The sequence below is a fragment of the Mytilus edulis genome, chromosome 5 (genome assembly GCF_963676685.1).
Source record: "Mytilus edulis chromosome 5, xbMytEdul2.2, whole genome shotgun sequence".
Lineage (NCBI taxonomy): Eukaryota > Metazoa > Mollusca > Bivalvia > Mytilida > Mytilidae > Mytilus > Mytilus edulis.
The window spans coordinates 89942031-90086209 of record NC_092348.1 but is presented as its reverse complement, the minus strand read 5'-3'; the positions used below and the strand labels follow the sequence as shown (position 1 = coordinate 90086209).

At 32.1% G+C, this 144179-nt stretch overlaps 3 protein-coding genes and 2 long non-coding RNA genes across 7 annotated transcripts in view; 3 read left to right on the top strand and 2 right to left on the bottom strand.

The window, feature by feature from the left end:
• LOC139524777 (sorbitol dehydrogenase-like) overlaps positions 1–18653 on the bottom strand; it is a 21090-nt gene extending 2437 nt beyond the window's left edge. The window contains exons 1-8 of the mRNA XM_071319847.1: positions 18541–18653; positions 14805–14838; positions 12538–12702; positions 8302–8461; positions 3851–3969; positions 2536–2601; positions 1892–2067; positions 1127–1248 (exon numbers count right to left, since the gene is read on the bottom strand). Of these exons, the coding sequence (XP_071175948.1) occupies positions 1127–1248; positions 1892–2067; positions 2536–2601; positions 3851–3969; positions 8302–8461; positions 12538–12702; positions 14805–14838; positions 18541–18594 (896 nt within the window). The 5' untranslated portion in view covers positions 18595–18653. The remainder of the gene's footprint in view (positions 1–1126; positions 1249–1891; positions 2068–2535; positions 2602–3850; positions 3970–8301; positions 8462–12537; positions 12703–14804; positions 14839–18540) is intronic.
• Positions 18654–24748: 6095 nt separating this feature from the next.
• Positions 24749–30787, bottom strand: LOC139524776 (uncharacterized). The gene is made up of 3 exons (XR_011664854.1): positions 30487–30787; positions 29035–29186; positions 24749–25337 (listed from the first exon to the last, which is right to left on the bottom strand). It is a non-coding gene; the product is annotated as an uncharacterized lncRNA (long non-coding RNA).
• An 11760-nt stretch (positions 30788–42547) lies between these two features.
• LOC139524785 (uncharacterized) lies at positions 42548–127735 on the top strand. 3 transcript variants are annotated; one of them, XM_071319865.1, is made up of 3 exons: positions 42548–42712; positions 123766–124053; positions 127261–127735. In XM_071319865.1, the coding sequence occupies exons 1-3, from the start codon at positions 42649–42651 to the stop codon at positions 127689–127691; spliced, it is 783 nt and encodes a 260-aa protein (XP_071175966.1). In that variant the 5' UTR covers positions 42548–42648; the 3' UTR covers positions 127692–127735. The 3 variants fall into 3 exon arrangements, 2 of the variants coding, with proteins under 2 accessions (XP_071175966.1, XP_071175967.1); XR_011664859.1 differs by lacking the exons at positions 123766–124053; positions 127261–127735 and adding exons at positions 65566–65856; positions 68313–68771 and having other exon boundaries at positions 42589–42712; XM_071319866.1 differs by lacking the exon at positions 42548–42712 and adding an exon at positions 116617–116788.
• Positions 97389–102498, top strand: LOC139524787 (uncharacterized). Its single transcript, XR_011664860.1, has 3 exons — positions 97389–97499; positions 101143–101166; positions 102058–102498. It is a non-coding gene; the product is annotated as an uncharacterized lncRNA (long non-coding RNA).
• Positions 127736–134078: 6343 nt separating the features above from the next.
• Positions 134079–141950, top strand: LOC139524775 (glutathione S-transferase omega-1-like). Its single transcript, XM_071319845.1, has 5 exons — positions 134079–134194; positions 134964–135069; positions 135935–136154; positions 137635–137764; positions 141620–141950. Exons 1-5 carry the CDS (start codon positions 134170–134172, stop codon positions 141859–141861), a joined length of 723 nt encoding a protein of 240 aa, XP_071175946.1. The 5' UTR covers positions 134079–134169; the 3' UTR covers positions 141862–141950.
• The last annotated feature ends 2229 nt before the right edge of the window (positions 141951–144179 follow it).

Genomic DNA, 144179 nt, shown 5'->3' with positions numbered 1-144179 from the left:
GAAACATATTTTTAAAGTACTTTAAATTGATATTTTTCTTTAGATGTCCCATGAGTTGATTGGTTCGTAGAATATACTTTGAAGAACATGTGTGTACTTTCTGAGCTTAAATCTGCTGCAATGTTTGCCATAAGACTTTACGCATACGCTAACCTATCAATCTCATAGACTAGCAAATTTGAAATTATCGTTTTGTACTGAAGATGTTAAAGGTATGTGTTGGTCTGCTATCCAATACTTTAATGAACAACCAATATGTCAAAAATTAACACGGTTATATATCTGTCTGTATATGAGTTTTCATCTAAATTTAATATTCTTTGTTCAAAAATGCAACGACACCATAATTATAATTCATATAGATTAACATTTTATTCATAGTTAAACAATTGATGGTATGTTTGAGCAATTTTGAGGAAGATGTCAACAGCCTCTATTCCGAACGCTTTTTCGTAGTTCAGCATTTGTTCCTTCAAAAACGATGTTGTGGCTGTCAGTTAAAATTAATATCTATTAATTATTTGGATAGTATAATGCTGTGGATTACTGTTGTACGATCAGTTGAAAATAATACTTGCATAATAGGACGATACCATGTATATATGAATATGAATTCTTCCTTGTAGTGAGCCTTGAAGGCCGTACGGTGACCTATAGTTGTTAATGTCTGTGTCATTTTGGTCTTTTGTGGATAGTTGTCTCATTGGCAATTACCACATCTTCTTTTTTATACTATATATTAGCGTGTTATCTAACAAGGTAATATGACAATCCACAAAATTTGTGGACTTATATCCAGACAAGGACTCATTATTCTGACTCTTGGTAGATAGATGTCTGATTGGAAATCATACTACATCTTTTTATATTCTATCTATTTCTGTGGAAGATTTTCTTTTTAATTTCACTGTTTAAAACATTCAAAGAACTGAAATATTACAAATATGCAAAAAATAATAATGATAACTTGTAAAATACTTCATTTGTATTTCATTGCATTTCATTTCAGATTGAAATAAAACCCAAATACTTTACAATTACAATATAAGAAAACCAGACTTACCAGTTCACATATCTGAATAATCCCAAATACTTTACAGTTACAATATAAGAAAACCAGACTTACCAGTTCACATATCTGAATAATCCTTTTATATCAACTTGCTTTGTTGCTGCTACATTATAAGGAATAGATGTGTTACCCTGACAACGACCAACCATCACCACACTTCCTCCTGGGTATGTTGCCTGGATTCAGATGGAAACATTTATTCAAAATATTTGTATCTAGCTAATTCTGTTTTGCTTACCTTGTAATCATTCTACACTATTTGAAAACAAATTCATAGATTCAAACTATTGTACTAAATGTAATGCTAAAAATAAGTTTAATTCACTTGTTTCTGTGACATTGTGTACATTTTTCAGAACCAACTAAAATATTTCTAGCAGCAAATCATTAGTTTTACTCTATATCTAGTGACAATCTTCTATTTTTTTTTTCAATATCAATGAACATCGTTAAAGCTACGTATTTGTCATTATTTAAAAACATTATACTGATACATCGTTTGTAACGTTCATTTTGATTGGATATCGTAACTAATTTTAATGGCATCAATTCAGAATACGCACAAGCGCAGACGACAAGTGACAGATTTTAAATGTACGATTTAACATTGTTTTCTGTCAGTTTAATTAGATTGGAGATAATAATATTGTATTTCAAGCTCCGATGGCTTCAATTGGTGATTTGATGGTCGCAAATACCCGTTTACTAGCTTTGCTTACACGTCGTAAACTTATTTGCGACCATCAAATCACCAATTGATGACGTCGGAGCAATACAGTTATCTCCAAGTAAATGCCTCAAATGTTTACAAACACTTACATGAATACCCATTGAAAAACTGAAATCTGTTCCACTACATTCTATCGTAGAATCAGGCTGAAAACCGACTTTGTCAATAACAAAATCAGCAAATTCCTTATAATCAGTCGTGTTTACTTTTATCGCATGGTCGGCTCCTTTTAATCGTGCAAAATTTAATCTTTCTTCATCAATATCTGTATGAGAACAAACGTTTATAGAGGTACCCGTAAATGAGCTACCCAACGATACAAATGACCATAAAACATTGTAGAGGACAACATACAGCTTACTTTAATATAAAGGTATGTATTCTGAATCTTAATCGTACAAAAATGAAAATTGCTACTTGTTAGGACTATTGCTATGGCACACATTCAACGGACTATTTCAATACATTAATTTGTAACCGGGACAGTCCTAATAGTAGCAATATATATATATATAAACGGTTCTAGTGGAAAAACTTTAATGTGCAAATGTTTGCGTTAGACTTCATTGAGTAAAAATGAATTGTGTGTTGCCGTACTTTATGTAAAGTTTTTACTTTTGGTTATTTGTTACATGTGTTAAGTAAGTAAGTAAAGTGCACTTTAACAAAGATTTTTAAAATATTTTTAATGTGTTTAAAAGAAAGAAAAGAAGAATATATAGTGTACCCATACCTGTTATAACAACACACGAAGCACCCATTTGTTTAGCAACCAATAGTGTTAGAACGCCGACAGGACCTAAAATTGCATCAGATAAAAAGTAAAATCACAAAAATGTTGATTCAAAAAGGAAAAATACTGGTTCAAAACGGAATGTCCCTAATCAAATGGCAAAATCAAAAGCTCAAAGACTTGAAACGAATGGATAACAACACCAATACTATTACTTTACATGTATAAAGCTTTCTGAAGATATTCCCTCAGTTTATAGTTATAGGAAGATGTGGTATGAGTGCCAATGGAACAACTCTCCATCCAAGTCACAATATATAAAAGTAAACTAGTATAGGTCAAGGTACGGTCTTCAACACGGAGTCTAGGCTTACACCGAACAGCAAGCTATAAAGACCCCCAAAACATTACTAGACTAAGTGTAAAAACCATTTAAACGGGAAAAACGATCTAATCTATAAAAAAAAATAGAAACGAGAAACACTTATGAACCACATCACCAAACAACAACAACTGAACATCGGATTCATATGACTAGTTATACATATTTCAATACAATTTTTCTACTTTCCCCGAATATTGAGTATACCATTTTCAGACGCAATGTAGGAATATATTCCATCATGTTCTACATAAGAAAATGGTTGTGGAAAGGCAGAAACGTGACAGATCTTTTGCATTCGTTAGTTGTGTTTCATCTTTTGATTTTGACATCTGAATTTACATTGAAGTTCGGTACTTATGCTTCTTTACTTTTTTCATAAAAATTCTGATTAGTTGATCCGGATTATTTCCAATGATGTTCAGACTATATAGTATCAGGGATACCCATGGGCGGAAATTTTAACAACCCATTTGGGCACGATAATAATATTATAGTTTTAAATGTTAACTCAATTGTATTGTAAGATATTTGATCTCAAATGTGTAGCATTTATAATTAGGTCAATAATCAACTAAAGGAAAAAATTGTATAAAGAAAGAAAATCATGTATGTGTGAATATAAATATATTCATAGATACAATGATTACAATTTTGTACGCAAAAATGCACATTTTGTCTACAAAAGACTCATGAGTGACGCTCGAAATAAAAGAGTTCAAAGGGTCTAATGAAATAAAGTGTTTGAAAACAAGTTTGAAAGTTTTGTTAAATACCGCATCTTGGACAATCTTAAAGATTTGGAGTTTGGTCATATAAAAGATAACAAAACCAAATACTTTCACCACATACACATATAAGTACCGATGTGCACAGCATAACATTCCCTCGATTTCGAGATTTTGTCAAATAAAAGATAATTAAACCAAATACCTGCACCACATATAAGTACTGCTGAGCCAAGCGTAACATCTCCTCTCTGGCAAGCATATACAGCTACTGATAATGGTTCAAGCAAAGCTCCTTCTTCTAGAGATACATTGTCAGGAAGCCTAAGAAATTACATGCGTAATCATATAAACATTATGTTACTTATATACATATATCGACTTTAGTAGTGTATATTTAATAACTAACATTAAACACATTCGGAAAAGAAACATGAAACAAGCTACAAAAGATACGTAAAAAACAAAATAAAACAACTCATCAAAGCAATTCAAAAACTTAACAGTATATCAGCTAACATAAACCTTCCATCTTGCTTTTGGAGGGAAGGGTGAAACATTCTTAATGGTACAACTACATTACACATTAAACAAAATATAAATATAACTATAGAAACATATCAAAGAACGGAAACGTAGATATACTACATTTTAGCTTGTAACCTAATATACTGGCACTTCACTTATACATGCAGCGACACTTACATAATCATTCCTTTAAACATGTGTTATCAAATGTGTTCAAGACTTATGTTCAGTTTAGAGAACGAACAGAACAGCTAGCTAAAATCGTCATCTTAGTTGAGCGAGTTACAACCTTATTTTTTTTTATACCGTTAATACTCGAGTAAAAGTCACTTCTACAATAAGTTGGAACCCCATTACCTAAGCGTCGTTTTTGGCACAACTTTTTAAAATTTCAAATCGTCAATGCTCTTTTGCTATGTACTTGAACTATTAACACCACTGGGTCGATGTCACTGCTGGTGGAGGTTTCGTCTCTGAGAGTAGCACCAGCCTAGTAGTCAGCACTTCGGTGTTGACATGAATATAAACTATATGGTCATTTTTATAAATTTCCTGTTTAGGAAACTGTGAATTTTTCGAAAAACTTAGGATTTTCCTATCCCATTCATTGATTACCTTAAGCCCCAGTCCTACTAGACCACGATCGCACCACGCTCACCGCGATCTAAAATAAATTTAGATCGTAGTGAGGTCGCGGTATGAGCGGCATAAAAATGTTAATTTTCGTTGCTTTCACGATGCTAACTACTACGTCCTAATTACGCTTCTACAACGATAACGCTACGACTAAACCACGTTCTCACCGCGCTTATTCTGCGACCTCACTACGCTTATAAGGATCTTTCTACGCTCTTCACGTTCTCAATACGACCATACCACGAGTTATCCGATTGCAACACGATCTTACTGCGATTATAGCACGTTCTAACCACGATTATACTACGTTCATACCGCGATCTTACTACGTTCTCAGCAATACCGTCAATGTCGTGTTTCATATCAATATAGTTTCATTCCTTCTATTTCTGATTAAAACGGAGATTTCTCGGAAACAATACAGTCATGCCACCAAAATCTACTAGAACACGTGGGCGTGGTGGTAGGGGTTGATGTAGAGGCAGAGGGAGCAAAGTATGAACGCCATACTAAACTCCAAATAGTACATAAGAAACTAAAATTAAAAATAGTACAAGACTAACAAAGGCTCCTGACTTGGGACAGGCGCAAAAATAGTGGGGTTAAACATGTTTGTGAGATCTCAACACTCCCCCTATACCTCTAGCCAATGAAGAAAAGTAAACGCGTAACAATACGCACATTAAAATTCAGTTCAAGAGAAGTCCGAGTCTGATGTCAGAAGTCAGAAGATGTGACTAAAGAAAATAAACAAAATGACAATAATACATAAATAACAACAAACTACTAGCAGTTAACTGACATGCCAGCTCCAGACTTCATGAACACTGATACTATACACATAAGTAGTATAATACTTGTCACCAAGAGATGTCGGAACGACCAATCAAACCTAAATTACAACCTATTGCTGGTCCATAAAGCTCAAATGACGATATTTTAGTGAACGATAGCAGAGATGACACAGATTTGTCAATATATATATAGGAAGATGTGGTATGAGTGCCAATGAGACAACTCTCATTCAACGTAAAAATCTATAAAAGTAAACTATTATAGACCAAGGTACGGCCTTCAATACGGAGCCTTGGCTCACACCAAACAGCACGCTTTACAGGGCCCAAAAAAATACTAATGTTAAACCATTTAAACGGGAAAAAACCAACGGTCTAATCTATATAAAAACGAGAAGCATGGTTGAGCCGTTAGAGCAATCGGAAAAATACATTCAGACAAACAAAATCTAGGGAGCTTTTTTTATATATTTAATGTGAAAATGACAATAAAAATGATGGTCGTAGTGTGAACGTAGTAAGGTCGTGAGAAGAGCGTGATGAGGACGGCAAGGGCGTGCTAGAATCGTACTATGGTCGTGAACAGCGTGGTAAAATCGTAGTGGAAGCGTAGTTGGGTCGCGGTGAGAACGTGATAGTCGTAGTAAGGTCGTGATAACGTCGCTGTGAGATCGTAGCGCAATTTCTCCGAATAGAATCACGCTTTCGCTACGCTCTCGCTACGATTGTACAACGACCTTTGCGATCTTACTACGATCTTAGTGCGCTCTCACTACGCTTCCACTACGACCTAATTTTGCCACGACCGCACCACGATTGTTTTGAACATGTTCAAAGTTGGCCACGCTCTTCACGGTCTTGAAGACCTCACCACGACCGTGGTACGACCTTACTGCGACCTACACGACCGTACCACGATCATCAAAATTTGCATTTTTTTTCACCGATCGTAGTGCGATCGTGGCCTAGTGAGACTGGGGTATTAGCCGTATTTGGCACATTTTTTTGCAATTTTGGATATACATTCTCTTCAACTTCGTACTTGTTTGGCTTTATAACTATTTTGATCTGAGCGTCACTGATGAGTCTTATGTAGACCAAACGCGCGTCTGGCGTACAAAATTATAACTTTGCTACCTTTGATAACTATTTATTTTATAACTATAAATCTAAGAATTCAGTCTGGATTCTCATATAAGTCGGTAGAAATATGGCATTTTGTTTTGTGGCAGAAATTTACTGACTCATTTGTTTATTAAAAATTAATTCGTTTTCTTTTTTTGGTCACTATTATTTTAGCCATGTGATGTTTGCGCAATACATCAATGATTTTGTAGGGTATTACTAAACACCTATTGTAAGAGAAAAATACGTTTTTTCCGACTTTCTAAACTTTTAAATGCTTTTACTACTTTTTCTTTCATTTTAATTTTATTTTTCCAATGCTTTAACTTCCCTTTCTTTCAATTAGTTTTATTTTTTAGAATTTCAATGGTAGTAAAATACTTAAAATTATTACTTTATGCATGTTTTAAAACAAAAAAGTATTATTTTTTACATATAAATAATAATTTTGATTTTATTTAATTTCCACAGGTATATTTACCTTTAACCAAAGTAGAGACTAATGACTAAAACAACATATTTTGCAATAACAACATGTATTGTTCTTTCTCTGATCCCCCATGTAGGAATAGGCAGAATAGTAAAATACAACATGTAGGAATAGCCAGAAGAAACTTAACAAATGTACTATTATTATGTTTGTACAATGAAAATAATATATCAACATCAATTTTTGGTACAATATAAATTGATTGTTTATGTTTATTGTTAATTTAGAAAAAAGAATAACAGCAAATTTTACCTGTTTGTTTTTACTTTACAACTCTCAAGTCAACATCAACGTAAAATGAAAAATAAAAGAGGCTTGGTGCAAAAGTTGGCTGAATTAAAAAAAAAAAAAAAAGGAGTAATCCCAAGATACGTCTTTGATGGAAGATATTTTCCGGGAAAATAACACTCACGTCTTAATAATGATAATAATAATAATAATATCTATATGATAATGATGTGTTATTTAACACTGACTGTACGAACAAAGGTAATCAAGGTTAAAGCCGTGATGCACGACCTAATTATAATAAAAGTGCAAGTTAAGTTGTAACACAGTATTGACTAGTTTAAAGTTATATAAGAAGGACATCTAATAATGATTCTCTTATTAAAAAGTAGATAGAAAAATAATAAACGAGTTAAGGAGAAAGTACGGCAAAGCAAGTTTAATTAAAAAAAAGTCTTATAGATCCTCCACATATTCATAAGACATATTCTGACATGTGTCACTATTTTTAGTTTTGAATTGTGTTTTAGATATATTATATGATATTCACGATTCTTGAATTTAGTACAAAACTGCAAACACAACCAAATAGGACTCTTTTTGAGATGAGAATTTTTTCAGATATAGGTTACGGCTGTACACAAAGACATAATTTGCTATGTATCTTGTAGTATGTACAAGATGTTCTTTACAAATAAGTTAATGAATGGAAACAATTGTTTTCTTTAAGGCCTTGGTTCCTTTATAATTTGTACAAAATGGTAACTTGTACTAAAATAATTGTATTGAATAAACTCATATAATATTATCATATTATTAAGACGATATTAATCATCTTATTTAAAACATACATACTTAAAACAAAAGTCAGCTGCGTGCTTATAGAACCGGCATATACTTCCATCATCCGGTGGAGTAGCACAAAAGAAAATGTCTTTACACAAATTATACTTTCCAGATTTACACAACCTGCAGGTACGACAAGGAACTCCGGGCTCAATAGCAGCTCTGTCTCCTGCAAAGAAAATATCTCTACACAAATTATATTTTCCAGATTTACACAACCTGCAGGTACGACAGGGAACTCCGGGCTCAATAGCATCTCTGTCGCCAGTAAAATAAAATCCCATACATGTATAAATTTCGGTCGACGTACCCAGTCTTACTCTTTTTTGAGTTCATGTGATTTCCTCAGTTTTTGTCTGTTACTTTCATCTTCTTTTTTTCTAATCAATTTGAACATCGGTGAGCCTGTGTCGCTAACCTTGGTCTATGTGAATATTAAACAAAGGACGCAGATGGGTTCATGACAAAACTATGTTTTGGTGATGGTGATGTGTTTATACATCTTACTTTACTGAACATTCTTGCTGCTTACAATTATCTGTATTTATATTAAACTTGAACTTGGAAAATGTAAGTAAAAATTTACAAATCTTATGAAAATTGTTAAAAATTGACTACAAAGGACAATAACTCCTTAGGGGGTTAATTGACCATTTTGGTCATGTTGACTTATTTGTAAATTTTACTTTGTTGAACATTATTGCTGTTTACAGTTTATCTTTATCTATAATAATATTCAAGATAATAACCAAAAACATGATAATTGTGGCCAAGTTTGGTTAAATTTGGCCAAGTAGTTTCAGAGGAGAAGATTTTTGTAAAAGTTAACGACGACGGACGATGGACGCAAATTGATGAGAAAAGCTCACTTGGCCCTGTGGGCCAGGTGATCTAAAAAGCCCCTAATCAAATGACAAAATCAAAAGCTCAAATACATGATGCGAACGGATAACAACTGTATTATTGTTGACTTGTTGACTTTGTTCAAGCTTTTTTCTTATGTAGAAAATGATGGATTGGACCGGGTTTTATAGCTAGATTTACCTCTCAATTGTACGACAGTCTCATCAAATTTCAGTAATCCAATTTCATGAAAAGCTATGGAGACGATATAATGGAATCACGTAAAACTAGATTTCGGAAAGGAATAAATAACTTTTTATGGGATGATTATGAATTTAACAATCCCATATGTCGAAAGTAAACAAACAACGATATGCCTTAAAAAGAGACAAGACCAATAGACAAAAAAAAATACACAAAACACAACATAGAAATCTAAAGACTGCGTAATGTTTCTTGAATAATACTTATTTATTTCCATTGCGTTTTGGTGATATAAACATGTGTTCACCAAACAAATGTTACATTACCCTGAAAAGATGACTTCGCATGGACGAGTAATTTTGTATAGTGACACAACCAATTCCTTGTTTATTTTGCATAACTAAAGATTCCTGTTCAAGTGTGATGATTGTAGAAACTGTTTGTTGTCAAAATTCGTGTGTATGTGTATAGTATTTGAAAGTCGATGAGATACCCCAAAACGGCAGTTATCTGTCAGAAAAGTAATCTTTACTGTGAATACTCATTTACATTTAAATTGTGTGAGGTTGAAACGAGAAAGTTGACGGTTCTAGGATAGCTCATCAATTTCAGTAAATATTTTATCATTGTGGAACTGATTTGCAAGCTTGCTGTGAATTATTCATCACGGTTTGTAGAACTATAGTGACAGGTTTATATTTTACGTTTCGGCAAAGCCACTATCGAGACGGTATCAATTGGCTATACTGTCTATATCAGGCAGTACATTTATAAGATTATTTTCAGATCTTTCATTAATGTCTTTATTTACAGTCAACTCGCACCGGTAATACTTAATAAAAATGGTATTATCTAGACGTAAGTTGATCCGGGAGATTTACTTTATAAGAGACAAAGTTAATGAATTCCCTTTGGCTTTGTTCTTTTATGGTGCTTTGCTGGTTTAAGGCCATCACAGGGTATAAATGATTATCACTACTTTCGAATCTTATAAGATCGTTCAGTAAAAAAAGGAATTAGCCGTAGGGAATTTGATAATCACGTTTTGTAATTAATATGATATTGAATCTCGTCATACGGGTATTAATTTACCGATTCGAACGGAAATGTGAAAGGGCAGATATTCCAGGAAGTAAATCGATCTCTTTTTGCCATGTTGTTTTGTTTCATATTAATTATCACTTTATATCAACAACTATAATCGTTAATGAAATTCCAACGTGGTATATACTGTTTGCCTTACAAACACATGACGTAAGATTGGAGTAAATAATGAAAAACTTCTTCATTCTTTCTAATATTAAAACCTTTTATGGCATCTACTTACTTAGATAAGAAAATTAAGAATGCCTCACAGAAAGAATGTGAAAAATTAAAAGACATTTTTACTGAATGTATACTCAAAGACAGTAAAAATAGACCGAAAAGAATAAAAACAATTCAAGATCACTAGTTAGCATATGGATCTTGTTTTTATTTCCTGGTCGCCCAGGTTGTTTTATCACACCTGGTCGCCAAGATTTTGGATCCCACCTGGTCGCCTAGTTGTTGGATCACACAGAAATGGCAATCTTAGGTACAAAATATTTCCTGGTTTTTGTCTAAACGCATGTTCTTATTTTGGTAAGTGCACAAGATAACTCCCGGGACTATCAAATTGTAATCAGTTAAAATATTTCAAATTTAGGTTTGAAATTGCACAATATCCTGCTTGTCTCATATTACGTATTACGTCTTTAAACATGATCCGTTGGATGTGTTCTAATTGATACAAAACGACACAGAAATAAACAGCTAGGTCACTGATTAGCCTTCAACATTTAAAATTAAAAAAAATATCATTCCGTTACATCATGTCAAAAATCAAATGCATGCAGTTCAATGGTTGTCATTGGTTGCTGGTTTCTGTCAATTGATTTGTCGTAAATGAGGCTGTTGACATGTTGTCAAACAGAGAGAGTTTTATGACTGATCATACGGTATATGTGTTTGCTTTTATTTGAAGGTCAGACGGTGACTAATAGTTGCTTACATTCACATCATGTAGACTCAGTGTATAATTGTCTGAGTTGCAATCATGCCACATTCCCGTTTGTATATACAGGTAGTTAAATTCCTATAGCATAGTCAAAATATTTATATAAACATGCATATTGGTCTGTTTAACGATTTACGTCAACCAAAGAAACAAACTGATTACAAATGTACGTAGGACTTCATATTCAGGTATGTAAAAATACGAGCAAACAAATTAGTGTACATAACTCAAATACAGTTTTAACTATTGCTTGAAATGCAGACACTGTTTGTAAAAACGTTGCTAATTAAAAGTGTTTAGTAGTATCCGTTTGTTTTAATTTAACTATGAATTCGATAAATTTGTTATTCCTTTCTAATAAAATTTTTGATAGTTTTTGTTTTAGTTTTTACATAATCCATACAAATACGATCTTCGACTTTTCATCTTAATTGGACATTTGACAGTATTATGATTTGAAAACCTGGTGATATGACCAGTAGGTTTGATTGCAGATACCATTCTACATACTAAAAAACAACAGCCGAAGTTTAATTTCATTCAGATCCGTTATGTATGTTGCATTGTTGTTTGTTTTTGTTGTAATTCAGTGTTCTGTGGTTTCATCGTATTTTACATTTTAGTTGATGTGTTTCCCTCGGTTTTATTTTGTAACCCGGATTTGTTTTCTCTTGATCGATTTATGACTTTTCAACAGCGTTATACTACTGTTGCCCCCTTTTTTATATATTACCTTCTTTCTTAATCAAATCAATTTTTTGTTAGCTATTATTCGTGTGTTTCTCTGTCCTTTATGTTCTCCAATTTATTTGTATTTTAGTCCTGTCATGTAATGTTGTCAGTTTAATGTTATATTTAACATTGCCATAAAAGCGGGAGGTTTGGCATGCCACAAAACCAGGTTCGACCCACCATATTTTCTAAAAATATCCTGTACCAATTCAGGAAAATTGCCATTGTTATATTATAGTTCGTTTCTGTGTGTGTTACATTTTAATGTTGTGTTTTTGTTCTGTCGTTGTTCTCCTCTTATTTTTGACGCGTTTCCCTCAGTTTTAGTTTGGTACCCGGATATGTTTTTTTCTCAATCTATTTATGAGTTTCGAACAGTGGTATACTACTATTGCCTTTATTTAAAAAGCTTGTGTTTCAATACTTACCCACTTTTAAATGTTTAACACCAGGTCCAATCTGTACTACTGTGCCACTGGCTTCATGTCCCATAACCATAGGTTTTTCTAAAATGAATATACCACACTTGCCATATTTCCAATATTTAATGTCAGACCCACATATTCCAACAGAGCCTATCTGTAGTAACACATCTGAAAATAATTCATTCATTAAAAGGGGGAAAGAAAAAGAAAAGATATTATCTAAAATCGAAATATTGCAAAGTACTTGTTGGTACCTTTTTTAAATCAAAAGACTGGTAGATAAATCTAGGGACGTGTGGAAATGTAATAGATCAATGCATTTGTGTGTCAATAAAACGATTGTGGGTTAATATAGGGACGTGTGAGTAAATCAAAGCACTCAAATGACATGTAAATAAACTCATCATAGATTCCAGGACTAAATTTTGTATATACGCCAGACGCGCGTTTCGTCTATAAAAGACTCATCAGTGACACACAAAACCAAAAAAGTTAAAAAGGCCAAATAAAGTACGAAGTTGAAGAGCATTGAGGACCAAAATTCCTAAAGGTTTTGCCAAATACAGCTAAGGTAATCTATGCCTGAGGTAGAAAAGCCTTAGTATTTCAAAAAATTCAATATTTTGTAAACAGTAAATTTATAAATATAACCATATCAATGACAATTCATGTCAGCACAAAAATTAATTTAACCTGAAGATAGTTGAATGTGCTTGTGGATTAATCAAAGCCTTCACGCAAAAGTAATATTTGCTTGATTATTCTAATTGCAAAAAACAAAAAAACGAAGAGTAAACATTAAAAAAAATTTCCTTTCAAGACCAAAGTCGATCCTAACTTTTATATAAAAATAAGGAGATTCAATACGTTTGCAAATGAGATAAGAAAAAAGTAAAATTACAAAACCAAATCGGAAAGTCCCTAATCAAATGGCAAAAAAGCTAAAACACATCAAACAAATGGATAACAAATGTCATATTCCTGACTTGGTACAAGCATTTTCTTATGTAGAAAATGATGGATTAAACCTGATTTTATAACTAGATAAACCTCTCACTTGTGTGACAGTTATACTGTGTGTGACAGTTGTATCAAATTCCATTATATTGACCACAATACGTGAACAAAACAAACAGACATAATAAGTAAAAATGTCAAAAATATTGGTACATCAGTCACCATTGTGTAATAATCTTAATCACTATAACAACAAACAAATATGTAAAAGAAGCACAATAAGGCATATAGACTAGGAATCGAGGATGCAAACGAGTTCAGAACATTTCTGAGCCATCGATTTTTTGACAAACCCAAACTATACAGTAGTACTGACTAAAGAGTTTAAGCTAAATTGTCCCTCGATAATGTTGACATAATGTTTGGAAACAAATTGAATGCTAGCATAGGTATGGATTTTTCTCGAATTGTTCATTGAAGATATTTATCGACGGAAAATAGATAGTCGTTGGGTTACAAACTATGTATTTAAAGATGACAGTTTCCTGACCAAATACAGTGCTTTCTGTCAAATATTTTGTTGTGTAGCCATGTACAAGTTTCTCTCCTATTAAGAAATAAAACTATAGCTAAATCATTCACCATTTAGAGACAAGGTTCATATAAATAAAGGCAACAGTAGTATACCGCAATTCGAAATTCATAAATCGATTGAGAAAAAAACCAAATCCGGAGTACAAACTAAATATAACACATGGCAAAATATAAATCTTGCTATACTGAACAGTGAAATCATGCCGATTGTTTTAACAAGCCGATCTAGTGTTCAAGAAAACCTAAAGACACGAACATTTATGGTGAGTTCATTTAGATCTTGAATATGTGAATTTGGTTACGGATTTTCACTATTGTGTTTCAAAATAACAAGTTTGAATGAAGACTGTTATTGAATAATAGTATATTAAAAGTAGAACATAAAAAGCAGAAAAAATGCAGTGCTCGTGTCCTTTTTTTTTTTTCTTTTTTTTTTTTTTAGATATAAGCCATTGAATATTAGGCAGGAAATAGGATAACTATATGTAATATAATAATAAATATAAAAGAAGAGGCTAAAGGACAAAATGTTCAATGGCAATGTATTCCGAATATTTTACAAAAAGTCGAACAGAGAGGAGCGAGTATATCTAAATATGCGTAAAATTAAATTATAGTTTTTCAAGAATGATTCTTGAAATTACCTACTTCTTATTCGTCAGCTTGTTTATATGAATTCGCTTTTGATAACATGGATAAAAACATACAAACATACAAACCATTAAATCCAGGTTTGGGAATCTCTCTGTCTTCCTAAAATGAATCACATAATTATTGATTAGTGTTATGTTTAGGTAGACCATCAATCAAAACTGTACGACTTAATGTTGATTAAGGCATAGTGTAATGTAGGGTTGGGAAGTGAACAATACTTTTTTTACCTTTAAAGGAGGGACGAAAGATACCAGAGGGACAGTTAAACTCATCAATCGAAAATAAACTGACAACGCCATGGCTAAAAATGAAAAAGACAAACAGACAAACAATAGTACACATGACATAACATAGAAAACTAAAGAATAAGCAACACGAACCCCACCAAAAAACTAGGGGTGATCGCAGGTGCTCCGGAAGGGTAAGCAGATCCTGCTCCGCATGTCGCACCCGTCGTGTTTCATATATATTAACAAATCCGGTAAATAGTCTAATTCGGTAGGTCACATTCATGAAAGGGAAGGGGGTTGTAGTTACGACGTAAGGAACATATCCGATATCAGTTTTGAAACGGTTATTCTATAACGGTCAACCAACTCGTGATGGCGTCCGTAAAATTTACAAAGGGATGATTTCAACTTCACTATTTGGAACTCTTGGTTTTTTAGCTTCCTTGTGAGCAGCGACCATCTATCAAGAAAATCATGATAGGAAATGCAAGCACGGGAATATCGTATCAATTGGGAGATATGTACCCTGTATGCAGGTTCTGCTGGAATGTTGCTACTTAGAAATGAAAAGTCTACAATTGGAAAACTGAAATCATCTCTTTTGTCGTAAAGTTTTGTTTTCGACCGACCCTCATTGTCAATTTCTAGATGTATTCTTTATCTCTAGTTCGTTGGGATAGATGCGTTCCACATAGTCACCAAATATTGAATTATTTAGTGAAGGAACATCATCTATATAGCGGAAAGTAGAGTTAAAGGATATCGCTAACTTCTTATCTTTCTTCTTAAGAAGTTCTTGTATGAAGTCAGCCTCATAATAATAAAGAAACCAGTCAGAAAAAAAGGGGCACAATATTTCCCATTGGAATGCCGACAGTCTGTTGAAAAACACGTCCTCCGAACGTAACAAATATGTTGTCAATCAAGAAATCAAGCATCTTGAAAATGTCAGTTTCAGAGAATTTTTTGTCTGAATCAGAGTGATCCTTTACAAATAGGATTTATCCTTCCCTAAGACAAGATACTTGTATCTACGTTGCCCATTCTTTTTTATGAAACAAAGCAATACCAACTCTTTCAATTTGTATTTTAGTTTGGAATGTGGAATACTTGTGTAAAGTGTGTGTAAAAAAATGTCAAATGTTTTAATACTATAACAAGATGAAAGAAAGTTAGATAATATGTACTGTAAAAGATCTTTGGAATTTTTAAGTATCCATATCTGATTCACGCCACCTCTAGAATAGGCAGTTTCATAATTACTTTGAAACCCGTCTTTGATTGCTGATAAAATAAAGTTGTTAGACCTAGAGAAAAGATAATTTCTGGCCTCTGACAATGTAAAAACACTTGTCATGAATAGAACTTTCACTCATAATATTCCTTCTTATAGAGGTACATGTATAAATAATCAATTGAAAATGACGGTTAGAATACATTCTTTATTTTAAGAATTGTAATAAAATTCGTGAAGGATCGGATCCACAAACAAACACTGTTTGGGCCATTTACAATTTATTTAACGGGAAAGCAGAGGGACAATTTAGCAATTATCAGTAAATTAAAATAAAACTATATGTTATTTTGAAATACAAACAAGTTTGACCCGTCAAATGCTGCATGTGTCTGTCTTAACTCAGGATGAGCCTATAATTCAGAAGTTGTCATTTGTTGCTTTGTAACAAACTTGATTTTCATTCATAATTTTGTTCAGTAATTAGGCCGTTAGTTTTTCTAGCTTGTTTTCCATATGCCATTTCGGTGTTTATAGGTGACTATGCGGTATGGATTTTGCTCATTATTAAAGCCAGTACGATGTAGTATAGTTGTTAATTTCTGTGTCATTTGGTCTCTTATGGAGATAATTATACCACATCTTCTAATTTTTCTATGGAGGGAAGTTCAAAGTCGTTATACATAACATTCAATGTTTTTTTTTATAAATGTATCATCACTTGTATCCAACATGTCTAATTTTCAAGTATTTTCATATTTTAATATAAACCATCGTTAATACTTATTTCATACTAATCATGTTTCGCATATCATATATAAGCAGAGGAAGGCACTAATAAAGAAATTCATACAGCCGTAAATATGATAAAAAGTAAAAAGACTAAACTCCGAGGAAAATTCTGAACGGAAAGCTCCTTATCAAATGGCAAAATGTAATGATGAAACACGTCAAACAAATGGACAAGAACTGTCATATTCCTGACTTGGAACATGCATTTTCAAATGTAGAAAATGGTGGATTAAAATTTGTTTTATATTGCTAAACCTCTCACTTGTATGATAGTCGCATCAAATTCCATTATATTTACAACGCTACGTGTACAAAACAACATAAATAAACAATATATAAAATAGTCAAAATATTGGTACAGCAAACGTCAATGTGTCACAATCTCAAAACAAACAAATATTTAACAAAAAGCATCTATCAAATTTAAAAACCACATTCATTGCTTTGCGTGTTGGACGTCAGAAAATGTAAAAGTAGCACATAATTTTCTATTTTAACATGTAAAGTCTTACACATGAATTACATACTACACTCAGCAATTTGCACATTTCATTAAAGATTTTGTCCAATTATTATCTGCTACGTCAAAATCTAGGATGGAGGAAGACACCACAACCACCTCAACCAATTTTAATTAATCAGCATGACACTATGTGCTATTTTCGCATTCGTATTCGATTGTTATTTGACGTTACTAATGCGACATGACGACAATAATACAGTTTCCTGAATGTTTACTTCATACTCTAACTTTATAAAGCCTTTCAAACAAAATGAATTTTTAAGACAATGTATTAATAGTTATTCTACGTGTGAGTTTTGTCAGTATGACGTTGGTTAATTGAACAAGGGATCTACTTATCATATGTTCGTGTGTTCTTGTCTATATATTTAAGGTCTTTCCACTAAGTTAGGAAAGACCTTTTTGTTTTTCTAATGTTGATAATAATTTTCTATTTTAAAAATATTGTTAAATCATCTTCCCGATTTCTGTCAACCGTTGGGTTTGTTATTTTTAGATAATTTGGTTTAATCAATCTTTTATTAGAATCATTTAATTATAGCGTTATTTCGAAGACTGTTAATAAAATAATAAAGACCTTTGTGAGGTAGAACGGGATTATCAAACTTTCAAACCTGTTACAACATTCTATAATATCAATCTTATAAAGACTGTTACCTAGGTCATTACTGTCGATATATAAATGAAATTATATAATACGTCAAAGGTCAGTTGTAACGTATTTTAAGATAAATATGTTTACATATTCGGACAACAATCGACATATGATTTACGCCAACAGTGAACAAACATCATAAAATGTCAACCCAAACATAGTGTGAAAGTTGTTAAAGTTCAATTTATCCTTCATAAACATCATAGGGTAATCCAAGGATATTGTTTGTAAGTTTATGAACAAACAGTTAATTTTCCTTCACCACGTGCTAAATGTATTACAGATATTGTACACTTATCTGAAAAATGTAATTGCTTTGATTGAATAGGGTATGAAGTATGAATAAATAAAAATATGTACAACATACCAAACGTATATCTAAAGGTCCATGTAATACAGCAGCTAAATTCTTGACAGCCATTGTTCTCTGCTTATCTTTGTCCTAAATATTGACAGTACATTGAGTTACATGTACATATGTTTGATAAATCTTCGTATTTGACAATAGTGTTTAAAATAGGTAACTACACTTGTAGTTTATAATAATAATCTTTTCGAAATCATTACATGCATAATATTGCTATGATTTCAAAGGGTTAAGTGTTGGACCTACACATTCATTAACAGAGCAGACAAGTTGCGTGTACCTACATGTACAATAGTCTTCAGAAATATATACTTTGAGACCATCAGTTGAGAAACCAAATGCATAAACCGTCTAGAAATAACAACACAGCAGAGATATCAAGGACTAAATTAACTCATCATAGATACTATTAATGTTTAACTTTGACAAAATGAGTTTCACCTTAGAGGACTTACAGCCAAACAGCAGTGATTAGAAGTAATATATTGTTTTGATGAGCAAACATCAATTGCATTATTTATTTTTGTTTTACAAAAAACTGTCGTAAATCGTGTCAGTAATGTAGCAATTAATTCATTTGTCAATGTTTGCTTCTAGATTTAGCGTATTCTTTTCTTTCCTATTAACAATACATTATAAGTCACAGTCATTGAAATATTGCGCAGTACAACAGATCACACCAACCACGCATACCTGTCTCTTCCCTATATTCACTATCGTACGTATATGGTACAAAGTAACTCCTACATGTAGTTTTAGCTTATGGCTAGTTAATAAATCAGGAATAACAGATGTGCTACATAAGTTTTCATTTGAAACATGTATAATATATCCTAGTAAAACTTAAGGCTATGTTTTAGTGCAAAGGAACTAAATAAAGTGTTATATCCCCGGTGTCGATAGGAATCATGATGCTCCGTATTAGTTGTCTGTGTAGTGTTTGTGGACTGTTGTTCGACTATTATTAATTTATCTTTGGAGGGGAAGGGGTGGGGGTCCCCCTGGTATTATGTTTCTCTCTAACATGACTTTTGATTGTTCCTTTTGTGGCTTTACAAAGATATTACAACTAAAAAATATGCAGGACAAATATTTTCATTCTAGCCCTCCCATGAAAAATGGTAGCTTGCTTAATAAGGAAATGTGGTACAATCTAATTAAAATTAAATCTCCATTATTGATCCTCTTTCAAACCCAAAATAAATCACATATAAAGAGTGTACTACTTTTTTATATTAATGTTTTATAAGCAAGGTCATAAAAGCCTTTAAAACAGACCAAAAATTAGATTGTTGACATATAAGGCCGTATTAGTAAATTGGTCAAATAACATATGCTTCGTTGATGCTTTCCTTATCTTGGTATGAAAATAAAAAGCGTTTCTAAGAGGAATATAGTTATCAAAGGTACCAGGATTATATAATTTAGTACGCCAGACGCGCGTTTCGTCTACATAAGACTCATCAGTGACGCTCGTATCAAAATATTTATAAAGCCAAACAAGTACAAAGTTGAAGAGCATTGAGGATTCAAAATTCCAAAAAGTTGTGCCAAATACGGCTAAGGTAATCTTTGCCTGGGGTAAGAAAATCCTTAGTTTTTCGAAAATTCAAAGTTTTGTAAACAGGAAATTTATAAAAATGACCACATATTATTCTAAAATCCCCATTGTAAGCCCCTGAAAACGATTTAACACTTATATTAAAAAAAACATTCACATATTCACACATTTATAATTATTTTTCCAAATAGTCTACATATGTTATGTAGATTGCATAGTAATAGCAACATCAAAACAGATCAAAATATTTACTTAGATATTTCCTTCCATAGAAACCGTTGCCATAGAAATGCAATCAACATACGTCCTTTAAATGCCAAAGTTATCTCATTCATTAATATTTTCTCAGTACCAGTAACCTTAACCAAACTAATAACAAGTACATGTATACTCATGATATATAAACCCATAGATTAAATTACAGAAAACAATGGAATGTGTCACTTGTTGTAGGTGACAAAACTAATCTAATGTAAATTTACATTAATGATATTGAAGACCTATAGAATAAATTACAGAACAAAATGGAAAATATCACTTGCTGTAGAAGGCAGTACTGTCAGAATAGTTTATTCTTCGTTGTTTTTATGTTACACATATATATTTAAACCATCAATGTAAGGTTCATTGGTAGAGTAAGATATTCAGTGTAAGCAAGTAACATTAATTCTATAGGTCAATTAGCCTACAGCATGACATAGTTGATGTGTTTCCCTCGGTTTTAGTTTTAACCCGGATTGGTTCTCTCTCTTTGGTTTATGACTTTTGAGCAGCTGTATACAACTGTTGTCTTTAATTATACAGATGTTGTGTCAACAATATATAAAAAAAAAAACATTCACAAATTTGGATAGAAACGTCTTTGTGTTTAGGCATTGGAACCAAAGTTTTATTATGATGTATCTGACTGGTATAGTTTGCACAAATGTTCAATATTTGTTTCTTTTTTAAAAATTAAAAACTTTTGCAAATTGATATATGTTTTTCTTTTCATCGTTTTCCCTAAAGCAAACGTATTTAAGTTCATATTCACCATTTACCTTCCGTTTCCGTTAAATCAATAAGCAAATCGTAAACAATTATCAGAGCAAAACAAATAATTCATCACAGTAGCTGATTTCAACTAAAAGAATAGCAAAACAGCCTTACCTCTTATTAACAAGTTATATGAATAAGTATCGAGTTTATTCAAGAATATTGATAATTTTTGCTTTCAGTAAATCAAGTCTAGGGTGTCATGATTAAAAATAAATCAAATAAAGTATTTTTAACAACAAACCAACAGTACGAAATTTATTAACAGTACAGTCCCATACATAAGATCTAAATCGGTTATAACATAAACACAGATATGTGCGTTAGGATGCGAGATTTTCTCGCTGTCTTGAAGACCAATTTGTGGCCTTCGGATTTTTGTTTTATTACTCTTTTGTCGGGTTGTCGCATCTTGACACATTCCCCATTTCTATTCTCAAATTTTTAAACGACCAAAACAAAGGGCATGTTATTTGCAACACTTTCTATGGGTAACATCATAGAAATAAAAGCTACAGAGGGTTTAACGTTCTATCTGTTTTAGGCCAACCAATCGTATTTACGTCCAAACAGATGTCATTAATATCATGTGTGTACTACTTTTAGGTATAAAGGCAACAGTCGTATAATGCTGTTCAAAAGTCAATCGATTGAAAGAAAATAAATCCGGGTTACAAACTAAAACACATCAAATATAAGAGAAAACATAAACTGTTCAAAGGGCGACAAATCAACATCAAATCTAACACATATAGCCAATGTGAGTCACAGATAAACTAAAACAAATTACAAATTGGGATTTTTTTTTATGAATTGGATTAAACAGAATCATATGTTTAAGCGATAACGAAGTATTTTTTCAAGAACAATTCACTTTGGGGTTATAACATTTGAATATACTAGAACATAAATTTGATGCTAACTATGCATGCAACCATGTGTCAATATGTATCATTTGTTGTCCGTCCACCGTTCATCACTTATAAATGATCGGAACTTCTCCAAAACCGCTGCAACAAAGTAAATTAAACTAGAAGGATTTGTGACGTACACTTGTGTCAGACATTTTATGACTTCTGCACCGATCGGATAACACACACACACAGCCAATAAAATGCATTTCGGGTTTACTTCAACTTTTACTTTGGGGACACTGCATACCAAATATAACAGAAAATTCCTACACCCTACCAATAACACAAAGACGATAGTGATCAGTTTTTCTGAAATCTGTTGAATCAGTTATAACTTTCTGAATGGCACTTTAATGGCACTTGCTTACATTTGTGTCTGTTTAACGGCAGTAAACTTTTAGACAACAAATAAAGTTTTTTGTGAACATGGTGTGAAATACACATACTCTACTCTCAAACACATACACAAACATACAATTCAGCTGATCTGTAAAAATTCCAACATCTGCCTTATACATCATGTACTTTATTACGACGCTAGGTTAAATCTAACGAAGAAAGTCCCGCCCACCGTAAGCCTTATTTTTAGAGCCTAGGTCGTCGAATGGTATAGCACGTCGTGCATGGTGCAAGACGATTTGGTGTCACGATATCTCACCAGTAGCATGAGTTCGAATTCTGGCGACGGAAGAACAAACAAAAAATGTGCAAATTTACAGATCTAACCTGGTTGGGCTGATATTTATGAAATAAAATTACATACATAATGTATAAACATATTTACTACTGTTCTTATATGAAAATTAGACTTTGCAGTTTTCTTTTGAAATTGTAGTGACATCTTATCTCGTCGATAGATACTTTAAATTTCCCCCCTGTGCCAATAAACCATCAATTTTTCAATTCAATCTGTGAAAAGTAGATCTTTGTTGTAAGATATATTTACATTTAGATTGCGACGGTGTTCAATAAAACTTTATTTAATTTAAAATCTCACTGGTGAGTAAACTATGCAAGAATCCAAATAAAAAGGAATATTTAAATCTTGATTAAAATGGACCATAGATATATATTAGTTTAAACGATCTTATTGTGTGGATACTAGTCTTAAATAATAATTTGCCTTTATTTTTACTGTCTTCTAAAGTGATGAAAAATAAAATCTAAAAATTAATTTCTTGAAAATAAAATTCATTTAACTTTTACATCTATACAAATATGGGTATGTTTCCAGTTTACATTTTTATTTGCATTCAGAATGGCTTTCGTAAGATAAACACAGCCATTTTTTACATGGCTATAACACGAACTTTAAGATATAATAAGGACAAAAACAAATGTAAAAACCCAATGAATTGGAGAAAGTGTAAGTTATCAGCACAGTGTTGACACCATTGTTTATAATCAGGAGCCTGTAATTCAGTGGTTGTCGTTTGTTTATGTGATACATATTTGTTTTTCGTTCATTTTTTTTTTTACATAAAAAAGGCCGTTAGTTTTCTCGTTTGAATTGTTTAACATGTAATTTCGGGCCTTTTTTTAGTTTACTATGCGGTATGGGCTTTACTCATTGTTGAAGGCTGTACGGTGACCCATAGTTGTTAATTTCTTTGTCATTATGTTTTATTGTGGACAGTTGTCTCATTGGCAATCATACCACATCTTCTTTTTTATATTGTGTATCAAGACAGGAAAATGACAACTCATTCAAAGGTTTTCATGAATGCACCAGAGGCTTCTGACTTTAGACGGTCGCAAACGTGCGTCGTGGTTATTTTGTGAGATCTCAACCCTCCCCCTATACCTCTAGCCTTTAAAAAATGCAAAGCAATAGCATATTCTTTATGTTGACAATTTACAACTGTGTAATCTTCTTAAACGTACAAAACCATCAAGTCTTAATAAAACACACAAAACTAAATCGTCAAAAGCTTTATTTTCATTTGAAGGTTTTAAAGAAATGAGCACGATAGAAGAATTATATTGTTGTCAATTCGTTTGATGTGTTTTATCATTTGATTTTGCCATTTGATTAGAGACTTTCGGTTTGAATTTACCTCGGAGTTCAATATTTTTATCATTTTACTTTTTTCAATTCTCCTCAAAATGACAAAGACAACGTAGTTTTACATTTATTTGTTAAAATTTAAATGCGCATCTTTACATCTACATTTCAGTTATGTAATTTACATTTTACAACATTTTACATATACTAGAGTAAGAATGTCACCACTTGTTTTAATTTAAAGGTGTTTGTGTTGTTCTTGTTTTAGTTGTTGGTGTTGATATTTGTTTGAATGTTTATGTTGTATATGTCCGTAACAGTCTTCATTATCCTTTGTTATATAAAGGTTGTTTCAATTTCAAAATTTCACATTCGGATATGTTTCAGGATTAGACAATCTATATGACCGATGATTTATAAATTTTGTGATTTGAAAGGGTACGATAAAAGAGGGACGAAAGATACCAAAGGGACAGTCAAACTCATAAATCTAAAACAAACTGACAACGCCATGGCTAAAAATGAAAAAGACAAACAGAAAAACAATAGTACACATGACACAACATAGAAAACTAAAGAATAAACAACACGAACCCCACCAAAAACTAGGGGTGATCTCAGGTGCTCCGGAAGGGTAAGCAGATCCTGCTCCACATGCGGCACCCGTCGTGTTGCTTATGTGATTACAAGAGTCAGTTACCAATCCGCTATTGCTTGATGTCTAATCACTGTATACACACATAATGTGAGGAGTAAACACGACGGATGTCACATGTTATGCAGGATCTTCTAACGTTTCTGTAGCACCTGAGATAACCCAAGGTTTTTTGTGGGGTTCGTGTTGCTCATTTTTCTAGTTCTTACCCATGGCGTTTTAAGTTCATTGATGGCTTGTGAGTTTGAATTTCCCTTTGGTGTCTTTGCGCCTCTATTTAAATATTCACAGTTAATAGTATGCACTTTTAAATTAATGTTTATATTACATATAAGCACCTCTAAATTTATATGACATTTAACATGAAAAAATTATCAAAAATGAACAATTGAATAAAGAAAGTTAAAATCTGTCTCGGATTTTTACTTATAAAAACGTCCACCTAAAATGAATAAATATGAAAGCTAATGGGTACAATATTTTCATTATTTGAATATGTGTTGATTTGTTTGACGCATTGCATAGGTCAGTTGTACAGCAATAAGTACATTTGGACGGTGTTTCATCACAAGTCATTTTATCATTCAGATTCATTTTTGTCATACAGTCCATAATGTCCATACATCCCTAAAAAACAGAAAATAAATATTAAATCAGATTTTGCGCATTTTTACCGGGTTTTTTTTATACTATTATCTTGTTTAGACTTCCCTCAAATGTATGTGTCATTTAGATTTAATTCTAGTTTCCTATAGCTAAAGTACAACATCTACTATTTTTTATCATACAAGTGAGAGGTTAAGCTTCCTATAAAACCAGCTTTAAATAACCATGTTCTACATAAGAAAATAGCTATTCCAATTCATGTCAGGAATTTGACATTTGTTTTCAATTTGTTTGATGTGTTTGAGCTTTTTCTTTACCATGTGAAAAGGGACTTTCCGTTTTTTCCTTGAATTCGCTTTTATCTCACCTGGCCGGAAGGGCCAAGTGAGCTTTTCTTATCACTTGGCGTCCGTCCTCTATCGTCCATCGTCGTCGTCGTCCGTCGTCGTTTAAAGAGGGACGAAAGATACCAAAGGGACAGTCAAACTCATAAATCTAAAACAAACTGACAACGCCATAAAAATCTTCTCCCCTGAAACTACTGATAACAATTTAACCAAACTTGTCCACAATCATCATTGGTGTATCTAGTTTAAAAATGTGTTCGGTGACCCGACCAACCAATCAAAATGGCCTCAATGGCTTAAAATAGAACATAGGGGTAAAATGTAGATTTTTGCTTATATCGCTGAAACCAAAGCATTTAGAGCAAATCTGAAATTAGTAAAATTGTTTATCATGTCAAGATATATCTGCCCTGAAATTTTCAGTTGAATCAGGCAACTCGTTGTAGGGCTGCTGTCCCTGAATTGGTAATTTTCAGGAAATTTTGTCGTTTTTGGTAATTATCTTGAATATTAATATAGATAGAGATAACCTGTAAACTGTAATAATATTCAGCAAAGAAATACAAATAAGTCAACATGATCAAAATGGTCAGTTTATCCCTTAAGGAGTTATTGTTCTTTATAGTAATTTTTTAATTATTTTTGTCACTTTTTGTAATCTTTACAAAAAATCTTCTCCTCTGAAACTACTGATATAAATTTAACCATACCATGGCTTTGTTTGGACTTGTTTGTTTGCTTTTTGGCCTTGAATGTTTGTCCCTACTATTTTATTAACTATGCATTTGCATTCAGATATCGCAGATCAAATTTATTCGTTAATAGTGTATTAATGTACGTTTTTTGATTGAGTTAAGCCTGCCAATTGATATTTTACCGTGTGTTTTTCTATGTTGTGATGTTATGCTATTGTTTCAGAAAAAGGGAGAAGGTTTGGATCCATTAAAACGTTTAATCCCGCTGCAAATGTTTGCACATGTCCTAAGTCAGGAATCTGATGTACAGTAGTTGTCGTTTGTTTATGTAATTTATACGTGTTTCTCGTTTCTCGTTTTTTATTTTAAAGATTAGACCATTAGTTTTCCCGTTTGAATGGTTCTACACTAGTCATTTTTGGGCCCTTTATAGCTTGTTGTTCGGAGTGAGCCAAGGCTCCGTGTTAAAGGCCGTACATTGACCAATAATGGTTTACTTTGTTTAAAATGTTATTTGGATGGAGAGTTGTCTCATTGGCACTCACACCACATCTTCGTATATCTATTATCCACAATCAGCATTAGGGTATTTAATTTAAAAAATGTGTCTGATGACTCCGCCCGCAAACCAAGGTGGCCGACATGGCTAAAAAATAGTACATACGGTAAAATGCAGTTTTTGGCTTATATCTCTGAAACCAAAGCATTTAGAGCAAATCTGAAATTAGTAAAATTGTTGTTGGGTTGCTACCCCTGAATTAGTAATTTTAAGAAAACTTTGCAGCTTTTGGTAATTATCTTGAATATTATTATAGATAGAGATAAACTGTCAACAGCAATAATGTACAGCAAAGTAGGACCTACAAATAAGTCAACAGGACCAAAATGGTCAATTGAACCCTTGAGAAGTTATTGCCCCTTATAGTCAATGTTTAACAATTTTCATAAATTTTGTAAATTTACAAAATATTTTCCACTTTCACTACTGGGCCAAGTTAATTATAGATAGAGGTAATTGTAAGCAGCAAGAATGATCAGTAAAGTAAGGTTAATAAACAAATCACCATCCCGAAAACACAGTTTTGTCATGAATCCATCTGTGTTCTTTTGTTTAAAATGCACACAGACCAAGGTCAGCGACACAAGCTCTTTAGAGCCTTCACTTTTGTTTTGGTATTTCACATTTTTCTAATGTTTGTATAAATATTGGTTTTGATACCGTACACATTTATGACGTCTCAGATTGTGGTTTACCTTTTTGTGTTCCTTTGTTATATCATGAATTGTTCTATATAATAAGGATGTTCTTATCCCGGGCATAAAAACAATGCCGTATTTGGCAAAACCTTTTCAACTTTTTATCTTCAGTGCTGTACAACTTTGTACCTTTTTCACTTTCGATCTTTTATATCTGGGCGTTATGTATTCGGGTTTAGTTTTCTGTAATTAGTTAATACTTCAGTTTCTTTATGTATATCTCTTTCATGTTCATTTGATAAAATTTACTGTTTGCAATAGCATGAATTGTTCTATATAATAAGAATGTTCTTATCCCGGGCATAAAAACAATGCCGTATTTGGCGAAACCTTTTCAACTTTTGATCTTCAGTGTTGTACAACTTTGTACTTTTTTCACTTTTGATCTTTTATATCTGGGCGTCACTTGTAAGTCTTGTGTGGACAAGGCGCGTTTTTGGCGTATTGAATTTTCAACCTGATGCTTTTTGTTATCTATTAATCATGTTTTTCTTTGTCTAATATGTTCTATTAATTTGTATTGTAGTCCTGTAATATTATGTTGTCATTTCAATGTTATATTTAACTTTGCCATTAAAGTGCGAGGTTTGGCATGCCACAAAACCAGGTTCAACCCACCACTTTTATTCCCCTTTAAAAGTGTCCTGTACCAAGTCAGGAAGATGGCCATTGTTATATTATTGTTCGTTTCTGTGTGTGTTGCATTTTAACGTTGAGTCGTTTGTGTTTTCTCTTATTTTTGAGAAATTGAGATAAGACGTGGCACGGTACTTGTCTATCCCAATTTCATGTATTTGGTTTTCATGTTATATTTGTTATTCTCGTGGTGTTTTGTCTGATGCTTGGTCCGTTTCTCTGTGTTTTACGTTTCGGTGTTATGTCGTTGTTCTCCTCTTATATTTAATGCGTTTTCCTCGGTTTTAGTTTGTTACCCCGATTTTGTTTTTTGTCCATGGATTTATGAGTTTTGAACAGCGGTATACTACTGTTGCCTTTATTTATATGACTTGGTTGTACTTATACATTCCGTCCTTTTGTTATTGTGCCATGATAAATGTTTGTTTGCATATTTTGTTTTTAACGTGTATAAGATAAAAGTGTTGACTGCTGTATACCTATTTTTGATATTTTTACATATTATGTTTGTATGTTTTATTCACAAATCGTTGTCAATATAATGGAATTTTATGCGCTGTCATACAAGTGAGAGGTTTAGCTAGCTATACCAGCAGGTTTAATCCACCACTTTTACTTTAGTAAATGCCTGTACCAATTCAGGAATATGACAGTTGTTATCCATTCGTTTGATGTGTTAAAGCTTTTGATTTTGCCATTTGAATTATTCCTCTGAGTTCAGTATTTGTTGTGATGCTACTTTTTTCCACTCTTTGAAGTTATTGATTTGAGTTTCTTACTTACTTTTGTATAACGTTTTACTACTAAAGGTCTTCTTGTAATTTCTGTGTAACAAGTTTGACTTATAGAATCACATGTAATTGTTCCAGCGTTATTGCATCTCGTATTAGATTCACCTTCTATGCACGTATAACATGACACAACACATCTGATTTCTACAAATATAATTATCATGTGTGGTTTATTTTAAAAAAAAAATTATACATACAAACATAAGAACGAAAAAACACCAAATGAATGCAAAACGTGTACCCTTGTTATAAGAATCAAAACCTACCACATTAAAAATGATAAATGCACAAATCTTTTATGATTGATGATAACATGTTATTCCCCAGATCTCCTATGTCTAATTGTTGTGAATTCCACAGATATTACCAACAATTTAGCAGGAGCATCGCCTTCCATCATTTACAAAAAACATTTAAAAATTAACATTACGATGTTCTGATACTAATATGACACACATTTGGTTTTTTAACCTGTTACAAGGAATCTGGTGTTCAGTAGTTGTCGTTTGTTGAATGGTTCATAAGTGTTTCTCGTTACTCATTTTTATGAAGATTAGACCTTTGGTTTTCCCGTTTGAATGGTTTTACAATAGAAATTTTCTGGGCCCGTTATAGCTTGCTGTTCGGTATGAGCCAATGCTTCGTGCTGAAGACCGTTCCTTGACCTATAATGATTTCATTTTATAAAACGTGACTTGAATTGAGATTTTGTCTCATTTGCATTCATATACCTTTATGTTCCTTTATCTATATGATAGTTTGATATTTATTATCGATTTTTAAATTGTTTTAAAATCTTTATTAAAAAGTATTTCATTTATCCGTACATGTAAGTTTTATTGGAGTAATTTGAATATACTTAAAAAGTAAGGATATATATTTTATGATACTGCTAAAGAACACATAGACCGTGCACTTATTTATTTTTTGTTTACTTTAAACATTCACCGTACTTTGGTCTAAGTTAAGATGAAGTAAACAATCATTTTTCTTATATCGCGTTTGTCCAATTATACACAAGTAAAACTTAGGGTTTTCTTTTACGAAATATAGGTTTCAATCTGCCACACGTTTATGTTACTTAATTATATAATGGCTTCCTCTGTTTTCATCTTTAGAATAAAATTATGTTTTTTAATTAAATAAAATTTGCGCATTGATTGCTTACATTTTCGAGCTCACATTTTAATAATGCACCATCTATCACACAAAATCCAGATCTGCTCCTAATAATTACATATTAAAAATATCTAGAATTTTATTTTAATACATACTCTTTCACGTTGGAATCCATTTTTCAATAGTTTATATCAAATAAAAACGAAGCCTCAACGAAAGAAAAAGGTTTAAGATTAGGCTTTTCCCGACACAATGTATCTATATAAAGGACTAAAACAGAAAAAAAAACATTACTCATTTTGATATATAAAAAAGGACTTCCTACCTTTGAAATGTAAAATAAGTAATAACGAAATCCACCATATTTTTCTCATATCGAAGTTCTTTACATTTTCTTCTTTAATGACAAATTCCACGAGATAAATTGATATCAATATTAAATTAATGTCCGTAAAATTAAAGTGTGATCACAAACCGATCATGACTGTGACTTTGACGTCAACCTGCAATCGTTAAACATTATTCATGATTTTCGAACACACATTATAATCATCAATACATGTATTTCTCTGTGTATCCGGGTAAGACTGATGCAGGTGACTTTAATTAAAAAAAGACGTCAATTGAAGTTCGATTTTATTACAACAGTTTAAATATTTGCTAGATTACGACAAAATTTATGGGGATATTGTAATTTTATCAAACCTGTGTTATCCAACACACTGGGGGGACCAGAAATAAACGTCGGATTAAACAGGTTGTCGGAATACTCAGGTTTATTACTGCAAGGATATGCATATTTTGGGACCATGAAAATGTATCGGTGAATGCAGGATGTTGGAATAACCAAGTGTCGGATTATGCACGTTACACTGTTATTTACATTATTGTAGGGAATATACCTTGTGTACCTCAAGAATGTTTGTATTGCAAAAAAGCATAATCCTGGCAATATTAAATCATCTTTAAAAGTCTAAATCAAAAAAATTCGCGAGCTTTATATACCAGAGACATATTTATAATCACAAATTCTCCTGTCTGTAAACAATCAATCAAAAAGTATTTCTAAAATGCAAAGTTTTGTAAGCAGTTAATTTATAATTATGCCCATATCAATGATAACTTATGTTATCAACACAAAAGTGCTGATTTCTTGAATAGTAATACCCTTGGGAACGAAATTAAAGAGTATTTAGGACCAAAAGATGTACAATTTGGTTTTGAACATGATAGAATTTCAGCATACAACAATTAATTGCATCCATTTGTTTATAAATCGCTCTCGATCTCCATAACAGCGTTGGCGACAATTTAAAAAGTGATGTAAATTTGAACAGAATAAAAAATATGGATGATCATAATTTGATAAGCATCATTTTAAATTTTAACAAAGCAGCCAATTCAGAAACTCGTGGTACGAAGTACATTGATGGATATCGACAAATATAATGCCTACCCATGCATGATTAAATGAGCATCGAACATGACATGACTTAATTCTTATATCTTAGATAGAGGACCTTAAGATATGATGACCTTGAAATATTTTTATATAATGGTTTGATAGCTGCACACTACTAAATTTGATAGATTTCTTAAAATTAAACATGGCTTCTGAGGTCGATTTTTGACGTCCATCCAAAGTTTAGTGTATTCTATGCTGTATTTCAAGCTTTTGTAAACACATGCAGTACCTGCCCCAAAAAGTAGAGATGTTACATATATTGTTAAGGGATGATAACTCTAAGTTAATTGACAATAAGTAGTGCACATTTAAAAGCGGTATACATAAATATTTTGATTTAAAACTTGGATAATAATTGTCACAAAAAAGGCAACAGTATTATACTTCTTTTTGAAACTCATAAATCGATTGAGAGGAAAAACAAATCCGGGTTGCAAACTAAAACTGAGGGAAACGCATCAAATACAAGAGAGAACAACGACACAACAGAAACACAGAAACACATTAAACTGTTACACACACAGAAACGAACTATAATATAAGAATGGCCATTTTCCTGACTTGGTACAGGACATTTTATGAATAGTGGCCAACATCATTATAAGGTGTGTAAGTCTTTGTGATTAACTTGAAACACCTTTCTAAAGTTAAACATTAAATATAACAATTATCATTCATCGTTTGATTAGGTAGATTTTTAACTTAAATTGTAAACTTTTGAATTTGTCTGCTGTACATATCCTCTAGCCTAGTATGTTCTTTATTTAATGTGATATTTTAATTGATTGTGGATTCGCATGGCAGGTAATGCTTTCATAGCAGTAGACGTACGAACTGTCTAAGATCTGGTATCGCCTCTTATAGTTTTAATATAATTAATTATCTTACAGTTTTTTAACCATAATTTGCATTTTCCCGATTGATTGATGATATTTGAACATCTGCCAAACGTTGACCTTCTATTGAACAGGTAGGTTATAGTGTCACAATGAGGGGTCTAACTATTTAATTTACGTAACTAGACAATTTATGGACGTGTTAGAATCCCAAATAAAAAAAAAACTTGTAAGTAAGTGTTTTTGACAAGTGTATAACATTATTTTGAATGTAAAAATGTTACTAAAGTTTATATAAGTAGAAGATATTTCGTTTCTTATTTTATATGTTACTCCTTCGTTACGTTGTTTGCTTATTCAGTCTGAATAGTTTGCATGTTGTATACATATGGTGGATTAAACCATTTTTTAGTCTTTTTATATATTTATGCATAAAAAACGGAAATTTTGTAGCTCGAAATGTGTATCAGCGTTAGAGGTATTGTACGTTTTAAATAAAAGATGGTGAACACTTGGTAACAATATGCTTTAGATAAATAATAAAAATGTTTCAAGATGTTCAATTTTCATTCGTAAAATTGTCTGATAAAAACTAAGGTATTATATGTATAAACCAAACTAGATGTCACCAGCCCAGTAGTCAACACTTCGGTGTTGACATGAATATCAATAATGTGGTCATTTTTATAAATTTCCTGTTTACAAAACTTTGAATTTTTCGAAAAACTAAGGATTTTCTTATCCCAGGCATAGAATACCTTAGCCGTATTTGGCACAACTTTTTGGAATTTTGAATCCCCAATGCTTTTCAACTTTGTACTTGTTTGGGTTCATAAATATTTTGATATGATTGTCACTTATGAGTCTTATGTAGACGAAACGCACGTCTGGCGTACTAAATTATAATTCTGGTACCTTTGATAACTCAAACACTTTTTTAAGTATAATCACTTTCTGTTATACGGTGTATGAGGAACTTTAAGCACAAGACGTAATTGTAACAATACTAAAACAGAAAATAGTCCACGACTCATAATGCCTGTAAAACGGGTCAAATAAAAATAAAAAATACAACAGTAGTTAAACGCCGTTCAATAGGAATAAATCGATTAAGCGAAAACAAACCCGTGTCACAAACGAAAACAGAGGGAAACAAACAACAATAAGAGAAAACATAGGAACAACATTACACTGAACTTTTACAAAAGCAAGGGCCAACATACATAGAAACAGACTGTTTTCGAACAATAATGGGTCATGTTTTGGTACTTAGCATACGGTTCACGTATGGTCAACTACACACGATGACAATCAATAGTTAGTTTAAACATATTTTATTGTTCCAAAAAGAGACAAATGTATTAGACACAAGTTTTTCAACTTAGTAACGTCTTCTCCAAAATCAATACTAATGAGTACGAGAGCTTTCTGTAAAACTTACTCAGAAAAGTTGCGCTCACATAATTTCAATACTTATTTTTGTTATTTTATGTTATACAATACTTATACAAAATGATAAAGGTTAAATCACGAGTTGGTTGACCGGTAAGGAATATCCGTTTCACAATTGATCTGTTCCTGACACTACAAAAGTCAAAAAGTCTGAAAAGACCAGTTTTTGTCTGAATTTGCATGAATTTTTACTCGACATCCTTAATTTTTCTGAATAATTTTTAAAATTCTTGATATAGTATGAATTTGTCTAGTAAGGTTCTTGATTTTTCTTGACAAGTGTCTTGACAGTATGAACATTGTCTTAAAATTTCTCCACACTTCCTGTTTCATCCGATAGGAGTCTGGATTAGTCTCGACCAATTCTTGACTATCTTAAATTTGTCTCGATCTGTCTTGACATATTCTTGACATTCTTAATGATGACTGAATATGTCTTGACATATTCTTGACATTCTTAATAATGTCTGAATATGTCTCGACACATTCTTGACAGTCTTAAATATGTCTTGACACTATCTAAACAGTATAAATTTCGCCTGAAACGTGTACAGACTTATTCTGCACTGTTTATGACAATCTATTGCTATTATATACTCCTTTTTAATATGGCTAAACTAAACTTTGAAGAATTAATGATTAAATTGGTATAGTAAGATACCCTTTTGGTGCAACTAAGTTGGAATACCCTGAATAATCCCCCATGTAGTTTAGTTTTGATTTATTTTTATTAGACGTTTTATTAATTGTTTTCACTTGGAATAATAAGTCGAAATGACTGACAAACAGCATATAAATTTTTGCCATTCATAAAACTGCCAGTCAAATTTGCTCTACTAAAATAGGTGTCTTGTAGGCAGTTTTAAAATGTGACCAGTTGTCTCTTTTGGACCTTAAAATTCATCTTTAGGGTTTGTGTGGGTACACAAAGAGGGGGGGGGGAGGCTCTCGTGTATGCCAAAGAATTTGTTCTCATCTTGATTCAAAAATCTTATCAATATTTTAGAACAACCCAGAAACATTTTTTATTCAATTTTGAGTGTTTGAGTGTTGAGTGTTGAATTTTATAATTTTTAAACAAAAATAAATATTTGTGATAACTCCTTTCTGAAAAGAAAAAAAAATGTTAAAATCTGATTGGACCCATTATAAATACATTTTGTTTTATTATTCCTGGAGTAGATAATCATTTTCTTTGAATCTTTGGGAATTATTGAATTTGTTTTTTTTGTTAAAAAAATTAACTTCTTAATTTTGATGAAAAAAATCCATTTTAATTCTATTTTTTTCCATCAAAATGATGATTTTCATAATTTTCATCTATCAACAAACTTTTTAAATTGTAGTGGCATGGTTGGTCAACTAATAAGTTGTATGGCTTAGTAATTTTTATTTGATTGTTGCTTGTACTCTGGGTAGTGGAATACCTTAGTTTTATGGGGAACATCCTGTCCATGTGTAATACTTAATATATATTCCAACAGATGTCATTACACAAATTCTTCTTCTGTTAAATGAATGATTTGTATATCATCATAATTTGCTATTTATATATTTTTGTATGATAATTATATACCGTATTAACATTGAATATATTATGAATGTAGAATGAACTATGTCTACAGTATGATTGGTTTTAATCATTTAATTTATAAGATTTAGGAATCAAAATTGGTAATTGTTTAAAAACCAACATTTAAATTGTTTTATATCAACACATTCATATTATAATTATTTTATACATTAGATTTCATATATATAGCCATATTTGCATTTGTAAAAATATTAAGATACCCAAATTCTCATTTATTTTATATGCCCAACTTTCATAGAACAGTATTTTATATAAAGAGAAGTTAAGATTAAAGTTATATTATGAATGTTGGCCATGATTTGTAAAACTCAGAACTGTCAAGTAAATTTAAGACACAATTGAAAATGTTCAGAATATGTCAAGCCATACTGAGAAAAAATAAGAATGTCAAGAATATGTCGAGAAATTTCAAGACAGTATTCAAATGTCAAGAATTTGTCAAGAAATTTTAAGACCAAATTCAGAATGTCTAGAATATGTTGAGTAAATTTCATACAAATTTAATATAAATGAGAATTTGTCAAGAAAAATTAAGACACAATTCATACTTTTGGAGAATGTCGAGTAAACGTTCATGCAAATCAAGACAAAAACTGGTCTTTTCAGACTTTTAGACTTTTGTAGTGTGATTTCGTAACAAGAATCATGTTTCCTTTCAACAAATGTGACCTACCGAATTAGACTATTTACCGGGTTTGTAATAACATGAACAGCAAAGGCAGCTGCTACATGTGGAGCAGGATCAGCTTACCCTTCATGACCACTTGAGATCACCCCAAGTGGCGGGGATCGCGTTGCTGAGTCTTTAGTTTTTTATATTGTGTATTGTGTACTTTTTTTTGTCTTTTTCTTTGTTTTTGCCATGGCTTTATCAGTTTAGTTTTTATCTATGAATTTGAATGTGACTCTGGTATCGTTCGCTCTCGTTAAAATTGTCAAAATGATGTAAAGATAAAGCTCGTTGAAGGGAATATGACGACAAATAATCCTACCCAGTATGAGTATCAAATGGTCTTTGAGGGTATCCATTTTAATAGGACCAATGAAACATTGGACGGATGGATGCGGACCATGACAATATCCTCGGAGTGCGACTTTCGAGGGCAATGAAGCAGATATAAAAAAAATCACTAAATTTTGTATATACTCCAGACGCGCGTTTCGTCTTCAAAAGACTCATCAGTGACGCTCTAATCCAAAAAAGTTAAAAAGGCCAAATAAAGTAAATGAGTATTGAAAGATTGAATTTGACTTCACCTCTATATTGCAAAAGGAAAAGATGGATAAAAAAAACCTCACAAATTAACATTGGCTTAAATCAAAAAAACTTTTGAAAATATCATAAGTGAATCAATCAAATTCTTGAATTTCTATGAAAAGAAGTCTTCAAACATTTATATAATCCCTAATCTAATTTTTTAAATAGACTAAATGATGTGTGTGCAAACGAGTGTTGAATAAATTAAGCCTAATGTCGATACGCATATAAAAATATTACGTTTACTCATTTGTTAAATATGAATTAACGAACTTTGTACATCGATAGACTACTGTTGTGTGTATAATTTATGATCTGCGATAGTTATTCGTTTCAACACCTAATACAACATGAAGATGATATAGTTCCTGGTTACTACAAAGTATGCCCAAATCATCAGCGAATATGTGGCTTACTAAATATTTGGTTGATTGATTTATTTCCATTTGCTTTAAATCCAGTGGAAAGTATTTCATGATGGTTCAGGACGAAAATCAATTAACAATAAAACCATAGGTATGTTCTGCAATTGGGGATATACCATTAGCACAGTGGGTATGGTTGTCCTGCGAGAGAACGTTCTGTGCTGGTGATTCGGTCCTGACGGGTGCTGGTGATCAATGAAAAAATGTAAACAAAGACGAAAATGATGATTTTTGACGTTTTCACTCATAAAAAATGGAAGAAAACAGTTGAGACTTTTCAATTTTGTTTCTTATGGGTTCATATGTAAACCATTAAAAAGTTGACTCTCTAAACTGTTTCAGTAAGCGTAACACAAAAATGCTCATTTTCAGAAAATCTAGAACTGTAAAAAATAAAACGAAAATGCTCATAGAGTCCGCTTTCTATACCGCAATCCACACGACAAAACTATTTTGTGAAAAAGCATTGCAATTTATTAAAATTTAGCATTTTCTCAATTTTTTCATGTCCTGATACTGTGCTGGTGGGTCCTGTCATTGTGTTGGTGGGTCCTGATACGGTGCTGGTGATTTTGGATAAGAAGTTGGTCATATTTGAAACAAATGTTACAAAATCAATAAAATTGGGCAGATAATTGTTCTCAAATGATCGTAACTTGTATTACATAATTAGATAAAAGGGCAACATCTTTCGTCCAATATCAGATAACAATATATAGTATCTAAAATAAGAATAGTTTTATTAAGATATTAAATGCCCCTTACATTGATGCTTCAACAATGATCAAAGCATATGCCGCATAGACATGTTTGTTAGCGCTCCGCATATATTTATAGAAGAGCTGTAAATTCTAAAAAAAAATTCTAGTTTAAATTTTAGTTTCTTGTGTACAATTTGGAAATTAGTATGGCGTTCATTATCACTGAACTAGTATATATTTGTTTAGGGGCCAGCTGAAGGACGCCTCCGGGTGCGGGAATTTCTCGCTACATTGAAGACCTGTTGGTGACCTTCTGCTGTTGTGTTTTTTTATTTTGGTCGGGTTGTTGTCTCTTTGACACATTCCCCATTTCCATTCCAATTTTATTGTTGTCGTAGATGGTTAAAACGAATTCTCAACAAAATCTCAATAACTTTGTTGGAACGAATAAAGGCTTTAAATCAAATTTTCGTGGACTTTTTAGCTTCCACCCTGACGAGGCGTGTTAGCTGTTCGTATGCTGTTGTACCTGACACACGGAAACTTTCACATTTCCATCTTCTTTTCTGAAATATTTTTCCCAGCTCATACTTGACAGGATTTTTATCCTAGTAAAAGGTGTAACCAATGAATTGAACACAAGTTAAAAATTCCACAATACTATATAATTCATTTTATGTGTCAATTTGTTCGAAAAAAGTCGAAAAGAAGAGAGTTTTTTTAATGTCATGATTATCTGTCGCTTTCTAGATCTATGCTTAGCATTTATTTCAGATGACATGGACTCCTCACCCTGGTGACCCTGCTGCCTTTCATAGCTTTATCCGTATACATATATTAATAGATAAACAAAAGGCTGCAACTGATATTTTTGTATTCAAAATGATTCGTTGTAACGAAATATTTGTGGTGAATGGAAACTGTGAGGGTCAAAATCTTAAATTGCTTATAAATGTTGCTGGGCCCAGTTTCGTTATCTGATCTGAATTTTCTGAAATGTGCAAGGTAGATAGACATTGGCCTTTTGATTTTTTTTACTCGGTAGGTTTTGCCCTAATTGCTTGAACTTTAGCAATATTAAAGCCGATTTCAATGAGTGTGTCGACAAAGGGAATATCTTTGGTTATCTTGCTTGCTGAACAGAAAAGTCATTGTTAGGTTATGTAAACTTTACGAGTAGACTAGTCCGACAAAGGACACATCTTTCTGTATGTAGGACCAGGCTACTTCGAAAGGAGGGTAGTATACCTTACCTAACAATGAATCCACGGTTTAGCTAACAAGCAAGCTAACCAAAGATATAACATTTGCCTACATACTCAATGGAATCGGCTGTAACTAAAAACTCGAATACATTTTAACAGACAGTGGTCATATTTGTTGATGAATATTGTTTTTTCTAGATTCACTCTTGAAAAATCATTTGGTAACATTTGGTCAAGTAATTTCAGAAAAGATCTTTTTGTAATTGCGGACGCCAAGACAATACATGAACCTCACACGACCCCTCGACACAGGTGAGCTTATATATGATCTTATAGCGATTCGGTATGATAACCAGTTGAAAGTAAGCCAGTTTTTTGTGTGTGTAGATTTGTATTGTTTTAAACTGTTATGACCTTTTAAAGTTAAATGTAGGTGTTTAATCTAAGAATTTCTTTTTTTTAAACTTATATACTTGTTTTATACTCAATTGGTAGTATGAAGCTACGAGATATTTGAAATATTTGAAATTGAAGGCACAATTAACAAAGCAAACGGTAGTTTCAAATACTTTTAAATAGATCTTTATATGTACCCTTGTGTTGATCCAATGCTAAACATAACAAAAATCTCTGTACAAAGGTTATCTCGTCTTCATTCTCTGACATATTCTAGTCTGCCCTTTCATAAAATAGTGAATTTTTTTTAGTGTTCTATCGAACTTTCGAAAAAAAAAATACCTGATAACCGTTCAGACAAAAAAATTGTGTTGAAAAAATCTTACAGATACAGCAAGTGATTCTTAATAGCTACAAGATACATTTTTCTTTTAAAATACAACTTTTAAATCTTACGAGAAACTATTCCAAGCTTAAAACTTTCACTGTAACCTCGCTCTAACTTATCCCCCATCCCCTCCAAAAAAAAAAACCAAACAAACCCGCAATACTATTGTCATTCTTATAGTCAGCACTAAATTGTTCACAAACAAATGTGTTTTAAGCTGCTAAAGACATATGATTCAAACGCTCAGAAAGTGCTTTGTTCTATACTTTTGCTCTCCATTTTTATGCAAAACCTTTTACATTTTTATTTTATGGGTTATTGTTGAAGGTCGTACGATGACGTGTGGTTGTTAACAAATACTTCCTTTGGTTTATTATGGAAATTTGTCCATTGACAACAAACATACCACATCATCTACTTTATATAAGTATTGTATAAATTACAACGTATTTTGGTGATCTTGCAAAATGATCGTAATCCCGAAAATCGTAAACATATTTTCTTATCTTAAAAGGGGGCAAGAAGGGTTCCATTAACAGGCCAATAAATAAGATTACAGTTAATTTAAAAAAATAAAATAAAAAAAATAGGGCTATTAAGTTAATTAGTCAATAGCAGTATCAATGATCTTGAATATGTGGTATTTTTAACTAAAATATAAAGGCACAGAACCAGGACATAGGAGCACAGAACCAGGACCGTTTTTCTTATCACCAGCACAGCGTCAGGACAATTCCGTTTAAGGAACTTGCACGACTTTTGCAATATCATATTGTTGTAATATACTTTGCATGGTACTTATGACGAATCAGAGAAAAATTAAGCAACAAAACAGTCGATTTATTGCCGTCCTGATACAATGTAAACAAACCCACCAGCACAGAATCAGGACCCACCAGCACCTGACAGGACCAAATCACCAGCACAGAACGTTCTCTCGCAGGACAACCATACCCACCGTGATTAGGTTAGAATTGTGAAATACAACAGGAACAGTGAAAGAATAATTTAAGAAAACAGATAATTAGGCTTGCAACAGGCCGCCTACGTCTTCCTATTACATTTGTTGCAACAGTTCTTAACGTGTTGAATGTGTGCCACTCGTTTTACACAATACATTTAATTTTCAACGCACGAAGTTGTTATTGTATATATCCGGCACAGACCAATCTGACGTTGAACTTACTGTCGCTCAGGAGGAGACCCAGTGACGATTATATTCATATTAACCAGTCATCCCTTGGGCTGCCAATATATTGGATGTAGATAGTGTTTTTTTTCCATAATAGAAATAGATACAAAGCTCGATTATTGAAATGCATGATCATTAAACCTTATACAGGTAATTCTATCTATTACAATGCAAATTTGCAGTTCACCATTATACATCAGTTCTTTCTAAATATTGCAATGCCAGAAAATTATGCATTGTACAGAACTTTTTTATTACATTATCCTGGGGTCCTCGTATAGTTGATGGCTTTAACAAAACAGGTCAAACGAAAGGGTGGCAGCTTCGTCGATCCTTATCTTAGTAAACGGTAACTAGTGTCTACTGAGTAGTGTTATTGCGGTTTCACTTATAAATGGAACGATGGATGATAATTGGTTAGTTCTCCTGTAAATCTTTCTAAAAAAGGAATCAATCATTTAATGAACGGCAGAATAAACATTTGTTGCTCCGAAAAAGTCATCGTCTGGTTTGATTAATTATGTTTTTTGCGGCATTTGTTTTTGAGAAATTTAAAAGAAGTTCAGTTAAAAGACCTGGTCAATTAAGCATTTTATTCGTTTGATAGATTTTAGTTGCAGAAAAAATAGATATTTGACAGGAGAGTATAGTATCTCTCCGATTTGATGCTTCAGATATGGTTGGCCGTATAAAAATAAGTCGATGGGGTATGATTGCCAATGAGAAAACTATCCACTAAAGTGCAAATGAAGTGGATGTTAGCAATTATAAGCAATAGCATGACCTTCAACAATGAAAGATGATTCAAATAAACATTTTCAATAGTAGTCGCGCAAAGGAGTACATTTAGTAGAACTTTCAAGACAAGAATCATGTGTCTCCTGGTGTCATCAAGTTGTGTTTGCTAAACCTAATACTTTTTTCCTGTTGTTCTTGAAAACGATAAACATACATTTTACATTCTAAATGTGATATATATGTTTAAAAGTCTAGATTAAGTCTGAATCTGTAGTCTTCGTGGTAGCAACTGCGCTATGCAGTAATTGAACATCGTGCTCGCGTTATTGTACTAAATAAGAAAAGTCTAACAATGAAGTTAACTTAATTGCTTGTCCTCAACTATGAGTACCTGGGATCAAATTAGCTAGAGAAATTTAGCACACAAATATTTTATGTGTTTTTGAACAAATATGAAAAAGAAGATGTGGTATGATTGCCAATGAGACAACTGTCCACAAGAGACCAAAATGACACATACATTAACAACTATAGGTCACCGTACGGCCTTCAACAATGAGCAAAGCCCATACCGCATAGTCAGCTATAAAAGTCCATTAAAATACAAACAAAATATATCAGGATAAACAACTGTAGTTATCGTTTATCAAAGTAATATGCATCATCAGTCAATGCAAATTCATTAAAGATTCATTTCAAAATGATTGGTTGTCAATAGTACTAACAATTAGAAACATACCTGCAATATTGGTTTAAATGTTTACGCATTTTAACTACTAATCATCCACAAATAGATAGTCACTGATCTTACTGGTATTCTAAGTTTTAACGGAATAAATGTTGTACATTTTTTCCTATTATCTCGTGATATATTATTTGGCTCAAACTGTTACGACACTACGTAAGTATATATTTGATTAATTTTTAAGATTTCGTCTTTTACTGAGGTAGAGACAAAACAAGTTGGGTGAAGAATTGATAAAATAATTTTAATCATGATCGGAGCTATCTTTTTGAACTAACCTTAAGTTGTTTCAATTTCGGGTTGTTGTTTTTTTAGGTTTTTTTTGGGCACTGACTGATTATAAATCGTACCGAAAAAACAAAAACATGAAAATGGTGATAGCTAAAAAGATATAATCTAATAACAAAAAATACACACAATACTTAATCGACATTCCAAGTTACTTCAATCATTGAGATTCCCGACTCTCTCTGAATGTGTATTTTTGTTAGGTTTATAATTTATAAGAACCTTAGTATATAATTCTAATATTAAAAGAATTGTGGTTTGAACTTTCTTGGTGAAGTTAAATCTTTCAAAAGACTTCAGTCTCAACAAATTTATAAAGTGTTATATTTAATTGATTGATTGTTAATTCTAACAAATATAAATCTTTTACAATGTTTATAATTTTCCTCGCAGTTCAGTTTTTGGTGATTTTACTTTTTTCAGTTTTTTTAATTTTTTTCCTTTAAGTATACGAAAACGTTAATTATCCTCAAAACAGAAGAAAAGTTCCGAGTGTATCTCAACTGATAAATCCCTAGGAAGATAGGTCAATATTGAAATGACATGTGCAAAACGAAAGTGTAAAGGTATTGGAACTGATAGATTCCATCCAACCTCAACACGGTAGGTATATAGTCCAAATAATTATGACGTCTTGAAAGGCTATTATAATTTTTTTCTTTGACGCCTTACTTCGACGTCATAATGCTGAAGCCGCCATTTTCGGTTGGACTTTGAGAGCATATTTTGCTCTCAACTTTGAGACCCAATTTAGCCATCAAATTTTCAATGAAGGCTAAAACAAAATGCATATATACAAATTATTACCTTTTATGTGTTTGTTTGTGCAAAATATTTCCAATTAATCCCTACAGAAATAATAATATAAGTAACAATTCCATCCGAGGCGGGAACATGTCGACTGCATTTTTTAAAACGTTTGTCTGATTTCTTTTTAGGAGATTATAAAATAATTTTTATACCAAACTCGGTAAAACCCGAATTTCCGGAACCATTGTTTTACATTATCCGGAAATTCAGGTTGGTCAAAATGTACCGAGTTTGGTTCAAAAATATATTTTATACACCTAAAATGAAGCATCTTGAGGAGAAATCAGCTAAACGTTTTTATAAAGCAGTAAATTCCCTCTCAAAGTCCAGTTGAATATATGAGTTTGGCGTTATGACGTCGAAGTAAGGCGTCAAAGAAAAAAATTATAATAGCCTTTCAAGACGTCATAATTATTTGGACTAGGTAGGTATAGTGTCCAGCTAGGATCGTGGTTTTTCGAGTGATTTGATCGGGCTTTTTCGAGTGTGACCACTTTTTTTTCGAGTGAACATGAACAAAAATGTAAACAAACAGACTTCCTTTCTAACAAGACATGATATAGAGGCTTGATATTAATATACAAAGTGATATTATGTATGATAGTATTTGATATAAAAAGATATAACTAATACTACATTATTTTCGTTAAAAAAGTTGAAATCAGCCTTAAAATACTTTAATTCCAAAAATAGAATAAAGCCATTTTTGTACACATAACACTGCTATGTTTAAGGAAATGCATACATGGAATCTATATATCCTTAGAAATACAGACACTTTACAAAAATTCTTGTTTTTGCATTGAAAACGACATTTTAAGATTAAATTCATTTCTTTATGTTCGGGTTTTTTCGAGAGCAGTTTGAGCTATTTCGAGCGTGACCGATCTTTTTCGAGTGATCATACAAATTTCCTTAGCTTAAAATGCGTTGCATCAGTGTATTTACGTTTAAAAACAATAAACCAAGGTTCAAATTAAGTACTTTTCCAGGCATGATCCAATGCATTCGTCAGTTTGATAATGGTGTTCTAACACTTGCATGTTAAAAACATTCGGCTATTTGTATATATATATTGTTGTTTGTCATATCTTATAACTTAGTACATGTACAGTATATACTCGTGATGTCATGTCAGCATAGAATTTTTTTTTCTGATTCTTGTTTGCTGTCCAGTACTAAGGTTTCTTATTCCGTTTTTTAACAAACAGCTGCGTCATTGTCGCATGATACACCTGTCACGTTTTCAAAGTTCATTTCTCTTATGCATGTTTGTGTCTTATCTATTTCTTGTATGCATAGAAATTTCTCGTGCCACACTACAAGGAGTGTGATATGAAAACGCCCGGTACGAAAATCTGCGTTTATTTGATTTGCTTATACATCCTCGTAAGACGATATTACGGCATTTTTATGGAATGCTGGAACTGTCTTATAGTGTAAATATTTAATGTGTTCTGTCACTTTGTCTTTACGTCCTGTCGTTTCTTCTTTATATTACGTGCAAATGTCTGTATTTCTTGGCACGGCATCTCTGTGTTATGTCAAATTAGTTATTTGTTTGGTCAAACAGTAGTATTATTTGTCATTGCTAAAGTTTGTTGCGTACAATAGGCTTTACATCATGCTTTTACTATTATATATTCTGTGAATACTTCGAAACTTTATGATCAACCATCTTTACATTCTCTCATATTTTATCTATGTTACACCTATTACGTTCTGGTAAACGCTTTTTTGACACAGATTAAAACAAAACGCATCATTGATATACACTTTGAAAATTAAGAAAATTACAAGTTTTAGCTTTCTAAATAAAAGAGCTCTGAAATACTTCGTTGTATTCTTTTTCAAGGTAATATCCATTGGATGCTGAATGTGAACTGAAGGTTATATATGTGCATCGGGATGTTGATTTAGTATTGGAAATATAGTATTTTTATATATTGATTGATATAAAAATGTTATATAAATATTTAGTTTTTTGTTCTTTTTAAAGGGGCACTAGCTGTCAAATTCATGGTCACCGATTTGACTCAAATTTTCATATTTGATTTATAACAATGTAAAACATTTATCCAAACTATCAAAAGTCTAAAATAAACAGTTTACAGAGCATGGGGTAGATAATATATAGGTTCGTTTCGTGTGTATTTTAGTCCAGACGCCATCTAATTACCTATCGATTTGACCTCAGGTGACCATATAAGCAATGTAAACATAACGTCGCTGGGCTTCTAAAATGTCGTATATGACTTTTTTGGCTAAAAATACTTTTTGACACCAATGGTCTGGGCGGGAGGAAATCTTTGTTATCACAAAATAGCATACAGTTAGACCAATCAAAATGTGTGAAATAAGACATATTACAAAATTGCCAAAGTCAGTTGTTTGTAAAGTTTGCTTCCAAAATGTTGTATGAAAACTTGAAAATCGTTGTAGAATGGTTTTGGGAAAAAAGTAATTGTACATTTCTTTATTTCTGTGAAAATAATTTAAGTTCTTGGATAATCCAGAAGTGTCAACGTTTTTATTTCACTGCTATTTACAAAAATGTTCAAGTTCACATACGACATTTTGGAAGCATGCATTTTGCCAAAATTGTCAAAGCCTGTTTGTGAAAAATTTTTTTCTTGAAAAATTTGTAATTTACAACATTTTAGAAGCCCAGCGACGATAAATTAAGATATGAATAGATTAAACCAACACGTGCAATTGGATTTTTATAGGTCTGTTTGATTTTATTTTATAGATTAAAAATAGATATTTCTCATTGTTTTTAACCGTATAAGAATGATTTTATGTGCATCATATTAGTAATCAAATCATTTACCGTAGTTTCACTTTCATTGTTGACATTCTTTTTCTTTAAATAAACAATACACGTACAATGCATGCGTTGTCAATCTCTAGCTAGGGGTTAAATTGAAGTTCACATGAATGCGGATTTAAAGAGGTCGACTCATTCACTTGCAAGTGAATTACTAATTATCAATGTTTCTTGGCGTAATTTGACAAAATTGAACCTTTTTGGCTGCAAAAAGCGAATTGTAATTTCATTATTTCACTTTCATTATCGATTGAACAGAAAAATCAAACTTTATATTTTTTTATATATCTCGTAGCTAGTGCCCCTTTAAAGAATGTGCGTTATACATCCATTCTTTTTATATTTTGTTCACTTTACTTGTTGAAAATTAGAATATTTACAAATATATAGGCACGGTTCTCGAGGTGTGTCTCTCTTGGGTTGTGCCTAGATTGACAAAAGTCATAAAATACATTTAATGCATTTTTGAAAACATTGTACAGGAACATTTTTTAGCAAACAAATCGTGCATATTGCAGATTAGCAATGCAAATAAACACTTATTAATGATTGATATTTCAATTTTCAATTCAGTGTGTAATATATATGCATAATAAAACGACCATGAATTAATAACATTTGATCTCAAATATAATACACATAATTAAATTTGTGTTTTGAACATAAATTAATGATATGAAAATGTCGTTAAACTCGGTTAAAAACATAAATAAAGCAAAACAATTTTAATATTTATAAGAACGTTTGCAATCACCCATGCAAAGTTGTCTGTCTTTGCTCCCTCTCTCTGCGTGGGACATTGAATGTTTTGCTGGAAAATATGAATGCCCACTCAAATTCAATCTATCAGAAAAATCGAATTATTACAGCAGAGTGTCCACCATGCACTTGCACAGCACTAGTATAATTAATATAGTGCAATAGAATGATATACAAATGGATAAAAATTATATATACCTGTAACTGTAATTTACAAATATTAAAATAATGTATAACAAAAAAAAACAGTTTACTGATTTGTATCACTTCTACGATGAAGTTGAATTTATCATCCACGCACAGAAAAAATATATATCTGTACTTTAACGTCACTTTCAGGTAAAGAGATGTGATTTGGTTTTCTAAGACAAGTGCTTGTGACCGTCCACTAGAACTTGCGGTCATCCGATGTTCAGTACTTCAGTACTTTGATTAATATCTTCAACCTAAAGATGTGCTCAAAAATTGATAAAACATAACAAGGGTTTTATTTTTTTTTATAAATGTCTTGTTATTTTTATTTTATCTTGATTCATTTTGAGAACTCAAACCGTATCAATGACATACTGCACATTTAAAGATTTTTGAAAACTGGGAGTTAGCTGGCAATTGTTTCATGGTGCTTTAAACGGATGAATAAGAGGGTTCCGAAATTCCAACAATACAAAAAATGACTTTCTTAATTTATAATTGGTAGCAGGAAAATTACAGAAGAATTTAAGCCTTCCCTTTCGTGTTAAAGTCTTCACAGTTTTCTTTTCGTTATGTAGGTGATTTTATTTTAAGAATTTTGACTAACTATGTTACGTCGATTTCAAGGCGAACAAGATTGCATCAATTCAAGATTGTTACCGCACTTTGAGAATAATTTGGATTGAATCATATGAACTTCATGCCTCACAACCTATTTATAAAAAAACCGTTTCGCTTTAACAGTAGCCGAGAAAAGGGGGACCGATATATCTAAAAATGACAATATTTAACGGAAACTGTCAAAACATATTTTAGAATGATAACATTTAGATCCAAAAGAATATATTTGTATGAAATTTTATATTTTTTTAACAGAAGATTATTTAAATAATGATGTGCAGCAAATCCCTTTTATGAACATTTGGCTTAATTGTGTATTTAGCTATATTTATCGAACCATTCGCGTTCATAACTAAACGCATCGAAGCTTTAAGTTACCGTTTATACCGTATATCCCGCAATAATATTCATTGAATTTATGACTCTCCGTTCGGAAAATAGGTTGATGTTTCTAGTTTATACGAAATATTTCGTTGAAATATTGAACAAAAAGATAAATTTATATCAACGATGACCAATAGTTGTTTTAATGTCTGTATCATTTTGGTCTTTTTTGGATAGTTGTCTCATTTGCAATCATACCACATCTTCTTTTATGTATATCAACAACTTTGGAATAATGTATTGATTATAAATGTACTTTGTCGGTAAACGTGAAATTTATTTGTACGAGCTTTAGAAACAGGACGAAAAGCGAGGCTTACCGAATTTTCTCCTGTTTCGCAGCGAGAACTAATACATTTTATATTTCTGACAATGTACATATATTGTTTACAATTTACACCTGGTATTTGAGCATAAGTTGTTTAAATCTTTACTATTGTCTTTGATTTTTACAATTATTGAAACGCGGACTCGAAGAAAGCCCCAAAATGAAGATTTGATTTAATCTGTGTCAAAAAAGCGTTTACCAGAACGTAATAGGTGTTTGCACATAACGTAATAGGTGTTTGCACATAACGTAATAGGTGTTTGCACATAACGTAATAGGTGTTTGCACATAACGTAATACGTGTTTGCACATAACGTAATACGTGTTTGCACATAACGTAATAGATATTTGGACATAATGTAATAGGCATTTGCACATAACTTACATGGTGTTTGCACATAATGTAAGTGGTATTTGCACATAACGTAATAGTGTTTGCACATAATGATGTAGTTTTTATACATAACTTAATAGGTATTTGCACATAACGTAATAGGTGTTTGGACATAAGGTAAATGATGTTTGCACACAGGGTAAACGATGTTTGCACACAGGGTGAACGATGTTTCCACATAAGGTAAACGAGGTTTGCACAAAACGTATTAGTTGTTTGCACATAATGTAAATGGCATTTGCACATGACATAATGAATGCTCACAGAGAGTATCAATTGTTCGGCAAAACGCATATGAATTATACCATGATGTATTGGGTTTTTCACTGGAGATACATATGTATAAACAAAAAAAATTATGCCAAAATACTATAATATCATGAGATTTACATAAAACAAAGGTGTATCAAAACAAAAGCTTTAGAACATTTGACATAACAATAACACTTGAGACAGGATGCAATTATTAACTGACTTTACGTAAAAGAAGAATAGGCACAGCATAGATAAAATATAAGAGAATGAAAAGGTGGTTGATCATAGAGTTTCGAACTATTCACAGAATATAAAGTAATTACAGCATAATGTAAATGCATATTTTACACAACAAAGTTTAGCAATGACATATCATACAATTGTTTGACCAAACAAATTACTACTTTGACATAACAAAGAGATGCCGTGTCAGGAAATAAAGGCATCTGCACATAACATAAAGAAGAAATGACAGGACGTAAAGGCAAATCGACAAAACACATTAAATATTTACACTATAAGACAGTTCCGGCGTTTCCATACATTTCAACTGGCTATTCGTTTAATAGGTCATTCACGGCCTTCAAATGTTACGACGATGTATATTTCGTGTGCAAATTACTAGAACAACGATTTGCGGAATTTTTAATTTATCTCAATGAGAGTGTTGACCATATTACGACAACTAGGTTAAATCGGTGCATTACGTTTGCGCGCATTACCATTATATTTGTGCGCAGCTTTTGATTACAATTGCGCACAATTTTTTGACAGGTAAACTCAGGTAAACTCAGGTAAAAAGACTTTTTTATTTATTAATTTGTTTAATTATTCACAAGTATCAGTAGCCCTTCCTTTAGTCTAAGTCACCAAAGGCACCTGTTTTGAAAGAATTCAGTCAGTAATGTATTAGGGAAAATACAGGTAATAATACTTATTTATTTAATAATTTGTTCAATTATTTACAAGTATCAGGTTAAATAACTTGTAAGAATGGGATATCGCTTATTATCATATACTTAGACTAAATAACATATGATTTTTACTGTATGATAAAAGCATTAAATTAACGTAAATTCCATATTTTTCGAATTGGTGCTTAGCGGGCTGATATGAAAAGTTTATCACATGCTTCGATTGTTATCACATGCCTTTCCGTAACGTTATCACATGGCATTCCGGTGATACTCGGCAAATTCCGGAAAATACACCTCAATGCTACGTTTTCAGTGAAAAACATTACGACATAGTGTACAAAACAATTATTTAGATACTGAAAAGTATACTGTGTAAAAAAATAACAAACAAAATAAAAAAAAAAAAAAAACCAAACAAACAAATTATTAAACAAATGCATTCTTTATAAGTTTCAAACATAATTTAGAAAGTTACTTTGAAAAGGTTGACTTTTCCAAACAGTGTTCATTATGTATATTGTTGTGTGTGTGTTTTTTGTTTGTTTTTGTTTTGTCGAGTCGTCCATATCAAAAATGTTTTCTCCTCTGTTGAGGCATATTGCAGAAAGATTGGATATCGAATGTACTAAATTTGGGTCCGACGTCCGTGAACTTTTCAATCTTTGAACTTCTATTTGGGAACCACGTAAAAGGATCCATATATGAATCTGTTATTTTACTCCATTGTTGAAGCATATGATAAAAAGATCATAACATGTCATTTTTCCATATCGCATGTATTATCAGCCCTCGGTCAATATCAGCCCTCGAGCCATGCGGCTCTTGGGCTGATATTGAACCTAGGGCTGATAATACATGCGATATGAAAAATGCCATGTAATAATCTGATAATATCAACTCTCGCGTTATTTAATTCAAATAGTAATAATAAACTCGCCAAAGGCTTGTATATTATTATATCGAAATATACATTAAGCTCAACTGGCCCAAAAGCGGCAAGTGAGATTTTTTCATCACTTGGTGTTCGTCAATGTCTGTCGTCGCCGTCCGTTAACTTTTACAAAAATCTTTTCTGCAGCTACTTGACCAAGTTCATTATAAATAGAGATAACTGTAAGAATTTTCGGGAAAGTAATATCTACAAACAAGTCACCATCACAAAAACAGAGAATTGTGTCATTGATTCTTTTTTTTTGTCTTCAATATTGAAGGGTATCCTTTGTTAAAAATTCACTGGGGCAAATAGACCAAGGTGAGTGACGCAGGCTCTATATATACTCTAGTTTGTCTAATAAAATCCCATATCTCGGAAACGTAAAATCTAAAATTTATAAAATTCGAAAGGGAGGATTCCTCAATAGACATACAAATTCACCGACGTTTCATGTAAATCGGTTACAGTGTTTTTGAGTTTTTGTCCGACATGCTGACAATGGATATATGTACAACGGGGTACCGTAATAGGTTCCGTATAAAAATTTCATGGTTCAACACGAAATTTTTTATTTACTTTGACAACAAAAGTACCATGAAATGAAGTTGAAAAGATTATGATTCCCCTTTACTATGTTCTAAAGACCTTTAAAAGGACTCAGTAATTTCTAATTTAATACTGGAGAGTTGTGGTAGAACGTTTTCCCGAACAGAAAATTTGCATCAAATTAATATTTTTTTCTGATTTATTGAGAATATATGATATTTTCATTCATTGAATTACAGATATAAATTAGAAAAGTCACTGTTTAAAGTCTAGAATACCTTTTTTCTTAAATTTATTCAAATTTTCTGTAAAAAAACCGGACCATTTGTCTAAAAACCCGGACGATTTCACAGTTGCTCTTGAAAAAGCCCGGACAATAATAAACACTGATTGTTTTGGTTAAATACAAGGAAATTGTGCTTCCTTGTTGATGTAAATATGTTTAGTATTCAATATAAGATGAGCAGTAATGTAAAAAAAAACTATTATATTTACGAAATAGCAGTTAATTGAACTTATCGCATGTTTTATCACTCGAAAAAGCCCGAACTACACTCGAAAAAAATGGACCACATCACTCGAAAAACCACGATCCTAGCCGGACACTATACCTTCCGTGTTCACACCATTTGTGCGAGCGATAATGTCCAAGGCAAAATCAATGACTATTGTAGAAAACATTTTGAACGCCGTAAATTTAATTTTCATATCCGCATAATACGAAGTTTACTATATGACGTGTCACGGTACTTATCTATCCCAAATTCTTGTATTTGGTTTTGATGTTATATTTGTTATTCTCATAGGATTTTGTCTTATGCTTAGTCCGTTTCTGTGTGTGTTATATTTTAATGTTGTGTCGTTGTTCTCCTCTTATGTTTAATGCGTTTCCCTCAATTTTAGTTTGTTACCCCGATTTTGTTTTTTGTCCATGGATTTATGAGTTTTGAACAGCGGTATACTACTGTTGCCTTTATTTACGGAGATAAATTGATAGCATTTAACGTAAGGCAATAATTCTTAAACGAAGTCCAATAGCAAACCTTTCTTTTACCTTGGCCTAGATATTATCTCTTTGAGGATACGATACTGCCATGAACCATTGAATAGTAGAACAAGTATACAGACATTTGTATATTTCAATTGATTTGAACAACGGTGGTCATTATAAAGTCAATGTTTTGGTTTTAACAAAATAACTAAATTTATTCCATATTGGTATTATTTTAGTAGGTTTCTCTATATAAATTGGATTTTGAATAAAAAAGCATATTCACCTGAGAAAGTGTTATTCACCGCGCTAAACGTCACGCGCTTTTACATGCAACGTTATCGTAAAATGTTTCATGTAAAAAAAAAATGGTATATGTTTGTCATTAGATACATTTTCTTCTCTCGGACTATGGAATAAAACAATTACTGTCTTTTGTTTCGGTAAATATGGGGTTTTATTGACTTTTGAAAAACTGATATTTACTTTTGCCGTCGGCCTCAGTGAATATCATTTTTTCAAAAGTCAATAAAACCGCATATTTACCTCATCAAAAGACAGTAATTGTATAATATAAGAAGACCTTATTAAGGGACTATTTAAATAAGAACACAAAAGGAGTATCAAAAACATTATGAACGGTAGAAACAAAATACAATATAAAATAAATCTAGCTCAGAAATTAAAAGATTTTGCCATTAATTCTTGATTGATAAAATCCGTTCACACTAGTGGTACACGTCGCGTTTCTATTGACGGATAGCATAATCACTTTAAGAAACCAAAATATTGCATTTTTAAGTTTCATTGCGTTAATGCCACTTTAATCTGGATAAAAAGTGTCTATTTTCTATACTAACAAAAAAATGAGGTACAATTTGTTATCCGGCAACGAATCAAATAATTGAAATTTAGATAAAGCTACAATAGGACGACACTGTTGTTTATAAAAAAAAAATATACCATTTCAGGCCCTTGTATTTTCCAATTAATTGATATAACTAACAAGATACCAATATCAATAGTACCGTTTCCTGTTACCTAATCCGTACGTTCTGTCTATGTCAGGCGCTAAACCAAACGGTGGGTTTTGCTTCATACACGGGTTATAATCAAACCTGAACTTTATCTTTATACAGGGATTGAAACTTCTAAATTCAAGTAATAACCAAAAAAATATATCTACAAGTAGGTTCTGTTTGTAGTAAGAAAACCAGCACGGATTTTAACAGAAAGGTTTTAAAAGAAGAGAAAACTTGAACTCTATCCTAATTCTATCCTGTTTTTTTAAATTTTTTAAAAATTCAAATGTGAATTGTTATGTGCTGGTTTAGGTTATTTTATGTATCCGTTTTTTATTCTGTAGGTAGCCACCACTTCGGTTTTATCATGTATATCTGTTATATAGTCATTTTATTAAAAAAATACTGTTTGCCAAAGTATAATTATTCTAAAATAATAAAGATGTTCTTATCCCAGGCAGAAATCCCTAGCCGTATTGGGCACAACTTTTTGAAAACTTTTATCCTTAATGCTCTTTAACTTTGTACTTGTTTTGGCTTTCGGACTTTTTTCATCTAAGCGTCACTGATTAGTCTTGTGTGGACGAAAATCGCGTCTGGCGTATTAAATTTCAAACCTGGTAACTTTTGATAGTTATTATTCGCATGTTTCTCTGTCCTATATGTTTTCCCATTTATTTGTATTGTAGTCCAGTCATGTAATTTTGTCATTTTAATGTTATATTTAACATTGCCATAAAAACGTGAGGTTTGGCATGCCCTAAAACCAGGTTCAACCCACCATTTTTTTTCTTCAAATGTCCTGTACAAAGTCAGGAAAATGGCTATTGTTATATTCGAAAAACTAAGGATTGTATTATCCTTGGCATAGATTACCTTAGCCTTATTTGGCACAACTTTTTGGAATTTTAGATTTTCAATGCTCTTCAACATTGTACTTGTTTGGCTTTATAAATATTTTGATATGAGTCTTATGTAGAAGAAACGCGCGTCTTGTGTACTAAATTGTAATACTGGTACTTTGATAACTAATTACATTATAGTTCGTTTCTGTGTGTGCTATACTTTAATGCTGTGTTTCTGATGTGTCGTAGTTTTCCATTTATATTTGATGTGTTTCCTTCAGTTTTTGTTTGTGACCTAAATTATTTTTTTCGATTTGTGAATTTCGGACAGTGGTTTACTACTGTTGCCTTTCGTTATCGGCCTTATACTCATCAAATGACCAGGGATGGACACGCTTACTAACTTATGTGATCGATTACAAGTAATTATCGTATAATAGATTACATAAAGGATTTTTGTGTTATCGATTAATTTGATTTTTTGGAAAATGACGCAGTCATTGTTCCATAACTGCCGACCTGATTTCTCTGCCTACCGCGCTTGGTTTCGTATTTACTAATTTCAATACAAACTGGAATGTGCTTGTGTTATCATTATGCATGAGCATTGTGTAGTAATCAGCCAGGAACCAGTTTACAAACTAACTGGTTTCTGTTTGTATTCCACTACAGTCGAACAAAGTGTTGTAGTTTGACAGGAACCAGTCCAGAATTTTGTAAACTACAAAACGTAATCGGTTATTATCATTCTGTTTTGGTGTTTCATACCGACTTATATGGTTTGAATAAGCTTAAGACCCTTCAAACATTAATGTGATAGGTATATTTAAGACTGTTTTACAAAAGGATGAAACTGTTTTGCTTTAAAAGTCGTACTATAGTGATATATGTTATGTACGGATTTCCACTCTCACCGGTTAATTTCTTCTTTTACACGTGCTTTTGAAACTTCCTGTTTAAACATCGCAAGTTTTAAAATTGTTTTTTGAGTGAATTAAACTTATTTTAACAATCACGAAGCGTTCGGGAATCATTTCAAGCAGTTTCTTCTTCTCTTTGATGATGGAAAATAGGTTTTCTCAAGAAAATACCGCAAACGATCGCAGAGGAATTGAAACGTACAAGTCAAGTCGGCACCTGGTTAAATTGGCATCTAGTCAAATCGGCACCTATTTGACGTCAATTCGGCTTCCAATAATATTTATTATAATATTTTCTATTCAATTAATTAATAACTGTTACCAAGTACATAGTGAATATTAGGTAAACAACGAAACCAAAGTGAATATGTTGTTGTGTATAAAAGTAAACAACGAAGCTATTGTTTTAACCATTAGACAATTATTAAAATTAAATGGAAAACTATGAGTCCCTTTCAATAAATCAAACTTTCATGCCAAATAATTAGCAAATTTAAGGTGGTTTTTTTTTCAGTAATGTTTAAACAGCATTAAACAAACAATCCTGTAAAAGACTCACCTGGTTAAATAATGCATAAAAATATCCAATATCTCATGTATTAGTCCAAATAATAATGACGTCTGACAAGGCTATTTTATTTTTTTCTGGGACGCCTTCCTAAGACGTTCGTAGGAAGGCTTCCTAAGAAGGCGTCCCAGAAAAAAATTAACATAGCCTTGTGGTCATAGGAAGGTGTCCCAGAATAAAATTTAAAAAGCCTTGCCAGACGTAATAATTATTTGGACTACTCATTTATATCATTAAAAAATACACCAAAAGATTCATGTAGTTGAGAAAAATAAATACATACAAAATGTACATGAACATCCAAAAAAAGTGAAAGTTAGTATTAACTCTTTTTGCTTTAAAAATTTACAACTGCATTTAAGTATTGAATGCTTTTTTTTTGTAAATTCATTGAGGTGTAAAAGCGTTGACCAAAGTACTTTTTGTATGAAGCGCGTAAGCGTAAGCACTTCATTCTAAAAATGTGCACACGGTCAACGCTTTTGCAACCCTATGAGGTTACAAAAAGAAACATTCAATACTTATAATTACTTTTTTTAGCTAGGATCATGAAAATACGAATTTTATAACTTTTTTATTCAATTCATCTGTGCACTTTATTGTGGGACCACGTGTTATCATGAATGAAAAGTTTTATTGAGTGATGCAATTGCTTGAGGAATAACATGTGATGTGCAGTTAGCCAATCAGAATAAAGTATTATAATGAAACATATATCAAATGTAATTATAACAAAATACATTATGTTGTAAGAGTTATCTCCCCAAACACTGTTTTTCTTGTGGCCACCTCTCCTTCGTAACCGTAAAAGATTTTATTTTACCAAATTGCTCGTTACATATTTAGGATAAGAATATTCGTTTGAACCATAGCTCTATGGGGACTCCATATGAGAGTTATTCCCCCTTTTTCATTTGATTCAAGCGATATGCATTTTCAGCTGGTAAACCATAACTGATAGAGACCTAAGGTCTTCATGCGGTCATTGGTACTAAAAATGAAAATGAGGTCAATGTCAAAGGTCAAGGTCATATTATAAATTTTGATTTTGGCTTATTTTCACTTCTTTTCAAATACTGTATGACATTTTGACAAATAATTTTTCATAAATTATTAGTTGCGACATGTCCTTACTTGTATATTTTGGTTGAAAGGCTGCGCATACAATAAAAGGGAGTTTTTGTCCATCTTACATTTAAAATTACGCGTCAAGTGGTAGTACTCATTAACCAAACATATTAAAGACCTAGGATATTTTGATTCAAGGTCCATGGTTTGTGACCTTGAAATTGAGGTCAAGGTCATAGGTTAATAGGACGTCATAAAGCCATAGGAACTAACATTTTAAACTGATTTTTCATATTTCAATATAAAAATAGATCTTTTCTAGTGGAAAGACTTCAATTGTTCTCTGAACAATTTGTTTTTAATTTACTTCATATTTTGTGGGAGAAGGGGGTTCAGACTATGTGGTATCAGGTCTGTTTGCGCCCAATACACTTTCGCACCTCGCACGTTCACACCCAAGGTTCGTTCGCACTCTACTTATTCGCGCCCAATTTTAATTCAAATTCAAGTTGAATAATTGGAAAATCATGATTGTTGTTTTAAATTGCTTTGGTGTAAATACTGAATGTATTTATAGCTTGGTATGAGTAAAACATTGAAGATTTTAAAGGAAAAACACAAAAGATAATTGTTTTTAAGCCCTTTGATCTGAAACAACGAAACAATAAAATATAGGAACCAAAATATAGCAATCCACTATTATAACCAAAACATGATAAAATTTATTCAACACACAGAGAAAAAAAAATAGTCAGAATCTCACTTCATTATGAAAGAGGTCAATGAAACAAAGTATAGCAATACACTAACCAAAACATGATTAAGAGTTATTCAACGCTAAATAAAACGTTGACAAAATACCACTTTATTTAGAAAGGATTATTATTATCTTTAACAATACGCTATCCAAAACATGATTAAGATTTGTTCAACACAAAAAAAAATGCTGTCTCACTTTATTTTGAGACAATGACAACAATTATACTTATAAGAAAACACTTGCTTACAGAGTTATTAAACACAAAACCAATTAAGATTAGTTGCGAACATGTAGGGTGTGAAAGTGAAAGGGGGCGAACATGAGTTGGCGCAAACGTGAATGGGCGCGAATGGACCCGGATTCAGCCTATGTACCAGTGAGAAATATAGAAGCCTTTCCACGGGATTTATTTGTACAATTCAGGTAGTCTTGACCTATTCATTTGTCTTAAAAAAAAACCCAGCCAGTTGGCACCTTCACTTCACACACACACATATAGGAATATCAATTATATGCTTACGAGACATGTTGCATTGTTAAACAAATTACGGTATGTGAAAATCAAGACTTGCATAAAAACTATCCCAATATTAGAGACAGTGGCGTCATTTTTCTTCAGAGCTTTCAGCTCTTTGATTATGTAACTGATTACTTTATCAAAAATTAATTGCAATACTTAGGAGATAACTGTATTGTATTTTAAGCTCCGACGGCATCAATTGGGGATTTGATGGTCGCAAATTAAGTTTACTGGCGACGCATTAGCGGAGACAGTAAACGGGTATTTGCGACCATCAAATCCAAAATTGATGCCGTCGGAGCTTAAAATACAATATTGTTATCTCCATTCTAATGAAACTGACAGAAAACAACGTTAAAACATGTATTTAAAATCTGTCATATGCCGTCTGCGCTTGCGCGTACGTCCCATAGCATCAATTATCAATTGATGCCATGTAAGAAAGTGACGTTATCCAATCAAAATGAACGTTACAAACGTTGTTGCATTAGAATTTTCTATTACTTACAATAACATGGTACAAAATTTAAAAAAAGTGATAAGGAAAGTTAAAATTATTATGAGCTCAACATATTAATAGTGGGAATTTACAAAAATATCATTCAAAGAATAGATTCCAAATGTATGTTGACAGTTGTTTTCTAAATTGAAGCTCTTACAGAGATAAAAAAAAATATGGAAATTTGTGTTTTCAAGATAATTGAGTGATGGTAAAATTCTTGTAATAACATGGACCACTACATCAATCACTTTTTAACATTTCAGTCCAATTGCTCCATATATTTCACTTTTTTGCTGTTATACTGACTAAAGTTTGTTGTTTGCTTTTACTCATTACTAACAGGTATATTTGAATATACTGGTAGTTCATTATTTTGTTGGAAATTTCTTCTAAAAAAAGTTCTAATAAACTGTTACGCCGAGCGCAGCTGGATACGACCGCAGAGGTCAAACAATGAACAGCTGGAGCAAAAATGAACACAATATTAAATCATGGTACCGGTCTGAATAAGAATTGTAATTAAATATGTGACACATTAAAGGTTTCTGACACAGATTAAATGTAGACAAAGAACTTGAAATTGGTTATGCGATTACCATTTATTTTCAATTCAAGATTTCTTGGTGTTGTGCAATACAATGTGCTGTTGCGCAATACTTAGTAAATCTGTTTTCAGACTTCATAACATACATGTTTTATGAACTAACAAATCTAAATTGTGACCCCCAATTTTTCCGTGGAAAATTGACATTTTCTTAAATCTTAAGGAGGAAAAAAAAACCTCGAAATGAATCCCAACCTTCTACTTGTGGTATTTAACCTTGTGGTACAATTTCAGGGCAATCACAATACTTATTCACAAGTTATTGACCTGAAATTAGAAAAATGCTTATTTTGTAATTAATTGCTTCGCGAAGAGCAACTGGATACGACCGCAGTGGTTCAACCCTGAACAGTTGGGGCAAAACTGGACACAATGTTCCCTCATGATACGGGTCTGAATTTGGAATGTTATTAAAAAAATGACACATAATAAGTTTTTGACACAAAATCACTGTAGTCAAAGAGCTTAGAATTGGTTGAATATGATTTTAATTTATATCAATTTCTTGCTTTTATGCAATACACTGATGCTTAATACTTAGTAAATCTGTTTTCAGACATAAACAAAGAATCAGCTCTTGGGACACATATTTTTTTCTTTGGAAAATTTACAATTTCTTAAATCTTGAAGAAATATTGCACACACCCCCTTCTTTTTTTCTCAAAAAAATTCTTTCCCTCAAGATATGGTCATCATACCAATCAAAATTACTAATTGAGTTGGCAACCATAAAAACTCATTTAAATTAATCATAACAGTTATAAAATAAAAAAAATACATGAAATAATCACGGCTCAAATTAATATAACTTCATCAGCATTAAAAGTAACTTCTAAAAATAAATTGACAGCTAATCACCTCAAGACAATACACCATTTCCTTATAACAAAACTATTGTAAGAGATTGTAACTTTTAATGCTAAAAAAACTTTCATGACTTTACAGATTTTAAAATCAATGTAAGGAAGATAATTCAAATATAGCATTATAATTATCAAAAATCAAACAAAACAAATTTTATAGCCTTAGAACCAACATTTGGACCAATTTGAAAAAACAACAAACAAACACACAGTTAGATTCAGCATAAAAATATGTTTTCTTATAGCATGAACAATTCTAAAACGTCCCAACATATATAGATTCAAAGCTTTCTCAAAATCAAAATCCAAAAATATTTTCTCTTTTTTATAGTATTAAATATCTAGTCTATTGAATGCTATCCCTTACATAATGCTTAATGGTCCAATATCTATTTCATATAGATCAAAAGACCAATACTTAAGTAATTGTTCATTAACCATTAAATCCTTGTCCCCCCATTCTTGCCCCTAATTCCTAAACAGTTTGAGCCATAACCCACCAAAACCAATTCCTACCATACCTTTGTAGTATGGTAACTTGTGGTATAATTTCGGAGAGATCCATACACTGTTCCACAAGTTATTGTCTGAATACAAGAACAATGTTTTTTTGGCCCCTTTTTCGGCCCCTTAATTCCTGAAATTGTTTGGACCATAACCCCCAAAATCAATCCCATTTCCGGTATTGTAATAACTTCAGCAACACGATAGGTATCACATGTGGAACATGATTGATTACCTTTCAGGAGCACCTGAGATCACCCCAAGTTTTTGGTGGGGTTTATGTTACTCAGTGTTTATTTTCTATGTTGTGTCTGTTTATGTTATGACTTTGAATGTCCCTCTAGTTTCATTTCACTCACTTTTGCAATTTGTTTGTAATCATTTATTGTTTTCAAATACTGAAATTGCCTGTAAGTGTTTTAAGACTGTTCAGATCATTTTCGTTGATGCTTATATGCATTATTTAATATATTTAATATTTAATTGAATAAATGGCAATTATACACGTGACTAATATCGTGTTTAAAAATCAAAAAAAGTATCAACTTGTATTTTCAAAAATGCTTAATCATTTGCATTGCCGACTGTAAGTTACAAAGAATAATTATCACATTAATATTGTTATGTAGTTAATATTTTATATGTTGTTACATGTCTACCAATCCTATGGAAATGGATTTCAATGCTATTAGTGATACTATCTCTAATGCTCATTTAGAGATTGTGTTGATTAATGTACAATGAAATAGAATAGTTCTATGTAGAAGAGTTTTAATCGTTATTTCACTGGATGTGTACTACCATGACCAACACGATACAATATTTGGAAGAGGATCTACTTAATCTGCCAGAGCTTCTGAGATTGAAACAGTTTTTTTGTGGAATTCGTGTTGTTCGGGTTTATTTTTTTATGTGTTTACTGTTGTCTCATTTTCGTCTGTTTCTTTTCATGACATTGTCAGTTTGTTTATCCCAAAGGTATCTTCCGCCTGTCTTTTGCAAGAATTAAAATACCAAGAAACCGAAAGACACGTCTAAGTGATTAATACTATGAACAAGGTTAAAATGTTAACCATTCTCGATCCCTATGTAATACAAAGATTACGTTTAGCAATGAATGTTGCTTATAAGACAAAGCGTCCAAATTTAATCCTTACGATAATAAAATCAACCAACTGATACATCATAATTTAATAGAACGAAATAAAACACATACCAGAACATGGTTTATGTAATTTGAATGCTCATTTCTTGAAGATATAGCCGATCGAACATATAGTTATCTATCAAAATAAACTTGGTGGTTGTTATATAGATGTCATACGATCACGGTTTTTGTGCATCGACAAAATTGCAACCTTGGTGCTTGCTCCTTAAAAACATATGAACAAAACGATCGAACTCAAGGGTAACTTGAAAAATGGGAAATAAAAAAGTCAATAAAACCTAACTTTTGTCAAACGTTAGACCCTATCTTCCAATAGAACCAATGGCCTGATATTTGTCATGGTATAAATAAGGGGACGAATGATTGGTAAAGGGAGAGCTGAATGTAAAATTTTATTCCAGATCAGCCTCATTATCTATGTTTTGATTGTAAGAAAACGACACTTTTCACTCTATCGATTATGGTCTGAAACACAGCAGCTTTTTAAATTGTATTGACTATTGTACATATTGTACATGATATAGGAGAGGGCACTTATGAGCTTTTATTTAACATGAATTGGTTGACTAAGCGGAAGATAGTCGACAGTGGAAGTCTATGCATAGAAACGTTACTAGCATTGCAGTTCTTTAAGTTTTGTTTTAACATGCAGGTATTGTCAATTTCTGATTAAAATATAGAACTCGGATTTCGTTATACTACATACGAGTTCTATAGTTTGATTTAGATTAGGTTATTGGTAGAAATTACAGGATAACAAATTATTAATATTTCCTTTAATTACAAAATGAGACCATCTCCTATAATTTCAAGTTTAAAACTGATAGATCAATGGAAAGTACTATATCCTACAACTAGATAAACCCATTCCCGTTTAAATATGTATATCATATGTATATACCATTCATCATGTTACCAATTTAAATATGATATCTATAATGACAGGGTTTTCGTTTTATTTTTCGTATTAAATTTCATTTGCAATTCAAGGCAATTCTTAATAGATCAATTAATACTATATTTTTCACAATTTCTCCGACAGTTTCGTAAGTCATGTAAAAAATTCACAAGATCATTGATACTATAAAACGCTTCTATACATTGTATATTGTTTTCTATGAAATTTGCGAAGCTCTGATTAGCATTTCATCTAAAAAAGAAAATGCGGTATGAGTGCCAAATAAAAAATCAAATACAAGTCACAATCAATAAAATGTAAGAATATTTGATAATTCAAATTTGAAAGTGTAAATTGGCTCGTATGAATTTGGATGCTAAAAGATGTAAGAAGATGAGATATAAGTGCCAATGAGACAACCATCCATCCAAGTCACAATATGTCAATTTAATCCATCATAGGTCAAAGAAATGCCCATTTTAATCAACAATAATTATAATTAAGAGTTAATCAAGTATTGTAAATATCAATCAATACAAGCCCATGTATAAAAAGTTATCAAAGGTATCAGTATTATGATTTAGAACGCCAGACGCGCGTTTTGTCTACATAAGACTCATCAGTGACGCTCAGATCAAATTATTTATAAAGTCAAACAATCACAACGTTGAAGAGCATATGCATTTAGGATCCAAAATATATAAAAAGTTGTGCCAAATACAGCTAAGATAATCTATGCCTGGGATTATGAAAAGTTTTGTAAACAGGAAACTGATGGAAAAAAATGACTGCATTATAGATATTCATGTCAACACCGAAGTGCTTACTACTGGGCTGGTGATACCCTCAGGGACGAAACGTTCACCAGCAGTGACATTGACCCAGAAAGGGTAACTTTGACTTGGACTTCATGAACAGACATTTTTCAAAATCGCTGACCTCAGATACGATCAGGTGTTTTCGTGGTTTTTATATAAACTGGTCAAACGACTTTCCTCTTTCCATTGCTAGTGACTGAAGGCTGAAAGTTAAAGGATTCTCTTAAAGAAATATTTTACTTATTCATACAACCTGGCAGATTTTTAGACATGAAGTTCCTTTCACCAAAATTTCTCAATGATAATTAAGGCTAATTTAAACGGATATATAAGGTTTAATAAAAAAAAAAAAAAAAAGGTGTTACAATTTGCATAGTGGAAGCATATGATATGTTGATCCTTTCTAGAATATATGATAGCGATACCCATCTGAATCTTAGATGTGTGCTACCATTGTACATATTTTTCTTCAGATAGAAATGAGAATAATATGTTTAAACCCTATTTGACAGATTTGATTGTAATTACGCATGAATTATGATATAAATAATTATCGTAATTTTCGATATTCAAGTCATATAAAAAAGAAGATGTGGTATGATTGCCAATTAGACAACTATCCACAAAAGACCAAAATGACACAGACATTAACAACTATAGGTCACCGTACGGCCTTCAACAATGAGCAAAGCCCATACCGCATAGTCAGCTATAATAGGCCCCGATAAGACAATATAAAACAATTCAAACGAGAAAACTAAAGGCCTTATTTATGTAAAAAAAAACTGAACGAAAAACAAATATGTAACACATAAACAAACTACAACCACTGAATTACAGGCTCCTGACTTGGGACAGGCACATACATAAATAATGTGGCGCGGTTGAACATGTAAGCGGGATCCCAACCCTCCCCCTAACCTGGGACAGTGGTATAACAGTACAACAGTTTATTATAATTATCTTACATGTTAAAATCTAGAAAGTTACAACTTCCATGTTATCTGCTCTTTGGTTGGGTTTTTATCTCTTTGACAAATCTCCCATATCAATTCTCAATTTTATGAAATCGTATCGGAAAAAAATAGTATCGTGTCCTTTTTTATAATTCACTAATGGTATTGGAGTTATGTTCTTTGGGGGAGAATATCAGATCCCAACTCTTTAACATTGTGAATATTCTTCCAAACTTATACACCGCGGTCAGTCGTTGTATTAAAAACATCATCTTCTTTTCCACTTCAGCCAAAATGTAAACCAATGTGTATGATTGGAAATTAGTTGCAAAATACACCTTCAGTTTTAAATATCAACAAATTAAAATGAGCAGTAATTTAAAATAGATTTTCTTTTAAACGTGCATTACAAATATTTGATAGACAGTTAAGACTAAAAATCCTGATAAAATGTCTAATATTTTAATAAAACGAGGATACAACATGAGAGCCATATACCTCATTTCCAAGTGGATCTTTAAACTTTACTATTTTTTAATTCAAGTTAAAGTCAAAGAAGATTTTAATGAAAGTTAATGTCTTGTAACTTTCAGTAACTTTCTTTTTTTCTTTTTTTATAGGTATTTGATCTATTAAAATTATCGTTAATATTTTTCGTTTAGTTTGGATCTCAAATCGCATACTGCTACCTATTTATATATTTTTGTCAGTAGTAATGCCAGGAGGTCAATCTTAATTTTGCAGATACGTATCTATTATGTGAGAACAATAACAGACCCAGGTTGGAGTGTTGTCCGGAATGTTCCATTCAAATTATACAGGCGACGTACGGAAGAACAAATATTACGGTGTGTCCGGACGACAGTTTGTCTAGATTTACAGGAAATTGTACTGATCCTGCACTCACTGAAGTGAGAAGCAAATGTGACGGAAGAAAGTCATGTCAGCCAATATCTAAAAACGACTTTTACGGTGCAGATCCTTGTCCACGTGTACATAAATACCTAAACGTTACGTATAACTGCATGCAAACAGGTATGATGTTTATGAATAATTATATGCGTATAATAATGATATTTTTAAAATACATGTTTTTCTGAGGATACACTGGTAACTGATTTTTCATCCCCGATACAGTAGCTAGATGCCGTGGATCCACATGAATCAGTAGTTATATTCTCCTTTTTTATATATTAAAAATACGACTTCGTTGTGTGATGGTGGAGCTTAGATCGACAACAGATAGTCAAGTATGCAATTCCCTTCTGAGTATGAGTTTAAAGATTTTTATAAATTTTGCAGAATCATTGCCTCCCTAGCCTCTATCTAGAAACATTACGTTTTGATGTGAGGATGTTATAATTAACTACCAGGATAACAAAGCTTCGAACTATGAGAACTTGCAGTAACCAAAAACTATAGTTTTATTCTCCGGCAATATATTTCTCGTGTTTCTTTATTATTTACAACTGGTAAAATTGGAAAATTATTTGTATGAATAACAAGATCATATATTCGTTACAAAAATACCTATCGTTAAGTTGCGTTGATTCATTCACGTGACGTGCTGTTTGTGGTGTCCTATGTTGTCTTTAATGGGAGATGTCCGTTGTCATTCTGTGGATTACATATTATAATATACTTATATGATATTCATAAATGCATTTTTCTGTAGTGAGGGTTTTTGTGTTTGTTTGTACTATTTTCCTGTCACGTAATTTTGTAATTTAAACAAAATTTTTAAATATTGTCATATAATGGGAAGTCTAGCCATTAAAAAAGGCTCAACCAACCATTTGTTCTTAAAATATCTGTTATCGAATAGTCTGTTTATAGGTATGTTGCCGTTTGTTTTTGTTGCAGGTCAGTGTTTCTGTTGTTCCGTAGTTTCCCCCTTATAATTGACGTGTTTCCCTTGGTTTTAGTTTATAACTCGGATTTGTTTTCTCTTAATCGATTAATGAATTTTGAACAAGGTAAACTTCTGTTGCCTTATTTCTATAGCTATGTATCAAATGACCAAAGAGGTAAGCATACCTTTTTCTGTTCGGTCCTTTTTTTCTTTGACTATTTAATTTTTCATGAATCGCGTATAACTGTTGCTCATTATGGTATATAATATATTTTCACTTTGAATCAATTTAACGAAGTCCCAGATCTCATACATTAAAGTCTTACTTGAACTTTTGTGTCCATTTTCATGCAAACACCGTTAAGGCAATAATGTTATAAAATTGTAAACTTAATGCAACCATTAATTATTTTTGCAATCCAAAACACATTAATACTGGGAATTCGTTAATAAGTATTGATTATTCAATAGCTTCTGGTGAGGTATAAACGTAAATCCGACCTCCCTTATTTTGTGGGTACTGACAAAAAAATAAAGTTAATAATGATACATTAAACATTTTCAAAACTGAAATTCTATTATCTTATCATTACATGGCAACATTTTGTGTATTGTTCGCAATAAACCGACTGCAAAAATCAATACTTAGTTATCATTTATTTAATTTCTACATTATATAAACAACACTACGGGTGCCAAATTTTTTTGCGTCGTTAAATTGTGTAAAAAAGGTAACTGTTGCATTTCCTTAAGTTTTTTGTATCATTTAATTTTTCATTGTCTATGAAGCATCTGAAAAGTAAAATCACAAATTTGCTGAACTCCGTAGAAAAGTTAAAACGAAAAATGGCAAAACCAAAACCTCAAACACACCGAACGAATGACTTGGTACAGGCATTTTCTTATGTAAAAAATGGTGGATTAAACCTGTTTTTATAGCCAGCTTATCTTCTCACTTGTAACACCGGTTTTGATTGGATTTGCAGTGATCACTGTTAAGTTTTGTTTACGTTTTGTAGAGTTTGTTGTGTCGTCATTTATTTTCTTTTCGCCATGGGATATTTATTTTTTTGTGGTGTGGTGTTTTCCCTATGCAGTATGTAGCATTTCATATACACATCAATCGAATGTCTTACGTTAAAATTGTATGAGTTGTATGTCATGGAAAATTGAAAAGAAGAAAACTATGTTTGAAAGTCCTTTTTTTTCCACGCAATAATGAACATCAGTATTAAGCATTCATCATCGGATATTTGCAACAAAAAAATCGAAAAAATATAATTTTTAGAGCGCTAAAAGAACATAAGAACCATTTATGATCAATTTCTCAGTTTAATATTTACGCTTGCTAGATGCAAGGACATTAATAATGATTTGATGTTTTTTAATAAGCTAAAGCAAGTAACACAAATCGAAGTGGAATCATCTTTGATAGAAAAAAATGTTTCTTTATTATAAAAATCAATATAATTGCAACTAAATAGTTAGTCCAAATGAAAATGTATATAAATAAAATTTAATTTCGAAATGCTCTTAAAGTCATTTAATTTTGTACATTTTTCTTCAACCAGTTTCACATCTTTGTGATAATCATGGGTGAATATAAATGTAGACTATAACATTATACATATTATTTCAGAAAAGACAACAGCTAACATTGATCTGACAACGCCTGATACTAAAACAGACCCTTTGGCATATACAGAAACTACATCAGAAAAGACAACAGTTAACATTGATCTTGCAACGCCTGATTTTGATACAGACCCATTGTCATGTCGCTGTCCTTGTTCACTAGTTGGACCAAACAAATGGGGATATTTACGCCATCTAAATTTGTCTTTGACACAATTAGAGGGGATCTTGAAACCTGATTTAGATATATTACAGAAATTGATTGCGATAAACAAGACAAATACTACAATGAATTTACGTACCAAATATTCTTCAGCAGACGATCGTATTTCCGCCGTTTCTATTGGCTATGTAGGAGCTATAATTATAAGTCTTGTTCTTGGCGTTTTTGTTGTCATGGATTTGATTGGATTTTTTCGCTGAAATTATTTTGTAATAGAAAGATTGTAAAGATGTTTGTCTAGTTGTAGTTTGTCGTTTTTCAATTACTTTTGAGTTTTGATTGTACTTTGGAATCGTCAACCTCTTTTTTGTCAACTATTTCTTTTGTGAAGACATATGCAAATTGTCCTTGTAGAATTTGTGCCTTTTCCTTGCTGTCGTTTATAAGGTGTCCTTGTTTCATTAGTGGTAGAAACACCTATGTTATCCTGCTTCCATGATTTAATTTATTTCCAAAAAGGTTTTGGTTTGTTTTAATTATTTCTTTAATGATGTTGTTAACGTAATTACTAGTATGCTTTGATTTCCTGATTTATCTTTCACATGTTCTTTCCGGTAATTGCGGTAGTTTATCCATGATTTTGATCTTTTGGCTTGATTATAAAAAATATTTCTTTAGCATTGCTAGTTTTTGTGGGTTATCGATGTCAGTTTGTTGTTCAGCTTGACTTGGATGGTATGTTTTTGTATAGGTTGGCAAATAGATATTTCTTAAATATTAGGCATGCTTCTAAGACATTTTAATTGATTTTGATGCTATTGCTTATTTGTGTTGATAGTGAGTATATATAGGCATAGTAGTGCATTGACTTGACATATCAACGATACGTAAAGTCAATACACTATTATTGTCTTTATAGTGCAATCTACACAAATAAGGAATAGCATCAAAATCAATTAAAATGTCTTTATACTACAATCTACATAAAACGTTTTAATTGTTGTTTAATGTGTGCATGTTATTATTTGATTTAATATTAGGAAACTTACTCCTTTTATATAAAGACATCAGAAGAAGGCGGAGAAATAACAACATGATGGAATGTACATTACCTGTTGAAATTCGCATCGATGGTGAACTAAAATATCTACAATCAGCATAAAACATAATGATTTATAGTTTGCAGACCAAAAATATCAAAAAGTGAAATATTTTTTTTTTTAAGTTTGAGACGTTGTATACATGTCGTTGTATGAATAATTAATTATAATTTCGGAAACTTCTATTTAATATTCATGAGGAAAAGTGATATCATGTCATTGACTGTATATGACATAAAAATATACGGTCAACGCATTTTGACTACTCAAATAGAATGAGTGCAGTATAAATATAGATTCTTATTTTGATATCACAATTGTTAAAACTATTTGATCAACTAATACGAAAAAAACGTGTATATCCCTATAGCTAAGAATTAAATTATCAACGAAACACATAACAGTTGAAAGGAGGGGAATAGATCGTTACCCTTGGATAGCGAATATGCCAATGAAAAAGCATAACATTTTCGCGAGAGAAAAAAATGGTAGCTAGTTTTCTTGGATCACGTATAGTTTAAAAAGTGATCATGATGTAATAGTTATTCTTCACTTAGTTAGATAAATGAACCACCATGTTAAATATATAGAACTTTAACAGTGTCCCAGATCGTACTTTACGGGAACTATTGTGGCAAAGTTTTACTTTAAGACAATGCAATTATCAATTATTCAATGAATAACGTTATTATCCTGTATACCTGAATAGTGAGCGAATGTATGTAAATATTCACTACTTAAGATTAATTAACGATCAACTTCTCAGATAAATCTTTACGCTAGATGGAAGGACTTGAAAAACAATTTGATGTATAAAACACTACAACAAATAATACCAAACCGTTCACAATTATCTTTGATAGTTAAAATATAAATATAGAAACAAATATTTCTCAACTATGAAATCGATATAATTGCACTTAACTTCGATTGCTTTTTAACTATTTGTCCAGAGGAGGAGGCATACATTTTATATTTTAGAAATGACCACAGATAAGACAACAGCTAAAATTAATCATACAACGCCTGGTACTGATTTTGACCCTTTGACATGCCGCTGTCCTTGCTCTGTAGTAGGACCAAAACAAATGGGGATATTTACGTAATCTACATTTGTCTTTGGCACAATTAGAGGAGATATTGAAACCTGATTTAGATATATTGCAGAAACTTATTGCGATAAACAAGACAAACACTACAATGAATTTGCGTACCAAATATTCTGCAGCAGACGATCGTTTTTCCGCCGTTTCTATTGGCTATGTAGGAGCTATAATTATATGTCTTGTTCTTGGCGTTGACAGAAATTACAACACAAGAGACATCAGCTAACATTGATCCGACTACGCCTGGTACTAATATTGACCCTTTGTCATGCCGCTGTCCTTGCTCTCTAGTTGGACCGAACAAATGGGGATATTTACGTAATCTACATTTGTCTTTGGCACAATTAGAGGAGATACTGAAACCTGTTTTAAATAAATTACAGAAACTTATTGCGATAAACAAGACAAATACTATAATGAATTTACGTACCAAATATTCTGCAACAGAAGATCGTGGAGCTACAATTATATGTCTGTTCTTGCTTTTTTTGCAGTCATTGATTTAAAAGATTTTTGTCGCTAAATTCTCACGTAATAGAAAAGATTGCAAAGATATTCGATTATTCGCATTTTTTTTAAACTACTTGTTAGTTTTGAATGTCCGTTTTGTATCGTCAGACCTTTTTTGTCAACTATCTCCTGAAGATAAGATAACGTTTTGAAGCCTTCATTGTAATTTTTCATGTATATTTAAATGGTACAATAAAGTTTATTTTTGTAATGCTTGAATTTAAAAATTACAAAATGAGATAAATGTTTTTATAAAATGTTATTCATCTGTTCAAAACACAAATGCTTTTGTTCATCAGTATTCAAAGTCTTAAAAATTAACGATCTTTGTACCTCGATTCACTACTGTTGTGTCTAATTTCTGATCTGTGATGGTTATTCGTTTCAACACCTAATTCAACTAACATGTAAATGGTATAGATCCTGGTTTCTTCGTTTCACACCCAAACTCCGGGCGGAAGAATACACAGGGATGATTATATAATAATAATATGGTCAAACCTTGGGAAGTCAATGTATTGGGTGGAGACAACTAGGCAACACGAACGGGTAAAAGATTTTTAATTCCTTATTTAAGAATAGAGAATCATTGTATACTTAGTAGTATTTTTAAGCTATTTCGGCTTAACTTGTGAATGGAACGGGGAATGTTAGTTGGAAAGTTCCTCTTTTAATTTTTCTAGAAAAAGGCAATAATCATGCAGGTACAAGAAATGCAGGATAAGTTGGCTCGAAATAGTCATCATTTGTTTTTTGGTCGCGTTTGTTTCAGTTTCGTAAAGAACAATGGCATTTAAGAGTTTGATTTTTGGTGTTTTAATGCCACTTTTAAACACCGCTTTTGGAATATATCTGGGAGGCCAGTTTTTATTGGTGGAGGAAGCCAGAGTGTCCGGAGAAAACCACTGACCTTCGATAGAAAAACTGGTCAATTAAGATTGGAGTCGGTGCATCCGCACGAGCGGGGTTCGAACTCACAACCTCAGTGTTGACTGGCTAGTGATTACAGTAATACCTACTTAGACCACTCGTTCACCGAGAACCCCTAATGAGTTTGAAAAAACTTTGATGCAAACAAACTTGATTTTTTAAAGGAGAGTTATCATCTCTCCAAGTAGATGCCTACGACATGATTTGTATATAAATAAAGAAATGATGTATGATTTCCAATGAGACAACTATCCACGAAAAGTTCAAATGAAGTGGATGAAAGCAATTATAGGCAACAGTAGGGCCTTCAACAATGAAAGATGATTCAAATTTAGTTTATTACTTTTGTTAGGACTTTCAAGAACAAGAATCGAGTTACTTCAAGTTATATTTGCCAAACATAGTACTTATTCTGTTGTTCTTATAAAAAAGAAGATGTGGTATGATTGCCAATGAGACAACTATCCACAGACCAAAATGACACAGACATTAACAACTATAGGTCACCGTACGGCCTTCAACAATGAGCAAAGCCCATACCGCACAGTGAGCTATAAAAGGCCCCGATAAGACAATGTAAAACAATTCAAACGAGAAAACCAACGGCCTTATTTATGTAAAAAAAAAATGAACGAAACACAAATATGTAACACATAAACAAACGACAACCACTGAATTACAGGCTCCTGACTTGGGACAGGCACATACATAAATAATGTGGCGGGTTAAACATGTTAGCGGGATCCCAACCCTCCCTCCCATCCCTCCCTCTAACCTGGGACAGTGGTATAACAGTACAACATAACAACGAACTATAAAAATCAGTTGACAAAAATACAAGTGGACGTGGCCCGGTACTTATACATTCCGACACAAAAAGACACAATGTACAGATCTGAGAGTACTCGCAGTTATCTGACAGCTATACTAGTTCAAAGCCACTAACAACTAATAAAAAAAATCACGCAACTAAGACTAAAATATCAATCCGTACACATCCAATATCCAATGGATTTAGTGTAAGGACGTAATAAACAGCCAGAGAAAAACATGACCTTGTGCAATGCCAAGCTACAGGTATCGACAGATTGTAGATCCATGAATATGTATATACATATAACACACTAGGAATATTTAGTTAGATTTTAATTTACTGATAACAAAATCAATATTCATACCAATAAAAACAATATTCAATGATCTAATTACAGTGTTGAATAGGTAACCTTTAAGAATAAGTTTATTTAAAGGAGCGACAAGTTTTACATGGATCATTTCTAAATTTCCTGGCACGGTTAACAACATTTCCGTAAAAATGAGGATGTGCTATCCCGTTTGAAATAAGTTTTCTACAGGTACAACCAAACTTCAAAACCAAATCTTTATATCTATGGAAAAATTTAGTAAACGTTTTAAGTAATTTATGGTAACAATATCCCTGGTTTAATAATTTACCAGTAATACATAGGTTGCGTTCGTTAAAATCAAAAACGTCACAACAGACACGGGCATAGCGAACAAGTTGTGAAATATAAACACCGTAAGATGGTGCCAAAGGAGCATCACCATCTAAAAATGGAAAATTAACAATAGGGAACGAAAAATCGTCTCTTTTGTCGTAAATTTTAGTGTGGAGTTTCCCGTTTAAAACCGAAATATCTAAATCCAGGAAAGAACAGTTATTACCGAATAAATTTGATTTATTTAAAGTAAGTTCCTTGGGGTAACTCCGCAGTATATTGAGAAAATTCTTGATTATTTAACGAAAATATATCATCAAGATAACGGTAAGTGTTGTTGAATTTATCAATTAAATGCAATTTCGACGGGTCTTTACTGAGTTTAGTCGTAAACTGTGATTCGTAACAGTACAAAAACAAGTCTGCTATTAAAGGGGCACAATTAGTGCCCATGGGGATACCTACAACCTGTCGATAAACTTTGTTGCCGAAACGTACATAAATGTTATCAAGGAGAAAATTAATAGCTTCAATCATCTCATCACACCTCCAATAAGTATATCTATCATATTTACCTTTCTCATTAGAGAAGAAGGCTTTAAATGAGTTGCAGCAAATATATCTACATTCAGCTTTTCCAAACTACCATTTAATCAAATAGGAAAACTTTTGTTTGATAAGATAGTGTGGAATTGTAGTGTAAAGAGTAGAAAAATCTAAACTTTGAACAGAATCAAAAGGACCATCATAAGCACGTAATTTATCTAAAACATCCAAAGAATTTTTTACACTCCAAAAATGGTTTATACCACTATGTTCATATATTTTATTACAATAGTTTATGATAAGCTCTTTAATAGTAGTTAATGAACTAGTCAAGAGCACTGAAAGATTAGTTGTAGAACACTTACTAGAGGCCGAGATGAAACGATATTTAAATGGTTTTTTGTGTAGTTTAGGTAGCCAATACATAGTAGGGACCTTCAAATGTTCAGTAGAAGTCTTAAGCTTTGATGTGGTTGTGATATGCTTGTTTACTATATGACTCTCTGTGGAGCGGATGGACTTGAATGTAGATGAATTTAAAAATTTCATTCTTAAGAACGTCCGTGTAGTATTTACGGCATACCACCACCACATTGTTGGCTGCTTTGTCGGCCGGTACAAACACAAACCGCTTTGAAAGTATTTGAAGTTTATTTCTTATTCTGGAAATAGGTGTATTATGTACTCTATTATTTACTTCTAAATTATTTTCAAAATGTGATATTCTCTTATCTACCACATTCATACATTTATTTAAATAAAAATCAAGAGATTTTTTATCAGATTTTTCCCGTTTACATCATTTTTTACAAAACGAGGAAAGAGCATCTTTGGTGACTTGACAACACTCTTTCCAATCTATTTTAGATGGAGGACGATATTTTGGTCCTTTTTCAAAAAGTTTTTAACCTCTCTGTCCTGGACGATATTGAGGTCCCCTGTAATAACATGGCCATAGGGAACATATCTAAACTTCGACGATTCACAGTTTCAAGTTAAGGGAGTATTACTATCTATATTCACGTCTGATGTAACCGACGTATAATTAAAAATTAAACTTCTGCTGGTTTTTTTGTATGTGTATGAAATTATAGGTGGTTCTATATTATCAAAATAGGGAGGTATAAAGTTTTGAACGGTAGAGTCATTAAATATACTAGATAAGTTATTAAAATCAATGCCTCTGCTAATATATTTAATTTTCAAAAAATGACGTTTATGATCTTCAGGTTTGTCGATACGCGGGAACAGCCCATGATGGCAAAAAGCTGTAATTATAAGAGAATATTCAAACAGTGGGCTGAAGAATGAGATGGTGTCACACTCTTTGAAAATATCGTGTAATTTACTAATTGGTATTTGACCCAGTTTACATAATAATTGATGCCTACCATTATTTTTAAATATAGATAGGAGATCATCAGGTGTATAATTTATACGATGTTTAACTCGTTGATTTCGATTGATACGTTTCCCATGAGACCTTTTATTTCGTTGTTTTTTATCCATAATATTCATGATATCAATAGAGGAAGTAGTAGATATGTTCCCTTGTCCAAGTATATTGTCATTTAGACCCAGAGGTTAAGCTGTTTGAAGTCGTTTAATCCAAGACAGTTCGATAATTTTACGGGAATCTTCAAATTGTTTATGCGACTGCCCTTGTTGTTTCTGGACCGTTTCGAGCGGTTGAAATCTAATAAATTTAATATTGTGGTTGTGTTTACCTAAATGTTGATAAAAGAGGGACGAAAGATACCAAAGGGACAGTCAAACTCATAAATCTAAAACAAACTGACAACGCCATGGCTAAAAATGAACAAGACAAACAGAAAAACAATAGTACACATGACACAACATAGAAAACTAAAGAATAAACAACACGAACAATAAATTATGCTTTTGAATTTCTTGGGTTGTAGGTTTCATTTCTGTAAATACAGACAATGCAATTTTCCATAGTATTTCAGTTTGTCGCTAAAACTGCTACACATTTGCTATGAAGTTTTGTAAAACATTATATCCTAAAATGGAAAGTTGATATACACTAATATCTTATTCAAAGGTCAAAACATAGGATTGTGCGGCATATTTTCAACATTCATATGCCCTGAAGTTGTTAGCGTTTAAACTTATACTAAATATGTACTACCCCTACCTTTACGTTCAACTTACTTCAGAATTCGTTTTTCACCAGTACCAAGTTATATCTCTATGAGATGAAATATAGAGATTATATCTGGGAACCAGTACGTTATCAAATTACCATATCTATGAATATTATATATATTCCCAAAAGAGGCGTGGTTTGAGAAAAAGCTGTTTTTACAAAGTGTAACGCATGAACGCAAATAAAAAATGTGTGTTAAATGAAGTCTGCCTTCTGTGGGCGACGATTTTGTAAATGCTCTATTCAGTAACTGACCATTGGGCTTGATCTATTGTGTTTAGTAAGAAAATTCTAACAGTGAAGTTGGCTCCATTATTTGCACATGCCTTCGATTTATCTAGATTAATTAAGCACTAATATATTAAATGTTTATTCAAACAACTTCCATTAAACATAAACAAATACCAGTAAGATAAACAATTATAGTTTTTAACGCTTATCTTAATAAATAGTATGCGTCATAAGTATATGCAAATCAATTAAAAATGCGTTAGTAGTTCATTTAAAAATGAGTGTTTGTCAATAGTATTGACAATTCGAAAGATAACTGCAATATCAGGTTAAATGTTCATGCATTTTACCTACGAATCATCAAACAAATAGATAGTCACTGATCTTACTGGTGTTCTAAGTACTAACGGAAAAAATGTTGCATTTTTTTTATTTTTGTCTTTTGATATATTTGTTGGATCAAACTGTTAGTATAGATTTGTTATTATTTTAAAACTAAGGTGGAGACAAAAACGGTTGGAAAATGATTAATTAAGTAATTTAATCGTGATCTGAACTAACCTGAAGTTGCCTTTATTGCAGGTTAGTTTTATATTGACTGCTAATTAGTAGGGTTCAAATCAACAAATTAGATCGATTTGCCTTAACGGAATAACACACGGCTATATTTTATATCATTTGAAAGAGGAGAACAAATCTCTTCGAAATACCGTTGTCGTCGTTGTCTGCCGTGGTCACATTGTTTTTAAATCAGGGTCAAAGGTCAGAGCAAAAATTCAAGAAAAATGCAGTCACTATTAGATAGCTTATTTCTCCTACATATATGCGTTTGGAGTAAAATAAAAGCAACTCATTTATAGAAAAATATTTTGTGTATCTACATTTAGAACTTATTTTATATTTTTATCGCCAAAAATGACTTTAGATTGACATTGTTTGCATATAGGATGCAAATTTTAAATTTTTCAAACAGCTGTTGAATACTATATTTCAATTTCTATATTGGAACTTTTTATATTCAATTCATTACAGGTAGGATCTAGAAATGTTTTTTAGATCTCAATTTTAATAATTTGTCGAAAACAAAATGTGTTTTTCACGTCAATTTCTAGGTAAATATAAAACTTCTGTTATTGGGTGTGAACGAGTATATATATAAATGATTTGTTTCGAAATGCGTACAACATTAACGTCGAACTTAGTTGAATATAAAGCTGTTTGTATAGTTTTGCTTTACAGATGTAAAAGTTACTGCAAACGGAGAAAAGAGGGGTTAAAGTTATGAAAACAAACCATCTATTAGAAACAGGTAAAACACCCCATCCTAAGATGACTAAATGAGAAACAATAAGCTATAATGTTTACAAGTATTCCAAAATGTATTTTACAAACAAGTGCAATCAATAAATGCATGAGAAACCGAAGGGACATTAAAAACTTATAAAATGAAGACAAGCTGACAACACTGAACAGTATAGAAAAAACACGAAAAAAAAGAACATTTTTGATCGAAACTTGTATTACCTACTACGTTTTATAGTCTAGTTTAAGCCCACCAATCATGTCAAGGTCAAAGACCATATGGCAGGTTTTTTTGGGTGTTTTTTTTTTACATATCTTTCCTCACTAGATAGACTGTTACTATATTTCCCACTATTTCAAAATTGAGTAAATGTTTTATTTATTGTTTAGAAAATATTATGGACTATGTAATTTTCATTCGATAGCTAAGAATGATTCATAAGGTACACACAGAAAAATGAAAACTTATACATCGTCATCTTCGTCGTCATCAATGTTTTTAACTACAACCAGACGAGTATTTAGTTTGACATGGGCATACATCTGTACATGATAGATTTTGTTCGAATCAAATGCAACCCTTTGAAAACACAGATATACCCTTACAAGTACAAACTAAATCTTGCAGAAATTCCTATGACATCTGACCGTCGAAATAGACAGGAACAAGTCATTCTTCTTTTCCAATCCGAACTGGAGACAAGAATGTTAGGGTAGTTTTGCTATATGGGAATACATCAAATTTATGTCTGGAGTGAAACTCGTATTACATATTATTGAAAAGTAGATTGACAAGGAGAAAGATTGACAAAGAAGACAGTTTAAATTGTATCCAATTTTACGCTCAATTTGTTTAGGTCATAATGATCTATTTTGAGTTTTGAATTGAGATCATTCAATCAAAAACAACAAGATCACCTTGAGCTGCATCGATTCATCGATGTCACAATAGAAATGTTTGACAAATTGGTGAAATCATCTGGGTTTTCCTTCAAGACTAAAAAACAGATCTTAAATAGGGTTGACGTTGTATCGCATCATGTTAAAGCTTGTGCGGCTGGTAGAATGATACAGATGGCAAACCCCAAGACTTTTACATATTTTGTTCACATGTATATAGCGGCGTAAATCTTGTATACAAGCTATAGTGCCTATTTGAAACCATAGCTCATGCGTATGTTGTATGGAGGGGAAGTAATGAACGCATAAGATCAGAACATCTGTATCTTGTGACTATATTATTATCCTACACTTGATTCCTTCTACATCAAAATCTACGTGACTTCCTCATGTATCATACTGATAATAACTGTTGATCTACCATGATGCTGAACAATTGATTCGCCAAGAAATCTGATTAAGGCCTGCTGGTTCTCAATGACTCACATAATTTTTTCCAGTCAGGAATTTGAAGACCTTCTATTTATGACCTGAAACACTTTTACAGACGAACAAGTAAAATAACTTTAGATGTGTCTGCTACTGTAAGATTTATAGACAGAATGGTGGTACAATATTTTGTAATCATAAGTACGAAGATGGTCTAGGTCTGAAGCATCATGCAATATACTAAAATAAACTTGATCTTTCCGTTCTCCCATAGCCTCGATAAAGGTTTTGTTCGTGCTAATTCCTCGCATATTAATCAGCAATTCAGTAGAAGAACTCTGACATATAACACACTTATCCCATTGTGTTTAATCCCTACCTCGTTTAAGGCTTGGTGGGTATAGTTTAACAGGACTATGAATGGGTGCCATATTCCGGGTCTGAAACGTGACCGAAGGATTTGAGTTGTATATTACAATTATAACAAAACTATCAATTAAAAAAAAAACAATTAAATTTATAAAAACCAACAAACAAAATGGTTCCTACAACAAAACAACGATCTTCAAACGAACTGGACTATTCAAACATACAAATCGACCATACAACAAGCAAAAAAGAGAAATGAAGTTATTGGCAGTTTTTCTAGTTAATGACCTGATAGTGTAAGCTACAAAAACGATTAACGGCACGAGAAAAGGCGTGTTTGAATCAAGGCAGAATATAATGCTTTAAATTGCTATTTTGTTCTCACTGATTAACATTACACGAAAGATATTTGGCACACATATAAACCATGTCTTATTGATGTGACCAGAGTAACAATCCCGTGAAAGTAACACGCAATAAATTTTCTTTGGTTCAAAATGTGGTAAATTTCAGCTAAAAAAATAGTCTTACTACAATCATGAAATACTTATACTTAAATAAAATACATCTTTACAGCCTTCGTTTTATGACAAATTTAATGTTTAAGCTAAATGACAAGTATCATTTGAACAAATAACGCAGAAAACAATAATTTTATGTTTCGTGTTGAAGATTGCCTGTATGATGAGGTATCTTTGGGTACCATTAGAAACCTCAAAATTTTGAAAAACGTGACCATGGGAGCTTACGACGACATTCATGATTGGAAAATATAATGATTTTCCAATAGTTTGCATATAAATATAGCCGTGTGTTATCCGTTAACTTAAACCCGTTAACTAGACTACTTTTTCGATACTGGACACCCTACTAAATGAATCATACCGAGAAACAAAAACATAAAAACGATAATTATTAGTTTAAAAGAAAAAAAGATATAATCTAATATTTTTCTTTTTTTTTAGCAATAACGTTTTCTGATTATTTTCGACATATAAGTTTGAATGTCACTCTGGTATCTTTCGCATTTCTATTATGATTTGTTTGTTATCATATTTGTTTGAATACTGAATTTGACAGTCGGTTTCTTAGATTGCTGATATAATTTCTTGAGATGCTAATATGCATTATGTTTTTTGTAATCGACGTGTCTCTTTCAATAAATCGCCCTTATACATGTTACTACTATATCGTATTTAAATATTAAATGAGGTATCGATTTGTTGTTTCAGAAATGCTTTATCATTTGCACTGTATGTTACAAATGAATGATTATTACAAATACGTTACTACGGTTATGTAGGACTTATTTTAATATGCTATAGAAATTGATTTAAAACATGTCAATGCTATATGTGGTGTTATCTTCGATGCTTATTTTAGAGGTTGTGTGGAATAATTTACATCGTAATAATATAGTTCTGTGTTGAAGCATATTAATTTCACTGTGTGTGTACTATCACGAAGAACACTATGGGTGCAGGATTTGCTTACGCTTCCGAAGCATCTGGGATCACCCCCGTTTTTTGTGGGGTTATTGTTGCTCAGTTTTTTACTTTGGTATGTGTTTACTCTTGTTTAACTATTCGTCGGTTTTCTTTTTTTCTTCATGGCATTGTCAGTCTGTGTATCTCTTTGGAAAATCGTGCCTGTCTTTTTTTTTTAAACCCAAGAAAACGATGGACACATCTACGTGAGTAGTACTTAGATTAATTCAAATATCAACCATTTTCTTTCACATCGTTTCAATTTTTTAAGTTTAGCAATTAACGTAACTTATAAGACAAAGCGTTTAAATTTTATACTGACGATAATTAAAGTACGCCACAGTAACATCATAATTTTCATAGAACGAAACTAAAAATATACAAGAACTCTTCTTATTTTCATCTGAATCGAGGTTCCTTCAGACAGCTTTACAAACAAGAAGAACAAAGAAGCCTGTTCATTTAATTTCACATTCAGATATATTGATGATGTTCTTTCAGTTAACAGTCCAAACTTTCTGATTGGGTTCCATCAATATACCCCCCAGAACTAGAAATTAAAGAAACAACAGAATCGACTTCCTCCTGCACAGTTTTAGACTCATACCTCGATTTTGACAAACACGGTCATCTAAGTTCCAAAATCGATTTTAAAAAATAACAAAATTAGGAACATAGTATAAGAAACTCTAATAATATAATTTTCAATTTACATTCAACATGTTATTCTGTGATTTGCCCTTTACTCAGAAGTCAGTTTGATCGAAAAATGTGAACAACTCATTTTTTTTATAATTGTGGTCTCGCCTGTAGCTGAGAAATCTGTAAATATTTCGAAAATAAGATTACGTTACATTAAAATTTCAACATCTAAATCGAAATCGACATAAAAATAGTTGTTATGGACCAAATCTCCCTGTTTCTAAAATAAATCTTTGTACAACTTTAAAAATATTTCCGTTTTCCTCATCACTGATGTGTTCACTACCTGATAATAATGTTTGTATAGTGTAGAAATGGTTTGTGTCCTGGTGACTCTATAATTATGACGTTCTAGTAGATAGTGTTCGCTGCTCTGAAATTGCCCATATATACAGAGGCTGGAGAGAAACAAGATTTTTTTCTGGAAAAGGTGTTCATTTAAGCCACTGTAGTTCAATCAGAGTAGTCTGGCGTGACGTATTTGGCCTTTTCTACAACCAGTATTATAATATGTAGGGACTTTCTTAGTATCTCGATTAATATTTTTTTTAATTGTAAATTTTGATGGATTACATCTAACATCTTGTGGAAATTTGTTCCATTCACGAATAACAGATGGTAGGAAGGAATTTTGATAAAAGGTAGTTCTACAGTTCATATTTTGAACATTAAATCTCCTCTAATATTATAGTTATAGACTTGATAAAGTTGTTGAGGTACGATACTACAAAGATAACTTGGAGCTTGATCATGAAACATTTCGTGAAATTTAAATACTTTATGTCTGGATCTTCTTTCACTCAGAGATACCCAACCAGTATCATAAAGTTAAGATTTAGAGAAAAGTTAAGTAGCACCTGTGACTATACGACCCGCTTCTATTTGAATGCTCTCTAGTTTGACTTATAAATAAATTGGTATGTTATCCCACACAGTATCCACATATTCGAGGATAGGCCTGATGAAACTAATATATATATATATAATTTGAAGATTATTACGCGATAACTTTAACTTTAAACTCCTCATAAGATTTAAGCGCGGCGTAGCTTTATCAATAATATAGTTAACATGACTTTCCCAACAACCGTTTTCTTCACAAATTAACCCTAAATGTGTATGTTCTTCATCATCTTGTATCAGTGTATCACTCATATATATTGGTGGATTATGGGGTTTTGCTCTTTTTCTAGATATGGTTATGGTTTCAATTTTTCTTGGATTAAAATTAACTAGCCATTGTTGACACCATAAAGGATTTTTTTCTATATCAGAGTTCATTTATTCAGCCGTAGCATACTCGTCCTCAACAACTATATATAATGATGTATCGTCAGCAAAAAGTCTGATGTTGCATGATGTCACATACAATATCATTTATAAATAATAAAAAAATAATACAGGGCCTAAAATTGAGTGACCTTTAATCTACCCTTTGTCGAATGACAGCTGAATAAAGTGAATCTAGGGAAGGTTAGATTAGAGAGACCTTTTTTATCGATTGATTTGACTTATACATCATATGAGTAAATAATTTTTAATTAATTAATATTTTTTATCTAACAAAAGAAACTAAAAAATTGTGTAGGTCATGTCGAATATTAGCGAGATGGTATTCAGGCAGGAATACACACGAAATGTTGATAATCTGAAACGCTTCCTTACATTGTGGTTTCTTTTCTACGAAATTAGTGTTGTCCTGATTAACTTCTGTACTACAAAAGGAAGACACCGTTTCATTGAGTTGCAACTTCTCTCAAACCATATATAGTCGGAAATATTTGTGATATGACGTATAAATGTAGTGTCTTGCTTGTACTTTAGTCCACAGAAAACGCCAATTTATGAGAAAATACATGTCTGCTCAAACCCACCAACGCCCTATACGATGATCCTCTTCCAGGTGTTTTTAAATACCTGAACGTTACATGTGAATGTTTGCATAAAGGTATGGTGCATATATATATAATTTTATATGAATGGTAATGTAATTTTAAAGTAGCTAAATCCCGTTGATTCACATGAACGTGTAATCATATATCCCTTGTACCAAGGAATATAACAGTTGTTGTCCATTCGTTTGATGTATTTTATCATTTAATATTGCCATTTAATAAGGGACTTTCCGTTTCCTCGGAGTTCAGTATTTTTGTTATTTTACTTTTTGTGAAAAAATCCCGTTATAAAATATTAAAAATACGACTACGTTGTTTTTTGGTCGTGTTTTCATCGAACACAGATAATCATGTGTTAAACACCCTTTTGTGAATAAGTTTAAAAAGTAATATAAGAAATATATAAGAATTCAGAGGATAATTCAAAACGAAAAGTCGCTAATCAAATGGTAACATTAAAAGCTAATGCACAGCAAATGATAATGGATAATAACTGTCATATTACTTACTTGGTACAGGGATTTTCTTCTGTAGAAAATGTTGGATTAAGATTCCATGTGTCTTCAGATGAACCTTTATCAGAAAAAAGACGAGACTTAATTTGATAAAACCCTGGTTCATCAATGTTTCGCACAGACACTGGTACAAATTTTTTTTTGCTGCATCTTTGCCTCCCTTTCCTCAATCACGCGACATCATAATTTGGATGTAAGAATGGTTATGACTAACTACCAAAAATAAGAAAGACATTGCAATCAGAACTATCAGTACTTTATGTAACTGAAAGTTTTATTCTCCGGCTGTTTGTGTCTTGTGTTCTTTATGAATCAAAACTGTCAAAAGTACTTGACCAACCAATACAAATACGTGTAGAAATTTATAGTTAAGTATGGAATAAAGGCAACAGTAGTATTATCAAACATTTTTAAGGGTTCCGCGGAACCCAGTGTCTCCCCTACTTTTACTATTATTCGCAGTCTCAACAAACATGAGGAAACAAATCAATAAAAATATTCCTCATAAACAAGCTTCTGTCTAAATTTCGTAGAAATCCAGGATAGTTTAGGAAAGTTATAACTTTGAGTTTGACTGTCCCTTTGGTATCTTTCGTCCCTCTTTTATAAAAATTTCAAAAACTTTAACCACAGAGTGAATATTTGTGGACGCCGCCGCCGCCGCCGACGACGACGACGACGGAATGTAGGATCACTATGTCTCGCTTTTTCGACTAAAGTCGAAGGCTCGACAAAAATGATCATTATGTTATAGAAGAGGGACAAAATATACCAAAGGGACAGTCAAACTCATCAATCTAAAACAAACTGACAACGCCATGGCTAAAAATGAAAAAGACAAACAGAAAAACAATAGTACACATGACACAACATAGAACACTAAAGAATAAACAACACGAACCCCACCAAAAACTAGGGGTGATCTCAGGTGCTCCGGGAGGGTAAGCAGATCCTGCTCCACATGTGGCACCCGTCGTGTTGCTTATGTGATTACAAATCCGGTAAATAGTCTAATTCGGTAGGTCACATTTATGAAAGGGAAGGGGATTGTAGTTACGACGTAAGGAACATATCCGATATCATTTGTGAAACGGTTATTCCATAACGGTCAACCAACTCGTGATGGCGTCCGTAAAATTTACGAAGGGAGTATTTCAACTTCACCATTTGGAACTCTTGGTTTAATAGCTTCCTTGTGAGCAGTAACCCTCTATCAAGAAAATCATGATAGGAAATGCAAGCACGGGAATATCGTATCAATTGGGAGATATATACCCCGTATGCAGGTGCTGCTGGATTGTTGCTACTTAGAAATGGAAAGTTCACAAATGGAAAGCTGAAATCGTCCTCTTGTCGTAAAGTTTTGTTTTCAACCGACCCTCATTGTCAATTTCTAGATGTAAGTCAATTATAGTTTATTCTACACTCACTAAGGTAAATGAACCATAATGTTCACTATATGGAACTTGAACTCCGTCCCATATTGTACAACATACTAGAACTGGTAATGTTCATATTAAGAACATCACGACAATGAAATTATCGATCATTCCACAAGTAATGTTATCATCCTCTACACCTGAATACTGAGAATTTGTTAATAAAGAATTTCTTTATTAAAAGCCTATATTGAGGTTTAAATGTTATTCCACTCAACTTTTGAGGTGCTTTTGTGCGTACTGACAAACAAAAAAAAATAAAAAAAATAAACCTAGAAGTAAAATAATTACATATTAATAATACCATAACTGAAATGTGTTTTCAAACCATTTTATGTCAACATCTTATATTTTGTACGCAATTATCCGACGGAAAAATTCAACGCGATCGCCAATCTTCCGTTCGTCGCTTACCACTATCACTTAATGTAAGTTGTTACTAAATATTTACATTATATGATCAATACAACGGTGCCAATAGGGGAACGGGAACTTCGAACTCTGCAGGAGATTCAGTGGCGTCGTTATTTTATTCATTTTGTTTTCAAACAGGGTGGTGATGATTTCCTTTTTTTGTTTGTATATTATTTTGCATAATTCTATTTTGCATTGTCTGTGCGCTTTTTACAAAATTATATTATTGACTTTTCTATCCTTTATTTTTTTTAAACTGTGTATTCATTACAAACATTCACATTCGATTGATATTTAACGTTGTATCGATAGCTGAAAGTAATATCGTTGGGTTATACTAGAGACTCCACCTCTTCCTGCATGATGCTTATCATCTATTATGATTTTTTTATCAACGCAAATAAACAATAATAAAAAGACGAGTGTCCTAGGTGAAACGATAACTGTTGAACTGTTCAGATGCCTAAATTCGAAGTATGTCCAGTGTACGATGTTTTGTCGATATTGTCAGCATCGCAATGTCAACTTTATGTTGTCGTTATTGTATTTACATTGTATCCTATCTATATGTGCTATACCTTTGTGTTTATACCGTTCAGATCGTATACACCATGATGTTGATAATATCGTGTCAACATCGTGTTTATGTTGTGTATAAAGAGTCTATACCTTTCTGTTTACATTGTTCACATCGTATACATCGTGATGTTGACGATGTCGTTTCAACATCGTGTTTATGTTGTATATCGACTCTCTACCTTTCTGTTTACATCGTTAACATCGTGTACATCGTGATGTTGACAATATCGTGTTTACATCGTTTACATCGTCAAAATCGTATAAATTTTGTGAACCTAATCTTTACCTTTGTGTGTACATCGTTCACATCGTATAAATCGTGATGTAATGTTGACAATATCGTGTCAATAAGCATCGTGTTTATGTTTTATTCAGAGTCTATACCTTTTTGTTTACATCGTTAACATTGTATACATTGCAATGTTATCAATATCGTGTCAACATCGTGTTTATGTTGTATATCGACTCTCTACATTTCTGTTAACATCGTTAACATCGTATGCATCGTGATGTTTACAGTATTGTGTTTACATCGTCAACATCGTTTGAAAGAAGAGTACCAAGTCTATACCTTTTTGTTTACATTGTTCGCATTGTATACATCGTGATGATAACAATATCGTGTCAACATCGTGTTTATGTTTTATTCACAGTCTGTACCTTTCTGTTTACATCTTTCACATTGTATACATCGCAATGTTTACAAGATCGTGTCAACATCGTGTTAATGTTGTATGTAGACTCTTTACCTTTCTGTTTACATTGTTCACATCGTATACATCGTGATGTTGACGATGTCGTTTCAACATCGTGTTTATGTTGTATATCGACTCTCTACCTTTCTGTTTACATCGTTAACATCGTGTACATCGTGATGTTGACAATATCGTGTTTACATCGTTTACATCGTCAAAATCGTATAAATTTTGTGAACCTAATCTTTACCTTTGTGTGTACATCGTTCACATCGTATAAATCGTGATGTAATGTTGACAATATCGTGTCAATAAGCATCGTGTTTATGTTTTATTCAGAGTCTATACCTTTTTGTTTACATCGTTAACATTGTATACATTGCAATGTTATCAATATCGTGTCAACATCGTGTTTATGTTGTATATCGACTCTCTACATTTCTGTTAACATCGTTAACATCGTATGCATCGTGATGTTTACAGTATTGTGTTTACATCGTCAACATCGTTTGAAAGAAGAGTACCAAGTCTATACCTTTTTGTTTACATTGTTCGCATTGTATACATCGTGATGATAACAATATCGTGTCAACATCGTGTTTATGTTTTATTCACAGTCTGTATCTTTCTGTTTACATCTTTCACATTGTATACATCGCAATGTTTACAAGATCGTGTCAACATCGTGTTAATGTTGTATGTAGACTCTTTACCTTTCTGTTAACATCGTTAACATCGTATACATCGTGATGTTTACAGTATTGTGCTTACATCGTTTACATCGTCAACATCGTAAGTTTTTTTTTTAATTAATACTGTTCAATAACGTCTGTAGATTACATTTAAACAGTTTGCATTCTTTTAACAGCAGAACAAAATCATGAAAAAAATTGTGATGTTATAACTCTAACTTGACACAAATAATGTTTTAAAAATTGTTAATATGACAATGTAACCAATGTAAACACGATATCTTTTCAACAATGAACACATCACGATGTTAACGATGTCAACGTTGTAAATAATATATAGGAGTTCAAACAATGTAAACGATGTTGACTCGACATTGTGTTATCATTGTGAACATCGCGATGTGAACAATGTAAACACGATATCTTTTCAACATTGTATACATCGCGATGTTAACAATGACAACGATGTAAACAATATATTACGGTTCAAACAATGTAAACGATATTGACAAGATATCGTGTTAACATTATAGATATCGCGATGTTGACAATATTTAGTACACATTGTGCACTGGACATGAATGCTAAATTCATCACCTGTGATTGGTAGGACTTGTGTTGTCCTGTCTTTAGATTCTTGTAGTGCTTTGTGGAGTTTGTTGTATTCTCGTATATATATTTTTTTCGCCATGGGGTTTCATTTGACGTGTGGTGTTTCCCAATACAGTATGTTACATTTGTTGTTTCGTTGCTTTCTTGGAGCTTATGTGTTTCCCTCAGTTTGAGTTTGCAACCCGCATTTGTTTTCTCTTAATCGATTTATGACTTTCGAACAGCAGTATACTACTGTTGTCTTTATTTAAAACACACATCAATCGAATTTATTACGATTAATATGTTTTAGGTTTTTAACCATGACAGGTTTTTTTCCAAGTTTTCAAGGAAATAAGTTTGGAAGATCTTTTATAAATTCTTCTACTTGATAATTAACTTCAGTTTAAATCATGCATCATCGGATACTTGAAAAAGCAAAACTGATGAATTTCCTTAAAGTATTGCGCGAATGTATGTAAATATTAAAAGAATCCTTAGAATCAATTACGACCAATTTCTCAGTTGAATAATTGTGCTTGCTACATTCAAGGACTTAGAAAACGAGTGTATGTATAAAAGCTACAAGTCACACTAAGCAGAGCAGAATCATCATTGAGAGTTCAAATAAAAATATAGAAAAAAATATTTCTTTTTTATGAAATTTATATAATTGCAACTAAATTCGATCTATGTTTATGTAATATCTTGTCCTGATGAATATGTATATACATATATTACATTTCAGAAATTACAACAGAAAAGACATCAGCTAACTTTGATCTGAATACGCCTCATACTAAAACAGACCCTTTGGCATATACAAAAATTACAACGCTAGAGACACCAGCTAACATTGATCCGACTACGCCTGGTACTGATACAGACCCTTTGTGATGTCACTGTCCTTGCTCTCTAGTTGGACAAAACAAATGGGGATATTTACGTGATCTAAATTTGTCTTTGGCACAATTAGAGGAGATATTGAAACCTGATTTAGATATATTGCAGAAACTTATTGCGATAAACAAGACAAACACTACAATGAATGTGCGTACCAAATATTCTGCAGCAGACGATCGTTTTTCCGCCGTTTCTATTGGATATGTAGGAGCTACAATTATATGTCTTGTTCTTGCCGTTTTTGTTGTCATGGATTTGATAGGATATTGTCGCTGAAATTGTTACGTAATAGAAAAGATTGTTAAGATGTTTGACATTCGTCTAATCGTAGATTGTTGTTTTTCAAATATTTGTGAGTTTAGATTGCCCCTTTGTATCGTCAACCTCTTTTGTGTCAAAAGAGGGACGAAAGATACCAGAGGGACAGTCAAACTCATAAATCTAAAACAAACTGACAACGCCATGGCTAAACATGAAACAGACAAACAGAAAAACAATAGTACACATGACACACTATAGAAAACTAAAGAATAAACACCACGAACCCCACCAAAAACTAGGGGTGATCTCAGGTGCTCCGGAAGGGTAAGCAGATCCTGCTCCACATGTGGCACCCGTCGTGTTGCTTATGTGATTACAAATCCGGTAAATAGTCTAATTCGGTAGGTAACATTTATGAAAGGGAAGGGGATTGTAGTTACGACGTAAGGAACATATCCGATATCATTTGTGAAACGGTTATTCCATAACGGTCAACTATCTCCTGAAACTTAGCTGTTTCCTTCAAAAATTTACTGTTGCATTATTGCAATTGTTGATGTATATTGAAATGGTACAATAAAGTTTTTTTTTTGAAATCCTTGAATTATAAATTACAAAATTAGATTAATATGTTTATAAAATGAAATTATGCAGTTGTTCACAAGACATCTTATTTTGTATATCAGTATGCAATGTTTTCTTTAAATGTGGAATTAGCTGTCTCAGTTTTGATCATCGATTTGACCAATATTATCATGACTGATTTATAATAAAAGTCACTGTTTATAGATAGTATGATATATCTTCAATTCGGTAATTTGGCTATTGCGTATGGTCCTCAAATTGTCAAACAAATATGACAAGTACCATGAGAGCTACGGTTCTGTAGTTTAATTGCAAATGTTCATTAAAATGCAGAATGATAAGATATAAGGTAAATATTTTATTCACTGACAATAACAATTGATAATGTGATTATCTTCAGTTGAGCCATACTGTAGTTAAGGTAAAGGTGCAAAAGATACCAAAAGGACTGTATAACTCATAAGTTAAAATAAATAAACTGAAACATGTTTAACCCCGCCGCATTTTTTGCGCCTGTCCCAAGTCAGGAGCCTCTGGCCTTTGTTAGTCTTGTGTTATTTTAATTTCAGTCTCTTGTGTACAATTTGGAAATTAGTATGGCGTTCATTATCACTGAACTAGTATTTATTTGTTTAGGGGCCAGCTGAAGGACGCCTCCGGGTGCGGGAATTTCTCGCTACATTGAAGACCTGTTGGTAACCGTCTGCTGTTGTTTTTTCTATGGTCGGGTTGTTGTCTCTTTGGCACATTCCCCATTTCCTTTCTCAATTTTATGATAACACCAACGTTAAAAAAGAACAGACAAACAGACACATCAGTACACCACATAAAACAACATAGAAAACTAAAGACTGAGCACGGTTAGTATGGATCTTTCTCTTTACAACAGGGTACATCGTTGGAAGAGTGGTATAAAAAGCTAATGGAAATAAAATTCATGAAATATCATTTTTTTTAACTCTAGTGATAAAAAAAAGGTATATTACTAAATTATAAACCTTTCATTTTTGCAGGAATAACAAAAGTTAAACATTTAACGTATGAAGTTATTTCTGGTTTTCTGAAATTCATTGCAATCCAATAATTTTTTTATCTGAGAAAGATTCTGATCTGAAACATGATGATGTCTGCAAATTCATACATATTTGCTTGTCAGACTGCCTCCTAAATGTGTACAGTTAATCAATAAAAATATCAATCCAGTTTCAGATAATTTTGAAATAACTGCAGATTTTGTTTTTCTTTTCTGTTGAAGATAAAGAAGTTCCTGTGCCATGAATACATAACTACATAATATGCATTTAAAAATTAAATATTACAATATATGAAACACTTAAAAAATAACACATATTATAATTAGTTATCAAAAGTAACAGGATTATAATTTTATACGCCATACGCGCGTTTCGTCTACAAAACAATTAAAACTTACGCACTAAAAATATAATTACACACAATACCTCTTTCAATAAAACATGTGATGTAAAGATTTTGCTATAAATGATAGAATAGCATCATTAAGAGAAAAAAAACAAATATCACGAGATTTCTTATTAAAAGAAGTGTTTTTCATTCTCAACACAATTATCTTAAGTACGCTTATTTAAAGGAATTTTTTATGTATCTACCCGTTTCAACTGCCAGTGGTAAACAACCACATCTTAAATTAGACAAAACACGTCTTAAGTTTCCTGCCTATAGCGATCTAGTTCTACATAAGAACTTAATTCTATAACATTTTTAAACTCCCTATAAATACGTAATTTATTACCATTACATTCATTTCTGTCATTGAACAATTTTTCAACCCACTCATTTTTATCTATTTCATAGAGTTTGAATTTGATTTCCTCCAGCCTATGCTTGATAGAAAAAGTATCATTTATTACAGTCAACTTTAGGTCTAGTTATGTTTTAATTACGAAAATAAATAACCTTTGTTTTTTTTTGTATTCAATATAATTCTCCATTTCCTACACTAGGTCTTTAAACAGTTCAACATTTTTTTGTAATTTAAAAGTGGCGTTAAAACAGAAAATCAAATATTCAAAAATAAGAAAGAAATAATGTGTGTGTCATTCATAGTTGAAGTTCTGCAAATTCAACAAGAAAATAGTTTTATAGATAAACGGAAGTACTCATGATTTCTCTTTTTATTATCATAGATTGATTAGCTTTGTTTTGTTTGTTTTTATTGTTAGTTTATTATTGCTTTTTATACTGTTATTATTGAATTATGTGCCTTTCCAGTACTGGTATTGATTGTATGTTTTCTTATGTATGTTTTAATAAGCTTTTTTGTTTAAGATTGTGGATTGAAAACTAAGAACTCAATTGCAATCGCCGCATTGTAATGTGCCTGTTCTAAACCTCATCTAGGATACAAAGCTTATCAATTGATAATCCAAATGCGTTTTCGTTGAGCTGCGAACATTTTAAGAATGAAGCGCTTCCGCGCTTCAATCAAAATGTACTTTGGTCAACGCTTTTACAACCCTATGAATTTACGAAAAGAATCATACAATTCTTAAATGATTATAAAATGTCGTAACTTAACTATATGGACATGTAATGGACAGATGACATGCTTTTATATAGAATTGAGAATGGAAATTGGGAAAATGTTAAACAAAAATGGAAACCCGACCAAAGCGCAGAAAACTTCCGAAGGCCACGAATGGTTTTCAACTCGACTAGAAAATCCGGCATCCTGATTCGGGCTTCAACTTGTCCCTTAACAAAAAAGAGTACTAGTTAAGTGAAATTAGACGTCACACTAAGATCCAAAACATATAAATGAACTCAAATTACAAAACATACAAGAATGACATAGGCCAAAAGCTCTTGACTTTGGTCATACGCAAAAATGCCGCATTTATTATATTATAATTCATGACCTGACAACAGTATCGTTACTATACCCATTCTTAGTAGGTCTGTGTCAAGGTTTGGTAGTAGGGCTTTTCATCAGAGGGTAAAATAACAAAATGCTCAAAGGAAAAATCAAAACGGCAAGTCTTTAATCAAATTACAAAATCAAAAGCATGAACACCTCAAGCGAATGGATAACAACTGTAATATCTAGACTTGATATAGACTTAAAGTCTGCAAAATCCAAAAAACATGCAGAAAAAAATGACTATGATTTCAACTCCCAAAAACCAAAATAGAACATGATTGCTAGAAAATGCACATATTTTACTCTTTTACTTTGTTCCTAACACGTTTAAAAAATAAAATATATTAACCTTTGCAATTCGAAATACGAGGCGAATCTTTTTATCTTAGATTGACATTGGTATCCCAAAGGGGAAGGTTTGTGCAAACGTGAAACTAGATGAACACCACTACAATTTTACTGCTTAACAAAGTCAAGTATTCTGGGTCGATGCCACTGCTGGTGGACGTTTCGTCCCCGAAGGTATCACCAGCCCAGTAGTCAGCACTTCGGTGTTGACGTGAATATCAATAATATGGTAATTTTCATAAATTTCCTGTTTACAAAACTTTGAATTTTTCGAAAAACTATGGATTTTCCAGGAATAGATAACCTTAGCTGTATTTGGCACACCTTTTTGGAATTTTGGGTCCTCACTGCTCTTCAACTTTGTGCTTGTTTGGCTGTATACCTATTTTGATCTGAGCGTCACTGATAAGTCTTATGTAGATGAAACGTGCGTCTGGCGTATTAAATTATAATTCTGGTACCTTTGATAACTTTGTCTGGACCTCTTAGTCTAGTATTCTGTGATTGTTTATATGTTTGTTTGGGTGTGGTATTTTTAGCAGTCCTGTTTTAATTGTACTGTGTCCACGTAGAATGGTCATAACAAACCTTTACACGGATGAGTGCATGCGATGAGCTATTATATATCAAAAGGTGTAGTTAGATATAGTTTTGATATAATAAGATTTAATAAATGGAAACTGCCTACTTAAACTACAATGAGGTTATAAACTTGTAAAGTGTAGGTAAAATCATAGATCCAGTAACAATATCTAAGTTTCCGTACTTTCTGTATTGTTGAGTATTTATATTATTTTTCCTATATCAATGTCATTAACATAAACAAAAAAGTATTTGAAACTATAGATGCTGGTATATTTGGAATGTTCTTATTATTAAATCGATACACGTGTTTTATAATAGTAAAAACAAGCATGACAATTTCTCTATTTAATTTTTTTATAGTAAATATTGTCGTTTTGTTCTGTTGTTTTTTTTTTCTGTTGTTGTTTTTAGGGGGGTCTCGTTGTTTTGAAAGTCCGTCAGAACACTTCTTTTAGAGATTTAGCAGTCATCTTATTGCTTATCCCTTATATCTTTAATTGATGTAATTGATGTATCAAAGTTCAATTACACCAAGTTGCTAATGTTTTCATATTCAATGTTATTGCAACATACTTTGGTAGACGAAACGCGCGTTTGGCGCAAAAACAACATTTCAATCTTGGTATCTATGATAAGTTTATTTATACAGAGGAAAAGGTGAACTTTAAAAGAGACTGCATTTTTACCGAATTGATAATTACCAGATGACAAAGACGTATAACTGGCAGATAGAAAACGCTCTACACAACAGACGTATGAGAAGCAAGGGACAATACCTAGGATGGAAATGAGGCGGGTCTCGGTTATCGTTTTCTTTTTATATAGATATAGGAAGATGTGGTATGAGTGTCAATGATACAACTCTCCGACCAAATCACAATTTATAAAACTAAACCATTAAAAGTCAAGATATGGTCTTCAATGCGGAGTCACGGCTCACACTGAACGGAAAGCTATAAAGGACTCCAAAACAAATACTAGTGTAAAACCAACGGTCTAATCTATATAAACAAAAAGGAGACACGAGAAACACTTATGAACCTCATCAACAAACGACAACTACTTAACATCAGATTCCTGACTTAGGACAGGAGCAAACAATTGAGGCGGGTTTAAGCGGTTTTGTTTAGTTTAATGAAATTGAGAATGGAAATGGGGAATATTTTATTGAAACAACAACTGGACCATATAACAGACAATAGCAGAAGGTCAACAATATGTCTTCAATGCAGCGAGAAATTCCTGCACCCAAGACGTCTTTCAGCTCTGACCCCGTCAAAATATATATACTAGTTCAGTGATAATGAACGCCATACTAAACTCCACATTTTACACATGAAACAAAAATTAAAAATAATACAAGATTAAAAAGGCCAGAGGCTCCTGACTTGGGACAGGCGTAAAAATGCGGCGGGGTTAAACATGTTTATGAGATCGCAACCCTCCGCCTATACCTCTAGCCAATGTAGAAAAGTAAACGCATAACAATACGCACATTATAATTCAGTTCATGAGAAGCATATTTATTTTGAGTGGATTGGGAAATAAGTTTTGCAACTCATATAAATTCCTTTCCACTTTGCTGGTGCGAGTGCTGCCTTGCAGCGGCATTAGCCTGCTCTTTTTGAAATCTACAAGGGTATCTTTAACGTGCAAGAGATATGGCTCTCTCATAACACGGGTCAGTCATTCATCGTCCCCTTCCGACGGACTATCATTATAATCTACGACGTGTAATTTAAACGTTTTTCATGTTCTAGAAGTTTCCGTTTCAGTGAGTTTCCCTTCTACAGTGTTGTAGAGGTTTCCGTGACAGCTATATTTACCAACACCGAATTTGACAGATCATGCATTAACATACTTGGGTTCTTTGAAGTTGTTGGATTGACATTTTGTGGACTTTAAGTGAATCGTTGGCAAACATAACTTTGCGTTGGCTTATCCATGAAACATAATGCAATGTTGAAAGTTGAATTACTTGAACATAAAATTTACAAATATAAGTCTCAATTTTCCATATAACGAGACTTAGTATACTACTGCCTATTATGATATAGGTTAAGTATACTATTTCATATAATGGATTTTAATGTCCTATATATTTATGAATGACATTTCGTTCAAGAACATCAAAAAGAAGGAACAAGTTAAACTTTGCTATATCAAGTTTTGAAGAAATATTTCAGAACGACTGACTTATGAGGTGGAAAATGTAAAAACTTAAATCGGTTAATTATTTTTCAAAATAAAAATAAATTTGAAAGAAGAAAAATACGAGTTCGTCAAAAACAAATCAGAATAACCTTCATCAAAGAAATATTCTATTGTTTTACATACGACTAAACGATGGTTTAATTCATGTAGAGAAAATATACATTGTGTGTCCTAAGACAACCTGCGTGAGTTTCCTTTGTACAAAAAACGTTTAAATGTGACTAATTACTAAATAATCATTTTTTTGAAAGAAACAATGGTAGAAGTTCGGCATTTAAACTATCATCGGAAGTTCGGCATGGTACTGTTAGAGATAGTACAACAACAACAAATAGACATTTTCTGCCAAAGGAGAATATTACCATAGTTGTATTTGGCATATTGAAATTTTTGGTCGTTATGCTATTCATCTTCGTACTTCATTTCGCCTTTTGAACTTTTCTAATTCGTCGCTGATGAGTCTTTTGGAGATGAAACGCGCGTCTGACGTATAAAATTTTAACTACGTTAACTTTAATAAAATTTCAATCCTGGTATCAATGATGAGTTTATTTAATACCCATGATGACCTTGAAATAGCACATAACCATTGCTATAAAAGACGAGTTATTCAAACACATAAGAAATATTTATTTGCTTCAATAAATATCCTTAGGAAGATAAACAGCTCTGCAAATGTTCTGGTTTTATAAATCCATGACACTCTAATTTTCAAGCTTGAAGGTTCTTGGTGAATGTCAATCAAGAAAATCGGGATTTCATTTTGATACGCATCTTCAATAAAAGTGAAATTGAAACAAAATACTATGCATAATTTAACACTATTTACTTACGTTAGAAAATTGTTTAATAAAGTCAAATACATGTATGATCTCCATGAAAGGGAAAAATAACTGCTGTAAATTGCAAACTTTTAGTATTTCCATGTATTTATTAAAATAAAGGTCAAGCTTAGTTAATTCCTGTTTTACGACTGATTTATTTTTGGATTTGAATGATATGTTTATGTTTTACGTGTCAAAAATGAAAATGACACACGTGACGAAATATAACCAATGATAATTATCCTTCTTTCTTGCTACAAACTCGTTTTCATTCGGAAGAGTATAAATTTGTCAGCAGAAATTATCATATCATACTTGCAACATTCTGATCATCGAAATAGCTTCAAGTAAGTTAATTTTCTCTTTCATTTAACTTTCATTATCTTTTTTATGTTATAGCATTGTTAAAAACTATCTTAAGAATTGGGTGTATAATAGCAGATCGAACATAACTTTGTATCAAACGGGAAATGAAAATTGAATATCAGTTATCATGTTTAATCAAATTTTTGAAGAAAAGAATTTTTGTCGAGCCTTCTGTACATCTGTAATGCTGTATATAAACGGTACATATGTAAAGCTGTATAGAAACGGTACATATGTTAAGCTGTATAGAAACAGTACATATGTTAAGCTGTATATACACTTTTAATCTGTAAAACTGTATATAAACTGTGGATAGATATCGTATAACACAAGATCCAGTCGCTTTGATAGAATCTATATGTTAAGCTTATACACAAATTACAAATGTCAAATTAATGTACATTCTTACAAAGTTGCAGTTTATATGCAGCTTTTAAGATATACAGTTTGTATATTATAGTTTTACAGATGTACAGTTTATATACAGCTTTACAGATGTACAGTTTATATACAGCTTTACAGATGTAGAGTTCATATACAGCTTTACGACTGTACAGTTTATATACAGCTTTACAGTTGTACATTTGATATGCATCTTTAGAACTGTACATCAAGATTACTTGTACTAAAGTAACTGAGTACATTCTGTCGGCGGCGGCGGCGGCGTCCACAAATATTCTCTTTGTGATTAAAGTTTTAGAAATTTTAATAACTTTCTAAAACTGTCCTGGATTTTTACCAAACTTGGACAGAAGCTTGTTAATGATCATAAGATAGTATCCTGAAGTAAATTTTGTATAAAAAAATCATTTTTCCGTATTTTACTTATAAATGAACTTAGTTTTTCTGCCAGGAAACATTACATTCACTCTGTGGTTAAATTTTTTTTTTAAATTTTAATAACTTTTTTAAACTATCCTGGATTTTTACCAAACTTGGACAGAAGCTTGTTAATGATCATTAGATAGTATTGAGAGGAGTTTTTATTGATTTTTATTCTCATTTTTGTTGAGCGTGCGATTAACAGCAAAAGTAGGCAAGACACTAGGTTCCGTGGTACTCTTACGATTTTTTAATGGAAAATTTCACTCCTGCAATTGCAAAATTGTGGTATTTCAGCCTTTTTTTTTTTTATAGAAATGAGGTATGACTGCCAATAAGAAAACTCGCAATTCAATTTACAAAGTGTAAAAAGTGCACCATTATAGGTCAAAGTATGGCCCCCAACACGGATACTTTGACAATCCTACCACATCTCCTTATTACTATATACAATGTATGTTCCGCCAAAATACAAAAAAGTTAACCCATAATAATGTTTTTACAGCAATTCAGTCTTTCCTTTTTTTACTTTCCAATCTACTAATGACCATTATTTGTTGAAATAACCAATGTCACGTGATAATCTTTCCATAGAGGTACACTATCAAAGATATTGATAACTACCCGTATCAATGTCGAGCATTTTCGAGACGTTCTGAGAAACAAAAAAATCGATGATATGAAATGGCCTACAAAAACCTAACAATATATAGTTTAAATATGAATATATAGGTATATAAGTATACCTATATATCAGAACATTCACTGGAGTGATGCCCAGGGACAGGTTCGGGTAAGCTTTTGGATAAAAGGAAATAAATTTACATCATCCAAACGGCATCAATCATAAAACCAAACTTTTGTTTTTCAATCTTTTTGTAATGTAAATATACAGTCACGTATATTGGAGGATCGAGTTTTGTTTATATAAATATGATGTTCAAGATTATTGATAACAATCAATAGACAAAAACTTACACTTTTTTGCGCCTACATCAGCATTTTTAAAACTATTGACACTGACGATCTCTATTTGTTAAGCCGAAATATTTGTAAACACGATTTAATAACAACATTTTCGTATAATGCCATCTTATATTAGTACCGTTCTGCAAATTTTTAGACTAATATATTTTTCCCCTTATCTGCAAATTATAGTCTATTATAGACGATCCGGTAAATAGTAAACTTGCTGGTTGGTCTTTTTAATAGACTTATATATAGAGAGAGAGGGGGAAAAGCTGAAAATGCACCAAATATTTATATTCAATATGAATATTTACATTTTGTCTATTATAATATCAAAATGTTCATAATGTTCTCCATCTTATCCTCCATAGTATCATCTCGGTTTCACTTTTATACATATTTTCAAGGATATGGTTGCTGGCGACGTCGTCAGAGGTAACGTCTATTAACGACATTATTATTTAGTCCTGAACGTACGCGTCATAATATAGCATAACGTAGGTTCTGTTTAAAACGAAAGTGAAAGTACATAATTAAAAAGAAATGCCTTCTAGATTCTCGTTTCAACTATTTAATATCGGATGGTATTTCTTAATAAATTCATGTTCTTTATTAATTCTCATTGGTTCCGTTGTATTATCTGAGCACTAATGATATGGAAAAATGAAGAAATTTTGTTGATTTGATCGAGCGCATCTATTAAAATGTTCGCTAAACGGGATTTTTTTGTGCTCAAGACTCGAATTTGCAGTCTATGTACTGTCATACGTTTTCTTATGGTGTTACCGGTTTGTCCAATATCATTTTCTTGACAACCCTTGCTTGAAGATTTTCCGATGCACATATAAAACTGATCTTGATTTTGAAAATATTTCCGGATTTAAAGACGAATTCGGTTCCTTCTGATAAGTATAAACAAGATTCACAACTTGGTCGTTCACATTTTTGTATCTTTAATTTTTTGGATATCGTTTGCTTTTAATTACTTTGTGTGAATTAAATAATCCTTGTTTTGTGTGAAACCGGTAGGATACTATGGAGGATACTTTGAAGAACATTATGAACAATTTGATATTTTAATAGACTTTTAAATATTTAGTGCATTTTTAGCTTTATTTTTTTCCTATCTTGTGCACAGCGTTGACAAAATTTAATCTTCAATATATATTGCTTTGGCAAAGTTTTTGTTCTTCCCTAGCCGGGATTCAAACTCGTGTCTACTGAGATATCGTTACATCAAATCGCCTTGCACTTCATCCGACACGCTAGACCACTCTGCCACATAGGTTTCACAATAATAAAGCTTTCGGTGGCCGACTGTTACCTTTCCTTATCAGATTTAATTTAGCGCCGTAGTACAGTACATGATATATAAGGCATGAAGATGAATTTGTTACAGATCAGCTGAAATATCTTTTGTTAAGGATTCTACAAATTAATGCAAGATACAGTCACAGACATAATTATATTTATAGGAACGTCTGAACCAGTGACAACTCTACATCATATTTGTCCATCAGATCACCAGCAGTGATGGTGATACCAGGCTGTGTACACTCTGTATATATAATTAGTCTAAACATGAGCCCAACAATGTTAGTTCTGTTAATTGGTTTCAAATCAAATTTACAGATCTATATATATATAATATCATGCCAAAATATACCGTCTATTATTATAATATAGTCTATTATTATTCTTTTTAGAGTGGCTCCTGTTTTATATGTGAATTTATAATTTGTAATTGATTTGTAGATTTGTTAGATATGAAACTTAAATCAAATCTTGTTTTGTCTTGTCTTGAATCAAATATTGATTTGTTTATATTTACAGATATTGACCTGGAACATTATGGGTGTGAGTATTTTGGCATGATAATTAATAAAGATCAAAGAGTTTAGGACTATCAAAATATAAACTATGCATTTCGTATAATTTATTTTTTTGTATTTTTCGTTGTTGCACACATATAGATAATTATTTCTTTTTTATCAGTTAGTCTTTTAGGTATATACTATGACATTTGGAGCGAGGTGCTTGCCTTAAGTTTTTAATTAAATAGTATAAACATTTTCATACACTATCCATGATAGGTAAATATGTAAAACAAATAAAGAACAGCAGTCAACATTGTGCATTATTATACTTCATGTTTAAATGTCATACTGTGAATGGCTAATACGCTGGAGATCATTTACTTTATCCCATGGCTAAGCGGGAGACAATTTTTTAAATGTCATCTTGTCGTTTATACCAACCAAAGATGACAATGAATTTCATTTACACCAAGTTAGTAAGTTTTTCATGTGACTGTCAAAATAAATAAAAAAAAACATCTTGCTTCTTTTCTGATGATTTTTCTATTACCCGTAACATTGTTATTTACGTGAGGTCATAGAATATACTTTTAAAATCAAAAAAAAAATTATCTGTATAAGACAATAATGATAGGACATTCAGTTTAATAAATTGAGTAACACATAGCTTTGTACCCCTCGAAAAAGTATTGCCAACCTTGGCTTTGTTTTCTCGGGGTCACAATCTGCTCTATCACCCTCTCAGCTATATATCATTTGTATACTAATCTTATTCATAGTCGTTTGTTAGATATATAATTCTGTGGACACGTTTGGGGGAATTGGAAATATTTGGGAAAATGAGAACGTTTAAGTAGGTAACATATTATATAGCATATTTTAAGACTCAAATAGAGATCAAAGCGAATGTTCCTGATTTTGTTTTTTGCAGTCTTACAATGGAATATCGGGGAAATGGATCGGATTTTATATACAGAATCAGAAACGATATGCCTTTGAGATGACACTCAACTTTGAAGGAGAGAAAATAAAAGGCGAAGGGGAAGACGAGATTGGTAAATTCAGTTTTAATGGTACATTAAACTTTTGCACTGGTACAATACAGATTGAAAAGCAATACTACGGTAAACACACTGTGTCGTACAATGGCAACCTTTCTCGGGATGGTCGTTCCATAGATGGGAAATATGATGTTCCTTGTGGTGATTCCGACAGCTATATGATGTCATGGATGAAATAGCCTTTTTCGAATGCCTTAGACATACAGTGATAGACTATCTTACTTCATATAAACATTTTATGCCTTTCCATATATGAGCTTAACTGTTAGCTGACACAAATTTTTCTCATCCTAATAAAACTGTTATATTAATCGATTCCTTTTTTGGCGTGAACCCTCATAGGGGTTCATGCCTCTATATTAGTGAGTTTTTGGATATGTGTATGCTAAAACGTATATCCAAATTTTATAAGTCTTTTATAAACAATTTACAAGGCATAGGCTCCATAATATGTTTCTTCGTTTTGTATGAATCTTAGACGCCATCTATTTAAAAATAGAGTCGAAGACTGCCGACGGTGATATAATTGGTATGAACATTGATAAAGATATAAATTGATAACGAACTCGTGCATTTGGATTTTTCTAAGTTTGTTTAATTTCAGGTTGTAGGTTAAAAGTATATGTTAATCGTCGTTTTCATCTGTATGAAAATTCAGTTTTTGGATCGAATCAGTCCATCAAATGATTTATCTTTGTTTCACTTTCAATGCTGGCATTTTCCCGTTGATAATTAAACACGCATATTTCATGGATAATCCATCTCTAGCTTAGGGTATGAATTAATGGTCACATGAATAAGGATTCAATGAGGTCGAATTATTCAGTTGCAAGTGAATAACTTATTATTGACGTTTCTTAGATTATTTTGACAAAATTGAACCAGACTACACAGCTACTTTTGCATAGGTACTATTTCTGTACTAAACAAATGCAGTACAGGAACTTTACTTTTAATATTTAGTACTATTTCTTTACTTTAAATCTATTGTAATATTTAGGTACTTGTATTTTACAGTACTTGATTTGTACTAAATATTTTGGTACAGAAATAATACAATATTCCATGTTTGAAAATCATAACTTTAAGAGATTTGAAATAGAAAAACTTTCAAAATGCTGAAAATGTAACGGTAGTAACTCATGTGAACTTCAATTTAACCCCTAGCTAGAGATTGTCAACGCATGTATTGTACGTGTTCTGGTTATTTAAAGAAAAAGAATGTCAACAATGAAAGTGAAACTACGGTAAATCATTTGATTACTAATTCGATGCTTATAAAATCATTCTTACACGGCTAAACGCAATGGGAAACATCAATTTTTTAATCTTTAAAATCAAATCAAACAGACCTATAAAAATCCAATTGCACGTGTTGGTTTAATCTATTCATATCTTTATATATTTTTACATCGCGTATATGGTCATCTGAGGTCAAACCGATAGTTAATTAGATGGCGTCTGAAGTAAAATACACATGACACGAACCTATATATTATCTACCCCATGCTCTGTTAGCTAGTTATTTTAGACTTTTGATAGTTTGGATTAATGTTTTACATTGTTATAAATCAAATATGAGAATTTGAGTCAAATCGGTGGTCATGAATTTGACAGCTAGTGACCATTTAAGTCGAAGCGTTTTGGTTAAACCTTATAGGAGTTTTTTCCACTTTTGTATTTGAAATTAGTATTTCTTCGCACCCATACAAGTGATTGACCTAGGGTCTTTTGATTTGAGATCACTGACCTATGACCTAAAACTTGAGGTCAAGGTCAAAGGTCAATTTGACGTTTTAGATTTTGACCTTTGCTGAGAATTATTTCTGGTTCATTATAAAACAATTAAATCTTATCTTTTTTTATATCAGTTTGATTTACTAAAATTACATCACCCACGAAGTGACATTTTATGACATTGTTTTTTTTAAATTTCATACTTTTAATCGAGGTGGAAAGGCCTTCAATTGTTCTCTGAAGAATTGGTTTTTAATTTTTCACTATTTCTCTTTCATTCATGATTGAACCAAACAAAATCATATTTCTTATTTTTATATAAATTTCGTAGCTATTGTCCCAATCTAATTGATCTTTGATTATATTATCTATATTGTTTTGTCATTTTGTGAAGTAGTTTATCCCAGGAATAGACTACCTTAGCCGTATTTGACACGTTTAGGAATTTTGGGTCTATTTTGATCTGAGCGTTACTGATGAGTCTTGTGTAGACTAAACACGTGTCTCGTGTATTAAATTATACTCCTGGTACCTTTGATAACTATTTACACCACTGAGTCGATGACACTGCTGGTGGACGTTTCGTGCCCGAGGGTATCACCAGCCCAGTAGTCAGCACTTTGGTGTTGACATGAATATCAGTTATATGGTCATTTTTATAAATTTCCTGTTACAAAACTTTGAATTTTGAGAAAAATAAGGATTTTCTTATCCCAGAAATAGATTACCTTAGCCGTATTTGGCACAACGTTTTGGAATTTTTGGTCCTCAATGCTCTTCAACTTTTTACTTGTTTGACTTTACAACTTTTTTTATCTGAGCGTCACTGATGAGTCTTATGTAGACGAAACACGCGTCTATGCCTGGGATAAGAAAATCCTTAGTTTTTTGAAAAATTCAAAATTTTGTAAACAGAAAATTTATAAAAATGACCACATTATTGATATTCATGTTCTAGGTAGAACTGACCAAATCAGTTCTAGATAGAACTAGAACTATCAGGATCAGTTCTAGGGTAGAACTGTTTAAAATTATTCTAGGTCTGTCTAAAATTATTCTAGATAGAACTATCCAAATCAGTTATTGTCGTAGAACTGTCAGCAGAACTGATAAAGAGTTAAAAAAAAACTGTTATATGGAAATCAATCCTTGTCGTAGAACTGACCGAATCAGTTCTAATCGAACTGTTCTAGCCTTAGAACTGTTCTAGTTGTAGAACTGACCCGTCTTAAACTATTCTGGATCAGTTGTAGGTAGAACTGTCAAAATCAGTTTTATGTATAACTGACCGAATCAGTTCTTAGTTAGAACTGTTCTAAGTAGAACTGTATAAAAGGTGTCAGGATGACAGTTCTACATACTGTCATACAATAGTACTAGTTTTCCTGACAGATTCTGACTGATTTGATGATAGGTTAGAAGTGATTTCCACTGTATCCATCAGTATATATGTCCGAATATGTGATTTTGTTTTAGTTTATTTTCGAGAAGGAAAGAAGGGTATATAAAACCATTTTATATAAAATACATTTATGATAACCTCCATTAAATTGATTCAGGTAAGTACTTTGGGTTATACTATTGCCTATATCTTTAGTCTCTTCTACCAAATCCAATGCTAGACTCAAAATGTCATCCGTCTTATATAAATAAAAGCAACAGTAGTATAACGCTGTTCAAAATGTTTATGGCAATGTTAAATATAACATTAAAATGACAACATTACATGACCGGATTACAATACAGATAAATGGGAGAACATATAGGACAGAGAGACACACGAATAATAACTATCAAAAAGTACCTGGTTTATAATTCAATATCCAGACGCAAGTTTCGTCAACACTGGACTACCCAAACGTACGTATACAAACTTATACGCGTCCATATTGACAACTGCATACAAGGAGCATGATGTATTTTTTTTTATAACAATGCACGAAACAATCAACCTTGCTCGTTTGATCCATATTAGCACATGGATTTAACTTGAATATGCAAACCAGCAACTAAAATCTAATCACTTATGAAAGTTTAAACGAAGATAGCCAAAGAAAGGTTACTAGTGGTGTTTCATGTAAAGAGTAAAAAATACATTAATTATAAATCATGGTTTGATTTTGTCAATAAATATGCTAGCCCTTCTTTTTCATTTAATAATCAATGTTACAGGTCGGTCATTTAAAAACGTATCAACCGTATCATATTTAGTTGCAAGTGAATAATGCATCAGTGATGACTCTTAGCTAAACCATACTAGTTGCTAAAAGCGAATTATTATTTCACCATTTCTATTTCATAAATCAATCAAAATTAAAAAAAAATATATTTTTTAAATTTCGTAGCTAGTGCCTTCTTTAAATTTATCTTTGTTTATATTATCTATATTGTTGTTTTTTTTTAATTTTGTTGAGTAGCTTACAGGAACTATATTTATTCTATTGTTATCAAAATAAAATGACAATAAGACAATCATCAACATTACACCCTATCTCTATTGTTATACTTTATTGTTTCTATTTCTGAAACAAGTGTAAATTGTTTAGATCTATTGTAACGACTAACAATGGACTTTGACCTAATAGTGTGACGAGCGGGGTTTCTGGAAACCTTTGCCGCAGGGGGCAGCAACAAGAAACTTCTCTTAAAGTTCTCGTAAGTCATAGTTTACGACAGCACACTTTTTACTGAAAGCGAATTATTATTTCACCATTTCTCTTTAATTAATCTTCCAAAAAATATATATTTTATTTTTTAAATTTCGTAGCTAGTGCCTCCTTTAAATTGATCTTTGTTTATTTTATCTGTATTGTTTTGTCATTTTGTAAAGTAGCTTACAGGAACAGTATTCATTCTATTGTTATTACAATAAAATAACAATAAGACAATCATAAACATTACATCATAGCTTTATTGTTATATTTCATAGTTTCTATTTTTGAACAATTGTAATTGTTTAGATCTATTGTAACGCATAACAATGGACTTTGACCTAAAGGTGTGACGAGCGGGGTTTGAACGAAGATAGCCAAAGAAAGGTTACTAGTGGGGTTTCATGTAAAGAGTAAACAAAAAACAAATTTATTATAAATCATGGTTTGATTTTGACAATAAATATGCATCAGTGATGACTCTTAGCTAAACCATACTAGTTGCTAAAAGCGAATTATTATTTCACCATTTCTTTTTTATTAATCAATAAAAATTAAAAAAAATATATATTTTTTTAAATTTCGTAGCTAGTGCCTTCTTTAAATTTATCTTTGTTTATATTATCTATATTGTTTTGGTTTTTTATTAATTTTGTTGAGTAGCTTACAGGAACTATATTTATTCTATTGTTATCAAAATAAAATGACAATAAGACAATCATCAACATTACACCCTATCTCTATTGTTATACTTTATTGTTTCTATTTCTGAAACAAGTGTAAATTGTTTAGATCTATTGTAACGACTAACAATGGACTTTGACCCAATAGTGTGACGAGCGGGGTTTCTGGAAACCTTTGCCGCAGGGGGCAGCAACAAGAAACTTCTCTTAAAGTTCTCGTAAGTCATAGTTTACGACAGCACAAAGATTGAGCTAACAATCTTTTAAGAGTATAACCAGAAACATTCTTTCTTTGCCCTTTTCTTTCACTTAATATCGCTTAACTTTCTAACGTTCCGTTCTGTCCCTCAACATATAAAAAAAAGATGTGGTATGATTGCCAATGAGACAACTGTCCACAAGAGACCAAAATGACACAGACATTAACAACTATAGGTCACCGTACGGCCTTCAACAATGAATAAAGCCCATACCGCATATTCAGCTATAAAAGGCCCAGATAAGACAATGTAAAACAATTCAAACGAGAAAACTACCGGCCTTATTTATATAAAAAAAGAACGAAAAACATTTTGTTATTTTGATTTAATCTCTGCCAAATAAAATCTAGTGCATTTTGATATAACATAATATTTTTCTTACATATTCTGCTAAATTACTGATCCCGCTTAAGTTAACAAAGTTGGAATATTTAAGAGAAAAATAATATAATGCCTCTGTGCAAAAGACACCGAAAATCAAATGTTAAACAGGAGGAGTTATCATCATCTCCCTCCCCAACACACACACACAGTACTGGAAAAATTTGACACGACGAGTTTATTATCGGTACATTTTCATTGGAAATTTGAGGATCATTGAAACAGAAATAAATTTGGTAAGTTGCCAATGAGATCACTTTCAGGCAGAGACCAAATGACATAGAATTTAACAGCTTTATATATGTCCTTGTACAGCCTTCAACAATTAGCAAAACTCATACCACAAATAGTAAGCAATATAAATATTATATAAAATTCAAAAATGTAACACAATTCAAACAAGAAAACATTCGGCCTGATTAATCAGCATAACAATAAGTAGAATATATATGATATAACCCGGTACAGCAACAAAAGACAGCCACTGAATTACGGGCATGAGACAGTCTTGTAAGACCGAATTTTATGTTTGAAAATTTTAGGATAAGTATACAATATCGCAGATCAAATTTATTCGTTTATAGTGTATTAATGTACGTCTTTAGATTGAGTTACGCCTGCCAATTGATATTTTACCGTGTGTTTTTCTATGTTGTGAAGTTATGCTATTGTTTCAGAAAAAGGGAAAAGGTTTGGATCCATTAAAACGTTTAATCCCGCTGCAAATGTTTGCACCTGTCCTAAGTCAGGAATCTGATGTACAGTAGTTGTCGTTTGTTTATGTAATTTAAACGTGTTTCTCGTTTCTCGTTCTTTTATTTTATATAGATTATATCATTGGTTTTCCCGTTTGAATGGTTTTACACTAGTAATTTTGGGGCCCTTTACAGCTTGTTGTTCGATGTGAGCCAATGCTCCGTGTTGAAGGCCGTACATTGACCTATAATGGTTTACTTTTTTTAAATTGTTATTTGGATGGAGAGTTGTCTCATTGGCACTCACATCACATCTTCCTATATCTATTAAATGTTTTTGAAGTTTTTGAAGGAAAAAATTTGAGAATAAGTATATATATATATATACAAATCGTCTAAACATCAACCCAACAATGTTAGATCTGTAAATTTGCTTTCGCAAATTTTTGTTCTTCCCTCGCCGGAATTCGAACCCATGCTACTGTGATATCGTGACACCAAATCGCCTGCACTGCAGCCGTCCCGCTAGACCACACGACCACCTGGGCTCTCAAACAAAGAGCTTTCGCTGGCCGTGTGTTACCTTTCCTCGTCAGCTTTAATCTAGCGGCGTACTACAGTACATAATATATAAGGCATGAAGATGTTATTGTTACAGATCAGCTAAATTATTTATAGTAAAGGATCCTACAAATTAATGTAATATACAGTCACAGAAAATAATTATATTTATAAGTACGTCTGAGTCAGTGACAACTCATATAAGACAGTATTTTATTGTTTTTTGGGGATGAATCTGAGGATCAGTATTTCATTTAAATTAAAAATATCGAAATATGCATACCGGTTATTCCGTTTAAATGCCTTGTTGGTTAACGAATAAACTGTATACTGATAGATAGATATATAGTAAGAGGTTGTATAACGCAAAGTTTTGGTGGTAACTTGAGAAATTGTATATATGAGATTCTATTTCATATTGATTAAAATTATAATAATATTTAAAATATTTAAAAATATTAGATAATGAAGTCCAAATAAAAATACATTTCTATATTGAGCTGACTGGAGTAAAAGCAAAAAAAATAATTTTGAGCTATCGAAGGAAACATTCCACTAATCAATGTTAATGTAAATAGTGTAATTAAGGTTCGTTTGAGTAAGCAACACATTTACTCATCTATTTATACTGGTGCACGAAATAAACAAGAGTAACCATCAACAGTTGTTGTCCATTCGTTTTATGTGTGTTATCATTTGATTTTGACACTTGATTAGGGACTTCCCGTTTTGAATTTCCTCGGAGTTCAGTATTTATGTTACTTTACTTTTGAACATAGAAAACATAGATGAACTATCTCCAAACAAAGCCATTACAGTACTCTTTAATGCTCGAAGCAAACTTTATTTTAAAATGCTCCAACATAACACGTGAAGATATATGTAGGACTCTAAAGTGCGATGGGGACGCTAAAGTGCGATGGTCACGCTAAAGTGCGATGCTCTACGCTAAAGTGCGATGCTTCCCTACGCTGAAGTGCGATGGTCCGCGAAAGTATACACGTAAGAAATGTAGTTTGATTATGACGATAATAGTCGTTTATACAAACTAGAAATGAACTTGCCGAATTTCAAATATTTGCTGAACAACTTTAAACTAAATGTCAATGACTTAATTGATTTAACCTGATCGTTCTTTGTCGTCTGTAGCAAATGTGTTTGTTTTTTTCGGTAGCTGGAAGAAGAACTTGTTTCCTGTGCAGCAGTCGACCATGTTACTATCTAGATACAATAATATTCGTATAAATATCCTGTATCAAGCTCAGTTTTATTGCAAGCGAACAGATACATTATTATCACACTTTTTTTAAAATACTTCCAGTATATAGTAATATAAAATATAGTATTTTATGACATTCAAAGTACCTTTTTGAAATCATTACGTGGTCGGTCTAAGGGCTTCTTAATTTAGAAACAATCACTGAATCCTATCAGTATATTATAATGCCTGTCATGTATGCTATACATAAAACAGGACTATATTTATATCGAATGTTCTTTAAACTTTTTAAAATCCCTTGAACCTTACCCTATTGGTTCATCGCACTTTAGCTTGATATACCATCGTAATTTAACAAATAAACAACCATCGCACTTTAGCGTGATACACCATTGTACTTTTGCGTAGACCATCGAACTTTAGTTTGACCATCGCACTTTAGAGTACCATCGCACTTTAGAGTCCTACATATATAAGGTGTATGTCCATTGTAAATATTATTGTGACCTCATTTTCTTATATCTGTTATATTAAAAGTTAAAACATGCATCAAAAGCCTTTGTGGCTGGCTTAATCAGTATGTAAATACTGAATGCACATTATATTGTATATATTCAGGTTGCATTTATACATTCATATAAATATATAGATATTAAACAAATATTATTGTACAATAATGTATGTTGCTAATGTTAATGCTGATGGTTATATATGATTTTCTTGAGGAGAATGTATAAATATGAGATATTTTATTTTCAAAATACAAAATTAAGGAGATTCTACTTTGTGTAAATCAACACCATATTTTTTCATTTTCTACAAATATAGTTCTATAAATCTCCCATAAGAACCTCTAGACTGACAAACTGATGAGTTTATGAAAACGTAAATAACTTACATTTTGGCAAAATGTTAAAATTAAAATATTTGTTTCATAAACTGATTGAATAACAATTCCATTTTGAAACAAGAATGTGTCCCAAGTACACAGATGCCCCATGCGCACTATCATTTTCTATGTTCAGTGGACCGTTAAAATGGGATAAAATTTCTAAGGCATTATAAGTAGAAAGATCATATAATAGGTAACACGTTTACTAAGTTTCAGGTTGATCGGACTTCAACTTTATCAAAAACTACCTCGACCAAAAACTTTAACCAAAACTTTAACCTGAAACGGGACAGACGGACGCGCGTACCAGAAAACATAATGTACATAAATGGGCCATAAAAAGCAAATGCTATTTGCACCCAACTTCTGTGATCATTAATGGCTGATGTTAATCCAGGTGGGCGGAGTTTTGACCATTACAAATTGTTTGAAGGGTTATGGGAGAATGAAATACAATAAGAAAAATCTAGGACAAGGTTTTGAGTGTTAAACTTTGTTGTTCAAGAAGCTATAGAAAATTTTGGTATGTTATGAATAACAAACAAGCTAATTTCATTAAAGTTAGGACACCAGAATCTGGCAACTTAGTGAATGCTAATCAATTATGTTATAATTATGTAATAATGAAATTATTACCATTTGAAAGACTAATATTTCTTCTTTCTTTTGGTTCCTCATTTATGAATTTTAGAGATTGAGGAAAACAATTACATCTATTTCAAGTTGTTTGATTTGGGTTGAAACATCGTTGTATTTAAAAGCTAAAGTTTTATTCTCAGGCAGTATATATCTTGTGTTTCTTTTTCAATCACAATTGTTAAAACTATTTGGTCAACGTATACGAAAAAACGTGTAGATCTCTATAGCTAAGTATTAATTTATCAATGAAACAGATAACAGTTGATAGGTGGGGAATAGATCGTTACCCTTGGCTAGCGAGTATGCCTATGAAAAAGCATATCGTTTTCTCGGAAAACGCTTTGTAACTATTTTTCCTATGACCATTCAATTTTTCGTGAATCAAGTATAGTTTAAAAAGTGATCATGATTTAATAGTTATTCTTCATTCAGTAAGATAAATGAACCACATTGTTAAATATATAGAACTTTAACCGCGTCACAGATCGTACTTTACTGGAACTATTGTGGTAAAGTTTTACTTTAAGACAATGCAATTATCAATCATTCAATGAATAATGTTACTATCATGTACACATGAATAGTGAGAATTTAATAATTTTTTAAAAGCTTCCCGTGCATGTTATATATAAATCCATTCAATTCACCTGCTTTATTTTGTGTGTAATAACAAACAAACACAATAGATAAACCTATAACTATAAGTTCAAAACGACACATTAGTATTACCATAACTGAAATGAGTTTTAAACCATTTTATGTCAACATCTTATTTTTTGTACGCAATTATCAGACGGAAAAAATTAACGCGATCGCAAATTCCCCTTCGTCGTTTGAATGAAAGCTGTTACTAAATATTTACATTATATGATCAATACAACGGGTGCCAATAGTGGAACCGGAACGTCGCACTCTGTGGGAGATTCAATGGCGTCCCGGGTTTTTTCTCAAACAGGGTTCATTTTCTTTTAAATGTCTGTTTTTTATTTTGCATCATTCTATTTTTCGTTGTCTGTGCGTTTTCTATAAAATTATGTGATTGACTTTTCTATTCTTTGTTCTTAAAACTGTGTATTCATAACAATGTCACATTCTATTTATATTTAACTATGCAATCGATATAGCTGCACCTAACTTCGATAGCGTTTTAAGTATCATTCTATCCAGATGAGGAAGTATATATTTTATATTTTAGAAATGACCACAGATATGACAACAGCTAAATTTGATCTTACAACGCCCGATACTGATACAGACCCTCTGGGATGTCGCTGTCCATGTTGGACCAAACAAATGGGGATATTTACATGATCTTAATTTGTCTTTGAAAGAATAAGAGGAGATACTGAAACCTGCTTTAAACAAATTACAGAAACTTATTGCGATAAACAAGACAAATACTACAATAAATAATATAATTATATGTCTGGTTCTTGCTTTTTTTGTTGTTGAAATAGATTTGAAAGAATTTGTTAGCTGAATTCTTACGTATTAGAAAAGATTAGGAAGATGTTCGATTATTCTCATTTGTTTTCGTTTTTAAACTGCTTGTTAGTTTTGACTGTCCCCTTGTATCGCCTGACCTTTTTCGTCAGCTCATTCTTGGAGATAAGAAGTTACATTCAAAATGTTGTTGTAGCCATCATTGTAATTTTTTATGTATATTTAAATGGTTATTTTTGTAATCTTTTTGTAATCCTTGAATTTGTAAATTACAAAATTAGATAAATATTTTGTATAAAATATTATTCAGCTGTTCACATGACAAATTCTTTTGTATATCAGTATTCACAGTTTTCAATAACGGTGTCATAAGCTGCCAAATTCATGATCACTGATTTTACCTATATTCTCATAATTTGTTGTCAAAATGGACACTGTCAATAATTAAAATCGTCATTAAATCGATAGATTGCCTATGCACATGGTCTGCATATTGTCACATATATGACAACCACCATGAGAGCTACGTCTCTGCGGCTAAATTGCGGTCTTACATTAGAATGATCAAAACTACGGTATAATATTGTGAACTAAATAGATTGTACACAATCTAACTAAGTATGATCGCTTTCTGTAATACGGTCAAAGAGGAGTTGTAATCACATGGAGTAATTGAAAAAATAGGTCATTTCTGGAATCATGTCTTTCACCGGAAAAGATCGTCAATTGTGCACGCCTTAATGACGTCATTCACCAGATAGAAGGCGCGCCTGTTTCCCTGCTCCATTTAAAGTTTCCAGTACTTTCATAATCGTCATTCTGTAGGGTAGTATAGAAATAATTAATGTTCCGTAAGTACATAATCGTGATTGTCGTATGACTGAGGGAGGGTGACCATCCTTTTAGATTATAATTTCCCAAATATTTTGTGCAGTACAAAATAAAACTTTTTCACCCGTTTGGAAATTCTATGCATACATTTTTGTCACGTGGTAATGGTAGTCACATGACAGATTCGTCTGAAAACCGTATCCCGGAACTGGCCTATACTAAACACAAATACAAATGGCGTTAAATAAAAGCAACAGTAGTATACCACTCTACTAATAAATCGATTAAGCGAAAACAAATTCGGATCACAAGCCAAAAAAGAGGGAAACAAACTACAATAAGAGGAAAACCTGAAAGCAACAGAACGCTTCTACAAAAGCAAACGCCAGCATACATAGAAACGGACTTTTTGATAACAATAAAAGGTCACGTTTAGTACTCAGCAAAACTACTGAGTATGAGAGCTTTCTATAAAACTTACTCAGATAAGTTGTGTTCTTAACGAGTGAGTGTAGTAAATTCAGCCAAAGGTTGTTACGCTTATAAAATATATCGTTTACCGATTTGTTAAATATGAATTAACGATCTTTGTACATCGATAGAATACTGTTGTGTCTAATTTATGATCAGTTATGATTAATCGTTTCGACATCTAATACAACTAACATGTAAATAGTAAAGGTCCTGGTTCTTCATTTCATACCCCTCGGAAAAATATACAGGAATGAATATATTTTTATAAAACTGGTCAACCCTTGGGAAGCCGACGGAGACAACTAGGCAACACGAAGGGTAGAAGATTTGATAGTCCGTACCCTTCGTATTTAAGAATAGAGAACTAGTGTAAACTTAGGAGTGCTATTGCTGAATATTAATTGGTAAGTTCCCCTTATAATCTTTATAGAAAAAGGCAATAATCATACAGTTACAATTACAAGAAATGCAGGATAAGTTGGCTCGAAATAGTCATCATACGCTTTTTGGTCGCTTTTGTTTCAGTTTCGTAAAGAACAATGGCATTTAAGAGTTTGATATTTTGTGTTTTAATGCCACTTTTAATCACCGCTTTTGGACTATTACTGGGAGGCCAGTTTTCAATGGTGGAGGAAGCCGAAGTGCCCGGAGAAAACCACTGACATTCGATAGAAAAACTGAAAATCCAAGTCAATTAAGATTGGAGTCGGTGAACCCGGGGTTCGAACTCACAACCTCAGTGTTGACTGGCTAGTGATTACAGGGATAACTACTTAGACCACTCGTTCATCGGCCGTATGGAGGCCCCCTAATGAGTTTTATAGAATTTTTTGCAGACAAACTTGATTTTTGAAAGGAGAGTTATCATCTCTCCGATTTGATGCTTACGACATGAGATGTATATAAATAAAGAGATGAGGTATGATTTCCAATGAGACAACTATCCACAAAAAGTTAAAATGAAAGCAATTAAAGGCAACAGTAGGGCCTTCAACAATGAAAGATGATTCAAATTTAGTTTCTTCAATACCAGTCGCCAAGTATTACTTTTGTTAGGACTTTCAAAAACAAGATTCGAGTGACTTCTAGTGTCATCAAGCTATATTTGCCAAACATAGTACTTATTCTGTTGTTCTTGGAAGTTTCATTACTGTAAAAACAGACAATGCAATTTCCCATAGGAACTCACTTTACGGCTAAAACTGCGACACATTTACTATGAAGTTTCGTAAAACATTATATCCTAGAATGGAAAGTTGATATACACTAATATCTTATTCAAAGGTCAAACCATAGGACTGTGCGGCATATTTTCAACATGCATATGCCCTGAAATTGTTAGAGTTTAAACTTATACTAGATATGAACTACCCTTACCTTTACGTTTTACTTACTTCAGAATTCATTTTTCACCGCAATAGTATTTTTTTATACTGGTTACAGTCCCAAGTTATGTCTCTATGAGATGAAATATAGAGATCATATCTTGGAACCAGTACGTTATTAAATTAACATATCTATGAATATTATATATCTCCCCAAAATAGGCGTGGTTTGAGAAAAAGCTGTATTTACAAAGTGCAACACATGAACGCAAATAAAAAACGTGTGGTAAATGAAGTCTGCCTTCTTTGGGCGACGATTTTGTAAATGCTCTATTCAGTAACTGAACATTGGGCTTACTCTATTGTGTTTAGTAAGAAAAGTAAGAAAAGTCTAACGGTGAAGTTGGCTTCATTATTTGCACACGTCTTCGAATTAGCTAAATTAATTAAGCACTAATATATTTTATGTTTATTCAAACAAAGTCCATTAAGCATAATCAAATAGCAGTAAGACAAACAATTGTAGTTTTTTACGTTTATCTTAATAAATAGTCTGCGTCATAAGTATATGCAAATCAATTTAAAATGCGTTAGTAGTTCATTCAAAAATGAGTGTTTGTCAATAGTATTGACAATTCGAAAGATACCAGCAATATCGAGTTAAATGTTCATGCATTTTACCAACGAATCCTCAAACAAATAGATAGTCACTGATCTTACTGGTATTCTAAGTACTAACGGGAAAAATGTTGCATTTTTTTAATTTTTGTCTCTTGATATATTTGTTGGATCAAACTGTTACGCCATTAAGTAAGTATAGATTTGTTATAATTTTTAACTGAGGTAGAGACAAAAACGGTTGGAGAATGATTAATTAAGTAATTTAATCGTGATCGGAACTAGCCTGAAGTTGCCTTTATTTCGGGTTAGTTTTATATTGACTTATTATGAATCATACCGAGAAACAAAAACATAAAAAACGATAATTATTAGTTTAAAAGTTAAAAAGATATAATATAATATTTTTTTCGTTTTTTTAGAAATAAAGTTTTTTGATTATTTTCGACACATAAGTTTAAATGTCACTCTGGTATCTTTCGCATCTCTATTATGATTTGTTTGTAATCATATTTGTTTGAATACTGAAATTGTCAGTCGGTTTCTTAGATTGCTCATATAATTTTGCTCATATGTTTTTGGTAATCGACGTGTCTCTTTCAATAAATCGCCTGTGTACATGTTACTAGTGTATCGTATTTAAATATTAAATTAGGTATCGATTTGTTGTTTCAGAAATGCTTTATCATTTGCACTGTTTGTTACAAATGAATAATTATTACAAATACGTTACTACTGATATGTAGGACTTATTGTATATGCTATAGCAACTGATTTAAAACATGTCAATGCTATATGTGGTGTTATCTCCGATGCTCAGTTTAGACATTGTGTGGAATAATTTACAACGTAATAATATAGTTCTATGCTGAAGTGAACACTATGGGTGCCATATTTGGAGCAGGATTTGCTTACTCTTCCGAAGCATCTGAGATCATCCCCGTTTTTGATGGGTTATTGTTGCTCACTTTTTACTTTTCTATGTGTTGACTCTTGTTTGACTATTCGTCTGTTTTCTTTTTTTTTTTTCATGGCATTGTCAGTCTGTGTATCCCTTTGGTATATTTCGCCTGTCTTTTTTTTTTAAACCCAAGAAAACGATGGACACATCTACGTGATTAATACTTAGATTAGGTTAAAAATATCAATCATTTTCTTTCGCGTCGTTACAATTTTTTAAAGTTTAGCAATGAACGTGGCTTATAAGACAAAGCGTTTAAATTTCATACTGACGATAATAAAAGTACAACACAGTAACATCATAATTTTCATAGAACGAAACTAAAAATATACAAGAACTCTTCTTATTTTCATCTTAATCGGGGTTCCTTCAAACACCTGTACAAATAAGAAGATAAAAAGAAGCCTGATCATTTAATTTCACATCCAGATATACTGATGATGTTCTTTCAGTTAACAATCCAAACTTTTCTGAATGGGTTCCATTAATATACCCCAAAACTAGAAATTAAAGAAACAACAGACACGACTTCCTCCTGCACATTTTTAGACTCATACCTCGATTTTGACATATACGGTCATCTCAGTTCCAAAATCTATGACAAACGAGACGATTTTAATTATGAAGTTATCAATTTCCCCAATCTTAGTAGCATGCAGCAACAACTCAGACTTTGTAAAACGTCACCGGTGACAGAGTTGAAAGTTTAGGAATCAGGGGAATGTCAAAGAACGTATCGTTCTTTTTCTAGAAAAAAAAATCGCTGGACGATACCAAGACCTTGTTGATAAATATTCCGTTTCACAAATAATATAATACACAATGGTCTTGAGGTATAGATTCTGGACACTGACGTTGTTTATCATCGTAACGTGATATAGTACTCTTTTATTTGTCTTTATGAATATTACTTGCACTGTTCAGTCTGTTTTGGTGGTATCTATTTGACGTAGCTCTGTATTAAAACATCCCGTTATTGTGTTATTGGTCTATTATAATTTTTTCATTCTTGTCGTTTATTTTTGCTAAAATGCTTTGTCTATATGATTTCTTTGTTACGTATGACGTGGCTCTGTACTTATGCAACCCGTCATTGTGTTATTGTGCCACCGTAAATGTTTGTTAACATATTTGTTTGTTTAGATAGTGATTAAGATAATTTAAGACAATGTTGACTGCTGTACTCCTATTTAGGACATTTTTTACCCATTATGTCTGTTTGTTTTGTTAACATAACTTTGTCAATAAAATTGAAGTGTATGCGACGGTCATACAAGTCAAGGGTTTAGCTAGCTATTAAATCCAGGTTTAATCCACCATTGTCTACATAAGAAAATACCCTTACCAAGTCTGGAATATGACAGGTGTTGTCCATTCGTTTGATATGTTTAAATTTTGCTTTACCATCTAGTTAGGGTCTTTCCGTTTTGAATTTCCTCGGATTTAAGTATGTTTGTGATTTTACTTTTTGAATAGTTATCTTTCAAGTTAAAACCTAATATACAGTAAGTGCTCTGCAATGTAATCTGCTAAACTGAATCTTGGTGGTGGTTGAAAAAAGAATAAATGTCATACGAGCGCGGCTCTAACAAGAATATTGGTACTTAATTCTTAAAAACATATAAACAAAAATATCAAACTCTAAGGTAACTAGAAAAAAGGAAAATAAAAAAGTCATAAACCTAATGAAATCCAACGTTAGATTATATCTACCAATAAAATAAATGGCCTGTTGCTTTTCTTGTGATAAATCAAGGGACGGGTGATTGGGAAAGTGAGAGTTTAATGCAAAATGTTGTTACAGATCAGCCTCATTATATCTGTTTTAACTGTGAAAAAAACGATACTTTTGACTCTACCTGTAGATCAGAAAGACATAAGCTTATTAACTTGTATGAGCTATCGTATAAAATAAACTTAGACGTAAGTATTTAACTTGAATGGGTTGACTGTAAGCGGAAGACTGTCGACAGTGGAAGTCTATACTTACAAACTTTACTAGCATTGCGGTTATTTCCAACTGTGATTTTTTTTTAATAAACACACGGGTATTGGTTAAGTTTTCACAAAACAACATGATTGATATTTCCTTAAATTACAACAATGAGAGCATATAAACTGATAAATCAATGGAAAGTACCATATTCTACCACTAGATAAACCCATTCCCGTTTAAATATTTATATGATATGTATATACCATTCATCGTGTTACTAATTTTTAATATGATTCTTATTATAATAGGTTTTTCGTTTTATCTTTCATATTAAATTTAATTTTTGTAATTCCATACAATTTTAATCGATCAGTAAACAATATATTTTTCACAATTTCTTCAAACTATACAAAAAAACCTGCCATAACTAACAGTATCTTGGTTCAACATTAAACTGTTTTGGCAAAAGCAACAGTTATGTTTTCTTCGACAGTCAGTGCTAATATTCGATATTTGAATACTATTGTACGTTGCAGGTATTGTATCGTCGATTAGATGGGGGGATGGGGGGTAAACCATTTTTTGGATTATTGAATTATAATATGTTTTGTATCATAATTTTAATTTCGATCATTGATGGCACCAAGTAGGATTAAGAAGAAAAAAAGGGTTTTGTTTAAACATTGATAGAAGCGTAGTACTAGTATTGAAATAAAATTTCGCTGTCAGCAGCTAGTTTTGATGAATGATCATAGAAATGGGTCAACGTCTGAAATAGTCTTGTTAAAATATCTTTAACTAAACAATGCACAACGTTATAAAAAATCCATATAAGGAGTTGCAGGACTTAAATAGGCGTTCAATTTTATGTGAAGTCTTATAGATTTTGGTTGAAAACTGTAGAAACACACATTATGCACCAGACTGCGCCGCCAGACTGCCCACCCACACGACCATACTATAAACCAACCAAGCCAAATATAATCTCAGACAAATTGCTGATATATTGTGGTATTTCGAAATAAGTATTCGACCTCATCTGGGTCCGTAATGATGCAACCGTTAATCTACCCTTAGTCGAGGGACAGCTGAAAAAAAATTGAATGTAGGGGAGGTTACATTGGGGAGACCTTTTTATCAATTGATTTGACTTATACATCATATGAGTAAATAATTTTCAATTAATTAATATGTTTTATCTATAAAAAGAAACTAAAAATATGAAAGAAATTCTGGATCACGTGCTCATTGACAGTTTGTGAAGGTCATGTCGAATATTAGCGAGATGGTATTCAGTCAGGAATGCATACAAAATAATGATAATTCAAACGCTTCCATACATGGGTTTTGTTTTCTACGAATTTTGTGTAATCCTGGGGCCGAGTCAATGAAAGTACCCTAGGATATGTCCTAAGATAGGTCTTAGGACATTATTTGGGATGGTCTTAGGACGTATCTGAGACATGTCTTAGGATGTAAAACAAAGCTATCTTAGGACAGTCCTAACTCATTTATTTAATTGAAACAAATATGTAGAGAATTCAATGACATATATTCTATTGTATTTCACTATATGTGTAAAGGGAGGAAGGGTGACTCTTTTATGGAAAACAATTTACGCAAAATAAAAGTTTTAGCGTAATACTAGAATTTACGTATTATACATGATAAAAAAAATATATAAATTAATTTCATACGACAACAAAACAAAATAGTCGTACAACTTTGTTAACAATACAATATGCGTGCTTCAATTTAATGTAAGAATGTAAATTAGTTTTGTATTTGGGTCCACCCGATTTCATTACACGTACTGTACTGAATAAATTTTTATTAAAAAGAAGCAAATTTTTTTTCACATTTAAATAAACAATGCACCGTTTGGTTAGGGAGTATTTTTTAAGAATAAATTTGTCTACAAATTGAAAATAATGTAACACAATTAATTTTTTAACAAATATTAAAACAACATTGTTTAATTAGCTCAATTCTTATAACATTATAATAGTTTAATATTGTATAAGTATATTTATTATTGAGTTTATGCCATATTTGTTGTTTTTATTTCGTTTTAGGACATCGTAACTTTTAGAACTATCCTAAGACACCTATTTATATGTCCTAACTTTAGGACCAAATTTAGGACATATCTTAGTTTAGGAGACTTTCGTTAACCTAACTTAGGACTAAGACGTGTCCTAAAACCATCCTTTGACATGTCCTAGTCCTAGGACAGCTTCGTTGACACGGCCCCTGATTGCCATCTATACTGCTTAAGGAAGAGACCATTTAATTGAGTCGCAACTCCTCTAAAACCATATATAGTATGATATATTAGTGATATGACGTATAAATGTAGTGTCTTGTACTTTAATCCTCAGAAAACACCAATTTTTGAGATAATATTCAAATTTGGAGACCGTTATCCATCCGTGTTTTATACGCTTTCGTACATGATCAATCGATGTAATACTTTGGTAATCGATAATACTAAAATAATGCAGTCCAATTTGTAAGCCTGCATACGACGATTCAAAGAATTAAACTGAATATATATCTTAAATAGGGCCCTGTATAGCTAACGGTTCGGTGTGAGCCAAGGTTTCGTGTTGAAGACCGTACTTAGACCTATAATGTTTTTTGGTCATTTGGCCCAAAAGGGCCAAGTGAGCTTTTCTCATCACTTGGCGTCTGTCGTCCGTCATCGTACGTTAATTTTTACATCTTCTCCTTTGAAACTACTGGGCCAAATTAAACCAAAATTTTCCAAAATCTTCCTTAGAGTATCTAGTTTTTAAAATGTAGCAAATGCAAGGATCCAGATCATTAACCAACATGGCTGCCATGGCTAGAAATAGAACATGGTCGTAAAACAAGTTTTTTGGCTTATATCTCTGAAACTAACGCATTTAGACCAAATCTGCCTGGTTAAAAAATGTTCATCAGGTACAGATCAAATTCCATTGAAATTTTCAGACACATCAAATAACCCGATGTAGGGTTGCTGTCTTTGAATTTGTAATTTTAAGAATATTTTGCAGGTTTTTTGTATATTATCTTGAATAGTTTGATAGATAGTTCGTTTCTGAGTGTGTTACATTTCAGTGTTGTGTTTCTGTTGTGTCGTAGTTCTCTTATACTTGATGCATTTCCCTGAGTTCTAGTTTGTAACTCGGATTTGTTTTTTCTCTATCGATTTATGAATTTCGAACTACTGTTGCCTTTATTTATAAACTTTAGATAACAAAATTGTTCAGCAAAGTAAGATCTTCAAATAACTCAACATGATAAAAATTGTCAATTGACCCCATAAAGAGTAATTGCCATTTAATGTAAATTTTTAACAATTTTTCGTAAATTTGGGTAAAATTGGTAAATTTTTACAAAATATTTTACTCTTAAACTACTGAGCAAAGTTCATGATAGATATATATAATTAATAACAACAAGAATATGTTCAGTCAAGAAAGATCTACAAACACATCACCATCACAAAAATAAAATTTGTTCATGAATTCTATTCTTGTCTGTAACGTGTGCACACAGACTAAGGTGAGCGACAGAGGCTCTCAGAGTCTCTAGTTCTTTTACAATTGTCCTTGGATGGATGAGAGCCATATATCAAATATCTTTATTAACTAGTTTAGTAGATGTTGGTAAAAAAAAACTACGAAAATCAACCTTTTGCACATTTATTTTTAGACTTTGATTTTAAAAAGGCGTATGATACGATTGATAGAACATTGTTATTGGAAAAACTCAAATCTCTGGGGGTTGAATGGCTATTAATTCCCGTCATCATTGGGTCATGTGCTCGATCAGAGTCAATAGTTTTAACACAGATTGTTTAACTGTAAACTGTGGTTTAAATTATTTAACATGTTCATAAAATAAATTTATGTAACTTTGTTCAAATAGATGTAAATTCTTTGTTGATTAGAATGTCTACAGTAGTTTTAATTGAGCTCTTACACAAAACTCTCCGAGTGATAGTGTTAATAATCCTAACGCGATGTAACTTTAATGTTGCTTGCGTTACCATGGATAAATAAGTAGAAACGAATTCTGATTGGTCACACCTGCAGTATTGTCCAAATATGGATTTGTTTTTATTTACTGAATAGCGTTACTTTACAATTAGATTGCATTTAATAAAGAATTTTCTTAGTAAAACAGATTTGACTATTTTCAGGTGAGTAAAAACTAAGTTTGATTTTTATTTTAAAATCTATTTTTTTCATTCATTCAAAATGTTTAATCTTAATTTTGCAGATGAGTATATATTATGTGAAGGTAATAGTACCAATTTGGAATGTTGCCTGGAATGTTCTATTCAAATTCTAGAGGCGACGTACGGAAGAACTAATTCTATTGTGTGTCCACACGACACTGTGTTCTATTCTACAGAATACAACTATACCAATTCTGCCAGCACTATTGTGAGCAACGCATGTGATGGAAAACCATCATGTCTGGTCTATTCCACCAACGACCTATACGATGATCCTTCTCCAGGTGTTTTTAAATACCTGAACGTTACGTATGAATGTTTAAAAGCAGGTATGGTGAATATTTATAATTTTATGTGATTGATGATGTAATTTTAAAGTAGCTAAATGCCGTGGATTCACATGAACATGTAAACCTATTTTCCTTGTGAGGAAATCCCGTCATCATACGACTACGTTGTTTATTGGTCGTGTTAACATCGAAAACAGATAGGCATGTGTTAAATCCCCTTTTGAGAATGAGTTTAAAGAGTAATATAAAAAAAATATTCAAACTCAGAGTATAATTCAAAACGAAAAGTCGCAAATCAAATGGCAACATCAAAAGCTAATACACAGCAAACGATAATGGATAACAACTGTCATATTCCTGACTTGGTACAGGCATTTTCTAATGTAGTAAATGGTGAAGGTTGTATAGCTAGCTGAACCTCCCATGACAGTCGTATAAAATTCCATGATCTTGAGAACAATGTGTGGAAAAAACTAACAGACATAATAGGTATCAATGTCAAATATAAAAGGTAAATTATAAAACAAACAAATATGTCAACAAAGAAAAAGAAAAACGCATATAGACAAAGACCTGTTGGTGACCTTCTGCTGTTGTTTTTTTCTATGGTCGGGTTGTTGTCTCTTTGGCACATTCCCCATTTCCATTCTCAATTTTACAGTAGCAAAAGCGAAAGACAAGGATACAAAAACTAATCGAAGCACAATACCACAATGACGGAATGAATAAGTACCGAGCCTTATCAAATGGATATTACCAAAAATAGACTAAACAGTGAAAGTAATAATTTAAAAAGACAAATAAAATAACACTAGATGACAAACGGCATCAGTACCCAGAATATATACGGAATGTTTATCAACAATGTGTCTTCCGATAGACCTTTTTTCAGAAAAAGGACGAGACTTCATTTGATATTACCCTGGTTCATCAACCTTTTTGAACAGACACTGGTACAAACAAAATTTCAGCATCATCGCCTCCTTGTCCTCAATCATGCGACATCCAAATTTGAATGTAAGGATGGTTATGAATAACTTCCAAAATTAAAAAAGACAATGAAATCAGAACTATCAGTACTTGATGTAACTAGAAGCTGAAGTTTTATTCTCCGGCTGTTTATATCTTGTGTTTCTTTATCAACCACAACATTTAAAAGTACTGGATCAACTACTAATACAAATAGATTAGTGTTTAATAAAGGCAACAGTAGTATACCGTTGTTCAAAATTCATAAATCGATTGAGTGAAAACAAATCAAGGTTACAAAATAAAACCGTGGAAAATACATCAACTATAATAGGGAAAACAACGGAACAACAGAAACACTTAGGTGCAACAAAAACAAACGCCAACATACATAGAAACGGACTATTAGATTACAACTGCCATATTCCTGACTTTGTACGGGAAATTTTAAGACATGGTGGGTTTAACCTGTTTGTATTGAATTGCTAACTAAACTTGATTATATGGCAGTATAAATTACTAATGAAAAATCAATACCTTTGTTTTTAAATATTTTTGGTCGCTATTTTTGTTTTACCTATTGAGTTTTCGTGTATCGCGTATTATTAAATATGATCAGTATGTTATAGTTAATTCTACACTCCTTAAGGTAAACGCACCATAATGTTCACTATATGGAACTTAACTCCGTCCCAGATTGTACAACATACTAGAACTGTTGTGATAATTTTCACATTAAATACATCACGACAATGAAATTACCAATCATTGTGTGAGGGTTTTTTTATTATCTTGTACACCTAAATACTGAGAATTGTCTTTTTTTAAAAAGCTTCTAATGAGGTTTAAATATTATTCCATGCAATACCCCCTTGCTTTATTTTGTGCGTAGTGACATAAAAATAAAATAATAAACCTAGAACTAGAAGTTTAAAAGGCCACCTTAGTATTACCATTACAGTAATGTTTTTTCAAATCATTTTATGACAACATTCTATGTATTGAACGCAATACCGGTAATCCGACGGAAAATTCAACGCGATCGTTAATCTTGCTTCCTCTTTAATCACTATCACTGAATGTAAGCTGTAACTAAATATCTAATTTCATGTGATCAATACAACGGGTGCCAATAGTGGAACAGAAACTTCGCACTCTACAGGAGATTCAATGGCGTCGTTAGTTTATTCATTTCTTTTTCAAACAGGGTCGTGATGATTTTCTTTTATTTGTTCGTAATTTATTTTGTATCATTTTTTTTTTCATTGTCTGTGCATTTTCTATAAAACTATGTGATTGACTTTTCTATCCTTTGTTCTTAAAAATGTGTATTAATGTCAAACATTCACATTCCATTTTGTTTTTAACTTTGTATTGATATCTAAATGTAATGTCTTTGTGTTAGTCAAGAGAAACCATCCGTTTCTGCATAATGCTCATCGTCGATTATGATTTTATCATCGCATCTTAACTAGAATTTATAAAATCGTTGAACTGTTCAGATGCCTTGAGAATGGAAATGGGGAATGTGTCAATGAGACAACAACCCACCCATAGAAAAAACAACAGCAGAAGGTCACCAACAGGTCTTCAATGTAGCGAGAAATTCCCGCACCCGGAGGTGTCCTTCAGCTGGCCCCTTAACAAATATATACTAGTTCAGTGATAATGATAACAGTATGTTACATTTGTTGTTTCGTTGTTTTCCTCTTATAGTTGATGTGTTTCCCTCGGTTTTAGTTCGTAACCCGGATTTGTTTTCTATGACTTTCGAACAGCGGTATACTACTGTTGCCTATATTTAAAACACAAATCAAACGAATTTATTACGATCAATTTGTTTTAGGTTTTTAGCCATGACAGGTTTTTTTTCATGTTTTAAAGGAAAAATAAGTTTGAGAGATCTTAATTCTTCAATTTGATAAGTAACCTCCGTATAAACCATACATCATCGGATACTTGAAAGAGAAAAAACTGATGAATTATTTAAAATATTGTGAGAATGTATGTAAATATCAAAAGAACCTAAGAATCAATAACGACCAATTTCTCAGTTGAATAATTATGCTAGCTAGATGCAAGGACTTAGAAAATAATTTTATGTATAAAAAGCTACAAGTAAAACTAAGCAGAGCAGAATCTTCTTTGGGAGTTCAAATAAAAATATTAAAAATTAATTTCTTCTATATGAAATTGATATAATTGCAACTAAATTCGATCTATGTTTATGTATAATCTTGTCCTGATGAAGATGAATATATATATATTACGTTTTAGAAATTACAACAGAAAAGACATCAGCTAACTTTGATCTGACTACGCCTGATACTGATACAGACCCTTTGGCATATACAGAAATTATAACAGAAAAAACAACAGCTAACATTGATCTTACAATGCCTGATACTGATACAGACCCTTTGTCATGCCGCTGTCCTTGCTCTCTAGTAGGACCAAACAAATGGGGATATTTACGTGATCTAAATGTGTCTTTGGCACAATTAGAGGAGATATTGAAACCTGATTTAGATATATTGCAGAAACTTATTGCGATAAACAAGAAAAATACTAACATGAATTTACGTACCAAATATTCTGCAGCAGACGATCGTATTTCGGCCGTTTCCATTGGCTTAGCAGGAGCTACAATTATATGTCTTGTTCCTGCTTTTTTTGTTGTCATGGATTTGATAGAATGTTTTCGCTGAAATTGTTTCGGAATAGAAAAGAATATAAAGATGTTTGACATTTATCTAGCCGTAGTTTGTCAACTACTAGTACTTGTGTGTTTTTATTTTCCCATTTCAAAACTTTGCTTAAGACATCACTGCAATTGTTGATGTATATTGAATTGATACTTTAAAGTTTAATTTTGTAATTCTTGAATTTGAAAATTACAAAATTAGATCAATAGTTTTATAAAATGAAATTATTCAGCTGTTTACAAGACATATTATTTTGTATAACAGTATTCACAGTTTTCCTCAAATGTTTCATTAGCTGTCAGATTCTTAATCAGCGATTTGACCCATATTCTAATAACTGACTTTATAAAAAAAAAAAAGTCAAAATGAGCACTGTTAAAAGATAATATAGTATATCATTAATTCGGTAGATGGCCAATTACATATGGTCCGCAAATTGTCAAAAAATATGACAAGCCCCATTAGAACGTCGTATACCTCCGCTGCTAAATTGCGAATTTACTTTAAAATGCAGTATGATAAAATACAAGGTAAACATTTAAGGACCGAAAATAGCACTTTAAAGAGCAACAATGATGAAATATATAAACGAGGTTGTGTGCTGGTTATCTTACATGTTAAATTAATTAAGAAATGATTGATGCAAGCTATACTTTATTGTAGTTTTAACATGGGTAGGCATTATATTCGTGATTATTTTTGCCCGAGCGATAGTGAGTGCTAAAATAACACGAATATAATGCCTACCCATGTTAAAACTACAATAAAGAATAGCTTGCATCAGTTACTTCGATCCTGATTAGAACAATTAAGGTAATTTATATGTCCGATGTGCATAAGGGTAAAGCGATTGTTTAGGCTCTTTTATGAACCTCCCGTTTTGTTTGTAAAGAAGCATACAGCTGGCACTGTGATTTTTCAGAGGGAGGAGTTTTTTAACAGCCAGCATGAACGGTTGTCGTATCTAGGTCAAATATGTCAATTTCGGAATGCAGCACATTACCGTCGTAATAAATGAATCAGTAGCAAAATGTGCATCATTTGAAAGTTTGGAAGTGTTTTTAAAAGTTAATGAAATAAATTAAATGCATGCCAATTCGATAAAATTCAATATTCTGCAGTAGTCAATAATAACAGTAACGGTAACAATTTTCCTGCACAAGATGCGCATTTCGACAATACATGTCTCTTCAGTGATGCTCGTGGCCAAAATATTTGAAATCCAAAGCTTATATAAAAGATGAAGAGCTATAATCCAAAAGGTCCAAAAAGTATAGCCAAATCCGTGAAAGGAATCAGAGCTTTGCATGAGGGAGATACATTCCTTAATTTATAATAATTTCTAACATTTTGTAACAGCAAATTTTAAGAACACAAAAAAATCCGTATTTTCATGCCAGTACCGAAGTACTGGCTACTGGGCTGGTGATACCCTCGGGGACTAACAGTCCACCAGCAGAGGCATCGACCCAGTGGTAGTAATAACATTAACGGTACCAATATTCCTGCACCAGATGCGCATTTCGACAATACATGTCTCTTCAGTGATGTTCGTGGCCAAAATATTTTAAATCCAAAGCTTATATAAAAGATGGAGAGCTATAATCCAAAAGGTCCAAAAAGTATAGCCAAATCCGTGAAAGGAATCAGAGCTTTGCATGAGGGAGAGAAATTCCTTAATTTATAATAATTTCTAACATTTTGTAACAGCAAATTTTAAGAACACAAAAAAAATCCGTATTTTCATGCCAGTACCGAAGTACTGGCTACTGGGCTGGTGATACCCACGGGGACTAACAGTCCACATTATACACATGTGCAAAAAATATATTGGATTAAGAGCATGGGTTTATTCATAAAGCGAAAGAAGCACGTCATATTAGAATGTGAAATAATGTGATTATCTTATGTTGAGCCAGACTTTTATAGTAGAGAAGAGGCGAAAGATACCAAAGGGACATTCAATTTCATAATTCAAAAAAATTAACTGACAACGTCATGGTTGATAAATACAAAGACAAACAGACAAACATCCGTACACCACAAATTAAAACATAGAAAACTGAAGACTGAACATAGTAATAGTTAGTTTGGTTTTTTTTCTTTTACAATAGAAAGAAAAATGTGTATGTCCTTAATTGATGAATTTCTGCAAATTTAGCTAGAAGTTTGTTTTATGTATGGATATATGGAGAGTACTCAGGATTTCAAATCTTATTAAAATAAGACTGATTAGTCATTTATATGTTAAGAGTTGAGTGTGACGTCTATTTTCATTGAACTAGTACACATTTTGATCAGGGGCCAGTTGAAGCTCACCTCCGGATGCGGTATTTTCTCACTGTGTTGAAGACCAATTAGTGGTCTTCGGCAGTTTTCTGCCCTTTGGTCGGGTTGTTGTCTTTTTGACACATTCCCAATATCCATTCTCAATTTCATGATTAGCTATGTTCTGTTTATTATTTATTGTAAGCTTATTATTCGGTTATTATTCAGTATTGTGCTTTTCCTGTGCGTGTTTTTATGGCATGTTCTCTTAAGTGTGTTTTAGTATTCGAATGAATTTAAAGATGGAAGATTGAGATCTAAAACAATACTTGAAACCGCCGCATTGTAATATGGTTGTCATAAAACCTCTTCAAAGATACAAGGCTTATCAATTGTGCCAATGTTTGTTTAGATATTTGTTTGTTTTACAGTGATTATTAAAATAGCACAATGTTGACTGCTGCATCTCTATTTTAGATAGTTGTACCTATTATGTCTGTTTGTTTTGTTTACATATCGTTGTTAATATAATGGAATTTTAAGCGACTGCCATACAAGTGAGAGGTTTAGCTAGCTATAAAACCAGTTTTAATCCACCATTTTCTACTTAAGAAAATGTCCGTACCAAGTCAGGAGTCCATTTGTTTATGCTTGTGAATTTGCAATTTGATTAGGGACTTTCCATTTTGAATTATCAGAGTTCGGTATTACTTTGATTTTATTTTTTTATATTCAAATGCGCTTTTTGTTTGAATATAAATCACAAGTGATGTTTGCATTAAAGTATTTGGAAGGCCGGAATAAAATACGAGTGGGAACAGCATTAAAACCGAACTGTTTGCTGAGGCAATTTAAGCCGTAGTTTTGAATATTTCAACATTTTTTTAAACTCTGAAAAGAACACAAAATAAGCATATCAATAACCTTGTGAAGGCTAAATGCATTTGGTGTTTCAAAAACATACAACTGGGAGGGGGGATTTCGAAGAAGATGTTAAATTTCGTTAATTGGCGTGTCGTTGATAAGGGTGAGCTCGCATGTTGCTTGTCGTATTATTTTTTTTTTTTACATTATACAGATCATATACAATAGGCAATCTACCCAATTAACGATATCCGACACTTTTGGCAAGTCAATCTGACGACTCTATAAGCTACGACATGCCATTGGGGAACTAACGGTTAATAGTAGGTAAGGAATTTATTGTTACATAAAATGCACAAGAATATATGATTTTAAATAACATTTGGAAAAAATAACTCTTACTTTTGATGGATTTTGATAATTGCCATATCTTTAGATTTGCGTAATCCTACTGCATGTAAGTGTGTTGGCGCAGGAACATATGTATCGACCGTTATCGACCAGGTTGGCGATTGATTATAAAATGTTATATTAGAACTATTCATGTTTATTTCTTTTGAACCTCAAACTGATAACTAATTAGACCTCAACCATAAGAACTATAATATAATTTATCATAAGTATTCATTTCAAAATTAACTTGTATTAAAAATGAGCTAGTTATTTTTGACAAAAATAACCAAGTAATGATAAATCAAGTTATAAATCAAGTCCGTAAAACTTTCATATACATTATTCCAACTTTATCATGAATCACCAATTTGTTCCGACGCTTTGCTGTAAACTATAACCTTCTATCAAGGAAATTCTAACACCATCAGAAACTGCAAGCTCTGGAAAATGGTTTTAACTAATGATATATATATAGGATATAATTACGCCGCATTAGTGGTTCTTGCATGCGGGTAAATAAAAATGAAAAATTCACAATTGGAAAATTAAGTCATACTGTTTCGGTCTCATTGCAACATATGCTTTACTGTGCTATGCGCAATGTATAATACCGGTGTTGTAATAACAAGAACAATATAAGATTATTTATATGTGAGTTCTCTGTTATAATAAAATTGAGAATGAAGATGGGGAATGTGCCAAAGAGACAACAACCCGACCATAGAAAAAACAACAGCAGAAGGTCACCAACAGGTCTTCAATGTAGCGAGAAATTCCCGCACCCGGAGGCGTCCTTCAGCTGGCCCCTAAACAAATATATACTAGTTCAGTGATAATGAACGCCATACTAATTTCCAAATTGTACACAAGAAACTAAAATTAAAATAATACAAGACTAACAAAGGCCAGAGGCTCCTGACTTGGGACAGGCGCAAAAATACGGCAGGCTGTATGAGGCAGTATGAGGCAGTTCGACACAAGGGGAGACAAACATTTTGGTAAATTGGTTGCTTAACTAGAGAAAACACCTGGGGACAGCGTTTAAGAACCAAATGCATACGAATCTCTCCTTGTCTAAACCAGAAAAGCGTACATTAAGCGAACAAAGAAAACAGAAGATCCAGTAGCCAACCATTTCATTCAGTATAATTATTCAATGACAAATTTAAAAGGTACCGCCATAGAAAAAGTATTTGGGACAGAAATTTACAGAAAAACTAAAGAAGCCTTTTGGATAAAAAAAAATTAAAAACTTTAGAACCTGAAGGACTCAACACAATGTATGAACGATAATAAAAATATTTATATTAAAAAAGAGAAAAACGTGGCAAATGAACGTCATAGTAATTATAACGTAAATTGTATCCAAGCGATGTAATTGTTGTTTCAATGTTGAAATTTATTCCAATGAAGAAGGCCGTAATGGCCGAAACGTATGGGAATTTGTGTTATAGTTTTTATTATATATCAGTAGCATGGGTTCGAATCCCGGCAGGGAAGAACAAAAAATTTGCGAAAGCAAATTTACAGATGTAACATTGTTTTGTTGATGTTTAGAAGAGTTGTATATAAATATATATATATATATATACAAATAAATGAATAGGGTTCACTTATATGATAGCTTAGCTTGCTTAAACCAGCCAAGCAAGTAGTTTAAAAATGCAAGATTGATGATAAAGATTAAAGCATTAAATTATTTACAGTGAGTACGAACAAACTTATTGAAATGTTTTCAAACTGATGTGTTCTCACGTGTCATTAAACAAAGAACTTTTGTGGAGGATTGGTTAGCAAAATTATAACATGACATGAGGTATAGTAGTTTTTAACAATTTTTTTCTTTCCTCGATAAACTTGGTGCAATGAAGGATTTGGCGTAAATCATCCTTTGACCCACCTGAGACACACTACCCGCAAAGTCTAACATATGGAGGAATTTCATACCATGATATCTACCAGTTTCTATTTGCAAACGATTGCTGAACTTCTAAGTTTTGTTAGACTCCTACTATTTTCATAAATAATGACACAAGATATATAATTTTAAAAATTTACCTGAAAGTTTGTGAATATATATAAATTGTCTCTCTTTTTATTTTTTATTTATCTTTGTATATGATGAGTTTATTTCCAGATCAATCAACATCATGCAAACAACAACAGCAACGACATTTGCAGTTTGTCAATCAAGACGCCCCGAGGAGCAGTCCAATTACAGTTTACATTAAAGTGAACAAATATCAAATTGTGGTGATTTTTTTGTTGAACTATTTTTTGATATTACAAAACATGACAATAAAACTAAAACTATATAGGAAAAGAGAGACAACAAATACTGTGTATTCTCAAAGATAATGGGCGAGTTACCTGATCACTGACATATATACTCGTAATATAAACACAGTCATTTAGGAAATAGTTTTACCTTAAAATATTATCGGAAATTTAAATCTTTTCGCCGTTTTGAAGACAATATATATATATATATATTGGTCCTTTTTGAAGTTTTTAAAAAGAGATGAAAGATACCACAAGGACACTCAAATTGTAAGAGAAGCCGAATAGACTATGAAAAAGAAAAGAAAAAAAGGACAAACCCCGGGAGATGAAAGGTGTCGATATTAGATGAAGAATAATAGATTTTCGATGAAATCTGTCCGATGGATGAAATAAACCAGAATTTTTAATTTTAAAGGTATCGAAACATTTAATTGTCTGTTAACAAATGTAATATTAATCATTGGTTTATGAGAAAATGAAGAATTAAAAGAGAAAACTAAAAATAAAGTAACATTGGAAATGCAGTGTTAAGTTTTTTCAATCTACAAGTTATTCCCTTATATTATGTACTAACTAATTATAGTTGACCCTCACTTTGAACTTTAAATACTCCACGATCAATACAAAGTTATAATATAGAACATACAGGTATATACATTTTTACAGAAGAAAAATGACGGAGAAAGCATACATCAAAGGTATGGTGGGGTTTTTTTCCTAATGTTTCAGATAGCATACGGCCAAGTATAATGTCCAAGAAAGCCTGTAGTAATTAAAGTAAAGTTTCCTTTAGCATGTTTAGTCACCAAAAACATCACATGGAACCATTATGTTGTAACTGTATTGCATACTTGGGTTTAAGTAAACGTGTTTGACTGAACATGTCATTTTGCATATTCTATCGGATCACAATGCAATTTAATCACAGACATTATAAACAAATACAGATACAATTTGCCTTTTGTGGTAAATTTCTAACCGGGAAGTAAGACTTTGTAAGCATCTATATTTAAGTGTGTTTAATAGCAATGTTTACTTATTTGTTATGTGAACCGTGAAATCCTATCAGCTTTGTTTACAACCTATTTAGACGATTAAGGTGTAATAGATAGCCTAGGTAACATAAGAAAGTTTAACTTTATACTTCCAAATAAAGAATCATGGAATAAACTGTGGGTCTTTTTAAATTCTAACCGATTTTATGGACTTCTAGGTGAAATTTATTCGGTAGAATTTGAGTTTGTTGCTTCTCTATATTAAGCAGTCAGATTAAAGACTTTAGTCACGTTACACAGACACATGTCTCAGACAAAAAATCTTAACTTATATATACCTTCATATAACTTTAATATGGTATATAGAAAACAAAATCTGAAACAAGTGTCTGTGTAACGTAATGGGAAACTAAGACATGGAATGTTTAAACTCTATTGTATATATATAACAAATTTCCTAACTTTTTCGCAGGTTCAGCATTCCCGCCTTTGGTAGATGGAAAGTTGCGACTCTATAGCATGCGATTATGCCCGTATGCACAAAGAACAAGAATTATGCTAGCTCACAAAAAAATTCCGTAAGATTTTAATGATGATTGAGTTAATCTTATATGTATGAACAATTTAATTAAAGTAGCCCGCCGTATGACTATATCGACATGTAATTGACAAATAATTCACTGCCAGTCCTAATACAAAACGAAAATAAATCATGATTTCGTCTTCAAAAACAAATAAAATGGACTATGATTGCTACAACAATGGAGGATATCATATCATCTCCTTGCTACAACAATGGAGGATCTCATATCATCTCCTTGCTACAACAATGGAGGATCTCATATCATCTCCTTGCTACAACAATGGAGGATCTCATATCATCTCCTTGCTACAACAATGGAGGATCTCATATCATCTCCTTGCTACAACAATGGAGGATCTCATATCATCTCCTTGCTACAACTTACACAAATTGTAATCTCTTAATTGTTCCCTTACATGTTTAAAAAAAAAGAAAATATATTAGCTCTGGAATGACAGTTTGAGATAATATAAGAATCTTTTTATCATAGTTTAACATTAATATTTCAAAGTGCCTGTTTTATGCGTGTGCTTTCATTAAATCAGGTAATCTGGACCTTGAGTCAGGAATATTACACAATTCGTTTGAGGTTTTGATTTAGCCATTTGATTATGGACTTTCCGTTTTAAAATTTCCTCGAAATTCTTTTTTTTTTGTTTTTTTTTTTGTTATTTTACTTTTTTTATATGTTTTTATGTTAGATGTTTTTTGGTAGTTCTGTTTTAGTTGTTTGTGTTGTCTGTTGTACTGTATGGTATGGTCAGCTATTTCCATGTTCCCGTTTTACAAATTCTTCAGGAAAAATATATATGCATGTTTTAAATACTACATACTCACTCAGTGACTTTATACTATTGTAGCTACGAAACAGTGAACATTAATTTGACAGAGAAACCGGAATGGTTTCTGGAGAAAAATCCTCTTGGTATGGTTCCGGTTCTGGAGCATGATGGGAAAATTGTTTACGAATCTGCCATCTGTAATGAATACTTAGAAGATATTCATAAACAGAATAGTGTCACGCCAACAGACCCTTACAGACGGGCAAGAGACAAGATGCTTCTGGAAATGAACAGCAAGGTATTGAGAAATAAATCTACCCTGCTTATATGACATAATTATAATATTGTACTGAAGTGACTATGTTGTCCTATCACCTTTTTCAATATAAAACTTATATCATTATCTTTTTATATTTTTTATGGTGAATTTACCACTAAATACTGGTTTTTAACATATTTCCTGTTTTCCTTCATTCGGTCGAAAATCTGTAAAACTTCGTCCGTGAAATACGAACAGTCAGACATGATATTAAGAAAAGCTGCTAATATTCCAGTTCGATAGTTCCCCATTTCTAAACAAACATAAATTCAACATCGTCCTGAAATTGCATGGATCATTTGCCATCTGGCGTTAGTTAAGCAACCAACAATCAATCAATCTTAAATGCATCAAACAAATCATATTAGTCTTCTAAGAGTATCGTCTATGAAATTTAAAGTGATATAACTAATTCAGTTAGTGATGATATATCGCTAACAATCTCTGCTTCACTTTATAAATAAACTCATCATATATACCAGGAATAAAAATTTGTATTTAAGCCAGATGCGCGTTTCGTATGCAAAAGACTCATCACTGACGCTCGAATCCAAAAAAGTTAATAAGGCCAAAAGTACGAAGTTGAAGAGCATTGAGGATAAAATTCCTAAAAGTTTTGCCAAATACAGCTAATTTAATCTTTTCCTGAGGTTGAAAAGCCTTAGTATTTCAAAAAATTCAAACGTTTTGTAAATAGTTAGTTTATATGACCATATCAATGATAACTCATGTCAGCGCTGTGCTACTCGGATTGTGATACCCTCGGTGAATTAAAACTCTACCAGCAGGGGCACTGACCTATAACAACTTATATAAATCTAAGCCTGAATCAGAGTTTCAAATACTTTAGAATTTTGTCTACTGTTGAAGAACGTTATTGTGATGACCTTTGGGTGTCGTTTGATTGTAAATTGTAGTGTTGGGTTGCTAAATATAAATAATGTTTATCATACGTCTCCTTTAAATTATATTTAGAAGCACATTTATTGTTGTGCTTCGTATTGCTAACTTTAAAAAAGAAGATGTGGTATGATTGCCAATTAGACAACAATAGGTCAAGCATATTTTTGGATATGTTCCTTACGTCGTAATTACAATCACCTTCCCTTTCATGAATATGACCTACCCTTTCATGAATAAGACTATTTACCGGATGTGTTATAACATGAGCAACACGACGGGTGCTACATGTGGAGCCGGATCTGCTTACCCTTCCGGAGCACCTGAGATAACCCCTAGTTTTTGGTGGGGTTCGTGTTGCTTATTCTTTAGTTTTCTATGTTGTGTCATGTGTACTTTTGTTTGCCTGTTTGTCTTTTTCGTTTTTAGCCATGGCGTTGTCAATTTATTTTCGATTTATGAGTTTGACTGTTCCTCTGATATCTTTCGCCCCTCTTTCTTTTCGTCGTAAGCAATACCTCGGAGGTGATTAAATCGGACAAGTTTTGTTTATTTTCAGTTTACTACGGCCTATTACAAAGCTTTGCAGGGCCTGAAAGGAGAAGATGCAAACAGTTTGATTGAGGCTGTTCACGCAAGTTTAGTACCTTTAGAAAAGGCTATTGGAGAGAGAGGAAACTTCTATGGAGGTAAAATATTTATAGTGAATTAAACTTTTGAATGATTGTCTTCATGCGGAAAATCACCATGTGAACAAGCACGTTAAATTGATTGCTCATATCCACCACATTTTAACTTTGGTTGAGAGTTTTCTCATTGTCAATTATACCACACCTCATGATATCCCTATTTTATTTTTACCGATAATCCTTTCAGCCAAATAACATTGTCATAGTAACGTAGTAACTATTAACACACAAGAGAAGTTGAAACAGGCAAAATGAAAATCATTCATTCCAATCCCTCAAAATATATTCTTTTATCTTATTTTTTTTTTTAATTTTACAAGATCTTTATAAAATGGTATGTTTTCTACGGAAGCGTATAGGTATCTGTTTTTGTTGTTTTTGCTATTGACTTATTGCGTTATATCATACTTATCGATTAATTTATGTCGACTTGTGTGGTGATACTGCAATAAGTTATGAAAAATATTGCGAAAATATTGCGTTAATATATCAAAACAATGCGATATAAAAAAAATATTGACTTGAAGTAGATGTCGATATATTTATGTCGAAACAAATTATAATCGAACATGATTATATCGACTAAAAATGACAATCAATTTTGTAATTATAATGATCTCAATATTTCGAAAACAATACTGCTATATGTTTCTTATTTGACGATATATCGATATACTAGGAAATGATTAGTTACATTATTTCGAAATATATTGATTTATATATATAGAATGATTGATATCGGCGCGCTTTATACGGTGCTTTTGGTACGGGATTTGCTTTATGTCCGCTTTTGCTTTTTGCCCGATCGATAATTTTGGTGTTGTCAGACACTTTTGCCTTTTGCCCGTTGCTTTCAGTCCGTTTTGCTTTTTGCCCGATTATGTTGTTTTTATTCCGACACTTTTTGTACGTTGCTTTCGGTTTGTTTTGCTGTTTGTCCAACACTTTTGCTTTTTGTCCGTTGCTTTTAGTCCGATTTGATGATTTTTAGATGTTCATATTTTAATGTAGGTTGCTTTTGAACTTCGAAAGTCAATGACATAATTGAAATAAATACAACCCTTATTCCTCTTTATATATGAGTAGCATTTTGAGTATCTTGTTTTTATACTCGTTTGCTCAATTTACCGCTAAGCATGCTTTAATTAACCGTACGCTTTGTTTAAAATAAGTATTCGAAAATATTTTGACGATCGTTATTACAAGCATAATTAATAATATCTTTATGTTTAAAAAAAATCGCCCGAGATGAAAGCCACATAATGCGACACATGGGGATGCAAATACGGCGTCGCTATCCTTCGATGTGGTTTTTGTCTCGTTTTCGAAGAAAGTAGCTGAAACTTAGAACTAGGTATTGCTTTTCCGATGACGAAAATTGTTAAGTTTTTCTGCTTAAATGTTTCATATAATCTACCTGTGAGCATTAAAATCTGTACATATCAGTTTGACTATTTTGAACCCTTGCATCCTGGCTCATGGTATAGCCACATTTAATTGATAAGCATTTTTTATACAACCGCAAACATTTTTTGAGATTCTTATAATGCTATGATATTGTCGTCGGCGTCTTCGTCTGAGTCGTCATTGTCGTCCGAAGACACATTTGGTTTTCGGGACAATAACTTTATTTTAAGTGAATGGATCTCTGTGAAATTTTACAAGAAGGTTCAATACCCTTCAAGGAAGGTTGGGATTCATTTTGGGGATTATGATACCAACAGTTTAGGCAAAAGGGGCCAAAAATGGTCCAATAACAAGCATTTTTTATAGTTTTTATGACAATAACTTGTGTGTAAGGGTATGGATCTCTCTGGCATTGTACCACATGGTTCCATATCAAATGGAAGGCTGAGGTAATTGTCAAAAACATGCAGGAATAAGGGGCAAAAACGGGGGCCAAAAACACACTTTTTTCTAGTTTCCAGACAATAACATATGTTTAAGTAAAATTGAGAATGGAAATGGGGAATGTGTCAAAGAGACAACAACCCGACCGTAGAACAAACAACAGCAGAAGTGTATGGATCTCTCTAAAATTGTTCAACACGGTTCAATACTAGAAACTGAAAGAAAAGGCTGGGATTGAGTTTGGGGGAACTTGCTTCAAAAGGGGGAGGGTCAAAAAGTTTAGGGGGTTCCATTTTTTTAGAAGGGGTTCAGTATCTTAATAATTTTCAAATCTTCCATTGCACAGTATTAAGGAATAGATTTTTTTAGATCGTTGACTAGATTTATTTTGTGTCAAGAACCTGTATTATGTCAAAAATTTGATCACAATCTAAATTCAGACAGTATCAAGCTTGAATATTGTGTCGAAATTTGCCCCAATCGTTCAGGGTTCGTCTTCTGTGGTCATATCAGGCTCCGCTCAGCAAAGCATTTTATCAATATTAAATTTCGGTATTTTCCATACAGTTTCATTACTATCAGTACATATCAGTTCGATGCCTATTCTTAGACTATGTATTCAGGGTCGATATAAAACGGTGATTTTGAATTGATTCGCTGTAAAGTTTCCTGCTTTAGTGAGATTGTAAGGAACAACTGACAATAAAAAAGGGATAATCGGACCGATAGCAACAGACAAAATGCCAAAGTGTTGGACTAAAAGTAAAATAATTGGACAAAAAATAAAACGGAACGAAAGCAACGGACAAAAAGCAAAAGTGTCGGACAAAAAGCAAAACGGACCAAAAAGCAACAGACAAAAAGCAAAAGTGTCAAGCAAAAAACTAAATTATTGGACTAAAACAAAAGCGGACAAAAAGCAAATCCCGGACCAAAAGCACTGTACCAAGCGCGCCGGTATCAATCATTCTATACATGTCAAAATAACGCAACAAATCATTTTCTAGTATATCGATTTATCGTAATATAAGAAACGTGTGACGGTATTGTTCTCGAAATATTGAGATAAATATATCTACAAAATTGATTGTCACTTTTAATCGATATAGCTAAATTCGATTATAATTTGTAATGTCATAAACATATCGACATCTACTTCAAGTCAATATTTATTATATTGCATTGTTTTGATAGAACACAATAAATCGCAATATTTTTGTATAATCTATTGCGGTATCGCCTCACAATTCGATATAAACAGCTTTTGGAAATGATAAATTGCATAAATATTTCATACACTGATTTACGGATTAGACACAGGTGTTTACAGAAGCCAATAGCGGACATACAAAAATTAATATTATATCATTATATATATAAGAAATCCAATGGACAAGGTATAATTTGCAGTTGTCACTACACACAGGCAGACATATACATATATTTATTTACAGTGATTGTATGCTTCTAAAAATAGAAAAGCATCCTGCAATTATACTGAAGAGATGAGTAGATGATCATTTCTGTCCACTAAAAATAAATACTTCGTGTATTGTATCATATATCCTTGTTTAATTCCTACAAGAAGGTAACACCTCCCGAAACGAAAGCTTATTTTTTATAAGCTAGAGTTAGAGGAGGGGATAAGGTCTCTGTGCAATGCCGGCGCTGGGGAGGAAGTTACGAATCAAATCTACTGTAACATCGTTAGGTTGATTTTCTAGGCACTTTATATATATCGATAAATTAAATCGTTATCTCGATATTTATATCATTATATCGATATATTTATATCGTTATATCGATACATTTATATCGTCGTCATATTGATATATTTATATCGTTATCTCGATATAATTAAATCGTTATCTCAGTATATTTATTTTGTTATCTCGATATGATTTATTTTGTTATCTCGATATGATTTAATCGTTATCTCGATATCTTTATTCTATTCTAGTCACTATGTATTATATATTATTACACTGTACTGTATAATTTCAGGTGACAAACCATCTATGTTAGACTTTCTGTTATATCCACACTACGAGAGAATAGAAGGAATAAGAACAGGTTTCCATGCTGATTTTATGCCAATGGACAAACTTCCTAAGCTTAATGCTTGGGTTTCACGAATGCAGACTGTACCAGCAGTCAAAGAGACTATGTTTGATGCACAAACCCACATTGATTTTTATAAATCATACGGATCTGGAAAAACCGATTATGACATTGGATTACAATAAACTTTTTTTTATTTCTGAGACAATTTTATATGTATATTTGTATATTCAATATTATTTGATATTTAATGAAAGAAGATTTGCAATTGTTATTGACCAGAACTTTTTTTAATTATTAATGTATGACAAAATGAATGAAAAGTACAGCCGTGTGTATTGTTATAAACATACCTTGTAGCTACGTGTATTCATTTTATACAACCCTAATGGCTGACTGGGGTATTACAATATAGTCGTGTCCAGACTCCATCCGTTCCGAAAGAAGAAGGGTGGCGTCTGTTTGATTGTGTGCTATGTAGGATTATGCAGATACGTCGAAATAGGGAAGCAGAGCCCGATACATGTCTGGTATAGGGAGTGTACCACATTCTCTACGTTAAGAAACATCACACCCATAAGCATTTTCCAGTGCCAGTTTTAAACGGCTCTTCCTCTCGGTCGACTTACCTTGTAGAACCTATAATAAAGTATTTGGTAATACTGGTATTAATTTGTTCTCATCCTGAATATGTAATAATTAACTGCCTGTTTTCATTAAAAAGGCAACAATCAACCAATACAGATCATGAAGTAACGACCAACAATACATAAGATGGGTATTATTCTGTGTAACGACCAACAATACATAAGATGGGTATTATTCTGTGTTAACGACCAACAATACACAAGATGGGTATTATTCTGTGTTAACGACCAACAATGCATAAGATGGGTATTATTCTGTGTTAACGACCAACAATACACAAGATGGGTATTATTCTGTGTAACGACCAACAATACATAAGATGGGTATTATTCTGTGTTAACGACCAACAATACACAAGATGGGTATTATTCTGTGTTAACGACCAACAATACACAAGATGGGTATTATTCTGTGTAACGACCAACAATACACAAGATGGGTATTATTCTGTGTTAACGACCAACAATACATAAGATGGGTATTATTCTGTGTAACGACCAACAATACATAAGATGGGTATTATTCTGTGTTTCTATTTGTAACGACCAACAATACATAAGATGGGTATTATTCTGTGTTAACGACCAACAATACACAAGATGGGTATTATTCTGTGTAACGACCAACAATACATAAGATGGGTATTATTCTGTGTTTCTATTTGTAACGACCAACAATACATAAGATGGGTATTATTCTGTGTTAACGACCAACAATACATAAGATGGGTATTATTCTGTGTAACGACCAACAATACATAAGATGGGTATTATTCTGTGTAACGACCAACAATACATAAGATGGGTATTATTCTGTGTAACGACCAACAATACATAAGATGGGTATTATTCTGTGTAACGACCAACAATACATAAGATGGGTATTATTCTGTGTTAACGACCAACAATACACAAGATGGGTATTATTCTGTGTAACGACCAACAATACATAAGATGGGTATTATTCTGTGTAACGACCAACAATACATAAGATGGGTATTATTCTGTGTTAACGACCAACAATACACAAGATGGGTATTATTCTGTGTAACGACCAACAATACATAAGATGGGTATTATTCTGTGTAACGACCAACAACACATAAGATGGGTATTATTCTGTGTTTTTATTTGTAACGAATAACAATACATAAGATGGGTATTATTCTGTGTAACGACCAACAATACATAAGATGGGTATTATTCTGTGTAACGACCAACAATACATAAGATGGGTATTATTCTGTGTTTCTATTTGTAACGACCAACAATACATAAGATGGGTATTATTCTGTGTAACGACCAACAATACATAAGATGGGTATTATTCTGTGTAACGACCAACAATACATAAGATGGGTATTATTCTGTGTAACGACCAACAATACATAAGATGGGTATTATTCTGTGTTTCTATTTGTAACGACCAACAATACATAAGATGGGTATTATTCTGTGTAACGACCAACAATACATAAGATGGGTATTATTCTGTGTAACGACCAACAATACATAAGATGGGTATTATTCTGTGTTAACGACCAACAATACATAAGATGGGTATTATTCTGTGTAACGACCAACAATACATAAGATGGGTATTATTCTGTGTAACGACCAACAATACATAAGATGGGTATTATTCTGTGTAACGACCAACAATACATAAGATGGGTATTATTCTGTGTAACGACCAAAAATACACAAGATGGGTATTATTCTGTGTAACGACCAACAATACATAAGATGGGTATTATTCTGTGTAACGACCAACAATACATAAGATGGGTATTATTCTGTGTTAACGACCAACAATACATAAGATGGGTATTATTCTGTGTAACGACCAACAATAC

Bases quoted from the DNA above. Each gene is read 5' to 3' on its own strand.
- LOC139524785 (XM_071319865.1), top strand. From the start codon at position 42,649: ATGTTGTACATTTTTTCCTATTATCTCGTGATATATTATTTGGCTCAA. The intron at 42,713-123,765 runs GTAAGTATATAT...TTAATTTTGCAG, and splicing joins TCAAACTGTTACGACACTAC to ATGAGTATATATTATGTGAA. The intron at 124,054-127,260 runs GTATGGTGAATA...ATTACGTTTTAG, and splicing joins GTATGAATGTTTAAAAGCAG to AAATTACAACAGAAAAGACA.
- LOC139524775 (XM_071319845.1), top strand. From the start codon at position 134,170: ATGACGGAGAAAGCATACATCAAAG. The intron at 135,070-135,934 runs GTAAGATTTTAA...ATACTATTGTAG, and splicing joins CTAGCTCACAAAAAAATTCC to CTACGAAACAGTGAACATTA. The intron at 136,155-137,634 runs GTATTGAGAAAT...GTTTATTTTCAG, and splicing joins TTCTGGAAATGAACAGCAAG to TTTACTACGGCCTATTACAA.